General features: G+C 38.0%; 1 protein-coding gene and 1 non-coding gene across 7 annotated transcripts; both read right to left on the bottom strand.

Annotated features, from left to right (window-relative positions):
- Positions 1-23,898: 23,898 nt before the first annotated feature.
- TRIM9 (tripartite motif containing 9) lies at positions 23,899-136,943 on the bottom strand. 6 transcript variants are annotated; one of them, XM_049767096.1, is made up of 13 exons: positions 135,993-136,943; positions 73,972-74,067; positions 73,165-73,287; positions 62,943-63,053; positions 60,780-60,933; positions 50,087-50,244; positions 48,881-49,019; positions 33,523-33,711; positions 30,928-30,969; positions 30,495-30,518; positions 29,373-29,676; positions 26,648-26,810; positions 23,899-24,183 (listed from the first exon to the last, which is right to left on the bottom strand). In XM_049767096.1, the coding sequence occupies exons 1-13, from the start codon at positions 136,812-136,814 to the stop codon at positions 24,121-24,123; spliced, it is 2,388 nt and encodes a 795-aa protein (XP_049623053.1). In that variant the 5' UTR covers positions 136,815-136,943; the 3' UTR covers positions 23,899-24,120. The 6 variants fall into 6 exon arrangements, with proteins under 6 accessions (XP_049623053.1, XP_049623068.1, XP_049623063.1 ...); XM_049767111.1 differs by having other exon boundaries at positions 29,427-29,676; XM_049767106.1 differs by lacking the exon at positions 30,928-30,969.
- Positions 136,944-141,349: 4,406 nt separating this feature from the next.
- On the bottom strand, positions 141,350-141,456 carry LOC126003088 (U6 spliceosomal RNA). The gene has a single exon (XR_007493631.1). It is a non-coding gene; the product is annotated as a U6 spliceosomal RNA (small nuclear RNA).
- Positions 141,457-143,770: the final 2,314 nt, after the last annotated feature.

Below are 143,770 nucleotides of genomic sequence, written 5' to 3'. Positions count from 1 at the left end.
ATAAGGAAGTAGTCATTGAAACATCATGGTACTGGAATAAAAATAGACCCTCAGATCAATGAAATAAACTTGAATATTTTGAGACTAATACTCAGGTATATGACCAATAATATTTGGTAAAGGGTAAGAAATACAAAATGGAACAAAGAAAGCTTTTCAACAAGTGGTGTTGGGAGTAGGTCAACTATATCCGGAAATGTGAACTTAGACCTCTTTATTTAATGTGGTGAAAAGAAGTCAAATCAAAATTAATTAAAATTGGTTTTGGGGTCACACCCGACAACTCTCAGGTGTTACTCCTGGATCTATGCTCAGAAATTGCTCCTGGCAGGCTCGGGGGACCATATGGGAAGCCGGGATTTGAACCACCATCCTTCAGCTTCTAAGGCAAATGCCCTACTGCTTCACTATCTCTCTGGCCCCTGCTTCATAACATTGAAGTTAAATGCATGTTAAAAAATGAAACACTGGCCCTGGAGAGATAGCACAGCGGTGTTTGCCTTGCAAGTAGCCGATCCAGGACCAAAGGTGGTTGGTTCGAATCCTGGTGTCCCATATGGTCCACCGTGCCTGCCGGGAGCTATTTCTGAACAGACAGCCAGGAGTAACCCCTGAGCAACGCCGGGTGTGGCCCAAAAACCAAAAACCAAAACAAAAAAAACCCAAAAAAAACAAACAAACAAAAAAAAAACACAAAACACTATTGGCCAAGCAAGTGAAAGCAAAAATTAACAAGTGGAACTACTTTAAACTATAAAGCTTCTGTACCTCATAGGAAATGAGGATACAAAGACTACCCATGAAACTAGGATACAAAGACTACTCATGAAATGGAAGAAACTATTTACCCAATATGCATCTGATAAGGTGTTAATAATACCAAATAAACAAGGCAATAGTAGAATTTAGCAAAAAAAAAAATTAACTGTAAGATGACACCCAACTATTAATCCAAAACAAAGGCGTTCTCTCATCTTCCTCTTTTCTTAAAACTCCTTTTGATATGTAAAAGCCCACTTAGATTAATCGACCTTCTGACTCCTGGTAAATTGGTTTGGTTTAATAAAGAAAGAGCAATTTGACTGGGCACTCAGAGAGGCACCACCAGGTGCAGACTAACTCCACTCTCCTGACTGGCTTGGTTTATTAATTTTTGCTGCTACCCTTCATAAGACCCATCCACCTGGTGGTGGAAATAATGACATGTGGGGGTGATCTCACAATATTGGGATTTATTTTACATTTAATCTCATCCCCAAAGGGTGATAATCAACATGGGTGCCATCCTGACCTGCTGGTGGTGTCAGGATGCACTTCATCCCGTAGTGCCAGGACCCACACAGTCCCATAAAACAGTGCAATTCATATCAACAGAGGAGATCTTACTCTACCCCCAATGATAAATCCTGCTCCCCACCAGCCATGCGCATATCAATGTGGGTGCCATCCTGAACTGCTGGCAGTGCCAAGATGCACATTGCCTAAAAGATTGGAGCCCACAGAATGCATGTCAATGAAGGTGAGCTGACCCCACTCCCAAAAGGCAGAGTCAAAGAACTATAGCCACGTATCGGAGTGGCCACACACTTCTCCTAGTCAATAAACTCTAGTACAACACGTAGAAACACCACACTACAAGCATGATAATAGGGGAAACAATGCAGGCCTCCACCATACACAGAATAAAGTTGGCATCTTTGATGACCTGAAAAGTGCCACCCATCTATTTAACTTCTCAGATAAGGACTTTAGAAAAGTAATATAGAGAATCCTCATAGAATTCAAAGAAAGTATGGAATGAATGAAATGAAACACAAATAAGAATCATGGATAAATTCTTGGACTCTTATAACCTCCTCAGGTTGAACCAGGATGATCTAGCAAATCTGAACAGACTCATCACTATTGAGGAAGTTAAAATGGTGATATAAAGTCTTCCCAAAAACAAAAGTCCAGGCCCAGATGGATTCACTAATGAATTCTTTCAAACCCTTTAAGAGAACCTACTACTGATCCTTTCAGGCTCTTCCAAGAAATTGAAGAAACACTACCAAATAGTTATTTACAAAGCTTACATCACCCTGATACCAAAAGCAGATAGAAATGCTGCAAAAAAGAAAACTACAGGCCAATATCCTTGATGAACACAGATGCAAAGATCCTCAACAAAATCCTAGCAAATAGGATCCAACGCCTTATCAAGAAGGTCATACACCATGAGCAAGTAGGTTTCATTCCAGAGATGCAAGGATGTTCAATGCAGAGCTATTTTCAATAGCCAGAATCTGGAAACAACCCAGAGACCCTACAACAGATGAATGGCTAAAGAAACTGTGATAGGTAAACAGTGGAATACTATTCAGCTGTCAGAAAAAAATGAAGTCATAAAAATTTTCTATACATGGATGGATATGAAAACTATTATGCTGAGTGAAGTAAGTCAGAGGGAGAGAGATGGATACAGAATAGTCTCACTGATCTGTGGGATTTAAGAAAAATAGAAGACAGTATGGTAATGATACCTAGAGATAATAGATATGAGGGTTGGAAGGACCAGCCCACAATATAAAGCTGACCACAAAGAGTGATGAGTGCAGTTAGAGAAATAACTACACTAACAACTATTATGAAAATGATAATGAATGAGAAAAATTAATACCTTCTCGAAGACTGGCAGGAAATGGGGGAGGAGGGAAATGCAAAATATTGGTGGTGAAAAGGTTGCACTGATGAAGGGGAGGTTGTATATTTTGTGAATAAAACCCAACTATGAACATGTTTGTAACCCTGGTACTAAAATAAAGATATTATTAAAAATAATGGGGATAAGATATGACAGACATTTTCCTCCAGGATATAGATGGTCAAAGACACATGAAAAATGTTTCATATCATTAATATCACATATTTAAAAATAAATAATCACTAAAATAGATATTTTAAAATAAATATATTAAAAGAAATAATATTTTATTTTATTTTATTTTTTAATTTAAACACCACAGTTACAAGATTGCTCTTAATACAGTATTTTTATAGATAAAATTGTTCATGATTGATTTACAGTTATACAGTGTACAACAACTTTCACCAGTGCACATTTCCTACCGCCAAGGTCCCCAGTTCTCTCACCCTTCCCAATGCTCTGTTTCTGGGGCATAGACCTTTCTCCTTTCTCTTTCTTTATCTCTTTTCATTTTTATTTTCCTTTTAGATACTGTTTTAGTATAGTTTATTACAGTGTACATTTCCCACCACCAATGTCCCCAGTTTCCCTCCCACCCAACCTCCCTCGCCTGCCTTTGGGACAGGTATTCTCTCTCTCTCTCTCTCTCTCTCTCTCTCTCTCTCTCTCTCTCTCTCTCTCTTCTATTTTTGACATTGTAGTTTGCACAAATAAAAAAATTAGTAAAATAAAAATAGGGTGCTTATTTCTGGCTCTGCACTCAGGGATTACTACTGGCAGTTCTCACAGGATCATATGGAATGCCAGAAATTGAACTGGGTTGGCTGCTTACAAGGCAAGCCCCCTGCCCACTGTACTATCTCTCCAGCTCAATATATCTTTGAGTCAGCCCAGACTCTGCATCTTAATTTTTTTTAATCTGACAAGAATCTAATAACAACAGCCTTTTTCATTTATAGCAAATGATACTTTCCAATTAACATTCCGATGAACTTTGTCTTTCAATTTTTAAGTTGAAGGATTGCAAATATTTGCATAACTTCCCCTTCCACATTCCACATTCCTCTTCCCCCACGGAGGCTTGTGCACACACACATTCATTTTGAAACAGGGTTTGGGGTCTGTTAAATAAATCTGAATTCTGACAATACATTACTCTTACTGGATCATAAAAATTACTATATTAAAAAACCCTCAGATACTCCCTAAACTAGAAACACCCAAATCTGAAAAAGTTTCCTGAGAAAGTATCAGGCTTAAGTTGATCACCTGTGTTTTTGCAAACGAGTCCTGTCTCACTCCAGCTTCCCCTGGGCTGTGATGATGCAACTTTATTTGTGAATAACTGAGCTCTATGCCCAGGCCTCCCAGGACTAGAGTAAGCTGTCAGAACAGAACCTCAGCCAGTGTGTTCCCCTCAGATACACAGGATGCCAAGACAGTATCAATCAAGCCAGCAGTTTATTAATCTGTGAGCATCAGATTATGTGATGCAAGAATGACCCCAGGGAAAGAAGGGGGGTGGTACCAACCCAGCAGGATTCTGTAGGGTTATTGACACAGGAATTCACTTTCTCTTAGTCACTGGGTAATTGGTGGAGGTTTGGGATCAAGTTCAGTCTCAGAATTTCAGTCTCAGAAGTTCCTGTAGCTGGAGGTTCTGGTGGGTCCATAGAGAAATGAGCTTAACAGATCCTTCAAAGGAGGGTTTACTGTGTTGGCATCCCACTTTCAGATTCTTCAGAACTGAACACAGCATTTCCCATAGCCTCTGGTCAAGTTCTGAATGCATTTTCCTTCATTTGATCCCCTCACATGAGGCATTATCTATTTTTTTCCCATTTTAGGGAGAAAGAAACTGAGGCTGAGAACAGTCAAGATCACTGACCACTGGAGATCATTAAGGACTAGAGAACTAGCTCAAAGGGCTGAAAAACATTCTTTGGTTGCATGTGTTGGCTCCATACACTTACTGGACTCCAGCACTGTTAGGATTGGCCTCCATAAAACAAAAACAAAAACAAAAACAAAGGATCATTTAGTAAGTCAGTGACTGGAGAGGTTTCAAACCTGTACCTGGAAGCAGGGTTTGGGATCTATTAAGTAAACCTGAATTCTGCCTGCACCTCAGTTGATCCATGTTCCCTATCCACAAACCAAACTTGGTTGTTTGTTTTCTATGTTCTCTGGCCTTTTGACCTATTTCAAATCAGTTCTGAAATCCAGAGAAATGCCAGAGGTCAAAAGAGGCCCTTTAGTAGGTCACTTGCTCTCTGGAGATGGGCAGAATAGAACAGGGGCAGAAAGTGATGCACATACAATGAGTGGGGTTAAGTCCATTCTGTTCAATGCATTGAAAGTTCATATCTACCAAACAAGGTGACTTCTTAGGCTCTGCTGCATTACATATTTACTATGACTGAGACTTTGAACTTCTTATACCATTTAATGGTGTTAGAATCTTCAGACAGAGCAGCTAACTGAATTGCCATCTCTAGCTGTAATTGATTGTGACCATGACTGTTCACTTGGTATCTGAGTGAATTTGACTTGCCTTGTTAAAAATTTTTATTAAAAATATTTTTATTGCTTGAGGTACTATGATTTACAAAACTGTTAACGGTGGCTATCCATGTACATATCCATCACTAGTGTACCCATCTCCCTTCCCCCAGGTTTCCATAGGTTCCTCCCCACCCCAAACTAATTTCTGTGGATCAGTCCACCCACAGTGTTGCATTTGGTCCTTTGTTGTTACCTTCTTTAAGAAATTAGACTTATCTTGAGGCAAGTTGGTTGGCACTTTCAGGCCCTGTGATGGTTGCTTTGCTCATGAATACTGTTATTTGATTTGTTAGATGTGGTGGGTTTTTCTGAATGCCAAAATTTTACTTTGCATCCTATTTTCTTCCTGAAATAACAGACCATCATAGACAGTTGCAACCTTTTGTGACATTTGCTGACTGCAGCCACTCAGTGCCACTTCTGTAATGTCAGGGCAGTTCACGAAGTTCAAAGAGGTTATGAGTGGAGAAATGGAAAAATATCTTTAAAGAAAGCATTATAAAGAGATCAACTTTTGGATTAAGATTATCAATATATATTTTTATAGGGGTGTCCTGGTGGTGCGTGTATGTGGGGGTTGTGGCACACAGTGCCTGGGATTAAACTTGATGCTTAGGGTTGGACTTTATATCACTTGAACCATTTCCTCAGCTATATATTTCTGCAACACTAGCAGGAATATTAATGTCCTGTCTCCTTTGAGGAGCCTCTCTAGCTCTTGTGTTTCTTATCTTTGAGAAAGCACTAAGCTTTTTTTTTTTTTTTTTTTTTTTTGCTAAGGCACTTCAGATCTGGGTTAGCCTGTGAACATGCAGTAAAAGTGAGGGTTGATGAAGAAAGGAAGGAAGGCACTAGGGCACCAGAATAACTGCTTCTTAAAATAGTCCTGGTGCTTAGTAAATGCCTCATCTGGACAATCAGCACCTGTGAGGAAAAAGAGCTAGCTAACACAGCAATTTCTCTTTTACAATTAAAGGAGTATTCAAATTTAGTTGGTACTCACAAACTGTGCTTTTATTAGAAGCATACCTACCTGAATGTAATACCAGAGTAATATGAAAGTCAGTATATTCACTTTTGGAATCTTATGTTCAGCTTTTGAAAGTTTTTTTACTTATCATGAACTTCTTTCTTTTTTTTTTGTGGTCTCCCAACTAGTCTGAGAGTGGGGCCTGGGATACATGGGTACTAGGGCACTTCAATTCAAGGGGCAGCATTGTTACTTGGGTCCTGCAGTGTAATATCTGTTGGAGTTGGGGACCAAGAGGTGCCAGTCTTGTGGTCACTAATCTTTGTACTAGCTCCCTGACACCTAAATTAAGATATTTGGGACATTGGTGATGAGAATGTTGCACTGGTAAAGGGGGTTGTTCTTTACATGACTGAAACCCAACAACAATCATGTTTGTAATCACAGTGCTTAAATAAAGATATTAATTAAAAATTTAAGATATCTATTCTACTCTGCTAATATAGTATATGAAATATGTGCATGCAGAAGGACGGTGGTTCGAATCCCGGCATCTCATATGGCCCCACGTGCCTTCCAGGAGCGATTTCTGAGCATAGAGCCAGGAATAACCCCTGAGTGCTGCCTGGTGTGACACTCCCCAAAACAAAGAAAATTGTGCTGATGAATTAGTTACACACTGCATAATAATTCAGGTGTCCTACAGAGCTACTTTCAGTTGTTATTTCCACATTATTATTTCAATTTTGTCAGATATATTCATATTCCTTTCAGCAACTTACATATAACATAGAGGGGCAGCTTCCTAACATACTGTGATGACCAACAACTAAAGGATTATTCTCTGCAGTGACCCCAGTGTTTCTAGAATGTGTGATAAATCCCACAGCTAAAAGCAACAGGAACCAGTCACACCACGTCTGTGTGTGTAAGCACTACCACTGCTCATGTGAGACAACCAAATGTATGTGACAACAACAACATGGCAACAACAGTGTGAACATAAGGAAAGGGGGATGGAATCATCAGGAGTTCCTTTTTTATTTACTACTGCAAATCACTGTGCGGTTTTATTCATTTATTTATTTTTAATTTTACTTTATTTAAAGAGCATGTATCACATAGTTGACATTAGTTGATCAAATACATTTGTGTACAGATAAGTGAGAAAAAAGAAAAAAAAGAAAAAAGAAGAGAAGAAAAAGAAAGTAGTATAGCAACCAATTTGTGAAAGTCATTATATCTCCAAAGAGGTCATTAACTTATTGTCGGAAGGTTTAGTAAGTTCCTGCTGCCAGCTGACCATTCTGTTACTTCGTTTCTGAACATTAGGTGACTTCAGCTACACATTGGTATCAAATTGGTGTGTCCTATGGTGATGACAGTATTAAATAAAACTGGGGGGATATTTCTGTGTTGTCTTCTATAAAGCATATGCTAAAGTTAAATAATGTTTCCAGAATGTATTGTGACACATTTATTTTAGGCATTGTTGAAGAGCCCAGACACCAGTGGAAAACATGCAAATGATTGGTTATTTTGCTGAAAATGTGCTATATACAGAAATGAGTTTTTTTAAACAGGCTTCAAATTCTTCATCTTCTATGTGTTTGGCATTTACTTCCTTATAAAAATTTTTGAAAATTCTGAAAATTCTCATGGGATTGTGAGATGAAAATTTATTATATATGACTCAGGTAATACCCAAGAGGAGATATTTCAAAGGCCTATTTTTTTCTTCTACTTCATTCCCACCCACTCTTTTCTCCACTGATGTTTTGAGTTGAATGAGCCACCCAGAAAACAATTTCCCGTTTATTAAAGAATAAAGACTTGGGACTGGAGAGATAACACAGCGGTAGGGTGTTTGCCTTACATGCAGCAGACCCGGGACCCAGATTTAATTCCTGGCATCTCATATGACCCCCTGAGCCTGCCAGGAGCTATTTCTGAATGCAGAACCAGGAATAATCCCTAGCTCTGCAGGTAGGGCCCCAAAACAAAACCAAAACAAATAAACAAACAAAAGAATGAGACTCAAATTAGAACTTAGGGCAAGGTCTTTAACTCAGCAGTAAAGTGTTGCCTTGCATGTGAGAAGCCAAAAGAAAAGGAATTAAACTGGTCCTTTAATTTTCATCAAAGTATATATATATATACACTTTGGTGGTTCGAATCCCGGCATCTCATATGATCCCCTGAGCCTGCCAGGAGTGATTTCTGAGCCTAGAGCCAGGAATAACCCCTGAGTGCTGCCGGGTGTGATCCAAAAACCAAAAACCAAGCCCCCACTGCACCCCCCCCAAAAAGAAAAGAAAATACAGGTAAGGGCCAGTGAGATAGCACAGCAGTAGGGCCTTGCACATGGTCGAACCAGGACGGACTCGTGCTTGATCCCCAGCATCCCATATGGTCATCAGAGCCTGCCAGGAGTAATTTTTTTTTTTTGTCTTCTGAATACTTTATTTTATTTTATTTTATTTTATTTTGGTTTTTGGGCCACACCCGGTAACGCTCAGGGGTTACTCCTGGCCATGCGCTCAGAAGTTGCTCCTGGCTTGGGGGACCATATGGGACGCCGGGGGATCGAACCGCGGTCCGTCCAAGGCTAGTGCAGGCAAGGCAGGCACCTTACCTCTAGCGCCACCGCCCGGCCCCCAGGAGTAATTTCTGAGTGCAAAACCAGGAGTAACCCCAGAAAGTTGCTGGGTGTGGCCCCAAACTGCCCCCCCTCCAAACAAACAAATAAAAAACTCAGACTCTACCTTATCAAGGACTTCTAAAGTTGGTTAAGATACCATGCTCATGGGAAAATACAAGATAGACTCTGCTCAAGGGACAAGGAGTGCTGATCATATGTATCATCTAGTTTTGCAGAACAGAAAGAGCATCTTACATTTGTTGTGAAGTCAAATGAAAGCAGAAAAATTCTACTTCTTCATCCACCCTCTTAAATGATAGCTTTTCAGTCATTGAGTCATTATACTTGTCCAGTTTAAGATGAAAACATTAGGCTAATTTCTAGGGCAATATATATATATATTTATTTTATTTTATTTTTTATTTTTTTTGAGGAAGAAGTGCAGTGTGAGAGCTGCAGAGACAGGCTGGTACCAGCAGGGGGAGGGATTTACCATTGGGAATCCACACCTCTGGCTTTCCAGCTATTCAATTGTTGAAGGATGTGATTGTAATTTTAATTACTGCTTCATTTCTGTTTTTGTCCCAGATATGTTAATGTACTTACTCTAAAAATTACCTATATTCTGAAGGTGATAACCAGAAAATTTTCATTACTTTAGCCAATGCATTACTGAGTTGACACTGTCACCCTTTTAATATTGATTTCTAAAGATATACATTTCTATAGAACTACCTTGATTTCTAACGATATCATTTAATCTTATATAGGACATAGAATAAACCTTTTTTTTTTCAAAGAATAAGCTGGATTGGAGCAATAAAGCAGTGGATAGGATGCTAGCCTTACACACAGCCCGCCAGGATTTAATCCTGGCATTATATAATATCTCCTGAAGCCTAACCAGGTGTGATTACTGACCTAAGAATCAGGAGTAAATCCTAACTACTGCCAGACATAGCCAAACAAAACAAAACAAAACAAAACATTAAAAAGAAAAGCAAAGAACAAATTCTTTACATCCTTGTGCTAGATTTAGACGACATAGTTGGGTGTTGCCAGACTGCCTGTGGACAGTAGTTGATAGGATTAACTGAGCAAAATAGAGGGATCTCCACTGAGGTCTTTTGTCTGGGTACATCTGTGAACTGGTGAGACAAACCTGAGCGCCTGAGTGAAGTCAGTGAACCCGCAGGAAGTGGCTGTCATCTGGGAAAGATGCACATGCTGGTGTGAGGAGTCTATAGGGATGGCACAAAAAAAAAAAAAAAAAAAAAGTGGAGAATTGAGGAGTTTCCTAGGGGAAAATTCAAGGGAAGGGAAGGAGGAGTTTGGTGACTAGCTTGCACCAGGAAGAAGTCTCAGAAAGTAGCAAGCCTGCTTGGAGCAGGATAGCTGTGTTTTTATTCTGTTCCCAGGTGTAGCTATCTGGAAGCAAAGGGATCTAGAGACCTGTAGTCAAAATGGAAAGACTTTTCTTATTAAACTTTATTTAAAAACTCTTAGATCCCAGCAAGACTGTTTTACCATCCAACATGAACAAATGAGTCGTTCTTTGCTTCTCCCCATCCCAGTCCTGTTTTGAGGGATCTCTTGGGGGAACTGCTGGCTCAGCAGGCCGAGAAAGCTTCCTCTGGAATGGGAGCACGTGGAGACACCTTCTGGACATTCTCAGAAGTGCAGGACTGGAGAGCAGGGGTTGGAAGTTCAGTGGGGCTGGTGGGATCAATAACCTGTACATTTGCATTGGAGTTAAAGAGGTTCCCGGATACAGAAGCTCCTAAATACTAGAGAAACTGAGTCTTAGAGACCCCGAACCTTTTCTAAAAGGAGTTTAATAATTGTATAATTAGTAAATTCTGCTTTTCGTGAAATATATACAGTAAAATATATACAGGCACACAAATGAACTAAATTTTTAGTGGTATTATCATTTTGAAAATTTATTCTTGAATATATTGAGCTAATTTAATCTAGACTGCATCACAAAATATTCCAGGCTGAAAATATCTGAAAATTTCTTTCATGTCTCCTTCTGGCCACTTATCACCCTAAGAATAGTCAGTATACTAATTGCTTGCATATTACTTTAGCATTTTATACTTCATCTGAGTGGTTATACAATGCATCTGTTGTCTAACATCTTTTTCCCCCTAGTTTTTGGGTTATACCCGACAATGCTCAGCTCAGGGTCTACTCTTGACTGTGCTCAGAAATTGCTCCTGGCAGTGTTTGGAGGACCATATGGGACGCAGGTGAATTGAATCTGGATCAATTAAGTCTTGCCAAATTTTGTGTTTTCATAGTTCTATAGTATTCCATTATAACATAGACACTTTTTATTGATCAATTTTTAGTTGTGTTCAGTTTTCAGTTATTATGAAGATATAAGTACTTGTTTATACTGTGTACATAGCTAGTTTTCTATTTTTTCTGGGAATGCAATTAATAATTTAGGTGTTTTAGTGACCCTTTTTCTTTCTGATAAGAAAAATATAATTTGGCAATGTACAGATTTCCTTAAATAAAAGGATTAAGGCAAAGAAGATTGAAGCAATTGGTGGGGAAACTAGAGAGAAATAATTGGCATTGTTTAGTAGTGGCATTTATAAAATGTGGCATTTGATAATATGTCTTTATCAGTGCTGTATCCTAATTAGTTATTGTAAGTTGTAACAGATTGTATTCTTATGCTAAACTTAAAAACTTTCTATTTCTGCCTAGAATATTTTTAGATTATTTTCTCCTATAAGTTAATTTTTATTATTAACCTCTTGACAATAGGCTTATAAAAATTTTTATTAAAATAAGGTAACACCTGTCCCTGGGAATAGTTGATGTGAAGTTGATTACAGCTCTCAAAGGTAGATACTCCTGGAAGATGAACAGCCACAGTGAATTTCTACTTTTTCAGCTCATCAATGGACAAAATCTGTTTTACTGATGAAGGGGAGAGAGTGTTCTTTTTATGACTGAAACCCAACTACAAACATCTTTGTAATCATGGTGCTTAAAAAAAGATATTATTTAAAAGAAAAAAAAAAGAACCAAGTTGTTGTGTTTTGACTCTGAATCTTGAATGGAAGTGAATAGCATTAAATTTCAGTCCCAAAGGACAAATAGTTCATGAGCCTGTCATGCTCTGCTCCATAATACAAAATGCCCATTTCTATGTTTATGGCCACAAGTATTCAAGTTATCCTCTGGCTTTTGAACAGAACTACATATTCTGTATATATAGAAACATCATTTAGATGTGTGGGAAAAGCTTATTTTTAACAAGTTTTCTATTTATAAAAAAATAAATGTGTTTATTTTAGAAAATGTAGAAAGCATGTAAAATATGACAAATGAAAGTCTTATCATACCATCATTCTTTGTTAGTATTTTGTAAATTTTTCTTTCTGTTAAAAATTATTTTTTATAAACAGTTCATTTATTTAACAAATAAATGTGTTTGAGAACTTCGCATGTACAGATGTCAAAACTAAAGACTGGGGAGATAGCAGAGTGGACTGAGCTCATGCATTGCATAAAGAGATCCTAATTTGTTCGCTGGCACTGCATAGCCACCGGAACACCACCAGGGCACCTCTGAGCTGGTCATGGCCCCTGAGCTCTGGCAGGTGTGTCACTAAAAGTAAAATAAAATAACAGATGGCAAAAGTGAATAGAATTAGAGCTCTGTGTTATAGGTTCTTTAAGACTTGAGTTTCCCGAAAGATTTTAGAACAATTCCAGGAACAAAGAGGTGGAGTTTGGGGAGATCATTTTTGTATCACAAACCCTAGGTCAAGTGTTTGAAAAGGGTAGCTTGCAGGGTTAACTCTTGTTTGACAGCTGAGAATCTAAAATTTCACCCACTTTGCCCTAATCAGTAAAAGGAATTTCTGAACCTAGATTACATGAACAGTGCAGTGTATGTTGAACTCCTACTTTGAATAGCTAAAGAAAATATGTTTTATTTACACATTATTGAAGATTATTCATTCCTAAGAACGAAGTAAATTCTTTAATATGTTACAACAGAGGTGACTTTGGGGACACTATGCTAAGTGAATAAACCAATCACCAATGATCAAGAACATCTGACTCCTTGATATAGGTAATTCAAGGTGCTGAAGACAGGAACACAAACTATCTTAGTTCATTTCTCAGGAAAAGGGAAGCTTTATTTTCCTTTTTGCTCAGGCCCTCTCAGCTGAAAAAATATTCATGCCATGCTCATCACTTGGAATGGGCAGAGGGAGGGGAGAAGTATGACATTATCACAGAGTATAGGTTGAGCATAAGCACTTGTTTGTTTTGATTTCTTGGTCACATCCAGTGGTGCTCAGGCTCTGGTTGCTCAGGGATCACTCCTGGTGATGCTCAAGAGATCATATGGGGTGACCAGTGATTGAACCCTAATTGATCTTGTGCAAGACAAACTTCCTACTTGCTATACTATCACTCAAGCCACAGGGTAAACATATTTGTACTTGTTTTATTCACATGTCCAAAAAGTGTATGATGGCTGGAGTAATAGTAAAAAAGACACTGTCTGCAGCCTCAAAGAGCTTGTATTCACAGAAAGTACTGTTCTAACAAGACATAAAACTTAGATCACCAAAGCCGGAGAGGTGGCGCTAGAGGTAAGGTGTCTGCCTTGCAAGCGCTAGCCTAGGACGGACCATGGTTCGATCCCCCGGCATCCCATATGGTCCCCCCAAGCCAGGAGCGATTTCTGAGCTCACAGCCAGGAGTAACCCCTGAGCGTCAAACGGGTGTGGCCCCAAAACCAAAAAAAAAAAAAAATAAAAAAAACAACCAAAAAAACCACCTTAGATCACCACAGAGATTGTTTGGTGCAGTCACAGAAATAATTACACTGAGAACTATCATAACAAAATGTGACTGAATGAGGGAAGTAGAAAGCCTGTCTAGAGCACAGGCTGGTTTGGGGTGGGGAGGAGGGACACTTGGGATATTGGTGATGGGAATTTTGCACTGGTGAAGGTTTTATATATATATAAAATGATAAGAAAAAAGACTTAAAACTTGAAAATACTTTAAATGTAATTTTAAGTATCCAAAAAATATTCACAATTTTAAAAAATGTTGTTTTAATTTGCTCCAGTGTGGACAGATATTAAACCAACATAGAGGTGGCCATCACACTCACTCATATTCAAAACACACACATAGATGGACAAAAGGATCAATTGAATGTTTACATTTGGAAAATTTTCCCAGATGAAATTGGTCAAAGTGCTTTTAGAGATAAAGCTGGCATGACATCTGTAAAATAATTTCCATGTGGAATGACTTTGCATGCAAAGGAAGAAGGTGAACTATGCTCTGGGGTAATATATGTAGGTTAGTGAAACTTTGATATTTGACAAGTAAAGCAGAAGGTTCATAGTAAAAAAACACAAACTGATATATTGGGATTCAATGTCTAGTGCTGTCAGTTACACAGTAATTATAGAAGACTTCCTTTGTCTTAGTGTCTTCTTTTGGTGATGGTGGTAGTGTGGGGGGGTATGGTTTGGGCCACACCCAACAGTGCTCAGGGCTTACTTTAGGCTCTGTGCTCAGGTATTACTCCTGGTGCTCAGGATCTAAAGGGTTGGTTACATGTAAGGCAAGCATATTAATCCCTGTACTACCTCTCAGACCCAAGCTTCTTCATTTTAAAAATAGAGCATAACAATCTTGCCAACCTCATAGGGGTATTAGGTAGATTAAGAGAGTAACAAATCCGTAGTATTTAGGACAGTACTGGATGCACCGTTTACAGTAATAGTAGCCACTATTATATTCTTCTCATTCTAAGAAACAATAGCATGGGATATGCTCAAAGAATATAAACTTTTACAAGTTAAATAAGGTAAAAGCTCTCTGAAAATTCCCCTCCAGATCCACTGTGTGAACATGTTTACAATGAGCATTTAATTTACAGTGCAGTTTAAGGACTGCTTGATTTTGAGCAAGAGAATTTGAAATGAGGTGTTGTGTTAGACACATTATATGTTTTCTAATAGAAGCCTTCAGTTTGTGACAGGTCAGGTTACTTGATGTCAATTAATTTGTTAAATTCATTGATAATAAATGATTGTCCTGGACCAGGGACCTGATGTTTTTGAGTGGAGTGCTAATGTTGAGATAGATTTCCACATTGACAAATTTCAAAGACTTAAAAAAAAAAAAGAGGATTCCAGTTCAATTTTTGGTGGCTGAGAGTTGGTGATTTCTTATGTTCATGGCCTGAAATAGGTAAGTTAGGTAACACTGGCTCTGCCCCCAGTTTTTGCACCAAGCCAAATCAACCATTTGTTTTTCTGGGATCAGATCTTGAGCAGTGGGCCAACTAGAGGACAAAGAATAAAAGCTTTGCTTTGGCTCTAGGGGGCTCAGAGGAGAGCAGTTGTTCAACTCTCCAGATCCTGAGATGTGCTTCTTCTTTCTGAGTGTCCCCAAACCATGTGTCCATGAATAAATAATCTAGCTATGATATAATCAAGAAAGCCTTTAGTTAAGACACTGGTAAGTAAAGTATAAAAAATACAAAGAGAAACCAAACATACTTTGTAACTGAAAAATCAGAAAAAAGGTTATATTTTTTTTTATAATTTTTATTTTTAGCCTAAATCGAAGAAAACCAGATTCTAAAAGAATATTTAGGATTGGGATGTGGACCAATGGGGTAGAACACAAGCTCTACAAAATATGTGAGGCCTGAGTTAGAGCCCAAAAATTGTATGGTCCTCTGACATGGCTAGATATGACCTTGATGGCCTCCAAGATATCTTTGGGTTGGTCCCTGTGGCTCCTAGCCTCATTGTGAGGTGGCTCTGGAGTCTCTGAGCACATCATATATTGTGTCAGATCCATTTGATGAAAGAAGGTTGTTCCATATTTGTCCCCTTTTATAATCTTTATTTTATTTATTTATTGTTTGGGTTTTGGGTCACACCTGGCAGCACTCAGGGGTAACTCCTGGCTTTGTGCTCAGAAATCACTCCTGGCAGACTTGGGGAACCATATGAGATGTTGGGAATCGAATCAGAGTTCATCCTGGGTTGGCTGCCCTACCACTGTGCTATAGCTCCGGTCCCCCCTTTTATAATCTTTAAATGTTACTACTAGAAATGTAGCATCATGGTGATTAGGTTTAGTGATGCCAAAGATCTTATAGTAAGAGGCTTATAAATAAAACCTGATGTCTGAAGCAATTAAGGAATTAAAAAAAAGAGCACATGTGATGTGATTTGAATCTCAATCTCCTTGTCACATACCTGCCCTTTGTCCTTAGTTTCTTGTGTCCTTTGGCATTCAGATTTCTCCTGGTTTGGCTCGCAGGGCTTCATTTGGTACATTGAGATTCTCTCTCTACCCTTCCAAGTACAGTAAGCAGATGTTCAAATTCTTTTAACATCAAGGAAAAGTGTCTTTGCCACTTGAATGATGGACAACTAACTCATAGTCAGTGTATGTATTGTAAATGTGCTAATTATATTACATTATAATTCATGGACAGTCTAAGCTGAAATCTTAAAAACATGGAATATGATCTTCACATGGAGTTTGAATTGGCCTTGGAAGTTTCTAAGATTGATTTCTCTCTGATATTTGTGATTTTTTTTTCTCCTTGGGCCCTGCTGGATATGATCCAACACGTCCCTCATAATTTTTTAAAGGTTAAATCAATCATGTATCTCAAACCATCAGAATAGTACCTGACTCATAATAAATGCTGTGAGTGTTTGTTTGGCAGTATTCCTCTATGTGAAGTTTCACCTACATTTTATTAGTAAGATCTCAAGTGTTAGTAATAATACCACCTTTTTCTCGAGAAAATATATTCCAGAATTTGGAAAAATACATTAACTTCATCCATAAAATTAATTGAAGAAAGTAGACAAGGAGATTCTGAGGGGAAAAACCACTAGTAACTTGACTTGTATGGCACATTATAATCAGTTTCAAAGTCACAACCATCAAAATGGTAAAGTACTAAAATCAAGTCAGAAATGGAAAATTTTAATACCACTGAATAAGGGCTCACAAAGGAGAAAGTGAAACCTATTAAAAATATTGAAAATGTTTTTTGAAAGTTGGTTCACTGTTTGGAAGCTCTCTCTATGTATATATACATATTTACAGTATGTATGTATGTGTATATATATATATATATATATATAAAGTTGAGTTTTAGACAGACAATTTTCCAGCACTGATCCCACACCAGTGCCAACTTCTCTCCACCAGTGTTCCCAGGTTCCCTCCCACCCCTCCTACCACTCCCCAATCCCCACTCCTGCAGCCTGCCATCTTGACAGGTACCTCTTTAAGTTCAGTTGTTAAAGTTTGGGTCTCATGATTTTAGTACTGTTGATGCTATAGTTTGGATATTTAGCTATCATTCCTTAACAGCACAGATGTACCTGAGTCCCCATGGCCCTTGGCCCCTATTGCTTTATATTCATTTCTTCTCTCCTCCTACCCTCCCCCCAAATTTGATTTTTGTCTTTTCTTCTCCTCCCTATACTCTGGTGATTTAGATATCTTTCCTTTAAACCACACATTTCTTTAATTCAGTTATTCTATATACCACATAATGCCACATATCTCCCCATTAAATGATGTATTTCTTCATTCAATTATTCTATATACCATATAAAAGTGATATTATCTTGTATATAACTTTCTTCTAACTTACTTCGTTTAACATAATATCCTTTTCCATTTATGTTTCAGTGAATTGCATGATTTTATCATTCCTTACAGTTATGTAGCAATTATCCTGGAAAATATATTCTTAATCATATCACATTCCATAGATCAAAGTATTTAACATAAAATAGTCAAAACCTTAATAAACCAGAATACAGTCCAAATATTTATCTGATATTTCTCAAGAAAACTTCAAGTCACTGTAAATTTACTTATGTAATATGCTTAACCATCTCTGAACACTACTCTCCAAATTGTATTTACATTTAAACCCTCCCTGCCCATATATTTTTGACATCTGTTCTCTCCTTTATCTCATCCCCTCTTCTACTTCTATAGATTAATTGAATGGCTTGCATTGTTTTTATGATGCATTTACAAACTATCTTAAAGGAAAAAAGGAGGCATTAGTTACAAACAATTTTGCATCGTTTCTGACCTGTATTTTCAATCCAGTAGCTAATGGATTTATGACGAGCCATAATCTGAAGTAAATGAGAGCTCTAATGGCTCTTTATGTAATTTTTCTTCCACATGTGATCTGAAAGGAGATTGCTCCACTCATATATTTTCTTAATTGCTGGCAGGACAGTGTGGTTGTCAGATGTGAGGAATTAAGTTCTTTGTCTGAGGGTTGGAGAGGTTTCAAATGATAAGCAGATAAAGGTTAATTGGAACATTTCAAGAACTGGTCTACACTACAATAGGCTTTGTAGAGTATATAAACATTAATTAGATAAGTAATATACTCAGACTTGATAAACCTGGCTCTGTGCTTAGGAGGGACTCTTGGTGGTGCTTATAAGACCATATGTGGTGCCAGGGACTGAATCAGGCAGGTTCAACCACAAATGCTGCTCATAAGACAAGTGCTTTACCTCATGTCCTATTTCTCTGGTCCAAACATTCTATTTTTATGTGGAAACTGGGTGATTTTTCAGCACTGGTCCTAGGGCAGTGGTGGAACTGGTGGAGCTATGGACAACCATGACTAGATTCTTTGCTTACAACTCTCAAGGTTGCCTGATAATGTGAAGAAAAGATAACTTTATCATTAATACTTGTATCATATTTTACCTCTATTGCACTAAATTTATGGCCATAACTTGCTTAATGGCCTTCTTGTGGTACAGAACATACATGAAGACATAGTTGAATCCATTAACCTTATTAGAAGATTTCAGTTGAGATTGAGAATCACTGGTTCATACCAGCATGAAGTTTCTCTCAGAGTGTATTATGGTTACTTTTATCATGCACAGCAAAAGGCCTAGCTAGTGAGTTTGACAGTTCAATATTTCACTATGCTTATTCATGAAATAATGATCTTCATTAATTATCAGAGAACTTTAGAAGAAATGCTTGAGGGATGAGGTAAGCACCAGCCAAATTATGAATGATTTAAAATCATGGTGTATATTTATGGTTAGTTTCTCCTCCTCCTCCTCCTCTTCTTCTTTTCTTCTTCTCTTCTTTTTCTTCTTCCTCTTCCTCCTCCTCCTCCTTCTTCTTCCTCTTCCTCCTCCTCCTCCTTCCTCTTCTTCTTCTTCTTCTTCTTCTTCTTCTTCTTCTTCTTCTTCTTCTTCTTCTTCTTCTTCCTTCTTCTTCTTCTTCTTCTTCTTCTTCTTCTTCTTCTTCTTCTTCTTCTTCTTCTTCTTCTTCTTCTTCTTCTTCTTCTTCATTTTTTTGGTTTTGGGGTCACACCCAATGGTGTTCAGGTGTTACATCTGGCTCTGTGCTCAAAAATTGCTCCTGGCAGGCTTGGGGGACCATATGGGTCTGTCCCGGTTCAGCAGCATGCAAGGCAAGCACCCTACCACTTTGCTATCATTTTGGTCCCTGTGGTCGGTTTTTATATAAAAAAATAAATAAGGGAACAAAATCTAAACAAGATTTTGAGGCATTTTATTTTTGGAGGGGCACACTAATGGTGCTCGGGGTTACTCCAGGCTCTCTACTCAGAAATCACTTCTGGCAAGCTTAGGAAAACATATGGGATGCTGGGGATCAAAGGCACATTCTCTACCTGCTGTGCTACCACTCTAGCCTCCTTGAGGAATTTCCTTTTTTTTTTTTTTTTTTTTTTTTAGAAGAGAGTGATAGTTGCAGACTTTATTTAGTTAATGATGTAAGAATGTACCCATTAATCTTAGAGTCTAACATATAAAATAGTTTCAAGTATTTAAAGATTGGTAAAGTATGTTAGTTAATATGATAAATAAGATATGTTATAACTTTAAAATTTTTTTTATTAAAACCATTGTGATCAACAGAGTCATTCATTGTTGAATTTTGAGACATTTTTTTTCTTTTTCTTTTTTTTTTCTTTTTTTTTTTATTTTGGGCTACACCCGGCAATGCTCAGGGGTTACTCCTGGCTGTCTGCTCAGAAATAGCTCCTGGCAGGTATGGGGGACCATATGGGACACCGGGATTCGAACCAACCACCTTTGGTCCTGGATCAGCTGCTTGCAAGGCAAACGCCGCTGTGCTATCTCTCCGGGCCCTTGGGGCATTTTCTTAGTGGCAGGTTTTCTGCTCTCACTTGTGGCATCTTAGGAACAGCACTGATTAAAGTCCCTCATGAGAAGGCCAAGAACAACATATAGAGGCATCTTTCCTAAAAGGTGAGGAAGTAAACTAAACTAGTTTAGTTTAGGAAGTTTGGGAAGTAAACTAGTAATCCATTGATTAAGGGACTAGGAAGAGTGTAAAAAAAGAGTGGAGTCGGGTCCTTGAATGCTCATTCTATGGGCCTTGAATTTTAACTGGGAGGATATATGACCTGACTGTCTGTTGGGGAACAGTCTAATGGGCAGAAGTTAGTCCAGCTTGTCTCAATAATGCCCTCTGCCCCAAATTGAGCAGTTTTAATTTTTAATGTAATTATTGTAATTATATAGTTATAATTTTAATGTAATTATTATTCTTCCTGACTCTCTAATTCTGTCTATGCACCTTTTCTTTTCATGACCAGGGGCAGATAATCCAAAGAACTATATTGATGTTTCTGTGAATTAAATTAGGTGCTTCCTTTGTTTTGTTTGGGGGCTATTCCCAGCTGTACTCAGGGATTATTCCTGGCTCTTTGCTCAGGAGTGACTCCTGGTGGTTACTGGGGAATTTATGTAATCCTGAATTGATCATGTGTATGGAAAACACGCTTACCACTGTACTATCACTATCTCTAAGTGCTTCCATTGTTCACCTTTATCCAATACTTCAAATTCACTGTATATTCAAAAATCTGGCTCTTCAGTTCAAGACAAGATTCAGTCATGTGGGATCTATTTTATTATATGTAAAGATCCCTAAACACCAGTTTTAGTGTAAATAGTAGGTACAAGTGTTTGATTTTATCCACATATCTTTAACATACTCATATAAGTCATAGTTTAGTTTTTTAATTACTATAATTTCTTTGATTTATAATAAAATATCTAGACATAGTAAGCTCTTCTTTTCCTTCTTTTTCTTCTCTTCTTATTTTTTCTCCTTCTTCACTGTCCTGGGCATTGAACCCTGGATCTCACATGTAGAAAGCAAGTGCTCAACAGCTGAGCTACATGACATCTATGCAACTCCTCCTATTTCTTACCAGTAAATTGAATGAATGGATAAAAAAAATAAATGCACATTAGGCACAGAACACGAGTCTTACTTCTAGAAAATAGGATGCTTTCTTGCAATTTACTTCATCATTCCTCTGTGGAAATACTTGGAATCAGAGTTCCATTAACTTTAGTACAGAAGAGTAAAAAACAGCTAATGTGTCTGTCAGTGTGAACAGGAGAACATAAAGCAGGAGAGATGGGGTCCATAGTCCATAGAGGAGGAAGAAGAAACTTCAGGATCTGGATGAGAAGAGGAAGTGCCAAAAGCCAGGATGGCCCCAGAGCAGCAAACTACAACCACTTCTCCCTGTTCCTCTCGGACCTAGATCAAACACTTTTAGATAATATTTTTTGTTTGTTGTTGTTGTTTATTTATATAAAATTAAAGGCAGGGGGCTGGAGAAATAGCATGAAGGTAGAGCATTTGCCTTGCATGCAGAAGGACGGTGGTTCAAATCCCGGCATCCCATATGGTCCCCCAAGCCTGCCAGGAGCGACTTCTGAGTGTAGAGCTAGGAATAACCCCGAGCGCTACCAGGTGTGACCCCAAAACAAAAACAAACAAAAAAATCAAAGGCAACTCATGACAAAAAGGCAAATAACAATGTGCAGCGGATTAATTATGTTAATAATTTAAAGTCTGTTGCATTGTGTAGCCATTCAGAGACATGACTTAAGAAGCCAAGTTTGAGGTCAGTGAAACTGTCAGTACACATGTGTGGTTTTGGGAGCAGTGAGTTTGTACTTGGTGACCTCGGCATACCTTGAGTGGTACCAAACCATGACTGTTGCATGTAGCACTAGGACTTCGTAGGTAAGTGCCACTGGGAGACAGTGCTGGGACATTTATGATGAGATTTGAAGAGCCTTTGGGGTACTCTCCAGTGAGAAGTGCAGTGAGAAGGATTGGTGCTCTGATCAAGGGGAAGTGCTGATCCCCTTCAGGCAAAAAGTAAGACACTCTAAAGAGACAGATCATGTGCTCTCATAAAAATCATTTATTGGCACACCAGAAATATTGATTGTTCCTAGTATAGTAGCTATATGCATCTATCATTGCAATTTAGTTTAAGCTACATGTTACAAGTCACCAGAAATCTAATTAGCTGGATGAGGTTAGTAAAGAACAAGAACAACTATGAGTCTACAGCGGCCCAGCCATCGAGTCTCATGGGAAAGTAAATCAAATATCAAACGAGTGTTGCCTGCAACAGTTTCCCTGTAGCCAAGAAAAACTCAGACAGATGTACACAGGATAGCACCCCTTCAATAAATTAGGTACATGGAACTAGAAAAACACTGGAGCCGATGGAGAGAATCAAAATTATTGTTTGCTATTTACATTTAGTATGTTTCATCCAAACTGTAACTGTAGGTCTCGAATCCTCTTTCCTCATTTTATTTGTTGTTAGTTGTTTTTTCCCCTGGTGAATTAATTTCTTAGCTCACCATCAACTCTAAAGACAACTACTGTCAGCCTTTTTCTAGGTCCTACATTTTTTTAAAACTTCATGTCAAACAAAAGCATCACAAGAGAACTTATATAAGTCTATCTCTATATAGATGTAATAATCACAATTATTTTGCTATCAAATTAGCAATGACATATAAGTTCAGTTTCTTCTAAACATTGAATTATTCCCCCAAATTAGGTTGTGGATGGCAGAAGGTGAATAGTGTGTTCATTTATCATGGGCACAGAGAGGAGACATGGATACAAGCACATTTATCCTGAGAACATGAATGCCGTGGACTGCAACTGAAGATCCCTCAGGAGTAAGAATGGATCCTCTTTCTCTGGCCAGAATTTTCCCCCCACATCCATTGTTAAGGCTTAGTATCATTGCAGCATTATTTGATAAGAATGCTGACATCAATACTACCAAAGAAGGGCTTGGTGATGGATAGCAGCAGGTACCATAATTAAAATAGCATGGTGGAAAGGCATTGAGTGGGTACATTTCTAGCAATGTGGCTAGAACATGTGGATATTTAGCATCCTTTGAAGGGAAGTGAAAGATCTTGCCAATTAGCCTCTTTGGCCCTTATTTATTTCCTTTCTAGAACTTAAAAATTATAATTATTTTATTTTGGCTTATGCATGAATATTGAGTTCCAGGAAGGCCAAGACCACATCTGTGTATTTGTTCACCTTTGTATCTACCATGTCTGGAACAGTGCCTGGTCCATAGCAGGTTCTCAAAAAAAAAAAAAAAAAAAAAGAAAAAGGAAATAATTAGGTCTCCTGGTTTGCCTCTGTCTAGAGATATTCCCTTTTCACTCAATAGTTGTGGTTGTAGTGATAGAACTTGTCCCAAAGACTTTTCTGCAGCCCTGGGCTAGAATTTTTGTGCTTCATTGTTTTAGTTCAACTGAAAATGCCACATTCACTCTAACCCGGCCCAAAAAGATCAGTTATGTGGACTTAATGCGGCATGAGAGGTCACAGGGCAAGACTAGGAAGTAAATCACCAGCTTCAAATTCAGTCCCTTCTTACCTTTCCCAATATTCTCTGTTTGACAGAAAGCTTGAGAAGGAAAGTCAACAGGAGAATTTTCCTGTGGCAGTGCCAGTTTGGGTCAGTCACCAAAACACATGAACAGAAAAATAAAGAAACCAAACAGAACTCACCAACATAAAAAATTAAGGTCAAGAAAAGCAACACAGGAGAACAGCAACAAAGTGACATGTGGGGTGTCTAGGTCCTTTGTTGGTGAGAATTGCTTAAGGTGGAAGCAAACATGGTCATTACACCAGAGAAGGGGAAGAAGGTGGGCTGAGCTGAGGGTGTGAGGTTGTGGAGAACCAGCTTTTCTCTGCTTCCTCCCCATCAGGCTCCCTGGAATCCTGGGCAGGGCTGAGCTCCCCGCTGCCTTCTCAGCTGGAGGAAGGACGAAAGACCTCTGGGGTCTTCAATGCGCAGCCTTAGGCTATGGACGCTCTGCTGGAGTAGAAGTCAGGGACCGGGAGCCCTGTGTGGAGAGTAACCTGGTGGGGAGAAGAGGCTGTTAGGTCCAGAGGCAGATCAGGAAGGAGTGCCACCTCTACCATTCCTAATTGAGAAGCAGATATTCATTCACTTCCTTTTTTTTGTTTTTTATTTTTTTATTTTTGGTTTTAGGGCCACAGTCGGTGACACTCCGGTTACTCCTGGCTATGCGCTCAGAAATCGCTCCTGACTTGGGGGACTATATGGGATGCTGGAAGATAGAACCAAGGTTCGTCCTAGGTTAGCTCAGGCAAGGCAGACGCCCTACCGCTTGCACCACTGCTCCAGCCCCATCATTCACTTCCTTTTTAATATCAATTTTGCTAAGATGCTCGAGAGAGTCTAGTTGAAGAGTTCTGTGTTGTGAACCCACGGATCTGGGTTAGACTTGACATTGTGGTTCTGGTCCGTTTACTTTTTTATTTAAGAATTCTGGGGGAGACTGCTCCTCATGACTAAATCACAGGAATCTGTGTGTACCTGAAAAAGCCTGTTGGCTACACTGGCCCCTGCAAAGTCCATGAATAAAGATCAGAAGAACAAAGATAACTCTTTCCTTATAACACATCCATTAGTTCTCCCAACTAGGATAGATCTTTTGTTTTGGGATTGCATAGAGGCTTCTTGATGTTGGCCTTTCTACTCTTTCACTGTTTTCTGTCCAACCTCATGCCTCAGTGAGGAGCAACGCAGGCAAGGCTAGAACCATTTCATACGGTGTCGTCATTTCCCCCCTTCTTGTCCAATTTTGCTCTTGTCCAATTTTCATTTGCTTTGGGACCACTTCTGGTTCTGTGCTCAGAGGTCACTCAAAGGACCATATACACTGCTGGGGACTGAACACAGGCCTCAGTCATATTCAAGGCAAGTGCTATTTGTCTAGTGCTCTAATCTGTTTTTGTTGTTATTGTTTATTTGTTCTGGTGTGTGGTATGGGGACTCACACCCAATGGTGCTAGAGATTGAATCCAGGGCTTCCCCATGCAAGGCCTGTGCTTTCCCACTAATTTATATCTGTGGCTAGAACAGAATCTTTATCAAAAGATACTTGCAATGTTCTAGAAACTCCTAAAGAGTGCAATGTGTGTTATTTTTTGGAAGAGAAATAGCTGACAACGTGAAAAATGTTGAGATTTTTCTGAGACTTACTTCTGGGTTATTTCTGGTAATTTTGTTTACAGTGCTGAGGCTGAACTATGATATTAGGTTTCAGCCTCCTAGAAGCCTTGTTGCAGAAGTATAGAGAGCACACTGACTTGCAATCATTTTTACTGTACATATTAATAAACAATACTGAGGGTTTGTGTGTGTTTGAACAGAGCAAAAGTCAGCTGCAGTGTTTTATTCTGAGACCTTATCTAATGAAGTTCATAGTGGATAATGAGCAGCACAGCTGAAGGGGGAAGTGAAAGTACATCTTGATAGAGGCTGGCAGGGCTCTGCCTGATCTTTCCTGCCCCATTCCCTCCTAATACCACCTGAATGAGGTCATTTAGACCTAGGAATTTTACTTAGGCTCTTTTTGCTTTGCTTGAAAGAACTGACCACAGCTTACTCCCTCATCCCCTTGAAGGCTAAGCTCCTGGGACCTCAATAAAGCCTTCTTACAGGAAGTGCCCTTCTAACCCTATACTCCCCTCAACCCTCAGGGTTTTTACTCCATTTTCTTTATGGCATTTTTATCACAGAACACTTATGGATAGTAATCTTGCTTATCACTTACTGATGACTCTTATAACTACAATGTAAGTAAAAAGAAGACAAGGTTTGTTTTTTTGTTGCTGTATCCTAAATATGTATAGAAGAGCCTGGCTTATTGAAGGCTTCCAGTAAAGATGTGAATGAAGAAATGAGAAGAATATGTCATTTTTTTTTTCTACAAGGAATCTGCATGGTTCTCATAAGGATCCCAAGTTCCTAGCCCATAGACAAGGACTATTTTTTCCTAACACCAAGCAAAGAAGATGCTCAGCATCTGAAAATAATGGTGTTACTACTTAAATCTTACACTACTACTTCTCAGGCATGCATGGAGCAGGGTATAAGTCAGTTTATTTGTTTTCATGTCAGCTGGTTCAAGAGCGTTTTTTATCCTGGAGATGAGTCTAGGGCTCTGATGATTGGTCCTTAGTAGAACACAAAAAAGAGTTGCAAATTTCTACTTGTGATTGACTAAAGAGTTTCCTAGAGTCAAGAGGAGGTTGGGGCCAAGAAGATGGCTGAGACCATGCCTTGCAAGTGAGATAGATGTCCTTCGTTCTGTCCCCAGTACCATATGTCCCCTGTTCCAAGCCCTGCTGGGTATGGCATCCATGTCAACAATAGCAATATCAATAAAGTTTGGCTAAGAGGGATTTGGAATCATCTCATTTGGTAGTACTGAGCTCTCTCCTTCCTCCATTGCTCCATCTGGATCTGAGGTCTCCCTCAGGTACTGTTGAAGCTCAGGCAGCTTCAGCTTACCTGTACATTCCTGTTCAGGCTGACCGCTGGGAAGAACAGGCCCTCCACGTTCTCAAACGCTATGGGGCCTTGCTGTTCATCGTTGACGAAAAAGGTCAAGGTTTTCCTATTTAGGTCGAGGAGGACCCCGATGGTGGCCCCCTTGGTGATCCCTCCCTCTGTTCTGTGGGGAAAGAAGATAACTGAGTTTCACTTGCCTGTTTTATTCTGGCAGCTCCCCTTTATGCATGGTCAAAACAGGTTTGTCAGCCTGTTTAAGATGATTGTCTTTCCCCCAACTCCCACCCCAGAACTATTTGAAACATGTTTCCCTATTTGGTTTCCCACACATAAAATTTTAATAGCACAGATATACTGTGTATCTTTTTATGTGCTATATGTATATCTGTGCTATATAAAACAGATATTGATGCATATATGTATGTCTATATACATATATGTAAAAGTTTTTACTTGCCTCTTGACACACCCCAAAACAATTTTGGGGGTGGTGGTTTAACTTATGTTGAGAGGTACAGGTTCAATCATGCCACTCTGCTGTTGCTGGGAGTGAAACTGCTCATAGGGGGTCTCTATCACTGAGCCCCAGAAATAGAAAAAAAAAAGTAAGGACAAAAAATTAGCAGATTTTTAACTGTTGAAGCTCTGCATATGTCTAAAGTGCAGGCTTTACATGGGGTGAATAAAATATCCTTAAATCTAAAAATCAAAGATCAAAATTAAGAGTATCTAAGCCAAAACAAATATATTGAGGAAATATATTGGGGCTCTTATACCACTAAACGTAAGAGCTCATTCCAGAAAAATGGTAATGTGGTGATTTTTAAATTCAGTTCCACCGAGTTTAAATTGAGATGTTGGAGATTTTCTCTAAAATGATTACAGTGAAGAACATTTTCCTCTGTAAAGGGAAGCAGTTCTACTGTAGAGGCTGAAATGATTTTCAAGAACCTACATTCAAATTCACAGAGAATTGAGTCTTACATTTCAATTGATGATTTTACAAACTCAATAGGTATGGAGTTGCAGATCTGTACGCTCCCTTGCCTCTTTGTAATCTACCAGGATTGAGTTTCATCTCAGCAGAGCAGAGTTCAGAGTGGTTCTCCCCCTTGCATGCAGAGCACAGACACAGCCGCTAGGTTTCAGACGGCGGCTTGTTAACTCACAGCTTCAACAAGGACAGCATCACATGCAGTTTGCATGCAAGCAGGTGTGTTTAGAATGTGTTTCTCTACCTAGTGTGGCATATATGTTATCATTTACTCCTCTGTATCCAAATAAAGAGGCTGGAAGGGAAAAGGAAGTGTGGTACCTGAGTTAGGGCATCAGGACCCCAGTGACAAAGGGTTCCTCTAAATCTAAGTCCATAAAGATAAGTAAGTGTTGCTAGCAGGTTGAAATGATATGTGTCCTCACTTCAAGTGCTGTTGTCTGATCCTCACCTGAATGTGCTATGGAAGACAGTGTGAAGGGCACAAGGAGTAAAGGCCAGAGAAGCCTCCTACCTAGCCTGAGATTTGACAGTAATGAGTTAAAAGCTAAAGGGTTACACTTTTTTCCCCTACCACTGGACTTGCTTTCCTGAGGATCTGATTATATCTGCTTAAAAATAGGGGCCTCCCCAGCAGTGCTCTAAGGATTCATAGGCCACTCCCAGTGATGCTTGGCCCTGAGGTGCAGTTTCCATGCTCAGCCCCAGGATTCAGTTTGGGCCAAAGGCCATGTAGGCCACCAGAGTCATAGGTAGCAGTGCTGAGGGTGGAGTTATGCCGTGCTGGAGATCCAACCCAGGGCCTCTCACACATGCCAGACCAGCACTTTGAACTAATTCCAAGCCCCTAAATACAACTTTTTTTTTTCTTTTCAGAGACACAAGTGAGATATTTTAGTGAAGCCAAGAATAAGGTTAATCATGTCTAAGATTTCTCTATTTAGGAAATTTGAGGAAGAAAGAGAAAAGAACCAAATGAAAAAGAAAGTCTGGTACAAATGTGGGTTAGATTGTAATTGTCTAGGTTTTGGTAGTTAAGGAAAACTTAGATGACTGTGTTCTTTATGTTAGGAAACTAAGTATACTGAACTTGACCAAAAATAATAAAGTTCTTTAAGTATGAAGCTATGCAAATTCACATTAATAAGATGGAGTTAATAAGGCCTTTTATTCTGAGCAGTGGTAGTAATAATCATCATAGGAATAAGGTAATGGCTTCTAGTCTCCAGTGTCTCTGATGTTAGGTATTCATAAATATCTCTTTTACTTTTGAGAACAATTCAGTCTAAAGAAACACTATTCTAATTTGGTAGCTCTGAAAACAGAAGTTCAAAAGCAAAAACAAAACAAAAACCAAAGTAACTTGTCCAAAGTGTTTTTCTGGTCAGTTGTGAATTTCAGAACTCTGGAAAGTTTCCCTATAATGAAAAGCATGGGGGTTCCTTGTTCATGCCTCTGCATTCAATGCAAAAAACCAAAAACAGGCAAAACCCCAAAAAGGAAAAAAAAAAAAGAAAAATAAAAAAGAAAAATCCAAAAAGAAACCCAGTAAAATCAACGACAAAAACCCATCAGATGGATTCAGCTAAGAAGAGTAGAATTCCTGTACTGTAATTCCTGTAAATGAAGGCTGGTCCAGCTTCCTGAATGCTATCTAGTTATGGACCTGAGGATCTCATTCTTGACCAGAAGCCAACGTGAAGATGGCTTGGTTTGGGGGCTGCAGGGTACCTGTTGGTGTGCGAGTTGTTGTGCATGAACCAGCTCCGGTTATTGTCCACATACATTGCCCAAGCTTTGTCGTCCTTCCCTAACATCACATCCTTCATCACATCCATGCGAGCCACGCCAAAGGCAGGGTCGGGATGGTTGTCATAGCGATCCACAGTGAGCTCCCAGTAGTGGACACCCTTGGAGAAGCCTGTCTTCCCCAGCACCACCCGGTCATCATAGCTGCTGCAGGTGACGGTCAGGTTGTCATTGGAGAGGATGATGTCAGAATGCGCCGAACCAGGATCAAAAGCAAACCAGGCCACTGGGGGAGAAGAGAAGTGAATGGGGTTATGAGAGGGGCCCCACCAGTCCCACACCATACCTTGCTTCTTGGAGGAGGAGCACTCTACTCCGGTTCATGCTGTCATGCAGGGAGAAGACGTCCAAGACCCCACAGGGGCTGTGAGCGAGTGGACAGGGGACATCCTGTGAACTGGTGTTCTCTGCTCTTAGCATATGGAGAGCACAAGACCAGTTCAGAATAGGCTGCCTTGCTCAGATTACCCTACTAACCTGATAATCTAGTAGTGAGGCTGCATTGGTTTGGGAGGCTGCATTGGTTTCTCTGGGTGACTGGCAAAACAGTTCACCAGAAACAAAAAGGGAGAGGGGTATGCTGAAAGATCTGTTTAACCCCAAGGCAGGGTGCTTGGATCAAGAATCTTAGATGAAGGAGGCATAAGACACACCACATGAAACCAGGAACCCATGGCATAAGTGCTCAAATCCAGTCAATCTGAATACTTCCTCAGTGCAGCTGAAAGCTCAAAACTGTAGTTATCAGTAACATAAGCTTGTTTTATTATGTGACGTAGATGTAAATAGACTGCTTCTTCTGATAACTTAAAACATACTTGGCATACCGCTCCTAAAATTAACAAGTGGAATCTTTTGCTGGAGCAGTAGATATTTTGGATGTTGGCTGCAGGAAGAATGACATCTCTGTGCATGTTGCTATAATCAGAATCCTACAAATAGCCACACTCCCTCAAGATGAAGATGCTGATTCATTGAACCCATTTGTCACCTCACATGCACTTTGGTCTCCATTATGAGTAACAGAATAAGCTTATTCCATACCTGCCAACAGCTTTTTAATGTCAACTGTTGTCATTCCAAGTGCAAGGCATAAGAGAAAGAAACAGGAGGCAAAATTGACATTGATGAGAAAATAAGTCTCTTTGCATTGACAATCAAAAAGGGGTTTAATTTAAAATGTCAGAGACATTACAGTAGTTGGTTGGACTTGTACCTCTCTAAACATCAAGGACCCATAAAGAGTGCTTTGTGTAAATGTATAAGGAAATTGGGGTACACATCTCCTTTGTGGTACACAGGCAAAATATACAGGTGTTTCAATTTTCTAAGAATTTCAGAAACTATTATATGGGTTTGAATGACAAATAGACAAGTTTATTGACATAAAATAAACTGCCACCATTTGCTTAGTGAAAGGAAATTGAACACACTAATCACACAAGTCAGAAGTAAGAATTACAGGAGTTATACTTGCCTAATTGAGAGTAAGGTGCAGATTGTGTCTCAAAATTGCATCCTATAAAGAGATACTACACATCAAAGATATGAAACAAACACCAAGGGGATAAAATTATTTTTATACACATAAAAGCACCAACTAAATAGAGTCACCAAAAGCCTGATTCATGAAAAACCAAAGCCCTTCTCATGTCAGTCTATTTTGCTGGATAAAAAACTTGCTTCTCTGTTCTTTCAAAATGAAAAGTACATTTTTCATTTTAATAGAATCACACTTTAATAGATCATTCTTCAATTTATTCTAACCTCCAGACTTTAAAATTTCATCATCTTCCAAATTCAATCTTTCTCACAGAGTTTTCATAGTCAGAAGGATTTTTATTTTTTTAATGATAATTGATCCAACTGATATGAAATCACTAGATCTTGGCAAAACTCCATTTTACATCACCTTTCTATGAACTTTTAATTCTGGTTATGCCAAAGAGCTATTGTTGTGATTTGGTACCAAGTGAATTATACATAGATAACCAAACACATAACATTACTAAATATATTTGATAATTATTAATAATAACTTGAATTAAATGTAGTAACCCCCTTAATTACTTTACATCACTGTACTACATGAGTGCTTTTCACCACTGGATGGCATGGTAGATGGTAAGGGTTGTAGGTGGTTCAGGGAGATTAGTATCGGCTAAGGAAAATTTTTAACATCTTTAAGATTTGGATTCTCTTATCCAAATATCTATTGGAGTGAAGGAAACAGTCAGGCTTAAAATGTAGAAAGGTGTATGAACTATAATGCATTGTCAGGACTAATTTTGGAAAAATGTGTTCTTGATAACCTCTGAGGGATACAGGATTAGTTATTTTTGCTACTCAGCATATACTTATATACTAATATTATACTTATATACTACACTATGTATACTATAGTATATACTATATTATGCTTATATACTGTACTCCATACACTATAGTATATACTAAACCTTAAAAACAATGAGAGGGTAATCTATCAATTACAGTATTTTTAGAAGAACTGAGACAGTAACTTGTTAAAAAGTGAGGCAAAACCAAAATTCAAGGGTTATGAGTTGAATTTTAATTTTATCATGAAATAATTTATATGTAAAAGAATAACTTCCTCTCAATGAATGACTGCTTTTTTTATTAACTTATAATTTCCATTGATAGCTTATAATGCAGTGAATATGAAATACATGGAGACTAAAAACCACATTTATATCCAACACTGAAATCATCTATCTAGAATATAGTAGGGCTTTTAAATGTTTTTTTTTTTGATGAATCATGCCTGGTGCATATTTGTTTCAAAACAATTTTTCTAAAATCTTTTTACACTATTTTAAGCATATCATTTTACATTTACAGTTTCACGAATACAACTAGAACAACGCTGTCAAACACAGCCATCAAATATTCCACACCAAATTTCATTTTATTTTGAGACAATATACATTACAAAGACTATTACAATTTTTAGTACATTAGACACAGTGAATAGTTCCATAACAAAGTATGTTTGAAAGCTTGTGGTGCACAAGAAAACAATAAAAAAATGTAAAAGCACAAAGAAAAACACCATTTTAACGAGAGTTTGAAGTCCCTGCATCCTTTTTGCACTGTCATGCTGTGGTCTTCTTCATTCCAGAATGTGGGATGAGCAAAAAGAAGAAAATAAACCACCAAAGAAACCTATGGGATGTGAAATGTACAACATTATGTATATCCATGATTATAATATAGTCCTGAAGAGATCAAATAGGTCTGCATTTCATATCTTTTAAGATTCTATTTGCCAGAGCTCTCTGCACACTAACACAGGTTCAGCTGCTCCAAAAACAGCCTGGGCCCTGTCACCATCCATTGGACTGTGGAAAAACTGCAGGAGGCCAGAATTTGGGATGCTCTTTGGGCATTAACGAAGGGTTCTAATTTAGCTACTGGTGCTTCCCTGACTTCCTGTCTTGGAAAAAAAAATTAGCTATGAGCCCAAATGTCCTACAAGTGAGCACAGGCCTTTGCAGATAAATGCTTTCACTTCTGCTTTGGTTTGCCTGCATTGCAGGATGCATTCTGCTATTGGTGTGTTTTTATTTTTATTTATTTATAAAATGAAAGATCTCTTGAGTCTATGTTTAATCAGACCACTTTAGGCTGGATGCACTATCCAGTTTTCCAGACATTGCTGGTTTCCTGGATACAGCAGGACTGCAAACCTCCAAACAAAGGTCATAGCCTCCACTCAGCCAAGCACCAGTGCTGTGCAGTGCCACTGCATGTGATGACAGAGAGGGTCATCCATGGTGCTGTCAGCTTGAGAAAAAAGAACAACTTCACTGATCACTTTTCAACGCCATCAAACACTGAGCACAGCTCGATGGTTGGTCCTCACACCATACAAACAAGAATGCCACAAAGCTCCATCATCCAAATGATCCTCATACTGGAAGCAGGCCACAGACACAGATCAGCTCACAGCCCTCTCCAATGCACATGAATGGCAAGAACAAAACAGGTGTTTCAGAGATGCCTTCAAGGCACAGAGATCAAGAGGAAAGGTCAGAGGTGCTCAGCTCACCCGATGTATTGAGAGACTGTAAAGAGGAATGCAAGCTCAGCTGGTGGGGTGAGGATCTCAAATCAAAGTAGGATCTCCCGGGAAAGCTGGGTTGCAGATTAAGGGTGGAAGAGAAAGGACTCATTCTACGCAGCGGCAATCTTTCCGAAGGCACTGGAAAAGGGAGTGTCTGTTCTTCTGAGTCTGTGTCTAAATGTAAGATCAATGCAAACTAGGCATCAGACATTTGCTGCCTGCCCATGTACAGTTCCCCAGCCCTGTCTCAGGCACAGAACCTCACCCTTCCCACTGGTGTCACGGATCCTGTGTTTGGGTGCTTGGAGGATGTTCCTCTTCAGGACCCCAAGCCATGAACACCTCTATTACCATAGACAACTGTGTCTATTCTTTCCCTTTACAGCCCCAATTATAGTGGAAGAAAAATAAAGATTTTCTTTTAACTAGGTGAAATAATTTGTATTCTATTTTGAGACCTTTAAGGTAAATTTTACTCCTTGATGACCAGATATACTTTTTGGTCCCTTCCACTATCTTATAAGTTATTACTTTACCACAATAACCTTTTAAGGATTGTTTGTGTAGATGACAATTTGTACAAAACACTTGCTGATTTTCTATACCTTTCCTCTTTTTTCCCATTTCTAAATGGAATTTCTCTTTCTCTTTCTCTCAAATGGAAGCTGAAAATATGGCTGAACAAGTCACCTGCAACAGTCATACCTTTGTTTCTGAATTATGACCATCCTCTAGGGATACCACTCAACATTTCTGATTTTTTTAAATTAATATCTTTATTTAAACACCTTGATTACAAACATGATTGTGATTGGGTTTCAGTCATGTAAAGAATACCCTCCTTCACCAGTCTAATTCTTTAATAATAAATACTGTAGGTAATGGGTGAATGCACTGATGTTCAAAAACTGCACTGTGAAGTCTGTATAATAATAAGAAAAAGTATAATTAATTACTTTCTTTTGTTTTAGATGGACTTGTTAGTAGTTTTTTTCTAAATCACTTCTAAAATCACTCTTTTCTCTTTTGTCAAACAAAAACTGGCTTGATAGCAAGGTGGTCTGATCAAGGAGGTATTTTTGGTTTTGTTTAACCAATTGGGGTCTCCTTAGAACTCAATTTAAGAGAAATTATTGAGGAGCTATACAAATCATATAATATGGTAATATTCTTTTTTTGGGAGGGGCACACCCATTTGACGCTCAGGGGTTACTCCTGGCTGTGGGCTCAGAAATTGCTTTTGGCTTGGGGGGTACCATTTGGGACGCCAGAGGATGGAACCAAGGTCTGTCCTAGGCTACCGCTTGCAAGGCAGACACCTTACCTCTAGTACCACTGCTCAGGCTCCTAATATGGTAATATTCTATGTCCAAAAGCAGCCATGGAACTTTCTTCCCATTGTAAAAATAAATTTTGTTTTGGTGGCTAGAGAAAGTTCTTAGGAATATTTTTCTTGTTTGAGTCTGTTAACTCCTCTGTCTCGAGTATACCCTTCTCCTATTGAAATGATACTTTGGGGGGGGGAGGTGGCTCAGGGCGTAGGGCATCTGCCTTGCACGTGCTAGCCTAGGACAAACTGCGGTTCAATCCCCCGGTGTCCCATATGGTCCCCCAAGCCAGGAACAATTTCTGAGCACATAGCCAGGAGTAACCCCTGAGCATCACCAGGTGTGGCCGAAAAACAAAAAATGAAAAAACAAAACAAAGCAAACAAACAAAAAAGAAATGAGACTTAGAGGAATATTCAAACAAAAACAACTAGAATCCATGTATGTAAAATATGGCCCTAGTTAAAGTGTAAAATAAAGCATCAGAGAAGTTTAATGCCAAAATCAGCCTTATTTTCATTTCTGCACTTACAATTTTAAAGTTAGCTTTTCAGGATTTACACTACTCCCAGGAGAAATTTATTGCCTTTTCAAAGAAAAGTATGCCATATCTCAGAGAAAAGAAATAGCTATTTATGAATTTAGGCTCTTATATTCCCCATTAAAACAAATTCATATTTTCTTCTATCTAAACTTCATGTGATTTGGATGACTGGTCATTGTGATTATTGCTTCATTCAGAAATGGTAAATCAAATTATTTGTTAGAATTATATCAAGGAGAAAGTAGTTTTCTACTTTAATAAAAATAACTGAAATATGACAACACTAAACTAAAATGGGTTTTTTTTAAAGAAGAATAGGGATTCTAGTTATATTTATGTTGAAAAGATTTTTTTTATTTTCAAGAATTTGTTTGGAACATGTGTTTTTACATGTTGTGACTATTCACTAATTGAACATACTGTGGCTTTAAAAATGAAGAGAACAAACAGAGTCAAATAAGCTTCAGTCTATTGAATGTTCTAATAATCTTATTAAGTTAGTGAAGAGATGTGTACTGAATCCAGACTCTGAGTAGCATAGTCAGTCTCATCATGAAATGTACTTACCATTTCTATTCTCAGTATCAGGAGGAAGAACTTAAAGTTTGTAATGACATCACTCAGTGGATTAACAGTTCAGAATAGTTAGGATTATTCACATATATGACGCTAACAAAACTATATATTATATAAAAGCACTAAAATAGTGCTTTTATTCTCATTCTTTTGGTGAATCAATCAATGCCTTACTGATGCTTTAGTTTCCTTTTAATTCCTGCTATTTTTGAGTCATTCCTGTTATTTATTTATTTATTTGGGGGGTGCACACCTGGGAGCTCTCAGGGCCTACTTCTCGCTCTGAGCTTAGAAATCACTCCTGGCTGGCTTGAGGGATCATATGGGATGCTGGGAATTGAATCAGGGTCAGTCCTGGGTTGGCTGTGTGCAAAGCAAACACCCTTCTGCTGTGCTTTTGTTCCAGTCCTGAGTCATACCTGTTATTTAGGCAACTAATTTTACATACACATTCTGTAATCATTCCATCTGCATTTTCCCTAATTTTGTTCTTTCATACCCTTGACATGAATCCTACCAATTCTTTTCAAAGAAGCTTCTGAAATCTCTTCCCCACCATCTTGTCCAGAAAGTTTCCAAAGAAATCACCAAAGCAAGAACACTTGGTTCTAACCAGATCACACAAATATTGTTTTTTTATGTCCTCTCCAAGTACCAAGCACAAGTCAGTATCTATATGTAGTCATTGCCACTTCATATTATCTTAGGTTGCAGGAGTCTTAGAGGGAAGACACTTGGCCCATTGCATCTGAGAAGAACCCTCAAGATTTTCCTTAAGACCCACTGTGTCCCTGAAATTGCCTCTGGACAGTCAGTACAGTTTGTTTTTATTATTGCTTATTTTGGTTTGAATACATATTTCAGGAAGTCTTCACATTGATATCTCAGCTACCTAAAGCCTATACCTTGTTTTTCAAGTATTTAAAGGCAGCCACCAATCCTTCTGGGTTAAAAAGAATTTATTTCTAACATTTTCTTTAATGGTATGAATTGTAGATCACCCTCTTTTTCAAGTCCCATTGGATATGTTCAAATATGTGAAGAAACCAAGAAAATATTGGGAACAACATAGCCAGTTCTTGGTTTAGTCAAATCACAGAGCTACATCGATCATACACACAGCTTTCCATGTGTGGATTCTATATGCCTATTGAAGGCAGAAAAGCTGTACATCCTATTTCTTCACCAAATTTTAGATGTGGAGAGGTTTATATGACTAGTAATGGTCTGTTGGCATAGACCATTCTATTGATGAAGAAAGAGTTTACAGGTTTTTTTTTTTTTTTTTTTTAGAGTATATGATGCAAAAGCTGTTTAAGGTCCAGCTAATAATCAGGATAATTACTATTAACTCTAATGTATAAATAACCAGAGAAAGACAAGGGGCTCCTTAAAAGAGTTTTAATTTATCATCCAATTTTAGCACATGCAGTGTGCTAACAACTGAGTTTTACTACTGAGTTAAAACAGCATGATGGGACCAAGGAATAGTTCAGTGAGTAAGGTGATTGCCTTGCATGTGGCTGGATTCAATCTCTGGCACCTTATATAGTTCCATGAGCACCACCAAGAGTCATTCCTGAGTGTAGAGTCAATATAGCCCCAGGTGTTTCAAAAAATAGGAACAAAACCAAAAAACAGCTGTGGGAAAGAGTATGACACCTGAACACCAGTGTGACAACCCTAAACATATCTATAACTTCAGAAAGAGGACTGTACTTGTAGCAAGAACATGTGAATCCATGTTTCCCATCAATGTTGTCAATGATGAAAAGTGTTCTTTTGCCCTTTCCTGGGTAGTGTTTCTTTCACATTTTGGATCAGTTGGAGTGATCCGAAGTGTGAAATAAATAATATCTGGGTGATATATGCTCATCTGACTCACTATCTATTACTTTGAGTTGTCCAATAATGACATTTTACTGGCCACCTTTCATGTGGCAGATACTACATTAGAATCATGCAATTGGGAATTAGGAGGTTGTAGAAGAACTGACTACAAGAAGTGATCCCTAATTGTAGAGCCAGAAGTCCTGAGTACTACTATAGGTGCCTAAAAACAAAACAAAACAAAACATTAAATAAAAGGAAAAAATAATTGGTTGAAAATCTGTGTCCTCTATTATTGATATTTGTGTTTCTGAAGATAACATTTCTTGACCACTTCCAGCAAGGATAGAGTATGAAATTTTCCTATGGATGTGATGTTGCAGAATATTTTGCAAATGTGAAATAAAGCTTCTGAGATGTTACTTGAAAGATTCAAAGAGGAAAAGTAAAGATTCCTTATGACCACAAATGCTAGTCCAGCATCTTTGGTGCCTGGGTAGCTTGCTTGTTTGTCTTTCTGCTGCAAGTGAATAAATTCCTGACCCAAGTTCCCTTGGGCTTTGATCCAAGGAGATGATTGCATTTCAGAGCACAGTAAAGTAGAATGAGTCATTAAACACTGTGCTCACATGCAGTGTTAAAGATGCGTTTCGGTGCCATTTAAGCCAGCTGTAAAATAATTTGCTTTTGTGGGAAAGTGTTTTAAAAAGAGACAAAGAGATAATGAAGGTGGTTGAGTTTCCTTACATGATCTAATAAGCATCTAAAGTTATTATTAGGTCTAACTAGTACATAATTTACAACAAACAGTGGTATTTTAAACTTTCTTAAATGTGGCATTAATTGCAATTGAGAAGGGAGAAACAAATCTGTTTTGAAAATTTCTTTTCAAAAGTAAAAATGAACATCTATGTACCACCCCTGGGATGATTGTATCCTATGTCATCAAGTCATTCACACCAATGTAGAATACTATGGTGTTAATGAAAGACCTATCATCTGAAGAACTGAAATGTTTCATAGTTCAAAAGTACAAAGGATTTAAAAGGACTAAACTTTCTTCATTGATTGCAATGCACATCCCCAAATCTGAAACAGACTTAAGATCCAATTCAAACATACGGGGCAAATTCAGGAAGTTCCCTGAAATAGCATGAATATTATCTAAATGAGAAGGAACAATGTCATTTATTTTTTTTTCTTGGCTCTGAAATCTATCATTATGACTCTCACTCTGAATTTCAAAATAGGCCCAAATTTCTTCCATTAGGACTTACTTACACAGAGAATGTAGTATTGGTAATGCATATTGTTTAAACTTTTTCTTATGCTCTGGTTGAAGAAAAGTAAAGCAGTAGCATGGGAAAAATAGATGCAATAGTAGAATAGTAGTTATAATAGAAGCTTTAACATGTAGATTAGGACATTATATATACTTTTAATAACATTTTGACAAATTATAGCTATGAATTTTATTTCAGAATTATAAAGGTACCACTTTCAAAAAATAACTAATGGGAATATGCATTGATTTCTTTCTTTTTGAGCTTTGGGCACAACCCAGGAGAGGTCAGGGCTTAATCCTAACTCTGCTCTTTGGGATTCAAACCCAAGTGAGTTGCATGCAAGACAAGCCCTACCTGCTGCGCTATTATTTTGGTCTCACTTTCTAGAATTATTTTATTAACTATATCCTGTTAAGTGCTAAATTTTCAGCTTTATAAAATATCTTTAAGATGTGGTAAGAGTATTAAGTGAGGGGTTAGGAGGGAGGATGAATATAGTTCAAAGGACAAAAGGGCAAACTTTATATGCAGACATGGGTTCCATGTCTAGCACCACCTGGTCCTACAAGCAACACACGGAGGATTCCTGAGCACTGATTTTGGAGTAACTCCTAAGTACTGTTGCTGTGGTACTAAAACAAAGCAAACAATCTTTTTTTTTGTTTTTGTTTTTGTTTACGTTTTTGTTTTTGGGTCACACCTGGTGACACTCAGGGGTCACTGCTGGCTATGCACTCCGAAATTGCTCCTGGCTTGGGGAACCATATGAGACACCTTGGATTCGAACCTCGGTCGTCCTAGGTTAGCGCAGTGCAAGGCAAATGCCCTACCATTTGCGCTATTGCTCCAGCCCCCAAAGGAAATAGTCTTTAATGAGGCAGGAAATGTCTATTGTTGGTACATAGCATATCTGAAACAGTTGACAACTTAAAGTGGTAATATTTTTATAGGTGCCATATCTATCAGTGCTGGTTGTGGTGGGATGGGTCTTTGGGCTGCTCCCCAGAGATACTCAGTCTGAAAGCTTAGTCAGCTCTCAAGTGTTCTGGAAAGGCACTGCAAGGGAAGGATGCAGAGATTTAGGGGCCCACCAGGGTCACACTAGCAGTGTCAGGCTTGGGGAGATGAAGTGCTGGGATTGAACTAAGAGTCTTACATGTGGTAGACATGTGTTTTACTACTAGAGTCATATCCCTGGTCTTTTAAGAGGTAACTTCTCAGTGAGAAGGCACAAAAGAAAGTTAGGAAGTACTTATTGTAAAATACTTAGGGTCATCTTCTCTAGGCCCATAGTTATATAAAAAAAGAGTCCTCTTAGAACTGAAGTCCAGAAATGTTCGTCAGACCAACTGAGTGGGACAGGATAGAGACCAGGTAGGATCAGATCTTGGGGGTTGGACAAGGTCACTGCTGTTCATTTTGAACAGTTTTTTAAGATGTTGGAAAAGGTAAGGTTTATAACACAGGCCAAGGGGCATTCCAGTGGGCTCAGAATTGTCTAAGATGTGTGCAGATAACTAATATCTTTCTAAGCCTTGTACTATATTAGTTACCCAGTCTTTCTTCTCTAAGTAGTGGAGTACTTCCTTCCTAAGTAGTAGAATTGAATGGCAAATGTGTTACCTTCTCCTTTGGGATTTGGATCATAGGAATGAGCAGTCTGAGAAATATTGCCGATTGCTCTACTGAGGTGAGTCCATCTCCCCCAAAACTTTACAAAGAACTGGGACTCGTGAATCAAATCTTAGAATGGTGCTTCGATTGTATGTTAGAAATGGCAGTTGCTTCCAACCTTCTGAAAGCAGGAATGCTCTTTGAACATTATTCTAACATGTTTTTGAATGTTAAGGCCCTATTTCTGGTATTTGAATAAACATATGAAGCAGTTATGTAATGCTGTTTCATTGTTACAGGTTTTTCTATGATACTAAGCAGAACAACAGGACCATCTCAGCTCCCTTTAGAGAGTGCAAATACCCCTGTTCCAATATTAGTTTATAAGGATATCTAACAGGGCAGGGAAGGCTGGGAGGTTCAGTGAACTTCTCAGAGGCTGTTTTTCTGTATCTAAAATAAGATAATAGGAGCAGTACAGTCGATAGAGTATTTGCCTTGCATGTGGTCAACACAGGTTGGATCCCTGGCATCCCATAAGATCATCTGAGTACCACCAGGAATTATCCCTGAGCACAGAGCCAAGAGTAATCACTGGGAGTACCACCCCATCCCCCCAAATAAAATCAGATAATAGTCATGATCATAAAAGAATAATTTCCTCCTTAGAATATGGGAGGTAACATAAGTGCCTATGTTAACACTGACTCCAAAGTCCATGTCATTATTCTCCGAATCTAGGCATTCACTTTGTAGGCAAAATATAACTGGCATATGCCAGTTAAAGACCTTGAGATGGAGAAATTATCCTGGATTAATCCAGAGACTTGGAAAGGACCTTATAGAAAAGATGCAAGGGAATCAGTGTGTGTGTGTGTGTGTGTGTGTGTGTGTGTGTGTGTGTGTGTGTGAGAGAGAGAGAGAGAGAGAGAGAGACAGAGAAAAGAGAGAGAAAGAGAAAGATACTTTGCTGCAGATTTTGAAAGTGGAGGATAGGACCAAAAATCAAGGTATAAAGGAGATGTCTAGAAGTTAGACAAGAAAATAGGCCAGATTCTCTTTTCCAAATGCCTAAAAATAATGTAACCCTGTTCCCCTCACTTTTAGCCTAAAGAATTCTCCTTAGCATTCTATTTTATTCTGTCTTTAATGATCTATTCTATATGCCAGAACTAGAATAAATTGGTACTTACTTCAGTTACTAAATTTGTGGTAGCCTATCACAATAGCAGTGGGCTATGGAGATAAGTCTGGAATGTGCAGCAACCGAAAAAAAAGACAGGGTTAGACCTTGGCAGTGAGCATAAAGTTGTCATCTAAAACCCATATACCCATGCTAGTGTAAGCCAAAAGAAAATTCCCTTTTTCTTCTAGAGGCTCTTGTAGTGAAATGGAATAATTATTTTTACAATTCTTCCTCTGTATTTTATCATCTCAAAAATAGTTGTTGGTTCTCATTTTTCTTAGAATCTTTTCATAAACTATGAAAAAAGTTACTAAAAGTTTGATACAAAATAAAACTGAGTTTATTATATATGTATATATGTTGTTTATTTCATGTTTTGAGCTCATAAATATCTCTAATATATACCTAATAACGGGTTAACAAGGATTCTAAGTATTAACTTTTTAATATAATTTTTATTTTGATCATAGTGGCTTACATATTGTTGACAATAATATTTTGGGTATATATTAACATAAAATCAGGGAGATTCCCATTACTGATTTGTCCACTCTATACCTCCAATCCCGCCCTACCTCCCATATCCTCCTCCCTCACCCCCGGGGCTGCTAGAATATGTGGTCCCCTCTGTGCTTAGCTTACTACTTAGTGGTCTCACACCTGTTTGATCTTGGTACCTCCCTTATTTCCCCCTCTAACTGGGAGGCGGGACTAGATAGTTCAAGTTATGTGGTTTTGTTTGAAGAAGAGAAAAGTAATAAACTGGGGTAAAAATCAAATACACCGAAAATGGGCGGAGTTCTTCTAGACTAGAGGCTCTCATCATCAGTTTGAGAGACAAAGGGGAAAAAGAGGTGAAACACCCCAGCAGTACAAAAAGAAGTGTCAAATAAAATATCCAATGAGCACTCCAACAATAAAGATAAGCACCACATAAAAGCCATGGTCTTGAGATAAAAAATATGGAAGAGCACATAAGAAAAGAAGAAAATAAATAAATAAATAAATATAAATGGAGACAACAACTTCAATAACCTCACCAAAACAAAAAAAAATAGACAAAAGTTAGATAGATAAATAAAAAAAAATGTTTTGTTCTTTTTTTTTTTCCCTTTTTTTTCCATCCTGCACATATTGGGGTCATTCAAAAAGGAATTCCCTTGGCCTAAGAGATACAGGGTTTCTCCACCCTTAAAATATATTGTCATGGGATTAACTATAGACTCCGTTCAGGTTCATTTACTCTCCCCTTGGTGCTTTCGTGGTGTTTGGAAGACTCCTGCTCCGTCCTGGGTGATAAAATCAGACCTCTGTCTAGAGATCAGAAATCTTCTTCAAACACATATATACTTTGTGACATTTTTTGTCAGACCTGGCAATGCTAGGGTGCAGAGTGGTACTCCTGGCTGGCTGTATTCAAGGCAAACATCCTACCCTCTGTACTAGCATTCTGGCACCTATACTTTATAGCTTTTAAACCCAGATATATATCACAGACAGAATGCTCACTTTTGAATTTTGTTTTTCTTAACTCACTTTTATATTAATCCCTCTTTATTTGTCTAATGTGACACATGTCTATAGTTTGCCATGCACTTTGCAAATGGGTCAGTGAGCTTAATGCATTCAGAGGCTGTGCTGTGGGTATGGGACAAAAGCATCTATGACTGTCCTATTTCTTTCTCATTCATTCTAAGTGACTTCTTGATTGTAGATTGTTGACTAAATGGTTGAATGTATAGCTTAGTTCTTAGAAAGGTGAGGTGGAGCAATTGGTTTAAGTTCTCTGAGCCAGTGCAGTGAAATTCAGAAGCAGGAGGAGTAATGCCTGTAGCAGGACCATGCTTCATGCATTTTTGTTGACCCAGTATAAAATCTAACAAAATCAATGTTCTCAACTTGTGTTTTTGAATGATTAAGGTTTCCTTTTCCTAAGCAGCTCAAGATAGATTTTCAATTGTATGCCTTATGTACATCTTTTTGCCTCCAAAACAATTATTCTCTCTGTTTGGTCTCTCTTCTTTGAAAAGTCTTCCCTCTACTCTTTAGATCATATTCTTTTCCCTTGCAATATGTTGTAGCTTATTTTGTGCAGCTATTAGAAGTAATACCATCAGAATATTATTTCTGTAAAAATATAAATTCAAAATGTCTTCTTTAGGGGCTTGAGTGCAAGCTTTGTATGCTCTAGCCCCTGAGTTCGATTTCCAGCTTCATATGGCTCCCCACGTATATCTAGGGGTGACCTTGATGCTATCCACTCTAGTACTACCTGTCATAGTCTGATGACAACCTGCGTTTTGGATCCAAGTGACTAGTTTCAACCACCTATGCATCAGGCCTTAATCATCATCTCCTCTTGTGACCTCTTTTCACCCTAGAAGTGTTTATGCGATATGGGTATATAAAATAAGTATATAATTAAAACATTTGCTGATAATAGATCATAAATAAAATTATTGAAAAACAACTCCCACATTCAACTACATGATTCTATATAGGATTATGACTCGCCATTTAGAAACTAAGATCTATATTAGCCCCTAGTTCTTATGTATTTCTGGGAAGACATTTCCTCATGACTCTCAAACAAATCCGTCTTTTGGAATACATTTTTTTTTGTTATACCCATTAGTACTTAGAACTTATTCCTGATGGTCTTAGCAGGAACATATGGAATGATGGGTATTGAACCCTGGTGGGTAGCATGCAAACCTGTCCTATCTTTCCAACCCCTTAGAAATATTTTATTTTTAGAAGAGATTACTTGTTAGTAGATATTAAACTCTAAAAGAAGATTAAGGTGATATAAAAATGGAATTGGTCATATATTTCTGTTATAAAATCTATCTAGAAACCAATAGGAAAACTAAGATAAACAGGCTAAAAATTGTGTTCATTAGTTTATTAGTATCTATACTTCCAAGAATTCCTCTCACATAGAAATTTTTTTCCTATAGGATATATTTTTTGGGGGCACACCTGGTGATGCTAAGGGATTACACCTTGCTTTGCATGCAGGAATTACTCCTGATAGACTTGGGGCATCATATGGGATGTCAGAGATTGAACCAGGCTGTTTTTTTTGTTTTGTTTTGTTTTGTTTTGTTTTTTTGCAAAGCAAATGCTGTGCCTGCTGTGCTATTGCTCCAAAACTCAGGATTTATTTTAAGTTAAGATTTTGAAAAGGAGCTAGAAGACAGCTCAAAGGATTGGAGCACATGCTTTGCACATGAAGCCTTGAATTCCATCTCTAGAACATGGTCCATGGAGTAGCCCCTTATGCCACTCATGCAACCCTTTCTTCCTTCCTCCAGAAAGAAATTGTATTCAGGAAGCTTTCTTACTACCCTGAGTGTTGTAAGTACTCTGATGAAGGCTATGTGAAGTGATTCCTGGCTTTAGGACTAGAGGATTGTTAGAAAGAGACCTCCTTGGGTTGGAGAGAAACACATTGGGTAGGGTGTGAACCATATTCAATCTCAGCATTTTACATGGTCTCCTGAGCCCTTCCAAGAGTAATTCCTGAGCACACAGCCAGGCATAAGTCCTAAGTATTGCTGGTATATCCTCAAAATAAAACAAAAAGACCTCCTCTTTTCAGCTACTTAGTAACTCAAGGACTTATTTGAGTCATAGGAATAATACCTTTGATTGCATGTTCCTTTCTAGAGGATTAAAAAAAAGGTACTGTTTGTTTAGATCATTAGAAAAAAATAGAAAAAAATAAGCAAAACGTTCCAATCCTGTTCTCAACTTTGTTTAAACAAAATGTGTTTTAGAGTAGAACCTCTCAGACCCAAAATGAGCCCTAGAACATCATGTATTATGAAGACCTCATTACTGGATGTTTTCAGCGGGTGCTCACACAGATGGTTGCAAAGACTGCTAGCCGGTTCAAAGACTGCCAGAGCCTGAATAACTGAAATACTTTACTGTGAAGATACTACAACTACAGTGATAAACCTTATTTGATCATTTTCATTAAAATGTTCAATTGCTTATGGTTCTATTTCTTAAGTCAGGGTCAGTTTAGATCTGCAACTGGCCTTTAATTTTTTTTTCTATTCTAGACACAGTGGTTTATGACAATGTTAATGATAGGGTGGCCTTCTTTTTTATGATTGTCTTGGGTCTATCCCTAAGAAATTTGCTTTCAGAGAACTAATCAAACTTGCACTCATGTAATGACATGGTTCCCTTTCCTCTTTTTTTTTTTTTTGTTGTACATTCTTTATAATCTCCATTAAATGCATCTATTTTAAATTCTTTTTGTGTCCTGGTCAATATCCCAATTTAAATTGTGTCTTCTTTCTGGCCTTCCTTTGTAAGCCTGCACTGTCTGGTGATTCCCAGGAAGGCCCATTTCTTCCAAGACTGGAACCTCTCTGACAGCACAGTGTCCCCAGTAGCTCTTACCACAAACATGCACCATCAACAGACAAATCAATTTGCATTTGAAAACATGATCAGAATTCATTGCAGTGTGAATATGTGATCTTCCTTGTATAACTTTGCCAGTCGCTCAGCAGCAAAGATTCTGTGATAGTTCAAATAATGTAAGAAAGGTAATCTAAGCTTCGGACTAAATACAAATTAAATTTGTTCTTATATATTAAAGTGGTGCCTTTAAAATGGTGAGATAAAGGTTCAACCCTGAAAAGCTAAAAGGAATGTAAAAAAAAACTTGTTTCAGTAGAATCAAGTGAATCCCTCCCACCTTTAATTCCTAATAGTATCAAAGGAAAAGACTCTCAAAGCATTTTTTTTCAGGAAGAAATTAGATGAATAAAATTTAAATCCAGTTAATGTATCAAAACTGTCAATGGCATTTTTCACTGATTTCTAAAAAAAAAATCCAGAGATATTATTCTTTCAAATATGCTCATTAGGGTTTCTCTACTGTTAGAAATTAATCAAATATATTTTTAAGAATAATAAGCACCATTTGTTGCATTTTTTCTTTGTAAATCTTGTCTCACTGTATGAATTAAAATGAAGAAAAAACAAATAGAACAAACCAAAGTTATGAAGAAAGTATGTGTGTGAACTTTATTTCATCATGAGTAAATCACTTCTGTGCAGTAACAGAGAACACTGATATCTACATGATGAGAGTCTTTCTTTGTGTTAAGATACATACCTTATATTTGTACACAATATAGAAAATAAATGAAGGAAATTAATTTCTACAGTACAGTTTCTTTGTTGAAAGAGGAATTGTTCCATTAGTCTTTAAAAGTCCACCCTTCTTTCCCAGTTCTGTGCCTGTGGTACTAGATCGAAGTTCCAACCCCGGCCTTTATTAGACACCATAATCTTACAAACATTTAGAAAGACTGAGAAACTATACCCTACTACAGGATAAAAAGAGAGACGCCAGTGCTCAGACTGCTATGCTAATCAATTTGAACAGAGTAGTATTAGTATGATTTCCATGAGGTATGATGAATAGGAATAGATTTATTGTATATTTGCTGATACATATTAGCAATATGACTACAAATCCCCTCCTGCCTGATGGCATGCACTTCCCTCATTAGTTATGCTGCCTGTGCCCACATGAGAAGGAGGTCACCATTGTCCATTCTAGATGGATTTTCTCCATCTAGAAAATCTGTTAGAGGGTTTTCATTTAGCATGGGACTTGGAGGACAGAGGCAACTGCTCTCAAGCTGATATGTCATTCCAGAGGGAAAGTTGTTAAAATGATAATTCCAGAGGAAGCTCTTGATACCACATCCCTGGCACCTGAATGGCCATGAGGCATGTGGACATCTCCCCTTCATCACATCCTTCTTGGAATAGCTCACAAAATCCCCACACATGGTTTCCATGGCCAGAGGCCTCACTGTGGGATTTGAAGTTGTGCTTGTTTTTAACCATGTGAACCATTTGAAGGGTGATTGGCACATGCCAGGGTCTGTAGGAAGCAGGAAGACATACTACTACAGTTCTTTCTGATAATATCTTGAATTTAAATACAATCAACAATATCAGTTCTGCAGAGGGAGATTATGGCTAATGGCTAACCACTGGTGGGGTGGAGCTGACAATAAGAGGACACCAGAAGGTCTGAAAACACTATGGCAAAGACCATAAATACTTTTTCATAGGGATAATTTTATGTGCTCCAATTGCTTTCAAAATCAGTAAGTTAATAAATAGCCTTAGAAATTATACCTAGTCATCAAATTCAAGCCCCTCTTCTAAGATAGATGACTTGCCTTTGATGAGGAGGATATTTAGAGTATTTGAAGAAGTGAAGTTCTCTATAGTCAGGCCATGTACAGTGGCCTAGGGCAGCCTACCCAAAATTAGAGTATCTAGCCAAGATGAGAATGGCGAGGCAACGAGGAGTTGCAGATCTCTTCCTGTCTGGTGCCCACAGGAAGCCTCGGTTCTGGTGCTGCCGGCCTCAGCTCTGGGTGTGAAATGGAAGCAGTCCATGCTGGTTAAGCTGTGAGCGGCCATGTGGCCTTTTCTGAACAATCTAGCACCCCATACTCATAGGAAACACATTCTGTCAGATAAATCCACAGCTAAAAAGACCAAGTACCCACCCTCAGGAAGCAATCACTATAGCAATTTAGAATCATTTGGACAAAATTGGCAAGTGGTGTCTATTATGGACCATGGAAACCTGCCCTAGAGCCTAGATACTTTGGTCTCACACACCAGGGACATATTCAGGCCTACATAGTTCAGCTTCTTCAACGGCAGCTTATTTAGAGGGTTATCAAAGGAAGCCGATGGCCCAAGCCATTTGTATTGCTGCTGCGGACTCTTTGGTTTGGATCACATCCACATACCATGAGCTCTCTACAGACAGGAGAGGAACAGTAGCTCTGTGCCAGAATGCAGAGCAAGTCATGGAAACACTTCAGAATGTGAGAAGTGGAGGGGTTACCACCGGCCTTGCCAGCCACTTAGATGCCTCGCAGTTCTCGCTCTGAGGGATACTGCTGAAGGGCCTTACCCTCAGACGTTTGGAGGACCAGGGTCTTGCTGTACTGGCTGACTCCCGTTTTGTTGAAGGCCTTGACTCTAGCATTGTATGTGCTATTGAAGTGAAGACCATCAACGGTGCACATTGTCTCCTTTCCAACGTATACTTCCTGAGGGTAAACAAATAATAGGACATTTAATGGGAACCCTATTGATAGGGAGGCATTGCTTTCAAATGGTTTGACTTGAGCCCTTTCATGTCATCCCGATCTGGTTTTGAATCCTGTGAGATATCAGATTATTTATTTAAGTGACTCTTTTTAGACTCAGTTTCCATATCTAGTAAAAGAATACTCATTTTATGAGATTGGGAAGGTGTATGTGAAAACTGACGACTATAGTGCCTTATATTTAGTAAGAGCCTGAGAACTTTGTGAATGGTGTAAAGAGTTAGTAATTACGGCTTAAAAAATCAAAGTTGGGAGCGTATAGGTATGATATACAGTGTATTTTATTTCCTGAGATGTTTACCAGTGTGATTTGTAAAAATAGGGTCTAAAAACATGAAGTTTGTCTCTATGTGGTCTTCATAGCTCCACTTTAGAAACTGCCATAAAATTTTCCCTCTAAGCTAAATCAGGAACCTTGGCTTTATCACAGCACAGAGAAGGGAGAGGAAACAGGCAAAAGAAGAGAATGACATTTCAAGATCTTAAAATAAATCCCAGCAGAATGTATCTTTAGCATAGATTGGGTATTTGTTTTATTCTTTATCATTGCACTTTGAAACATTATGCTGATGTAATGAGTAAAAATAATTTGCATTTAAAGCAGGGCCTTAAAATACCAACTCTCCAAGATGGAGCTCAGAAGACTGGGGCCTAGGAGGGCTGCAACAGTGCAGAAGGTAGCTTTTATTACTCTCATCCACATTTACTTGTGAGTGGCTTTAGGCTCCATAAGGTGAGACCGGGACATCGTCATACAGTAAAGTGGTAGTGTCCTTATTTGAGTGCAAGCAGGAACACTAGAACTGACATTACTACATGTGGTTTTTCTCAGGAAAGTGCTGTTTTCTCATCAGCAACCCCTGGGGCTGCTCTGATGGTACATGGAAAAAACAGACCCTCCTTTGTGGTATTTCCTAGTAAGACGTGGGGAGGCAGGCCTAAGACTCCATGGTGGATGGTTGGAGGCAGTTACGGGTTTTGGTTAACAAGAAGTAGGCTGGACTTACCCGGAACTGACCACCACTGCCATCATCCAGCTCCAGGATATACCCATCAGCAGGTACTGGGGACAAAGGGGGCTGTTTCCAGGACAGCGTAGCACTGTTGTTGTGGGTGCAACACTCTTCCAGCTGTAGGATGGGGGTCGCTGGAACTGGAGAGGAAGCTAAACAGAAATCAATGTAACTTTGTTTTCTGTTGAGTTACAAACACAGTTTGTAAATACAGTTTCTTGGTACTATAAAAACCTTCCTGATAAATATATGGCTAGATTGAGTTGCTATCCTGAAGTGCAGAGGAGATCTGAGCAGGGTATCTCATAGTATCTTTAGGAATGGAGCCCATTCCTGAGCTAGTTATTACAAGCTAGAGCACTAAAAAAAGTATCCATAAGGAAAATCTTTTATATCTGGGGGATGAATTTCCCATCCTGACTATGAAAACCTATTTAAACTTCAACTTGATGGATCCATTCATTGTAAAATTTACTCTATGCCTTAAACCCCAGATTATATACCAAGGACAACCTATTTTGAAAAATGACTCTGAAACCATAATGTTTCTAAAGCTTTATCGTTTATCTTCTACCAGTGATTCCATTCAAGGTGTGTTTACGGCTATAGCAGTAGATTTTTGAAAATTTGATATCAAATAAGATAGTGATTGAAACAGTTTCAAAATTTATGAAAAATTTGAAATGTTCTTTCAAGATTGACCCTGAAAGCAGCACCTGTTGTAGCACTTGTTTTGTGCTGGTATGGAAGAATCGGTGATGAGTCTGAAGTATAGTTTATTTTTAGTTTGTATTTGTTTGGGGGCATACCCAATGACACTCAGGAGTCATTCCCTTAGTAATTAATACTGGCAGTGCGCAGATGACTATATGGGATGTTGGGTATTGAATCCAGTTTAAGGCAAATGCCCTATCCACTGTACTAAGGTTTTGGCTCCTGAAGCGTAGAGTAGTTGGGGATAATATTGGGCCTGGCAAAGAAAGGTCAAGTAATCTTCAAGATATTTTATTTTAAATTCTATTTAAAAATTTGTTTGTGTTATTTTGGACAGCAAACCTAGCTTTGTTCAAGGCTTACTTGATGTAGTGCTAAGGGATCACTTCTGAAGATGCTAGGAGACCATATGGGATACCCTATTTGCTGTACAATCTCTTTGGGCCCTAATCCTCTAGGTCTTAAAAGACTCTAACACCAATTACTTTTACCAATATGTCTTCTTCCCATTTTGTGCTAAGCATCTTTGTATTGGCTAGATGTGCAGATAAGGTGTCTTCAGAATGCAGACATTATATAATAATCATCACAGCTCCTAACAGATCAAAATCTGTATCTGGGAATATTTATTTTTGCTAATTGCTTAAAATGTTTTTCAACACCAACATATAAGTACATTTTCTGTAGCTATTTAACAATAGGAGAGGACAATTTGGATTACCTCCAGAGATATTTAGATGAACAAACATTAGTGGCGAAACACCTGGTGTGCTGTACTCAAATTAGAATTGGAGTGTCATGAATTGAATTATACTTGCTCTTTGCCAATGACCCCAAACAGAAAGTTATTAATTTAATAATAATTTAGAGAACTGATTCTCTAGTGAGAAATTAAAAAAAAATGGAAACCATGACTCATAAGAAATGAGAAGGTAAAGCAGGATCATCATTTTAAACTTAAAAAAATCATGATACCACCCACACATACACAAACACACAGACACAAACCATGCTTGAATACTAGACTAAATAAGATCAAATTTATGACCAGTTAATTTCAGGTGATCAAATTATAAATAGAAATTGTGTTTCCAAAATTAATGGTGCAGAAAGATGGACAGAACTTCTTGTAATCATTCTAACAATCTGTAGCCCAGCACAAACCTTCTATGTGGAGGATTAATTTTAGGTCAACCATAGGTTAGGAATTTTTTTCAAATCATGCTTTTCACTATGAAAAGGATACATTTGGGGGTTGGAGAGCTAGCACAGTCAATAAAGTGCTTGTTTTGCAGGCATCTTAGTTTAATTTGATATTAGTACCCACCCATGGTCCTTGAGTACTGCCAGGAGTCATCTCTAAATCTAGAGTCAGGAATAAGCTCAGTATGCTCCAACCCCCCATCTCAAATGATACATTTTAAGATATTAATTGTAAAGTATGAAATTTTAAAGCAATCCATCTAGAGGTATGGAATTGTTCTTCATATTTATATTTCTCTTACCTCGTCTTATTATTAGTTATAATATACTATAAATCAATTATTTCTTAGGCCCTCTTTATTTTATTTTTTGCTAGTCAGTTTGCATTTTCTCTTTGCCATGTCTCCGGCAAATATACATCCATCAATTTTAAAGTAAAAATAAACACAAGTTGACTTTAACTTGTAACAAATGAATAATTAACTATAATAACTCAAAGTTCCTCATATAGACATTAGTATAATTAAAATTTAATTAAAGCATATGGAATGATGTGTCATCAAAACATGTGAACATCACATAAATTCTTTGGTGTGAGGCTTCAAGTGATGGCGCAGCGGTAGGGCATTTGCCTTGTACGTGGCTGACCAAGGATGGGCAACAGTTTGATCCCCAGTCATTCCATATGGTTCCCCAAGCTGGGAGCGATTTCTGAGAGCATAGCCAGGAGTAACCTCTGAGCATCACTGGGTGTGGCTCCCCCCAAAATATTCATTGGTGGACATACTTTAGAAACTAAATGGACAGAAAAAAGAAGTCACTAATCTTTAGATTTTAATATTGTGCCAGATTTTAAAAAGCAACCAAGGGGCCGGTGAGGTGGTGCTAGAGGTAAGGTGTCTGCCTTGCAAGCGCTAGCCAAGGAAGGAACTTAGTTCGATCCCCGGCGTCCCAAGCCAGGGGCAATTTCTGAGCTCTTAGCCAGGAGTAACCCCTGAGCATCAAAACGGGTGTGGCCCAAAAAGAAAACCAAAAAAAAAAAAAAAAAAAAAAAAAAGAAAAAAAAGAAAAAAAAGAAAAAAAAGTGAGAAAGAACAAACAAATCTAGAGACATCTGCATGTGTTGAAATTTATCTCAGAGTACTGAGAATTTTTTTTTTACTTTTCCTTATTTATCCCAAAAGGATGCTGCATAGAAAGAAAAATGTGACAAGATTACACCCTCACTGCAAAGACAAAGGCTGGCATCTTAGAAAAAAAGATTTTATAATAGCTGTGATGTTACCTGGTTTTGCTTTATTAGGTATGAGATAAATGGTCTCTAAGAATCCAAAGTATTTCTGAACTAGTTTATCTGTTTTATTTTGGAAATGGATAGTGTTACATTTCCCCAGGCTGAATCCTAAGAAAGAACATTTTAGCTAGCTGCTACTCCTATCATTGGGGCTGTCACAGATATTTTAGTTTCAAGATATTAATAACCATTCCTAGAACTCTGTTTTTCTCAAAGAACAGTTCTCTTGACCTGATCAGAATTCTAATTGTTAGCATTATTTTATGCTGCAAACTCAAGTCTGGGACTAAAATACCCTTCTTAATTATAAGAGGGAAGTTGCTTTTACTGTCTTCCTCAAAGGGGTCTCTGACACTTTGGTCTCAATTATATCCCCCAACTAATGTCTGATATGCCAGTTTTCAAATGTCTTACTTTTTAAAGGCCATGTTACTTTAAATTATAGCTCATATTTTTTCATGAAAGAGTTCCCCTTTAACTGGTGAAGGGGGAAGTTTTTTATATGACTGAAACCCAACTATAATCATGTCTGTAATCAAGGTGCTGAAAGATATTTAAAAAACAAAAAACAAATACATAAAGTATTTAATAAATTATCATATTTATACACTGAAAAAATTTAGGTGGAGTAAAAAATAAAGATTTCCCTTTTAATACTTCAGCTATAGGTAAAAAATAACTACCGGTAGTCTAAAAAATAACTATGAGGTATTACTTACACTTGTCTAGAATGATGTAGATAAGAGACAACCAGGGCTCTCCTTCACTACTAGTGGAGACCTTTATAGAAAACAGTATGAAAACTTCTAGGAAACCTCTACGGAAAACAGTATGAAGACATCTCAATAATTTGAAAGCAGAACCTCATTATGCCCTAATAGTTCCACTCTTTAGTATCTACACCAAGAATACAAAAACATTAATTGAAAAGATATGTGGATTGATTGTTGTAGCATATTATTTTTAAGATCTGGAGAAAACCTAAGTACCCAACAATGGATGAATTGATAAAGAAATTATGGCATCACAGTATCTAAAAGGGAAAAGAGAGAGAAAGGAAAAATGTATGTCACAGAGGTAAGCAGGGAGTAGGGTAGGGGATAGAGAAGGGAGAGAAAATGGAGATATTAGTGGCAGAAAATGTGCACTGGTGAAGGCATGGGTGTTGGATATTGTATGACTGAAACTCAATGAACAAATTTGTAACTGTGTATCTCTTAGTGATCCAATTAAAATTTATTTAAAAAAAGAGATTATTTTATCTATACACAATAGAATACTACTCAGATATAAGAAAAAATCTGTATTGCAATTTGCTACAGCTTGGATGGAACTAGAGGCTGATGTGTTAAGTAAAATAAAGAGAAATTCAAATAAACACACAGGATAATCTCACTTATATGTGAATATAAAGAAACAAATTAAGAGAGTAGATGATGCTGATGATTCTACCAAAAGAATTAAGTTTACCAAGTAGATATAAAGAATTGTGAGGTGGGAGAAATAGGCTAGAAGAGACTGAGGGGACAGTGTGGTGGGATGAATATTAGTAGTTGGTGATAGATGTGGTTAAATAATATTGCATGCCTAAACCACAAATAGTAATGGTATCTTTACTATTGTTATTTAAAACAAAAACTCCCCTGTCCAAGTTAATGTAAGTTTGGTGAAGTTTATATATGAGAAAAAAGTTGGTCTTCTACCTTCAGTATGAAAAAAATTACTGAATACCAGACAATGTAGTAAGAGGTTTACATGTATTCTCTCATATAATATGCATAGCAAATTTCAGAAGGTAGGCATTATTATTTCTGTTTTGTAGACAAAGTTAAAACACAGCAAGATTTCATAGGAAGTAATTGGTGGAGCTGGATTTTGACACCAAGCTGGCTTACATGCTTACAAAGCACTGTGTTGCTGCTTCAGTCAGGTAATGAATGACTGTCCCAGAGGGAAGTCCTGTGCCTACTTCCAGGAAGAATATTTCTTTTTGTTCCCTAAATATAAACAATAAAGCAATTCCTAAGAATTGCTAATATAGGTGATTGAAATATTTCACCTTAAGAGCTATGGAGTTTAGGAAGTCATTTCACAGTCACCTCTGAAAATTCTTTCGTTGACTGTCATTCCTTTTTGTGTTGCTTGAACATAAGTCACCTCTGAGGAAAGTATAGAGAAATGACAAACTATTTCTGAGAAGAGTAAATGCAAATGTATGCTCTGAGGCCCCTAAATGGCCCCTAGATTATGTGCATAAACATCAGATAGGCAGGTAGGGAAAGGCCCCCATATTGCAATGAATACTTATTTATTGTTTGTTTGTTTTTACTTTTGGGACACACTCAGTGGAGTGTTCAGGAGTTACTCTTGGCCCTATACTCAGGGGTCATTCCTCAAGGTGCTGGGGGGACCATACAGGATGTTGGGGATAGAACCCAGGAAGGCAAAATGCAAGGACAATGCCTACCCCTGTGCTATCACTCCAGCCCCACAGCAGCAATAATTCTTGAGACAGCAAGGAATCCTTGAAAGGTAGTAAAAATTCTGGGGATGCCATAAAACCAAGAGAAGGGATTGTCCTGGGTACTTCCTCATTTACTGATAAAGAGTATCACCAGGCTTCAGCCCAGAGAAAGCTGAACCCCTTCTCTCCTGCTGGAGCTTCTCTTCAGCAAAAGTGAGGTATGGAATGTCAAAGAAGAGAATCAATTACCTGCAATACTCTCCACTAGCAACCACTCCAGTAACCACCCTAGCAACAGATTCAGCTTTGTAGAAAGCATCACAAGGTGCAGGTTGGGAGGCAAAAAGTCAACTTGACAATGGAAGGGGCACATATATGTTGCCAGCCAGCAAACATGGTGCCTGCATGCACGTGTTGCTCGTATCTCCTCTCTTGAGATGTAGATGTTCATACTTTCATGCTGGGACATGTCCCCAGTGCTCTCTCTGCCTTCGTAGAAGCCTGTATCTTCCTTGAGCTTGTTACTTTATCTCTCTTTCAATCCTCAACATCTTCAGATAAAACCCGTTTTTATTTTAAGGTTCTTTTCCTCCTGAATTTTTTTCTGTGAGGGAATGGGACAGACTGAAAGACCTAGGCAAGATCTTTGGCTGACTTTCCTTTCCTGCAAAGAGCAATTCCTGGCTTCAGCCTGAGCCCAGATTTTCCAAGAAATCAGGCAGTGGGGATTAACTTCCAGCCTGGCAGAATAAGTGGATATCAGGTGCAGTTTGGCTGCCTAATGGACCTCGTGGAATTTAATGTCCATGCCAAGAGGGTTCACTGCAAACTTTATCAGTTCTAGATTTACCCAGCTACCGCCAGGGTGGCAGAAATAGGGAGAGAGAAAGAGGTAGATTGACTTCACTGGGCTGCTGCCTCTCTCCTCCCCACCTTGGGAACCTCCACTAGCATTAAACACAATGAATGCAAGACAGCATATGTGCTCATTCCCATCATTGCCAAACCTCTGGACACTCTTTCTTCATAATTTATAGAAGGGTTTGTTTAGATCACAATGCCTTTGCCTGTGACCATGATGACTGCTCATGCTCTTATTATCCACCATGAGTTAATGAAGACAAATGGGTTCTAAAGTGAGTAGTGGCACTGAATGGGATAAACAGCCACTGTGCTAAAAAGGTTAAGTAGTCTTAGCTGACTAATTTCAGCTCAGACTCAACACATAGGTATTCTATTTCAGAAACAATAAATCTTGAGATATTTTATATCGTTAGATAATTTTGGAAGGATATTTTTCAACAAGAAGGTCAATAGTTGAAACCTAATCTGAACTAAGCTGAAGGGCCCTTGGTGGATTAAGGAAAAGAATGATAAATTTCTATCCTTTGATTTGGGAAGAATTGACAATGACAATTAGAATGAAAGAAAAATGTTTTTGTTCTTCTCCAATAAACACAGAAAGCAAAGCTTAATTCATTGTTTTAATTTTTTTTTTGCCCAAGGGCAACAATTGGCTGTACTCAGGGATCTCTCCTGGCAGGCTCAGGGGACCATATCAGAAGGCAGGGACTGATCTGGGTCTGCCACATGCTAGACAAATGCCCTATCCTCTGTGCTATATAGCACTGGCCCTAAGCCAGTGTTTTCTATAAAAGAAAATTCAAAATCCATTTCCAATAGTCTGGAAAGAGGCTGTTCCATTCTCATCAGTGTGCAAACAGGAAACATACTACTTCACAGGTGTGTTTAAATCAATAAGGTAACAATTTTTTCCACTCACTGCTCAATGGTATAAGGGTGATGTGGGAACAGAAAGAGATCAGTTAAGTCCTTATCTCTAAGAAGATATTTTTAGGTAGTACTTTCTTGCTGAATAGTAGTTGTACTAAGTTAAATATAAGCTGATAAAACCTATTTATATTTAAACCTAACAACAAAGCTATATTTATTGATATAAAGGACAAAACATGGAACTTAATAGGAAAATTACAAACCAGTGACATATTAAAAATTTGAGTTGAGAAGTAAATAGACATTTTACTTGTCCATGAATTATATAGAATTCAACAAATATTTCTTATAATTTTGAAAATATTTTAACTTTCTGAATAATTCATTTAGCACAATAGAAAACATCACGTCTATTACTTTCAGATAAGATCAGATTACCTTAGCAACATTCTAAATGGAATTTATTTATGGCCCTTTTGTACCTGGAGTTTGCAGTACAATTTCTTAGTATTTTTTTTACTGATATGTTATGAATACTAACTTATTAAATTGACTAAGAATGTATAAAAGAGTAAAAAATTCCGATATTCTCTCAGGCACAATTCATTGCATGACTAGCCAACAGAAATCTAACTACTGCCAGTCAAGTTCCATCAGCCTTTTGGCCTTTCCAATTGCAAGCATCTGACAGATAAAAATTATTTAGATTCTTAACAGGTCTGGGCTCTCACTGAATTAATTAAACTTAATGAGCACAGAGCAAAGCATAGAAATTAATTCTGTAAAGGGATACTAATCAGAAGTAAATTAAATTAAGATGAGGTGTTGAAAAACAAAAGAAAATGAAATAAATCCAGCTTCCTACCAAATGGCTTAATACATTAATTTCATAAATAACTGTTTTGGGCATTTTTAAGTATCAGGTGAATTTCTGTTGTGAGTGTGTGAGTATTGATGGTTAGTACTTGGCAGTCTCAGTTATGTGCACAGAGTTTAATGGACTGCATGCACAACCAATGAAACCCACATTTTATTCTGACAGGGGTCTATTCACTGTGGATTTGGAACCAGTCCACAGATGAAGAGTTTGTTCTCTCCAACACAATTGTTACCACCCTAGCTACTGGTTTGGGCTCCCTTACTCAGACAACAGAAAAGTTTCTCAGTTGCTAAGAGCACTTCAGAACCCTGAGGCTTTGATACTTTCCCTAACCCCTCCTCCTTCCCCATTATCAATGCTAATTGAGTTGTCTCCTAGTTCTTTTCAACAAAAGTCCCTACAACTCTCCTCTAAGTGACTTACTTTATACCCTAAGCACTAGGAACTGAATCTTTCTGTTGGTGATGGTTAACCTCATTGAAAGAATGGGGAACAGAGAGGTTGATGGGGGGATTACTGGGGCTTTATTCATAATTTCAAATGGCTATCTTTACCAGGATAACCAGGTAAAAGTATTTCAACAGCAAGAAAAAATTTTAAGAGTGGAATTTAAATTTATCTTTAAAATTTAGAGGGGTAGGGGCTCGAGCAGTGGTGCAGTGGTAGGGCATTTGCCTTGCACTAGGCTGACCTAGGAGGGACCTTGGCGTCCCATATGGTCCTCCAAGCCAGGAGCGATTTCTGAGCGCAGAGCCAGGAGTAACCCCTGAGCATCACTGGGTGTTGCCCCAAAACAAAAACCAAAATCAAACCAAAACAAAACAAAAAACAAAAAACAAAAAACAAATTGAGAGGGGAATTCCATGATTTATTGAAGAAACCTTTCAGTAAGAACCTGAAGGTTGAGCAAGTGAGTTCTGGAGCCATGTTCTTGGTTTTAAACACCTTACCCTGCTACCCACTGACTGAGTGAGCTTACACAGTAACCTAGCCTTTCTGTGCCCCATTTTTCTCATTGTCTGATAGGGTTGATAAAGTAGAATAAATCAATCTGTAGTAAACACTCCAAAGAATGGATTGGCAAGAAATCTATAAATGGTAAACTATAGTTTTTTTTGCTTGCTTACTCTTTGTGCCACACCCAGCAATCCTCAGGGGAAATTTTGAGTTATCAGAGTGAGTCAGCTGTGTGCAAGGCATTCTACCTACTGTAGGTATCTCCGGTCCCAACAATTCATTTGTTCTCACAATCTACTAAATTAAAGAATTAAGGAGTGGGTGCTGGAGTTAGAGCATAGTGAGTGGTAGGGCATTTGCTTTACATGTGGCCAACCTAGGATCAATCCCAGCATCCCATATGGCCCCTGAGCCTGTCAAGAGTAATTTCTGAGCATACAGCCAATACCTGAGTACTACCAGGTGTGGTCCCCAATCCTAGCAAATGCCATTTGGAAAGAAGATCAGAAGTCACCAGGGGCTGGGGAGGGGAAACAAGTCGGACTACAAAGTACTATAAAGACTCCAGGGTGATTTTTGTGGTTAGGGAATCATTTAAATTTTATAACAGCAGTAGTTACTAGAAATTATATACATAAAAAAACAGTATATAACTATATAGACTGAAAAAACAGTATATAACTATATAGACACTGTACCAATTTCTGTGTTTGGTATTGTAGATATCACATAATAAAATTATCATACATTTCTGTGGCTGTGTAATTATTTCAAAATAAAAAGTAAAAATAATATGTAAAATGAATGTTATTTATGCTTTCATAAAATTATTGCAGCACTGACTTAAGTTTTTGCTCTTTTCATAACAATTATGTTCCATAATTTTAAGTAATTATGCTGCTCTTTCAGTCACCCCTAAAATCTCAAGAGATCTTGCAATATTCATTAGTCACATAAACTAGAGAGTTAAAAAAGTTACAGTTCAAATTTTACTTCCTGCAGTCCAGCTCATTTTCCTGATCAGCATTTCTGGGTTACTTTCTATACCAAGATTTTATTTTTGTAATGATCTATGTGCTCTCTCTCTCTTTCTCTCTCCCTCTCCCTCTCTCCCTCTCTCTCACACACACTTCATGACAGCTATTCTTGAATCTGAGCATGTAAAATAAGCATAGTTTATCTAAATAAATTGATATTCTAAGAAATATGTAACATGAATACAACAGTACATTCCCACTGCATGACAAGATAGAAATCAGTCCAGATCTTTGGAATATTGACCAGAGTGGAATGTATGTGTGGGAGTGGTGATGTGTGTATGTGTGTTCCCATATCTCAGGTGATATATAAGCCACCTTATTTGCTACCATTTGGTAAGCAGTATCCTGTCTCAATGACCTGAATTCACCTTGGATATGGGGCTGTAGATGCCTGCACTTACCTTTCATTTGCACAAAGTCAAGCTGGTGAATAGATTGTAGCAGAGGGCTGTTGTCCAAACTCAGGTCAAAGTCCGTGGTCATCCTGGGAGTGAGTGTTCCTTTCCCCCACTGATCCTCAGTCAGGTGCACTCTCCTTATGAGGGCATCAGAAATCTAATCACATCAAAGATCACAGTCTAAGAATTTTGCCACCATCTTGGACACTGAACCTTGTTCCCAATTCTCCAAGAGCATTTCCACCCAACTGCGTCGTGACTCACATCTTTTCTATCTCTGCACAGGTGGTGAAGAGCTTGTTTCAACAAGGGTGACTCAATATTTATCACTCCAATTTGGGGCATTTTTGTGAGTCAGAGGGGAGAACTAGAAATAGTAGGCAAATTTGGAGTATATGATCATATTATGACATATCAATTAAAAGCCATAAACATTAAATATGTATTCAATTAGTTAATCCTACTTATACCTAACAGTCCAAATTTTTCTAATATGAGGTATGGGTACCCTGATCAGGCTTGGAATGGATTTTATGAAGTAGTTTTGAGAGGCATATTGAAATAGGGTAATAATTTGTAATCTGTAAAGTATAATAAAATCTTCAAATATGTAAAATCTGTAAAATAAAATTTCTTACGTTTTAAACACATCATCTTTATTTATCACTCTATTATTTGGTAAATAATTCTTTTTTATTTCTTTTACTTAGATTCTGTTTCTGGAACTCTTGACCAGTTTGGTAGAATCTGAGTTAAATGATTTTTAAACAAGTCTATTTTTTGGAGTTCAATTGGGCTATACCTTGGGATGCCCAGGATTGCTTCCTGGCTCTGTGATCAGCGATCACTTTGGGGAATGTTCAAAGAACCATATGCAGTGCTTAGAATAATACTAGGGTTGGCTGTGGTCAAGGCAAATGCTGTGCCTCTGTTTTCTTATGTCCCAAATAAAATTATTGGTTCAATAATTAAATAAAATTTAGCTGAAATAGTTACATCTTAAAGAAACCACAAAACACTTAAGAGGAAAACCCTTTGCTGCTTTTGAATAAATCACTGATATATTGGCCAATTTTAATGGTCAGAAAATAGAAACTTTGCATGCTGTACATGGAATCTATTATGCTGAGTGAAATAAGTCAGAGAGAGAGAGAAAGATGCAGAATGGTCTCACACATCTATGGGTTTTAAGAAAAATGAAAGACATTTCTCAACAATTTTCAGAGACAAAAGAGGAGGGCTGGACGTTACAGCCAACCTCATGAACCTCACCACAAAGAGTGATGAGTTTAGTTAGAGAAATAACTATATTGCAAACTATCCTAACAATGAGAAAATATGAGGGAAATAGAAAGCCTTTCTAGAGTACAGGTGGGGGCAGGGAGAGGAGGAGGGATATTTGGGACATTGGTGGTGGGAATGCTGCACTGGTGATGGGGGGTTGTCATCTTATATGACTGAAATCCAACCATAATCATGTTTGTAACCAAGGTATTTAAATAAAAAAAAAGACATTTTTAGCTAATGAGGTCAAATAAGGCAAGGCCCCTTCTTTTTGTTTCAACGATCATATTATTAAACAAGACTACTTTTCATTTTATTTTCAGTGTAGAGTTTTCATATATTGTGCTTCTCAGTAGTAATTTGGCTTTTAAAGTGACCTCCACATAGAGGACTAAGTTGGGAGGTGGGGCTGGACACTTTGGTGGTGGTAAGCTGACGTAACCTTGTACAGAAAGGCTATAAATGTCAATTTCATCATAAATGCATCATAATAAACTTAGCTATAATAATTCTTTAAAAGAAAATAAATAAAGACATTTCTAGACAAACTGCCTTATGCAGATATTAGGTGAAAAGAACTGTTCTTAGGTAATGTCATAACTCTACTTTGAACATGCAGGAAATTATGCTATTGTGTTTTCTGTATTATGACTAAATACAAAAACTCGAAAAAGGAAACAAGAAGTACACATGCTTCAAAATTAGAAGCAGAGACTCTGTGGAAGTCAGTGAACTTTTTCAGTCATATAGAAATGTAATGCACAAGAAGGAATTCCTTGTCAGGAACCATTCAAAGCTAATGCTATTGGATTTCCAACCTTCATGTAGGCCTCAGTTCATGAAACAAGCAAACATGAAACAAACAAACTAGATGACACTCACCTGCAAAAACCCACTAGGATCATTTTCCTTGATCACTTCCAGGCAGTACTCCATGAGTCCTGTGGTCTGGCGTAATTTTACGGTACAGTGAGAGATCTGATCTCGAACCACCTACGATCGATGCGAGAACACAATGAACTCAAATAGCATATGGTAGAGAAGATGTAAACTAATCTTTGGAAATCTTCTTTCAATTGAAATCTAAGAGCATCATGGAATGTAAATGATTTGTGACATTTTCAGTCAAAGTCTATAGAGATAATGGCTTTGAAAGACACCTGGTATATGACTTTAAAAGAGCTTGTGACCTATCAGAAAGGCACTGATGAAAATCTCGTTTTCTTAGAATCTGTAGGAGAATCTAATGGTTCCTTTCTCTGGGAAACTGACGACTAGAATCTTCTCTAAGCAAAGATGTCATACAGACTCTTTTAAGGAGCTGCATAACCTGAAACTGTAGATTCTGTTTGGTGAGTGATCTTCTCCCAATCTCAATCTGTCCTTTTAAACAACAGATGCCACAAATATATCTAATTCCTTTCTCGTTCCAATATTATTTCTTAGGGTAGGTAATTGAGAGGTATTGGATCTTGGGCTGGAGATATATATATAGTACAGGGGGAAAGGCCCAAATTTGATTCCCAATACCATATATGTTCCCTGAGCACCACCAGGGATATTTTGCACAGAGTTAAGTTAAGACCTGAGCACCAATGAGTGTGGCACAAATGCCATTTCCACCTGTCCAAACAAGAAATAAAAAAAGAAGTGGATCTTGCTGAAAAATATATATTATTTACCGACATCAGTAAACCACAGAAATATAGCTGCATAATTAAGTTTTAATAATAACCCATTTACAATCATGGTCTCATACTGATAAGCAGTCTTAAAAACTGCTCAATTAGTCAAGTTTTATTTGCCTCTCTGAACATGTACTTCTGCCACCAGTAATCTAGATTTGCCCAGTGTCAAACTCATGGCTGTCCTTGAAAATCTATTATTCAGATATGTTCATCTTGTGAGCCCTTTGCTCAATAAAAAATACTGGAGCATTTTTTAGTAGAGTTGTAGTAGGGGTTTTTAGGAACCTCAATTATGTATATCTGTGATACTTTCATTACTTTTCAATAGTCTAAAAAATATTCAGTATTATAGCTTTTATAACTACTAAAAGGTTTTAATAATATTTAAAATTAATTTCAATGTAGATTATTGAATCTAGTTTCCTAAACAATTAGAAAGTAGGTGGATAAAGGTAAACATTTCATCATGCTCATGTACAATTTGAAAACATTTTTATATTAATTTTTCCATGAGTTATACTAGTTATAATTTCAATATGAGACAATTTCACTTAATGCTGTCATATATGCATTTTTATGCTGTCATCATGATGAGTGCTACCCCCTACATACTCACTAAATTGAGTGTTATTATTATTTATTTAGTGATCTCTATTTCTCTATTTTTGCACATTTCAATTCTTTCTGGTTTTGAAAATTAATTCATTATTGCTAATTTTTAATTTCTAATTTCTATAGGGCATATCCCCATTAGAGCTGGTGGACTATCAGGATTATACCTGATGATACTCAGGGAGTCAGAGAGCGCTAGGGATTGAGTTCAGGGTCTCACACATACTAGGAGAAATATCTCCTCAGTCCTCTAATTTTTTAGTTGAGATAAAATATACACAACTCTGATTATCTTGGCTATTGAAATTGTGAAGTTCTAAGGAAGAAAAATTCACAGTTTTGGGACCAGAGATAATATAGAGAGGGCAACGTGCCATCTTGTGTTGACCTGAGTTCTATCCTTGGTACCACAAATGATCCACTGACTAAATGCCCTGAGTACTGAGCCAGGAGTAAGCCTTGATAACTTCCAGGTCTGGCCCCCAAATCAAACTAAACCAAAAAAAAAAAATCACATTTTTAACAGCTCCTATCAACCATTATCAGAAAAATTTCGTCTTCCCAGACCAAAACTTTATATTCATTAAACAATAATTTTCTATATCACCTTTTTCCATTCTCCCTCTGTCTATGAAAACTTTTTTCTACTTCCTTACTATGAATTTGCTTATTGTAAAGTTCTCATAGAAGCTGGATCATAAATTCTTTTTTTAATGACTGGCTTATTTTACTTAGTATAATGTCTTCAAAGCTCATCCATCCAGTAGCACTGTCAACATTTCCCTCAAGATTGGATAATATTCCTTGTATGTACATAGCTCATTTTGTTTATTCAGGTTTCTATGGATAGTTGGATTGCTTCTATTTTTGTCTACTAGGAACACAAATATCCATGTGACTATGCATTTTACTTGGAATATATACTTTGAAGTGGAATTACTGGGTCATATGTGAATTCCATACATTTTGTACTAAATCTTCTAGTTTTAATTAATTTAAATTATTTACTGCTTTTTAGAGAGATAGTACAATTTTATATGTATATATACATATATACATGCATGATGGTTGCAATTTCTCCTTATTCTCCCGACACACTATTTCTTGCTCGTCTTTTTCAGTAAGGCACTCTAATTGATATGATGTATCTTCTTGTGACTTTAATTTCTAGCTCCCTATTGGCTAGGGATATTTAATATTTGTTCATGTACTCATTGGCTAAGGTTGGCCAATATAATACTTTCTTTGAAGAAGTGTGAATTCAAATCATTTATCCATTTTTAAATTGGGTTGCTGTTTGTGTTTTTAGTCTTTTTTGGGGGGGGGGGCTCACCTGGGTTACTCCTGGTTATGCCTTCAGAAATCACTCCTGGCTTGGGTGACTATATGGGATGCTGGGGGATTGAACCACAGTCCGTCCTAGGTCAGCCGCGTGCATGACAAACACCCTACGGCTACGCCACTGCTCTGGCCCCATGTTTTTAGTCTTTTAGTCTTTTTTTTTTTTTTTTTTTTTTGGTTTTTGGGTCACACCAGGCAGTGCTCAGGGTTTACTCTTAGCTCTAGGCTCAGAAATCGCTCCTGGCGGGCACAGGGGACCATATGGGATGCTGGAATTTGAACCACCGTCCTTCTGTATGAAAGGCAAATGCCTTACCTCCACGCTATTTCTCCGGCCCCTGTTTTTAGTTTTTGAAGTACAAAATTGATACATATTTCAATTTGTTTAAGTTTTTTTAATTGTCTTTGCGTTTGTGTCACATTCACTAAATCACTACTAAAGCAGTGTCGTGAAGCTTTTGCCTGTTGTTTTGTTTTGTTTGTTTTAGGTGACACTTGTCAGTTGTCAGAGCTTACTTCTGGCTCTATTTTCTGAATGATTCTTGGTGGCCATGGAGGACCATTTGGGAAAAAGGGGATGGAATTCAGGTTTGTCCTGAACAAGGAACATGCTCTTCCACGCTGTACTATAATTCTGGTTCCTGTTTTTTTCTGAAAGTTTTATAGTTTCAGTTCTTATAGTTAAGTCGTTGATTTATTACCAGAAAAGTTCTTTAGTATACTCTTAGATAAGAGTCCAACACTACATTTCTTTTAATATTATTTATTTATTGGTTTTTGGGCCACACCCGGCAGTGCTCAGGGTTACTTCTGACTCTATACTCAGAATTTGCTCCTGACTCAGGGGACCATAAAGGATGATGGAGATTGAACCTAGGTCCATTCCAGGTCGGCTGCATGAAAGGCAAATGCCATATCATTGTGCTATCATACTACTACTTTTGTTGTAGTGAATTGCATATTTTTATATTTTGGTAGTCAGCATGTCAACACCATTAGGTAGTTGAAATCCCAATAGACACCATTCACTACCCAGATGCCATCTGTCCTCGGACCATGCATAACTGAGCCACAAATGCATAGGAGATCTGAGCACTGCCATTCAAAGCAGGATGCACTGAATCTCTGTGCTTATTTCCTAGAGCATTCAGCTCAGAGTTATGACTTACAAGTGCTACAATAAATGCATTACTAAACCCTCATAAAACTTTATGTCTGCTTCTATAAATTTCCACTCAAGCAAGACTTAGGTGCCAAAGTTATTGTTTGAGTGTTGTGTCTCTGACAACTCTAAAAAATCTTCACTGTCATACTGCCATTTAGCAGGGATTTGGCATTGGTTCCTGTAATTTATAGTTCCTTGATCACTCAAGAACCATGAGTTCTGGCTCTTAACATCCCCCTGCTGAGAGATTTAATAACTCTTTTGCAATGGATTTTGGCCATCATTTTATATTTAATCACATTTATCACAATAATCTCTGATAAAAATCAATGCTATAAGTTAGGGTACAGGGTTCTCCAAAGGAGAAATTTTGGGTGAATTGTAACTGACTTCTTGTTTCTGGGAAAGATTTCAAACCTTATAAAATTAGTCAGAATAATTAGATCTTTAAAGAGTACACATAAGAAACAAACAAACAAACAAACAAGACAAGGGTAGTGAAGCAAGACAACTTTCTCACGTTTGAAACTGACTTAGTTGTGAGTTATATAGGCAAAACACTTTGGCAATTAGATTCAGCTTGTAAAATTAAAAGTTGTCTATTTTTCCTTAGAGTATAGTAATATTATTGTAATATAATCATCATATTCACTTAGAGACACTGAAATTAGTGAAGAATGTTTTATTATATGTCATAATTTCCCCATATGGTTTTAGATTAATATTTCCCTGTTCTCTTGTCACTATCTTCTGAAGTGATACTTTCAGTTCATCTGCAAAGAAGTTAATCATTTCAAAGTGATTGACAATTTGAGTTTTTAATCAAGGAAAGAATTATTTATGCATGCTGAATAAATAAAGTACACCTTCATGTTGAGGAAAATATGATTATTTTCATTCTAAATGAATTTCATTCATTCTTAAGTAAACTGTATATCTGTGATCTTTTTATTCCAGAAACTGTAAATGCCAGCAACAACCTCATCAATAAATCGAGTGGAATGCACAAAACACAATCTTAGTGTATAGACTACTATACACAAAATGGCTTCTTGCATCTAGAATAATATATGCTTTGTCAGAGAAGTTAATATGGATAAATATTTACTATGGAGGAATAAGCTTACTGGTATCCTCCCAACATACCACTTTTATCACATAGGCAGCCATATTAAGGGATGAATGCAGGGTGGTGTTTTATAGGCTGTGAAACTGAATTACACCATAACATTAAAGTATGTGTGAAGTTGCTTCTGGAGGTAAGAATGACAGTTATGTCTATTGGTGTACCTATCTTAGACCCTGGATTTGGTGTAGATACCTAAGACCCACCCATTTCTGGGAGGGGTCTTGGGAACCGGATATTAGGTGTGACCTTACCTGCAAAACCCCGCCCATTCCTGGGAGGGGTCTTGGAAAAGTTAGATAAGCCTTGGACCGAGGGGATTCGGCCCCTTTCTGCGCTGTTGGGCGCTCTGGCTTTTGGGCCTCTGTGTTCTGGTCTTTGACCAGCATGGAGCCCAAAGGAAAGATGGCTGAAAGGGTTAAGAGGCAGGGCTAGCCTAGAATGGCTGAATGCTTGAAAGGTTGTGAGATAGGCCACACACATGTGGTGAATAGGGAATGAATAAAGCTGATGCTTCCTGATGCCTGTCTCTGGATAAGTCTGATTTCCGCCTTTCACCTGGGCCTGGGACCCGCCGGCTAGATGGGGTTGTGGAGCCACGTGGCCTGGGCTGGCAGAAAAAAATCCATCGCCATCCACCGCCATCCAGCCCCATCATTAATTATTTGATTCAACAATGTCTGAATTTAGACTAAAGATATTAATAAAGAAGTTCTGAAGGCCTACATTAGTATTGGGCAAAGTGAGAGTGTATTCAAAGGTGTGTACCCTAACCTTGGTGAGCTTAGTTGTACGTGGTGGAGTATCCAGGTGACTCACTGACACCCAGGGAATTCTATCCTATATAGACTTTACTGTTGGACATTTTTTGTTTGTTTGTTTGATTTTGGGTCACACCCACAGAGCTCAGGGGTTACTCCTGGCTCTATGCTCAGAAATTGCTCCTGGCAGGCTCGGGGGACTGTATGGGATGCCGGGATTTGAATCACTGTCCTTCTGCATGCAAGGCAAATGCCTTACCCCCATGCTATCTCCCTGGTCCCTGTTGGTCATTTTTTAAGGAGTAACTTCTATATGTTTTGCTTTACATAGCTCGGAACAGAAAACCACAGAATTTTCCCAGTGATACTATGAAAAGAATTGCTCCTTAATAATGTACTTGTCAACAGTAATACTTATGACTAAATTCTTAGATTAGACTCCAACAACTTCTGCTGAAGGCAGATGAAGGTTTCAAGCTGTTCCAGGACATCAAATTTTTCGAAAGGTGATTGTAATTGACAAATGAACTCCTTGCTAGTCGTTTTATAGGGATTAAATTGATTAAGTTTACAGATGTTGATTTTTATTTATAGTTATGGGTATAGTCAACCAAATCCTAGATAACAGTTATCACTATTTTGATGTTAGGTGCCATGGATTTTAAATATTCCAAGCATATACTTTACCACCGAGTTACATTTCTAGCCCAAATATAATTATTTTTAAGTGAATCATCAGCTTTGGTATCCCTTTCTTCCTTTGTCTTTCATCTTTACCTTCCTTTCTTCCATCCATCAATAATTCCTTCTATTATTTCTTCCCTTCTTCTCCTTTTTCTCTATCCTAACTAAAGGATTACTTGAGTATTATAAAGCACCTAGAAAGAGTTTAAGTGAGCGACTTCATAAGCCCAAACTATTCTTCTCAGATTTGTACTTTTAGTGATGTGGCCATATAACTAATTTATGTTGCGAACATAGTAGCAACATAACAAGCAATGCATGGTAAAAATAACAAATATAGTTATTTCAATAACAATAATGATTATGATGAAACTCATGTCTTGGGATATAGAAACCCTGTGTAAATTTGTAAAGCTCTATAAAATTCCAAGTTTCTTCTTTAGCATTGTTAATGAATAACTTTAATATAAATTAATCTACCAGCTTCATGTGGAAGTTAAAGGTTTTCTAGAGCCAAAATTCTTTTGCCTAATTCTAGCATTGAAAGACAACCAAGAAGACACTATCTCATACAATTTAGTATATGAATTAACTATAAAACATTTGGGAGATTACACAATGAAGATAATTGGAGAAAAATTTCAAACTTTAACTGCTACAGATTTATCAAAAGAAAAACACCACTTTCAAAATTACTAAAATAGACACAAAAACTTTTAATTTAAAAACTTTAAAATTAATTTAAAATTAAACTTAATTTAATTTTAAAATTTTCAACATTTTAATTTGAGCATCAATTAAAATTCTTCTTGAGGATTACAGTCTAGTTGACATTTTTTGGCTATCCCCAACCAAGGAATCTAAGAGAAGATGTAGGTAGAGCAAGAACTCTGGGGCTTCAATTTGCCCTGCTAATTGTGGGAATGTTAGTCCTAAAATTTGGAACATGAGTTAGTAATGTTTCTTGAAAGCTTAAAAATGTTTTTTCCTTCCAGCAGCTTTCTGACATTTTCTTTAGTTTACCACATGCTGAAAATAGATATTTGCCTCCTAATGTTTTTTAATCCACAGAAGAGTATTAACTGTAATTTACATTTCAAACTATGTTCCTAAAATATGGTCACATCTGCATATATCTCAAAGCTTTTATTTTTTTAAGACTTTTAAAAATAGCTCACCAAATGTTGTCAATGATTTTATAGGATGATTACTTATAAGTTCTTATCACTGAATAATTTCCTAAATTTAGAGAAATCACACCATCTACAGGCTAATTCACACTAGGGACTCTGGGACAGTGGAAAAGAAATTTCTAGGAATTATTTTTACAGCGAATTGAATCATGCTTTATTTCTTATTCTTATTCAAATGACAGCAACAATAATAGCTAATTTTATTGAGTATGTGCTAAGTGCTTTCCAATGTCCTGTGAGTGTCAAATGCTTTATACAAAGGTGAAGGGAACTGAGCCACAGATTTGCCCAAGATGGAATGCTTATTAAGTGGTAGTATTCACCATAACCTGGTCTCTATGACAAAGAATTCAGCCCTTTACTTCACTTTCTCTTCTTCAGAACCAGAACTATTCAATCTGCTTAAGCAAGAGAACTTTCAGAGAGGGCCATGAGTAGATCATGAAGACTGTCTTTATATGCACTCACTTTCTAGTCTTCCAGGCTTTGAGATTTCTCAAGAAGAAAAAGTTGCCAGAAAAACACACACAACTCTCTTTTTTTGTCAGCAAAATGGAGGCCCCTAGAGAACTCAGCCAAAGGGAAGCGGAAGACTGTAAGATTATTTCTGCCAGACTGTGAGTGATGGGTTAGCCAACAAAGACTGAAAGAAGTACTGTGCTTGGAACTGATGTCTATAAAAGGCCAGTTTTTTCTCACACATCTGAATAGCTACAGAAGTGACAAGGAAATGAAAAGGCAGGAGGAGAAAAGCACAGGAGGGAGATGTGGAGGCTGGCATTGGTAGTTGTGTCAGCATTGCTGGCTTGTTTTTAGGAGCAGTGACAGATACAATATACTAAAAACAGCAGAGAAACAAATAATTCTAGATAGAAAACAAACCAATTTTGCTTCCATGGGATGCAGCCAGCCACCTGCTCAATGTTTATCTGGCCCTTTTAGATCTGGGACAGGGAACACCACCGTTAGCAAGGTGGAATGCACAGCAGTTCTGAGCACTGTCTGCAGGGGAAACTGCCACGTACCAGTGGGCCATCAACATCTATGTCCATTGCAGATCCCTATATTCTTGTCCTGCAGAAGCAACACTAATGAAGAAGAAAAAGGGTCTTTTATACTCTCTATTCCTTTTGCTTTCTCAATTTTTGACCCCTTCTTCCATCCATATGGTTGTCCTTATTTTTCTCTATATAGGAAACCTGGAGCGGACAAGATGCACAATATGCCTTACCACCACAAACTGTTCATTATATTCTGCTTATGGATACTAGGAACATATATGCCATGCTTAATAAAAGAGAGTACACTAATAAATTTTATTATTTGGTATTACAATGGTGGTTCATGACTCAAACTTTTATTATTTTAATTTATTTATTTATGATCTTGGGGCCAAACCTGGCAGTGCTCAGACCTTACTTCTGGCTCTGTGCTCAATGATCACTCTTAGCAGGGTTCTGGGTTGGTTGAGAGCTCTACCTATTATACTATCTCTGACTTCTGTTCCAGTCTTTGAATGGAAAGAAGACCCACTCCCCATATCATTCCCCCAGACAGTATTTTCATATAGCTCTGATGACTCAAATAACATTTTGGGTTCTACTCCCCTGCCTATGACTCTGCTCTTTGTAATGTGCATTATGTGATACTTGATGAGGAATGCTGAAGATAGGGGATATACTCCCTCATATAATACTCATATAATACTTTTCCAGAGTCAGACAAGTGCCATTTGTTAGATTCTCATTCTGACAAGTCATCAGGACTGGAACTGTTATGGTACCATTGTGTTCTTACCTCTAGAACGGGGATAAGAGTAACAATAACTTCATAGAGTTGCTATGAGGGATAGAAGATCTGAGTCCCATAAATTCAATGTGCCTCAGAAATGGGATCCCTAAACTTTATCAATTGATATTATAAAAGCCACAGCTTTGTTGCCAAAGATGATTATTTTGTGTTGCTTACTGGACAACTATATTTCTTGTTATTTCTTGAGTTACCGAGATAATTGCCAACTTTGGAAAAACTTTCTTTAAGACCTAATCTGACTATCTTGGAGATAATTGCTTATGGAGAAGGCCCATTTGCTTAATTGTTTCAGCTAAATATATGATTGATACTATATACTAACACTTCAGGGAAGTTATGAGGTATCTTTAATATTGTCTCCATAGTGCCTGCCATGATATTTTCATCTTCTGTTCTAAGTTTCCCCACATATTTTTCCTCAGCATTTTTGCTGCCATATTTCATACATACTGACTTTTCTCATTTACTTTTATCCCTCTTGCTAGAATAGAAGCTCCACAAGAGTAGGGATTTTGATTTATTTTGTTATGCCTGCTCAGAGCAATTCCTAGTCCAGAGGCATCATTAAACCGATAGGGGTGAGATAATGAAGTGGGAGGTGAATGAAGGTATGCATTGCTCTTTAATAACCAAGCCATTGCCAAGCCACACAAGGCTGTGGCCATTCTGGTTCCTAGGAAAACAGCTTATGGTGTTCTGCTCCCCCACCACATGGCTCTCACCTTCAGCTTGTGCTCATGCTCCTTGTTGACACGTGCAAGCAGCTGGGCTTTCCTTCTATTGAGGGCATCGATGAGAGCATCACACTGGGCCACCAGGCAGGCCTCAAACTCCACACTGTTCTCCTGTGAGAGAGCATACCACTCAGCCCAGGCTATTCCAGCACCACAGGGTGCTATAGAAAATGGAAGTCCTTACCCATTTTTGAGCTAGAGATTACTGTGAGAGGGAACAAAAGGAAATTCTGTCCATGATATACTTTTGGCATTTAAAAAATTACAGTGAACTTAGTCCTTAGGAGTAGTGCTTTGATTTTAATTTAAAAGGATAGGGGCCGGAAAAATAGCATGGAGGTAGGGCATTTGCTTTGCATGCAGAAGGACAGTAGCTCAAATCCTGGCATCCCATATGGTCCCCTGAGCCTGCCAGGAGCAATTTAAGAAAAAAGACAAAGTATAAATTATCATTAAAATAAAATACATTCATTACAAGATGCATTTTTTAAAGTTAGAAAGATAGTTAAATTCATATAAGGTCTTCTTGCTAAATAGCCAGAAGTTGAGAGTTAGAACTCAATATGGAAGTTAGGAATCACTTGGCATTCCAAGTTGTTTACTGGCTCATAGGCAAAGTGTAAAGCACTTCAAGAAGGATTATACTTGAAACTGAATTTTATGTGTGCTTGTATGTATTAGAAGAGATAAAGTACTACAAAATATATGGGAAATTTCCCTGCCAACTAAAGAAAACAAATAACCCATTACCCAAATGCATGCCAGGTTTTCATTTGTCTCAAGTACTGTCAGTACCTGGATTTGCTGCACCATGTTGCGGAGTTGCACCAGAAACTCCTTGGCTTCTTTGGCCCGGTCTGAGAGTCCATTCAGTGCTTGGGAGAGTTGGCTCTGCAAAGACAAAGAAGGTAAGCCACAGAGCTGTATATTCACAGGAAGGAATGGAAAACCAGCACAGGGTTTTGGTGTAAAACTAAGAGTTCTTAATCTCCTCAGTTACCTTTCTGGACTGCCTTGACTGCTGAGGTTGCCCAGGACACAGTGATGTTTCCCTAAATGGAAATCTAGTCTTGCTGGTGTGACCCCTTTCTTTGGTTTTCACCTGTCTTTATAGCAGGTATCTGTGACTCTTATAGAGAAGATCTACATGGTGGTAGTAAAAGAACCTCTGCATTAATGGAATCTGAATAGATGGACCACTAGGTTTCTTCCACTAGGCTTTATATTATTGGAGACAGCATATTTCTAGCTAAATCCTTGTACTGGAATTTTCCATTACTTGTGCCCATAACCATTATCTTTGGTAAAGAATTCCTTCTAGCAGTCTGGATGTCTCTTCCATCCTTCCTGTAAAAAAAAAAAAAAAAAAACAGAGGAAAAACTCCCTTTTACACAATACCTTTTAAAAAACTAAAGTCCACTCTCTCCTTTTGGTTTTTGGGCCAGGTCCAGTGGCAATTAAGGGTTGCTCCTGACTCTGTGCTCAGAAATCACTCCTGGCAGGCTCGAGGGACCATATAGGATGCCGGGATCAAAACTGAGTCCATCCTAGGTGGATCACATGCAAGACAAATGCCCTACTGCTGTGCTATCGCTGGATCCCAGATTTTTCTTTTATGATGCTTTAGTAAATACAAAGTCAGGGATAAACTCTTTAAAAATATTCAGGCAATATTGACAGATGCTTGGATAAAGAAGGTATGGTATAAATACTCAGTGGAATTCCAGTCTTCTATTAAAAAGAGAAAATAGTACCATTTGGGACAAGAATGATGAAACTAGATTTTTTTTGTGGGGGGGGGTGACACCTGGTATTGCTCAGTGCTTACTCTTGGCTCTGTACTCAGCAATCACTCCCAGAAGAACTCAGGGGACCTTATGGGGACCTGGGGAATCAAGCCCAGGTCAGCCATGTGCAAGGATAGTGTCTTAACCTCTATACTATCTCTCAGCCCCAAAGATCAATAAAACTTGAAGAGATTGTGGTAAGCAAAAAGTGATAAATTAATAAATTCACTTATATGTGAAATATACATAACTAAAGCAAGGTAATTTGCATAGAACAAGGGAACTTCCAAACTTGATGAAAACTGCAATGATTACTGGGGAGGGAAAGTGGGTAAAGGAAGAATAAGAGGGAATTTTTTTTTATTTGTGGTGATATAGCATAACAGCTTTGATGATGGGCATGACAAACCTGAAACCTATACACATATTGCTAAGCATTTGTATTATAAGCTAATAAACAAATAAAAAGGGCCAATAGAACAAATACTTGGTAGGTAATGTGATATGGTAGAAAAACACATGCTTTGGAAAGGTTCCTAATATATTTTCCTCATTCATGAAATGAGAAGAATACAACACTAGGATACAATGAATTTTGCATGAGATAAGATAGTTAAAAACCCAGATTCCTGCTGACATATGGCAAATTGCTCAATAAATTTTTGATGCTATTCATTACTATCTGCCAGGGCATACCTAAGCTTTTAGGGGGGGCTCAGCCCACCAGATGTATCCTCAGATTTTCCTGGTGGTGAGAACTCAATTGACCCCCATGGGCTTCCTCAAAAGGCCCGCTGTGGATGCCTTTTTCCCCTGCGTGGAAGGTTGAGAAATTTCCAAAGAGATGCTTGGCATTACATTTTCAGTCAGTATTTGGCTACTCTCCTTAATAAATATCAGGCAAAATTATGGCCTCTATCAAATAATTTGGCTCAGAAATTCCAGCACCAAAGATTATTTGAGAATCCCTTTTCTGGAGAATATTTAGAACCTATAAGTTAAGACAATGTTTTCTCTCTTTTTCAAATATGTCCTTGCAGCTGCAGTTTCTGGTGGTCAAGGGCAAAGCCAGAGAGCAGACCCCTGGGCTATCGGCTCCTTCTTTTACTTGACCCCTAAAACAATAGAGTCCAACCCAGGAAGATCAAGTTTCTAGATATTTCTTCTTTCCTCCTAATCCTGATTTTGCAGTTGAAGTAAGCTTGCAAGGAGTCCCCTTAAGTGTAACCTTCTCTCTTGTAATTTAGAATTTTTACAGTCACACCCATAGCTTAGGTATTGTTACTGTTGTACTATGCTTTGTGATTATAATTATTCTTTACCTCTGGCTAATTTTACCCCTATAAATCCCCTTGCTCAAAAAATTAAACTTGTTGCACTCCTGCCAATAAAACGTGTTGACCCCACATACTCTGTGTGGTTTCATTTATTTCATATTTCATATTTGTCCGTACGCCAGTTTGGGCAACCCACTCTCCCTGAAGTGGATTCACCGAAATCGCACTGGCGCTGTAAGACAGAAGCCACTTACAGCAATTATCTATCTTACTGCCTGCTCACAAACATGTGCTAACTTATTGGAGTGATTCATATGACAAATTTTTAGAATAGGACCTATTACAGTATATCCTTCAACAGCCTTTTGTTGGAGGGGGCATACCCAGAGATGCTCAAGACTTGCTCTGTACTAAGAGATTACTCTTGGTGGTATTTAAAACACCATATGCAGTGCCAGGAATCAAACCCAGGTCAGTCTTGGGCAAAGCCTAACCTGTTTTGCTTTCTCATCGAAAATTGTACTTTGCTCAGGGAACCATATGTGATACTAGGATGAAACTTAAATGGACTATGAATTTGAGTTTGCTGTGTGTAAGACAAGCTCCTTATCTGTTGTACTATTACTCTGGTCCCTAAAACTGTTCTCTCTTTTTTTCCAAATTAATATCTTTATTTAAACACCTTGATTACAAATGTGATTGTAGTTGGGTTTCAGTCATGTAAAGAACATCCCCCTTCACCAGTTCAACATTCCCATCACCAATGTCCCAAATAGTTTTTATTTTTTGCCTTTTATTTGTTATTAATAATACATTTTTATTTTAAACATAGTGGCTTACATATCGTTGACAATAATGTTTTAGGTACACATTAACATAAAATCAGGGGAATTCCCATCACCGAATTGTCCTCCCTCCACCTCCGTTCCTGTCCTGCCTCCCATAACCTCCTCCCTCACCCCTGGGGCTGCTAGCATGAGTGGTCCTCTCTGTGCCCAGCTTACTACTTAGTGATCCTACACCTGTTTGGTCTTGGTACCTCCTTTGTTTCCCCCTCTAATTGGGAGGCTGGACTAGATAGTTTAAGTTATGTGGTTTTGTTTGAAGAAAGGAAAAGTAATAAACTGGGGTAAAAATCAAAAATGTCGAAAATGGGCAGAGTCCTTCTAGAGGTTCTCATTCTCAGTTTGAGAGACAAAGGGGAAAAAGAAGGTGAAACATCACAACAGTACAAAAAAGAAGTGTTAAATAAAATATCCAGTGAGCACTCCAACAATAAAGATAAGCACCACATAAAAGCCATGGTCTTGAGATGAAAAACATGGCAGAGTGCATAAAGGAAGAAGAGAAAAGAAGGAAAAAAAATAAGAATGGAGACAACAGCTTCAATATCCACACCAAAACAAAGAAATCGACAAAAACTAGATAAATAAATATATAAAAAATTATAATAAAATAAAAAAATGTTTTGTGCTTTTTGCCTTCTGCAAAGGCACAGTAAATTTTTGGGTCATTTGAAAAGGAATTCCCTTGGCCTAAGAGATACAGGGCTTCTCCACCCTTGAAGTATATTGTCATGGGATTAACTATAGACTCCTTTCAGGTTCATTTACTCTCCCCTTGGTGCTTTTGTGGTGTATGGAAGACTTCTGCTCCTTCCTGAGTGATAAAGTCAATGTCCCAAATCTTCCTCCTCCCCACCTCACCCCTGCCTGTACTCTAGACAGGCTTTCTACTTCCCTCATTCATTCACATTGTTAGGATAGTTCTCAATGTAGTTATTTCTCTAACTGCACTCATCACTTTATGTGGCGAGCTTCATGTCGTGAGCTGGACCTTCCAGCCCTCCTCTCTTTTGTCTATGGGAATTATTGTAAAAACGTCTTTTATTTTTCTTAAAACCCATAGACAAGTGAGACTATTCTGCATCTCTCTCTCTCCCTCTGACTTATTTCACTATTTTCCTATACATGGATGTACATGGAATCTATTATGCTGAGTAAAAAAAACTGTTCTCTTACGTTTTGTCAACTTGTACAACTTGTAGCAGCAGTTGAGCAGGAGACAATAAAAGTATCCAGGAGAACATCACCAGAAATGCCCTTATAGGAGATTTATATGTATACTGCTTTTATAGGATAGTCTTTTGGTCACATTTATAAGCTGTAGCTAATGTAGAAAAGCATTTGTATTGATTGATTTTGGTTTTGTGTTAACAGTGCTATTTTATTCAATACATCAGAACAGGATTGAAAATTTATGAGTAGGAACACTGAAGATGTGAAAATTTAGGGTGTTTTTGTTCTTGCACCTTTGGCTGAGGAGACATGTGAAGGTGTTTATAAGACAAAAGCAACAACATTCTGATTTCTTAGATACTTGTTTTCCACATTTTCTGAAATGATGACATGATCATGAGAAGGGGAAAATAATGCAACCAAAGAAGCATTAATAAACTTCCAGTCAAGAGCTCAGAACATGATCTGAATATTCTAGGTATCCCAGAAAGAGAAAAGTTGTTTGTAGTTATAAATAAATAAATAATACTACCTCTTCTGTTTTATGTTTGTTTGTTTTCACCTTCCATTCAAGCTTTGGCTCTACTCACCTCTTAAAGGAGTGAATTCTACAGGAGGCTAGAAGACCAAGGATTGCAGGGGGGTATGTTTCAGAACCCATCATCATGTCAGTTCAGTAAATAAATAATGAAATTTCATCCATTCCTACCAATTTCTTACTTGCTCATACAGCTGCTGAGCAAGTTGACTGCACTTTTTTCCTTTTTCTGCCACAAACATTACTCATGTGTCATTTTCTCTTTCAGCGTACTCCACATATTGAATGGAGACAAATTGGGACAGATAAAGTAATCTTCCTTGCTGTCTGGAACCTGAAGTTACAGGCACAAGATGAGCCAAAAAAGGTCAACCGGAGAATTGGAACAAGATCCAGGAGGAGGCTAATCAAGAGGTTTGATGGCTCAGAAAATGATCTGGCCATTTCTCCTGGCAGCTCTGTCACGTGGTAAGCCTTTCAGAGCTTCTCAGTTACCAGGACCAACACAAAATACTGAAAATAGCAATGGATTGTAAGATAACATTCAGATATCAACCCCAAAGTTGTTCCCCAACTTCCTCCTTCCTTAAAATTATTCCTTTGATATGTAAAAGCCCACTGGGTAGGTACTTTTGTCTCACTTTCAACCTCCCCTCTCTTGCTAGATGTTATTGGTATAGTAAAGAAAAAAGTGCTTTTTTGGCGTGGTGCTCAGAGACATCATGAGAAAGAAGCCACAAGAAATCACTTTTTTTTTTTTTTTTTTAGTTTTTGGGTCACACCCGGCAGTGCTCAGGGGTTACTCCTGGCTGTCTGCTCAGAAATAGCTCCTGGCAGGCACGGGGGACCATATGGGACACCGGGATTCGAACCAACCACCTTTAGTCCTGGATCGGCTGCTTGCAAGGCAAACACCGTTGTGCTATCTCTCCGGGCCCAAGAAATCACTTTTAAAAGCCACTGACTCCTTGACTTTCCTGATTGGCCTGGTGTATTATTTCTTCGCTGTTACCCAGCTTCTTCAGACCTGGCTGCATGGGGTTTAGAAATATGGTGACTGAGTGATCTTACAAGTCATGAATTTTTATTTTATAATTAATACAATGTTATTCTAAAGGAATATGAATAGTTATATTTGTAATTTCTAATGAGCCAAGGTATCTGATAAGTGCTTTTAGTGGGTATCCTATTCAATCACAAAAATCCATGTTATTTTGCAGACTCAGAGAAAGTTTACCTGAGTTATGAATTTGCAACTAACATATAGAAGAGCTGAAACACAAACCCTAATCTGATTCCAAAGCCATGCTCCCTGCTTAGCCTCCAAAGAAGATAATTAGTCTTTCACATACAAAAACAACATATGGTCAAAGCATGTAAAAGCAAAGAAGGGAAACTGATGAGGGATTCTGGTTGATTCTGAAGGAAATTAATTATGCTTAATTGTTAGGTAATGTGTGAACAACAGCAAGGCTAGTTTACTCAGGAAATGTTCTAATTCTTTTTTCTTGTATTAAGATTTGAAACTCCATTATCAATAGGGAGACAGAATCTTTGGATTGCTGTACAATACTGTTTTTTATCTTACTAGACTGAGTTATTCTTGATGTATTGATTTTTGGAAGAAATTGGGTTGAGTGAGATAAAGAAATGAGAATTCACTGATTATCTAGACTTTGTCAGAGAGTGTGCCTTTCTCTGGATAGTCTAAACCGGATAGGTGTGCTGTTGTTAGGCAGTAAGTAAGTATTCACAGAAAGCATTAAAAAATCTGCCTCCTCAGTGCTAGACTTTTGTGTAAATATTGGATTTATATCCTGGAGACAGACTACAGGCTAGATGGCCTTCATGTGAAAACTATCTTTTCTCTTAGCCCTAGGCTCTGATGGCTTTTCCAGAAAGCTGTATATAGTAATCCAATTTGTTTGGTGTTAAGATAAGCAAGGCATATTTGAGATGTAGAAATGGTTAGTTAGTTCTCTACAGTAGTCAAATGTTCCAGATAGATATTTTCAGTTTCAATAGGGGCTTTACACAAAATACATTAAAGAATGCTCTTATAGAGGCAACAAAGTAAAAAGGCACTGAGCTACTTTTCATATAAATGCACTTTCACTCTTAGTGACTCAAGTTTTAAAAGTAGAAATGAATTGTTAATCATACCTTAACTTTTCAAAGGATGAGAACTAAAGAACTAGAGGGAACAAAACCTTTATTGCTCTTTAGAAATAACTTTTCAATTCTATTTTTTTATTTGGTTTTTTTTTTTTTTTTTTTTTTTTTTTTTTGGCCACACTCAGTGGTGCTCAGAGGTTACTCCTGGCTCTGAACTCAGAGAACACACCTGGAAAGCTCAGGGGACCATATGGGATGTTGGGGATCAAACCCGGATTGGCTGCATGCAAGGCAAATGCCCTACCCTCTGTGTTATTGCTCCAGCCTTCAGACCTCAACCTTATTTTAAAAGCAGAATATATTTATTAGAGAAAAATCAGAAAGCAAAAATACTAAACCATCACCCCATGAACAATGTCCTTACACTGTACACTGACTAGAAGATGAATAAGACCAGTGTTTCCATGAAGGGTTTGTGGACAAGGTCCTCAAGAATGACTGAACCTGTGCACTGACCTCATCAGCTGTTATTAGCAGAATGTGCAGAAAACAAGGAAAGAAAAGGAGACTCCCAATGAAGAACTGGTATTCATGGACAGTGACATGGAAAACTCTAAAGGCTTTTAGTGATCTTGATAGTCATCTTGAAAATGGACTCCTTTCATAAACAGGAACTTGGGTGGCCAGTTAAGATTGTAAAGAAAGAAACTGGTTTGATGAGTTGTAGAGTTTTATTTCCTTCTTCAGGATGGTTTTCTCTCACTTATAAAAGATGATGAAACAAAATCTCTGGGATCTTGAGGACTCAGTAAGCTAAAACAATCAGTTCTTGGAATTATGATTGCAATACTAGGTCTGAAATCAGTATTAAATATATATACACAATGAAAAATCTGTCAGTATTGCATGGTCTCTTGATTCATGCTGTGGATGACTTTTCTTTTTTGGGGGGAGGAATATACACATGTATTTAGGAATCACAATTGACAATGCTCACTCTTGACAGAAGAAAATATGTTTTGCCAAGGATTAAACCTGGGTTGACTACAAGGCAAATGCCTTGTCTACTTTATCATCTCTCTGGCCCTGATACTAAAAACATTAGGCATATTCTATTCTATTTTATTCTATTCATCTATTCTATTCTCTATTATATTCCATTCCATTGTTCATGGAAATAATTGATTGGGATATCTCTTTTATTGCAGAAAGTTAATGGTTTAAAAAGGGATCACAGACAATTATTTCAATCAATATCTGTGCGTAGTTTTATTTATTTTATTTTATTTTTTTGTTTTTTGTTTTTCGGGCCACACCCGTTTGATGCTCAGGGGTTACTCCTGGCTAAGCGCTCAGAAATTGCCCCTGGCTTGGAGAGACCATATGGGACACCGGGGGATCGAACCGCAGTCCTTCTTTGGCTAGTGCTTGCAAGGCAGACACCTTACCTCTAGCGCCACTTTGCCGGCCCCTAGTTTTATTTTTTTATTTTTTGTTTTTGGGCTACACTGACAACACTCAAAAATTACTCCTGGCTCTATGTTCAGAAATCACTCCTGAAAGGCTGCATACAAGGCAAATGCCTTATATACTGTGCTCTGGCCCCAATAATAGTTTTATTTATGAGATAGCAATGGTTAAGGTTGTTGATGGACTCTGCTGGCCTAAAAAATGGATAACATTTTAACCAATTCCCTGCCTTCACAAGAGGCATCAGATAATAGATTAACACTTGAAAAAAGGTTGCAGTGAACACCATTAAAGAGTTTTCAATGTATGTAATTCCAGGAAATAAATTGGAGTCATTATGGAGGAATTATCTTTATTGTTATATATAAGTCAAAAAACTGAATAGTGACATTGATCTTTGTACTCCTCTACATTACCTCACATATTTCACTTAATGTTTAGTATCTCTAAGAAATTAAAAATGCACTGATGAAAGGATTGTTACTGAAATAAGGTATGCCTGAAATCAAAAATGAATGACTTTGTAATTTCATGGTGACTAAATAAAAACTAAAACAATTAAGAAATGCCATTTTAAATAAAATATAAAAAAACTAGAAGTTAAAATAAAATTTACAAGTTTATTGGACATTAAGGAAAAAGAATTTAGAAAAATATATATGGTATTTATAAAAATTTAGAGTGTTTTCATAATAGTGGTGGGAATTGACATATCTACCTCTAGCAGGGCTAAAAAGGCCATGAGTGTCCAGATTAATTCTGGGCTCTTGTTTATACTAGATATAGACTCCAGCTCTTTGAGTTATCCTCTCAGTATATTAAATATTTTTGGGCAAACTGGTAAACCCAAATATTTCTATAATATTATTTTCACTAAAATTAGTTTCGCTAGATGGGATGTGAAAGCCTAGAACATTTTTTACCTTCTCCTATCCTTTATCTCCTACACCCTGAATAAATATTTTTTATTTTTCATGTATTGTCAAAGCTAAATCATGATTATTGAGCAGAGGAAACAGTACATGAGTTAGGAAATATGCCTTTCATATGCTCCATCCAGGTTGTATCCTTATCTCCCTCCCCCAATCACATGATAGCCAGATAATGAAAAAGGTGGCCTGCTTTTAAAGTCATTTTTTGGGGGGTATTGGGCCATACCTAGCAGCTTTCAGTGGTTAGTCCTAGCTATATGGTCAGAAATCGATGCTGGCAGGTTCAGGAACCATATGGGATGCCAGGGATAGAACCCAGGTCAGTCCTGGGTTGGCCACGTACAAGAAAAATGCCCTACTGCTGTACTGTTGCTCCAGTGGTCCCAAAAGTATTTTTTTTTATAATTTTTATTATGAATTATGAGAACAAAAGATGCAAAGAAAGAGGATAAGGTAAAGTTACAGTGGAAGGACAATCACCCATAACATAATTATCAGAAGAAGTCCCCTTGCTGATATCTTAACTTTGAATTTTCACCAAAGAAAGTTAAGATAAATAAAACAGAATCCATGTGCAATTACTTTGTCCCTCAAGTCCCCAGATTGTAGCACATTATAATATTTCTTAACAGCACACAAGGCAATCTAAAGCCATCAAACTTACGTAACTCCTTAAACATTAGAGGCATAGTATTTTTTACATTTCCATGTACATGCATATTAGCTTAAGTTAACCTCAAATTTTAAGTGGGTGTGTTTTAAGGATTAGAGTCAAAGGAGCACAGTAAAAACGGTGTTAGAGTGGCAATTGTTGTTTGCATAGGCCCACCAAAATATGAGAGGCATGGAAAGGAATAGCTTTGGCCTAAATACAAAGAGATCATACCCCTGAAGTTTCCTGGCATAAGACCAGCTCTAGGCCTCAGGAAAGTTATCATTCGCTCCAAGACATTGTCCGTAGCGCCAACACACTTATCACACAGTCTCTGTTGTTGGTCTCATGTTTCTGTATTAAAGATTCTGGAATCTGCATGTCCTACATTGAAGTCATGATGTGGAGTGCCTTTTCGTTTCACCTCACCATGAAAGGGGAATGCAGGAAGCCCTGTCCTGTAAGCAGGTTGTTGTTGTTAAGTCTTCTCAGTGTTAAGGGAAGTCTCTTTTGAGCAGGACGATGTCTGAGCAGTGGTAGGGTCTTCCGTGGTAGAGGATTGCTTCCAGGTGATGTTATAGACAAACCTCACCATAAAGGGGCAATACAGCAAGCCCTGTCCAGTAAACAGGTCATTGTTCTTGTTGTCTTCTCAGTGTTAAGGGATGTCTCTTTTGAGTAGATTGATGTCTGAGCAGCTGTAGGGTCGTCCCTGGTACAGGAATGCCTCCGGGTGATGTTATATACAACCTTGGATGTTTTGTAAATGTCTTCTGTAGATGAAGGGGTAAATGGAGAATGCCCATTCTTCTGAGGCCTGTGCCAGGTCTTTATGTCAATGTTCAGGGTGTAAGGTCTCATTGCACTACAAGATTTGTGAGTTCCCATTTCTATTAGATAAGAACTTATTGGTATGTATAGTATTTTCCTATGTTAGTGTGCCTACGCAAACAAGATATAAAGCCACGTGGTGCTATCAGATATATGGGGGCATAAGAACATTTCCAGCAAGACCCATGACTTGGTTCAAACATAAGTATTAAACTGAGGGATTCTTTCACACCAAATTCCATATTGAGCAGTTCATAAAGAGAAGATAAAAAACATGGGGGGGGGATCATCACTGTATAAGAAAGTATTTAGCAAAAGTTATAGCCGTCAAAGAAAACACCCATAAAATGTTGAAAAGATATGTGTCCTTTTTATGCCTTTTAAAATAGTTGGGTGGGTGTTAACTCTAGGGCACCACTTTGGTCTGTGAATTAGGACTCAACAGTACTTAAGTTAGAAAGGGTAAAAAAGGAGTAATGATGATAGGAGTTAAAGAAGTTAAAGAGAAATATGAACTTATGAAGGGGTATGCAAAAGGGCAGAGTACAAAATGGACATTCTGCATACATAAAAACATAATTCAATGATAGTGAGTACTATTAATGTTTCTTGTGAGAGTACTATTAATGTTTCTTGTGTGCGCGGGGGCTATCGCCCCCGCGCGATTTTGAAAATGTAGACTGGACAGAGATTACCAGTGCCACCCAAACCTCCTCCTGCTAGACTCCCGGCTCCCAGGAAGGAGAGATCCTTCAAGAAGCTGGGAGAACAGAAGTTCAGAACCCCACCCAGACCCTCCCTAAGGAGCCGCATGGATAGTGGGGGAAGGCCTAGGGTACCTTCAAACTCCACCAAGGGACCCAACTCACCGGCTTGCCCAGGGGTGTGGCCCGGGGAAGCCCTGGAGATCTGGAGCAAGGCGGCAGAGGGGTGCTGGGGTTACCCAAATCCTGCACCCCCCCTAGGCCTGGCCAAGCAGGCCTCCGGCATGGCGTGGGCCTGCCAAACCTCCTCCTGCTAGACTCCCGGCTCCCAGGAAGGAGAGATCCTTCAAGAAGCTGGGAGAACAGAAGTTCAGAGCCCCACCCAGACCCTCCCTAAGGAGCCGCATGGATAGTGGGGGAAGGCCTAGGGTACTTTCAAACTCCACCAAGGGACCCAACTCACCGGCTTGCCCAGGGGTGTGGCCCGGGGAAGCCCTGGAGATCTGGAGCAAGGCGGCAGAGGGGTGCTGGGGTTACCCAAATCCCGCACCCCCCCTAGGCCTGGCCAAGCAGGCCTCCGGCATGGCGTGGGCCTGCCAAACCTCCTCCTGCTAGACTCCCGGCTCCCAGGAAGGCCCAAAAGTATTTTTTTAAATAACAAACATTCATTATGGTTTTGCCAGACTGTCCTCATATTCTGAACATCAAAAGAGTGTCTCTTTTATATTACTGAGAGTTGCATAGCAACCGTAAAGAAGTTTCTTTGTTTACATTTTTTCCTCATAATTGCTTCTTGGTCTTTTGGCTAAGACCAAGTGTAAATTTTTTCATAATACCAAAGAATACTACATGGAAAAGCAAGTCCTCTCTGATTCTGGTCACAAAATTACCTTTAAACTTCACCAGGAGGCAAACTATCATTGCTCTTAAACAACCACTCATTGTTTAACCTTTGTGACAAATTAGGGAAAAGCCATATGGTCATATTATACCTTATAGCTACACAAAAAAATTCACTATAATAGAACACCAATGTTTTAGCAGCATCACTGAGCAGGACACAGTCAACAAAACCAGCATAATCAGGTTCAGTCCCTTTGCACAGATAGTTCTTAATGTAATAATCAGAATATCTCTTGAAAGATGTCCACATCCCCAAAATGTTCATTAGCAACCTTTGCATATATTTGTCTTACATAGTAAAAGGCATTTTGTAGATATGATTTAGGCTATGGACCTTGAAACAAAGAATTCATACTTGATTAACTGAGTGAGCCTAAAGAATCCTTAAAAATGAAGAATCTTTTCAGATATAGCCAGTGGGAAAGAAATGTGATTACGGAAGGAATAGAGTGCAAAACTACTCTCTCTAAAAAGAGGCAGGGATGAAGTCTTGGGTCAATGCAGGTTGACCCTGGAAGATTGGAAGATGGAGAAGACAGGGACTTGGGATTCTCCAGACAACATCCAAAAAGTAACTCAGTCTGTATGATGAAAACTCTACTAATAGTTTTAACTCAGAATTTTTGGTTTTCCTACAGTAATATACCCTAGTAAACATTGAGCTAAGAGTTGAATGTTTAACTCCCTTTGGTAATGGCTAGATTGCTTTAACTTACAATCAGTAAATGCAATGAGAATATATATCATCTGCTATTCCCCCCACCCCCGTTATTTTGCTCACATCCAGTGGTACTCAGGAGTTATTCTTGGCTCTGCGCTCAGAAATCACTCCTATTAGGCTCGGGGAACCATATGGGGTGCTGGGAATCAAAACATAGTCTGTCCTGGGTTGGTCTCGTGCAAGGCAGAGGCCCTACCCCTGTGCTATCTCTCTACCCCCTGCTATCCCTTTAAAGTTGGAGGTTTATGTGGGGAGCAAAATGGCCACCAACAATTGATTCATTGCAATCTGTAGACACATTTCAAAGTTGATTTGATGAATAAAAATTGACATATTTACATATGAAGTATTTGAGGCACCTGATGTGCAGATAAGCTAGAAATTCTGCAAGACTGAGCTGGCTCAATAGTCCTGTGAATACTCATCAAGAATGAAGCTTCCCCATCAGGCTGGAGCCTGTTACTGAATTTTAATGACTTAAAATTTGGGACAGGGAATAATTCAGTGTCTTTAGAGCAAGTGGCTATTATTCATTTTGGAAGCCTACACTGATGTGTGCTTTGGATATTAACATATTCTTTTCCAGCACATATCTGTTCTGGTAATCAGTTTATGGCTTCCATAAAATCTTAGTTTATTTAGTTGTTATTAATTTTAAAATTATATATTTTTCACAAGCATGGGGCTTTAAGGGGTAGGAACTGTTAATTATACATTTTTAATTTTGATCTCAGCAGCTCATTGCAAGATTGATGTAGAGAGTAACACAACTTCTATAAAAATAAGGAACACACACTGAGAAGCCAATATACTTCCACTAGCCTAGCTAGAGTTTTAGCTTAGCTAAAACTATGAGAGAAAAATGGCGCTTTTTAGCAAAGTTAAATATGCATCTATTCTATGTGATAGCATATCTCCATAAAAGATGTAGATAAAATGTTCATTACAATGTTTACAATAACAATTCAGAACTAAAAACAACACAAAGGCTCTCAGCTATAATACAGATATAGGTTGCATATATTAATGCAATGGGATACCCTTGCAAATAGAAAATGTAAAACACAAATAAAATTTTTTCTTTCTTTTCTGCCAGACCCAGCAATACTAGGCTTTACTTTTGACTCTGTGCTTAGATGTTACTCTTGGTGGTGCTAGTGGGATCATTTGTGGTTCTGGGGACCAAACTGGGGTTAGTTGTGTGAAACAAGTGCCTTAATTCCAGTAGTATCTGGCTTACAAATAAAATTTAAAACATTATTTTCTAAAAAAGAAAAACAATACACAAAATATATATTGTATTTACATAAAGTTAAAAAATAATAAATAAATAAATAAATAATAATAAAAGAGTGATTTGGGAAGTAGAAAGGATAAATAAAAGTGTTGTGAAGAAATGATCTGAGGTAGGGGTGTGATCTATATTTTGATCTGGGCATTAGTTATATACACATACATAAAAGTTTACTATATTTAAATATAGATAAATTGTGTTTCAAGAACAGCTACTTTTTCACTCACAGAATGGGAGAAACTATTCACCCAATATCCATCAGATAATGGGTTAATATCTAAGATATAAAAGGTGCTGACAGAACTTAAGAAAAAAAGCATCTAACACCATCAAAAAGTGGGAAAAAGAAATGAACAGACAATTTCTCAAAGAAGAACTACAAATGGCCAAAAAACACATAAAAAATGCTCCATATCACTAATCATAGGGGAGATGCAAATCAAAGCAACAATGTGGTCCCATCTATGCCACAGAGACTGGCACACACACAAAGAATAAGAACAATCAGTGCTGGCAAGGATGTGGGAAGAAAGGAACTCTCATTCACTGCTGGTGGGAGTGTTGTCTACTCCAGTCTTTATGGAAAACAATATGGAGATTCTTTAAAAAACTGGATATTGTGCTTCCATATGATACAGCTATGTCACTCCTAGGGATATACCCTAAAAACACAAAAACACAATATAAAAATGCCTTCCTCACATCTATAGTTATTGTATTTACATTACATTAACTGCTATTTACAATAGCCAGACTCTGGAAACAACCCAGATGCCCTTCAACAGATGAATGGCTAAAGGTGATACATCTACAGTGTAGCTGTCAGAAAAATGAAGTCATGAAATTTTCTATACATGGATGGACATGGAAACTATTATGCTGAGTGAAATAAGTCAGAGGGAGAAAGACAGACACAGAATAGTCTCACTCATCTATGGGTTTTAAAAGAAATAAGAGACATTATTGTAATAATGCCTAGAGACAATAGAAATGAGAACCAGAAGGACCGACTCACAATATGAAGTTCACCACAAAGAGTGGTGAGTGAAGTTAGAGAAATTATTACACTAACAACTATCATGACAATATTAATGAGTGAGAGAAGTAGAGTGTGTGATGGAGGAGGGATTTGGAGAGCATTGGTGGTGGGAATATTGCACTGGTAAAGCGGGTCTTTTTATGACTGAAACCCAAACATGTTTGTAATCATGGTGCTTAAATAAAAATACATATAAAAAAGAACAGGCATTTTTTAACTAAATTCTCTTATATACAAGTAATATGTTTATTAAGAAAAATGTCATGCTATCTTGATTTAATTGAATATCTAAATATAAATAAATTTATTTTAAATAAATATGGTTTCAAAGATAACATAATAAGATAATTGACTAAAGGATACATTACATTCAGGGTTGGCTTATTTTTTCCCCCTGGTTTTAGGGTGATACCCTGTGAGGCTCAGGGGTACTCTTGGATTTGTACTAAGAAATTTCTCTTGGCAGTGCTCAGGGAACTACATGATATGCTGGGGATCAAATCCAGGTGGGCCAAACACAAGGCAAGCATCTACCCACTTTACTTTGCTCCAATATCTTCATTCAGTTTTAAAATTCTTGATTTGAGAGCCTTGTGTTCTGAGGCTCTTGTTAACTGGGATAGATATTCTATTAACTCTGATGCTTTTCCCCATGTCAAACTCCTTTTTCTGTATTTCAGATCCTGAGCAGCACCTAAAATATAGTCCCTTCCTTCCTTCCTTCCTTCCTTCCTTCCTTCCTTCCTTCCTTCCTTCCTTCCTTCCTTCCTTCCTTCCTTCCTTCCTTCCTTCCTTCCTTCCTTCCTTCCTTCCTTCCTTCCTTCCTTCCTTCCCTCCTTCCCTCCCTCTTCCCTCTCTTTCTTTCTTCTTTCTTTCTTTCTTTCTTTCTTTCTTTCTTTCTTTCTTTCTTTCTTTCTTTCTTTCTTTCTTTCTTTCTTTCTTTCTTTCTTTCTTTCTTTCTTTCTTTCTTTCTTTCTTTCTTTCTTTCTTTATTTATTTCTTTCTTTCTTTCTTCTTTCTTTATTTCTTTCTTCTCCCTCCCTCCCTACCTCCCTCCCTCCCTTCCTTCCTTCTTCCTTCCTCCTTTCTCTTTCTTTCTTTCTTTCTTTCTTTCTTTCTTTCTTTCTTTCTTTCTTTCTTTCTTTCTTTCTTTCTTTCTTTCTTTCTTTCTTTCTTTCTTTCTTTCTTTCTTTCTTTCTTTCTTTCATGACAGTTAGATTGTCACAGTGACAATTTTAATTTTAGTGATAAGCTGATGGTCTTTTAGGAAAAAAAATCTATGCCTAATTCCCTAGAGAGAGCAGGAATTATCTGGAAGCCATAGAGTAATAAATAAAATAACATATCAACTTCTGCACATATATTTACTCATCTTCTGAAATATCCAGTAGAATGGCACAAAGACTTATAATACACCTGTGTCCTTTCTGATCAATTTGGGCTGCTTTGTAGGAAGAAGGTGTATGTTTATTTTTTAATTTTATAAAATCTATACTTAAGCACCATAATTACAAGCATGACTGTAGTTGGGTTTCAGTCATAAACAGACTACTCCCCTTCACCAGTGCAACAAGAAGTTGTATGTTTATATGCTCAATTCCTTTAATCATAATATGAGTTTGAGAGGCATGTACTTACTTTTATTGATGACAAACATTTTTTTGTTTTGTTTTTGCTTTGGGGATATACTTGACTGTTCTTAGGGTCTACTTCTGACTCTGTGCTCAGAGATCACTTTTAGCAGGGCGTGGGGGACATATCTGGTGTCACTGTAACAAATTTGTGTCAGCCACATGCAAGGGAAGTGGCTTACCTGCTATACTATTTCTCCAGTATTGACATACATATTTCTTTAAGAGATCGTCACGAGACTTTCAGTTACTTATATAAATCTATTAATTTTAAACCTGATTGATAGTTATCCTTAATATAATCATCCTTTTCACTGTCATTGCTTTAGCACAAGTTTATTCTAATAAATGACTGTTAAGAAAGTAAAAATTCTTTGGGATATCTTAAATGGCAACTAAAGTATATTTGAGGCTTTTCCCCTTCTACTGTTTTGAAAGTTTTGTTAGGAGCCAGTACATATAGGTCCATTTCCATCCAATATAAAATTAATAGAGATCATCAATAATGTTCAGAAAAGTGAATGTAAATCATATCTGATTTCTTTTCACCCTTTCCCTTTACATCTTTATCTATCCATCTCCAGGTAAATGAATTGCAACTCTAGCCTAGTGAAATAGGAATGGTTTCCATGACAACAGATTTTTGCTCTTCTAGTTAGAATCTAAGACTTGACTCCTACAGAAATAAATCTCACCATGGGAATTGGTTGATTTTGTAAACGACTAAATAACTTTGCAATCATTTCTAAAGAAAGCCTGTTATAAGTGTGCAGGAGCAAGGATAGGTTATGCGAGGTCACTGCTGAATTTGTTGTTACCATCACAGACAATGCGCGGGGAAATGCCTGTTTTGAGCTGTAGCTTGCTCCACCACACACCTAGTGAGTGTAGGCTGTATAACCTGCGCTCTTGTGAATTTCAATGATGTTTTAATCCCAGGTGAAGAAAATTATTTTTATTTTGAATTTTCTTCTTTCTTTTCCTTCCTTCCTTCCTTCCTTCCTTCCTTCCTTCCTTCCTTCCTTCCTTCCTTCCTTCCTTCCTTCCTTCCTTCCTTCCTTCCTTCCTTCCTTCCTCTTTTCTTTCTTTCTTCCTTCCTTTCTTTCTTCCTTCCTTCCTTCCTTCCTTCCTTCCTTCCTTCCTTTCCTTCCTTCCTTCCTTCCTTCCTTCCTTCCTTCCTTCCTTCCTTCCTTCCTTCCTTCCTTCCTTTCTTTCTTTCTTTCTTTCTTTCTTTCTTTCTTTCTTTCTTTCTTTCTTTCTTTCTTTCTTTCTTTCTTTCTTTTTCTTTCTTTCTTCTTTCCTTCCTCCTTCCCTTCCTCCTTCTTTCTTTTTCTTTCTATCTTTTTTCCTTCCTTCCTTCCTTTCTCCTTCCCTCCCTCAATCCTTCCTTCTTTCTCTCTCGTTCTCTTTCTTTTGTTCTTTCTTCTTTCTTTCTCTTCCTTCCTTTCTCTCCCTTCCTTCCTTCCTTCCTTCCTTCCTTCTTTCTTTCTTTCTTTCTTTTTCTTTCTTTCTTTCTTTCTCCCTTCTCTTTCTTTCTTTCTCCCTTCTCTTTCTTTCTTTCTCCCTTCTCTTTCTTTCTTTCTTTCTTTCTTTCTTTCTTTCTTTCTTTCTTTCTTTCTTTCTTTCTTTCTTTCTTTCTTTCTTTCTTTCTTTCTTTCTTTCTTTCTTTCTTTCTTTCTTTCTTTCTTTCTTTCTTTTTCTTTCTATCTAAGCACAAACTTTCAGTTATCTCAGTTTTAAAATGAAGAAAGATGGGCTGGAGTGATATATAATACAGTGGATAGGGTGTTTGCTTTGCATATGGCTTACCTGACTTTGATCTCTGACACCCTATATGGTCCCTCAAGCCTGCCAAGAAAGATACCTAAGCTCAGAGCCAGGAGTGAGTCCTGAGCACAGCAGGGTGTGGCCAAAAAAAAATAGTATAATTTTAGTTGCAGAATTGAGATTATTAAGCAGTGGGAGGAGAGAACAGGAGAAAGAAAAAAAGTGACATAAAGAGGGGTAGGAGCAATAGTACAGCGGTAGGGTGTTTGCCTTGTACGTGGCTGACTCAGGACGTTGCTGGGTTCAATCCCTGGCATCCCATATGGTCCCCCAAGCCAGGATCAATTTCTGAGTGCAGAGCCAGTAGTATCCCCTGAGTGTCACTGGGTGTGGCCCCAAAACAAAACAAAAAGTGACATAAAGAGAATGGTAGAGGGGCTAGAGCAATAGCACAGTGGTAGTGCATTTGCCTTGCACGCAGCCAACCCTGGATGGACCCTGGTTTGATTCCCTCCCTACCCTGAGATTTCATGAATCTCAGATGTCCCCTGAGCATGCCAGGAGCAATTTCTGTGTGCAGAGCCAGGAGTAAACCCTGAGTGCTGCTGAATGTGACCCACTCACTCCCCAAATAAAAGAATGGTAGAGGGTGTTGGGCACATTGGTGTGGGTAAGATGCAATAACCTTGTATATTCACACCATAAAAGTTAACATGCCTGAATCATAAAGACAAAAATAACTGCTTAAAGTTTGTAAAACCTGGAGCATATTTTGGTCTTGTTATATTATAGAATTTTAAAACAATTCTTTTTCTCTCTCTCTCTCTCTCTCTCTCTCTCTCTCTCTCTCTCTCTCTCTCTCTCTCTCTCTCTCTCTCCCTCCCTCCCTCCATCTCTCCACCCCCTCACACACACAAAACCATGATGATTTTCATGAATAAAATTACATTTTAAAACCAAGGGCAAAAGCAAAAAATAAAAACCAAAAAAAAAAAAAAACAACAAACAAATAAACAAACAAAAATTCTACCAGGCTTTGAAAGAATTAAAATTTGAGTTTTCTACTTATTCAAACTAAAACACCAAATTGTGTAGCTCCCTTTTCAATAAAAAGGAATTCAACAGTACCACATTATTTAGTAAGGAGGACCACTTAGCCAGTGTATGTTAAAATATCTAGAGTATTGCTTTGCCCCACCTTGTTCTGTCTTGTTTCTTGTTTTGTTTCATCCTGGCTCTGTGCTTAGGGATCACTTCTGGCAACACTTGAGAGACCACATGTGGCACTGGAGAGTGAACTCAGGTTAGTTGTAAGCAAGGCAAGTGCCTTACCATCTCTTTGGTGTTTGGAAGATCTTAACTACCAGTAAACTGTTGGTACTTTTTATGTAAACACAATTCATATCACTTACATGAACTCTGAAAATAGGTGCTGCTGGAATTGGGCACATATATGCACAACATAATAATAAAGAAATCCATGGAGGTGATAAACACAAATTCATGTCATAATCTGTCACCCACTCCCAGGGCAAAATTCCAATATTACCTGTTGTTCAGACCAGCCCACTTCTGGTAGGGGTCTATGGAAGCTAACAAAAGAGTGTAGAGGGGGCTGAAGAAGGAAGCAAGAAACTGCGGGAGGCATGGGCAGCATAGAGGGATAAGAAACAGGTTTAAGTTTAGGGTGGCTTATGGAGCCTGCTTAAGTTTAAGCTTAGAAGCCACACATGGTGGCTTGGGCTTTGAATAAAGCTGATGTTTCCTGAACATGATTGCCTGTGGATCATTTCCTCGCTGCTACACTGAACCTTCAGACCCGCCAGGCCTCTCACCATCCATCCACCCTAATCCACAACCATCCAAGACTCTATAATTAATATGTAATTCTACAATAATCATCTTTGTTAATGGGAGAGATTACAAAAGGAGACACATCCTTTGTCTGCATATTCTCCATTTATTAAGGCCTGTAACTCAAATATCATCTTCTCTAGAATACTGACCTTTCCTGCCTCATAACAAGCAAGATCACCAGTCACCTTTTGGATAGCATCTTAATCTAGCCCTGCTGACTATGCGCGCTTTTTCATGGTTGTGCTTCTTACTGGGGATCCTTAATGGCAAGGTCAGGTATGTTGTGCAATGGTTGATTGACAAATGAATTCGAAGTTTAGAAAATATGAAGGAAAATGAAATAATGTAGCTGTTAATTAACAGAAGAATCTCAAAGCTAAATAAGGCAATGATATTTTTTTGTTTTGTTTTGTTTTGTTTTTGTTTTGGGGGGTGCACACCCAGCAGTGTTCAAGGGTTATTTCTGGCTCTGCACTCAGAAATCACTCCTGCTTGGGGGACATATGAGATGCTGGGTATCAAACCTGCATCAGTCCTGGGTCACCAGTGTGCAAGACAAACACCCTACCACTGTGCTATCTCTCTAGCCCCCTACTATTTAGCAAATTATCTGACTAGTAATTGAATATTCACAATGCCTTGAATTTGGCCTTGGCCTTGAATGCGGCCAATCTGGGTTTGATTCCTGGTCTCCCACGTGGTTCCCGCCTGCCATGAGTAATTTCTGAGCACCACTGGCTGTGCCCCCCCCAAATAAATAAATAGGAAGATAAAAAGTAATTAACTAGAATAAAAGATACTCCATATAAAAGACTGGATCTGGCAAAAGGTTAATATCCAAGGCATATAAAGCACTTGTAGAATCTAACAACAAAAGAATCCAATGCTAATAAAATATAGAAAGAAGGGGCTGGGTGGTGGCGCTAAAGGTAAGGTGCCTGCCTTGCCTGCGCTAGCCTTGGACGGACCGCGGTTCGATCCCCCGGTGTCCCATATGGTCCCCCAAGCCAGGAGCAACTTCTGAGCACATAGCCAGGAGTAACCCCTGAGCGTTACCGGGTGTGACCCAAAAACCAAAAAAAAAAAATATATATATATATATAGAAAGAAGATATGAACAGAAACTTCTTTTAGAAAGACATACCAGTTGGGTATAGGTATGATATATTACCTCATACTAGTAAGACTGGCATATGTGAAAAAGAACAAAAACAACCAATGTTGGCATGGAAGTAGGGAAACAGGAATCCTAATCCATTGTTGTTGGGAATGTTAATTAGTTTTAGCCTTTTTGAAAAATAATACTGACACTTCTCAGAAAACTAATTAAGCTTCCATACAACCCAGCAAATTCACTTCTCAGCTTTTATCTATCCCAAAACACTACTTCAAACAGGCCCCAAATACTATTTCAAAAAACCATTTGAATTCTTATGTTCATTGCAGCACTATTCACAATAGTCAAAATCTAAAACAATCTGAGTGTCCAAGAACAGATGAGTGGATAAAGAAATTGTGGTACATATTCATAATGGAATACTACTCAGCTATAAGAAAAGATGTAATCATGCCACTGCATGGATGGATCTAGTAGTTATGCTGAGTGAACAGTGAAGTTGATCAGAAGGAGAAAAGCAGATACAAAATGATCTCTCTCACATGTGAAATATAAGGAAACTTAGTAAGGAAATAATAAATGGGCAAAGGCAACAAAACCTGGAAACTTACCAACAGAATTGAGCTTGTTTTAGGGGGAGAGAGGTAAGAGAAAGGGGGAGGGTGATGATTACAAGGGACACCGAGATAGTGGCAGAGAGTGTAGTATTGGAATGTTCTATGCAAAAATCTTATCATGAACTGTATTGTAAATCACGGTGCCTCAAAAGAAAAATACAATAAATACAGCTTTTATCTAGATTCCAATAACCTAACTATTCTCTCTCTTCTCTTCCCTGTTATTCCCTTCACTGCCTATCTCTCTTGCTCTCATTTCTTTGCTCTTTCTCTCCATGGATGCTCCCCTTTAGAACCTATAAGCTAGTGTGTGAGGAAGCCTCGACCATTTTGAGAGTCATATAGGAAAAGGTACTGTAGGTTCTGTAACAGCCAGCATCTGCCCGCAAGCTATTGAAGTGAATCTCCTTGAAAATGGTTTCTCTGATCTTAAACAGTCTTTATTGGCATTAACAAATGTCTGACTTTAACCTCATAAAAGATTCTGAGCCATAACCACCTACCTAGTAAAGTTACTTCTGATTCCTGACCATGAAAAGAGTGAGAGGTAAAATATTGATTTTTAATCACTAAGTGCTGAATAACAACAACTAGATCAGGAAAGTCTTTCTGGACATGGTAAAGGACATGGATTTAATTCTAGGCAGCACAGAAAGTTAATGGAGAGCTTTTAGTAAGAAATTGGCATACTCTCATTTACGAGTTACAATTTTTAAAATTTTTATTTTTTCTCCTTCCTCTTATCTCTTTATCTTATCTCAGTCATACTTGCTCTCCAAAAATCTCTCTTTTGTCCTCTTTCTCGCCTCCCATTCTTTCTTTCTCTCTTGTAATAGTTTCTCCTTCTTCCTTGTCTTTCCCAAGATCACTTAAAGAAACTGTGATTCTTTATACCAAACCACCACTATAGAGAAAAAACTGAAGAGGAATTGGAGGTGGGGGCAGGAAGTTTTTAGCTGGCATCTTTGCTGCACTTTGAAGTAGGAGATGAGAGATTTTAAAACAAAGGACCCAGAATGAGAGGCATTCATAATAAGTCACTATTGTGGGTGTAATAGGCAGAGGAGTATAATACAAATAGCTGAATCTCTTAAAACTTGAATTATTAGTGAGGTACAAAGGTGGGCTCCCTGATTAAAATAAAAGCAATCAAACAAATCATATTTAAAGACTTTTTGTCACAGACACAATGAAGTAGCTACTAAATTCCATTAATATTCATAGATGGGTTGGCCTTAACTCTCGCTATATTTATAAAATCATTAATATGACGGAGAAGGCCTAATAATGCTATAAAGAATACTACTAACTCTAAATATTGAGGAGATTCTTTAAAATAACAAAAAAAAAAACTATGGTCTGAAAACAAGATTAGGAATTACTTTTTAGTCAACAGCAGCTCTTCAAAACCTTTCCACCCCCTATTGTGTATCTGTTGGAATTCCTCTTTTGCTGTGAATTAAATTTGATCAACAGCCTCATTCCTTAATTTGTTATTTATTATTTATGTTGCTATTAGCAACATTTAACTTGTAATACAACAGTTAAATGTCATATTTACAGATTTGACTCTGAATAGAAAAAGGACAGAGATTCTGATTGCTTGAAACAGCACTGACATCATGACTCTTCAATGATCGGTGTCATTGGTTTCAAAATAGGAGTTTTTTTTTTTTTTTTTTTTTTTGGTTTTTGGGCCACACCCGGTGACGCTCAGGGGTTACTCCTGGCTATGCGCTCAGAAGTCGCTCCTGGCTTGGGGGACCATATGGGACGCCGGGGGATCGAACCGCGGTCCGTCTCCTAGGCTAGCGCAGGTAAGGCAGGCACCTTACCTCGAGCGCCACCGCCCGGCCCCCAAAATAGGAGTTTTGATGTAGACATATAGGATGCCAAGATTCTATAACATACGTTTAGCTGTTTAGTTTAGTTAAACTTAAACATAAGTTTAACTATGCACTGAGACCCTATTACTTAAATACGTTTCCTCTCTAGCCCTCATTCTTCAGTGCACATATTGACTTCATTGCCTATAAATGTCCAAGTGTTGAGAGTCAAGGTTCAGAAAGCCACATAATTTTACTGGTGTATTGTCTAAGTTCCATACCTCATTCTGACACTGATGAAATTCGCTATTTTACTATTTTTTTTTTTAGAGAAAACAAACTCAAAATTGAAAAGAGCTTTACAAAATGTCTTGCATAAAAGACTTTTATTTCACATTTATGAAGTACTTCATTAGTGGTAATAAGATGAACTTTATTTTGAGTACTCTCATGGTATTTATCAGACTCATCCTAATTCCGATAAGATTCAAACACCCATTTATTACCTAGAGATTCTGAGGGAACCTGCAGTTTCTTTTAAAGTCTTTGGGTAGTGCCAGAATGACAATACAGAAGTTAGGGGCTTGCCTTGCTTGCAGGCTGACATTGGTTTGATCTCTAGCATAACATATGGTCTCCTGAGTCCCAGTAGGAGTGATTGTTGAGAAGAGAGCTAAGAGTAAGCCTTGCGCACTACCTATTGTGTTCCCAAACAAAACCAAAGAGGAAGAACAAAAACAACAAAATTAAGTCATGAGCAGTGCTATCTTTCTTACTGATACAGAAGTGATACACAATATACATAGACAATAGGAAAGACTTCCAGTTAGAATCAATAGAGTTCATACAACATTAATATCTATGCATGTGTACTCAAACTATGCGCTTTCAGATAGTCTCAGACTTATATGTTGAACTCAACAGTAACAATGATCAGAATCTGTATCTCTAATTGTCTATAAACTATAGACAAGTTTTACTTGAAGTCTAGGCAATGTCAGGGCATATTTAGGGGCAAAGATGAGTTTATAAGGTCCCACTGTCTTACAATTTAAATAGATAAAAAATCAAATTGAATTTTAAATTCATTATCTTAATGTTTAAAAATTAAAGTCCAGACATTATCCCAGAATTTAATAGAATTTCTCTAGAAATAATTTTGATATCCTTTTTGAGAGCATGATTTATGACTCATATGGAAGAAAAAAAGAATTGTATCTTCATTATACTATTTTCATTTATTATTTTAAAGTTAAAATAAGTTACTTATTAAGTCCAAATGCCATCAATAATAAAAGAATTATATTTTATATTTCAATAAGGAAGAAAAACATAACTAATCAAACTATGAAACTGATATTTTATTTTTTTGAATGTTAATATTTATTTACATTTTGTATTGTAGTTTAAATAAAATGGCTATAATTGTCTTAACATTCATGGTTTTGAAGAATAAAATCACTGTGCCTTCACCACCACCAAAGTGCCCAAAACCTTACATTATTGTCTCTGTATGAGCCCTAGTTCACTTCTTCCTTCGTCACTTTCTACTCTACTGCTTGGTAATCTAGTTTTTTCAAAGATCAAGAGTTTGTACTCATTTGATATTGCTCTATTTCCCTATTTGGTTTTTCTATGTCCCACAGATGGGTGAAATCATCCAGTATTAATATTTTTCTTAATGAATTCACTTGGCATGATGTGCTCAGTTCCATCCAACTTGTAGCAAAGTACAAAATTTCATCTTTTTTAGAGTTGCATTATTATTTCAATATGTCACCTGTATGTTATGCACATTTTACACACATATATAAATATATAGCTTCTTTATCCAAGTACCTGTTGTTAGACATTTAGATTGTGAAACAGTTCTCTTTTGTTGACTGTAAGACAAAAGCTCACTGCAGAAATAATAAAATGTGGAAAATCTGTATGATAGTGGAACAATAAGGATGACCCTATGGCTGCATGTGTCTACATATTAAGTGTAAAACAATGAACTCAGTTCCAGATCCTGCCTATATATGTTGAATTATCTTTCAGTTCTGAGACTTCTGCTGCCATAGAAAAGTGTGTAATCTCTAGCCTACTGAAGACAGGTGAATGTGAGCATCAAAACTAAAGATGTGTTTGAACCATTGCCCAAAGTGTGACACCCAATGAGTATGAGAGAGAGAACACCATAGTGTCCCTCAGGACTACTACAATCAGCATGTTTGTGTGCACCATAAATAAATGAGTGTGATTCCTGGTGGGCAGGTAGATGTGAAAGCACTGAAACTAAATGAGTGATTCCTGATAACTATTACAACAAAGGAAAGAGAATGGATAATAATAACAAAAGGCAAAACTATCATTTAAAAAATATATATATGTATATTGGAGGTAGAACAATAGTTCCCAAACATGCCCTGATTCTCAAAACCTCAAACTCCATTCTGCTTGAAATTTATCAGAATTTCTCTGAAAGTAGCCCCCCTTGAGTCCTTTTTAAAAATATTATTTTTAATCTATGAAGTTCCCAAGCTATTGTTAACTGTGAAGTTGTATATCAATTCCAATTCTTAAAATCTGAAGGAGAGTCTAGATGGGTGAAAATTCTTGATAAGGCATTCATTTCATTACATTTTACTATATTCATCTATTTTTCATATTCATAAAAACACTACAGGACATTACAGGCATCTTCAAGGAGGAAACTGCACTCTCCAAGCAAGTGAAAGCAGAGATTAACAGATGGGAATATATTAAGCTGAGAAGCTTCTGCACCTCAAAGGAAATAGTGCCCAGGATACAAGAGCCACCCACTGAGTGGGAGAAACTATTCACCCAATACCCATCAGATAAGGGGCTAATCTCCAAAATATACAAGGCACTGACAGAACTTTACAAGAAAAAAACATCTAACCCCATCAAAAAATGGGGAGAAGAAATGAACAGACACTTTGACAAAGAAGAAATACGCATGGCCAAAAGACACATGAAAAAATGTTCCACATCACTAATCATCAGGGAGATGCAAATCAAAACAACGATGAGATACCACCTCACACCCCAGAGAATGGCACACATCACAAAGAATGAGAATAAACAGTGTTGGCGGGGATGTGGAGAGAAAGGAACTCTTATCCACTGCTGGTGGGAATGCTGTCTAGTTCAACCTTTATGGAAAGCGATATGGAGATTCCTCCAAAAACTGGAAATCGAGCTCCCATACGATCCAGCTATACCACTCCTAGGAATATACCCTAGGAACACAAAAATACAATACAAAAACCCCTTCCTTACACCTATATTCATTGCAGCTCTATTTACCATAGCAAGACTCTGGAAACAACCAAGATGCCCTTCAACAGATGAATGGCTAAAGAAACTGTGGTACATATACACAATGGAATATTATGCAGCTGTCAGGAGAGATGAAGTCATGAAATTTTCCTATACATGGATGTACATGGAATCTATTATGCTGAGTGAAATAAGTCAGAGAGAGAGAGAAAAACGCAGAATGGTCTCACTCATCTATGGGTTTTAAGAAAAATGAAAGACACCCTTGTAATAATAATTTTCAGACACAAAAGAGAAAAGAGCTGGAAGTTCCAGCTCACCTCAGGAAGCTCACCACAAAGAGTGATGAGTTTAGTTAGAGAAATAACTACATTTTGAACTGTCCTAATATTGAGAATGTATGAGGGAAATGTAGAGCCTGTTTAGGGTACAGGCGGGGGTTGGGTGGGGAGGAGGGTGATTTGGGACTTGGGTGATGGGAATGTTGCACTGGTGATGGGTGGTGTTCCTTTTATGACTGAAACCCAAACACAATCATGTATGTAATCAAGGTGTTTAAATAAAAAAAAATAAAAAAAAAATAATATTCAAATATATTCTATATATTTTTATTATTTTATTTTACTATAGGCTCAGTGCTCCTATTTGGTAATTGTACTATAAATATATGTATAATTATATATAATTAAGTATAATATCCACACACAAACACATATATATGTATAGTTTTGGTTCATACCTGGCAGAGCTCAGGGTTCACTTCTGGCACTGTGCTCAGAAATCACTCCTGGCAGGTTCAGGGTTCCGTATGGGATGCCAGGGATCAAATCAGGGCCAGCTGAGTGAAGGCAAATGCCGTACTATTTTTCTATTGTTCTGGCCCCTTCTACTTGTAAATCTTAAGGACATTTCTTTGTATGCAATTTTCCTCTTTGACCTTTCTGCATTCATTAGTTTATCTCTATAAGTTTCATCATTTTGATTAGGATGTGTTTTGCAGTATTTTTATTTGGATATCTTTAGCTGGTACTCTTTGGGTCTTTAGGATGGATATGGGTGCAAGCACTCTCCAGCTCTGGGAACTTCTCAGCAATGATATTCATGGATGTTGCTTCTTCATTGGGGTTTTCTTCCTGACTCTCTGGATCCCAATGATTCGTACATTGTTCCTCTTGAATTTAGCCTAAATTTCTCTTGTCATCTGTTCATTTATTTTGAGTTTTTTCCATCTTCTGCTGTTGTCTGGATGTTTTCTAAGCATTATCTTTGAGCTCACAGATTCTGTTATCAGTAGTGGTTACTCTACTGGTGAGGCCTTCCAGTGAGTATTTCATTTTACCTACCAAAATGTTCAGTTCTTACATTTCTATAGTTTTTTCATTCCTGGTCTTATATCCTCTTGTGTTTTATTGGTCATTCATTCTATATTTTCTTTGTGTTTGTTAAACATCCTCAACATTTCCATTCTGAAGTCCTTTTCAGGGAGATTATATAGGTGATGAATGCTGATTGATTTCTCAAGATAACAATCTTCACCCAATACCCATGGTAGGATTCTACAGTTGTATGCTTCTTTACTATAGATCCCTTTGGTATCTGGGATTTGTCTTTTCAATTTAGTTCAGTGGCCCTATAACTACAAGAGAGATCTCTGAGCAAGTTCTATTGAGGGTGGGAGATTATTTCAGCCATTTAGCAGCTGCAGTTTCAGAGTCATAGAGCTGGCTTCTGATGTCCAGGTGAAGTTGCTGCAGGTGCTCAGATCACTATTCCTTGAATGAGGAAAATGTGGTCTGGTATGCATCTGAAAACCCTGTTGATTCGAATAGAAGTGCAGCACTGGCTTCTGATGTCTCAATAGAGTCTGGGTCTGGCATATGGGTCACTTTCTGTGGTTGAAGGGGTTTTGGCCTGAACTTGCACCTGGCAATTCTGTTCCTTACTGGGGCACTAGCTTCTAATGTCTGAGGAATCTGGGTTTGATATATAGGGCACTCTCCTGTGGGCAAAGTATGGCCTGGGCATGTACCGGGTGCCTCTGATCCTTACTGTGGCCACTCTTCAAAATTTTTAACATACTTTCTTGGTTTCTTTTTGTCCTTCAACAAATCACTTCCTATCAAGATAGAATTTAAAACAGCATATTTTTGACTTTTCAAGAATCTATATATCAAACGAAACAAAAACAGAACAAAATATACTTTTCATTTGGTCATTTCTCACTCCCTTAGTCTAGCCTTCAAATCCCTACATCAGCCATCTTCTAGGCTGAACTCCTTACTCATCAGACTTCTTAGGACATCATCATATAATATTCTTAATATACCATATTTTTCTAATTATCATAGAATCATAATGTATGTGTTCTTATGTGTTAATTGCCTTTTTCTAATTATCATAGAATCATAATGTATGTGTTCTTATGTGTTAATTGCCTTCATGCAATATAATCTTTTTGAGATTCATTAACATTGTTAGATGTATCATGAGTTCATTCCTTTATGTTTCTGAGTACTATTCCATGGTTTGGCTCTTCCACTATTTGTCTGTTGCTGTTTCTAGTCATAGGCAAAGTAATTTTCAGTTTTAATGGGGTAGGAGAGATTGCATGGAGGTAGGGCGTTTGCATTTCATGCAGAAGTATGGTGATTCGAATCCTGGCATCCCATATGGTCCCCTGTGCCTGCCAGGAGCGATTTCTGAGCGTAGAGCCAGGAGTAACCCTGAGCGCTGCCAGGTGTGACCCAAAACAAACAAACAAAAATAATAAGGTAACAGGGGTAGTACAAGCACTCTTGTGCACGTCTTTGTGGACATGTTTTCATTTGGAAAAATACAGAAAAATGAAACTTTATTCATAGACTAATAGATGTTTTATAAGAAACTTTCAAGTTCCTAGATATAAATTTATTCTTCCACCAGCAATAAATAAAATTTTCAGAAGTTTCATATTATTTCTAATATTTTATAGTCATAATACTTTATATAAAATTATATAAAATATAGTTTATAATTATATTACAAAATAATGTAAAATGGCATCTTGCTGTGATTTAAATTCATATTTTGTCAATGACTAATGATGATGAGCACCTTTTCATATGTTTAATTTCCATCTGTTCCTGTGTTTCCTTTCTTTTGTGTGTGTGTGTGTGTGTGTGTGTGTGTGTTGTTTTTTTGTTTTGGCCATATCCGGTGACACTCAGGGGTTATTCTTGGTTATGCGCTCAAAAATTGCTCCTGGCTCAGGGGACCATATGGGACACCAGGGATTGAACTAGATCCATCCTAGGTCAGCTGCATGCAAGACAAATGCCCTACCGCTGTGCTATTGCTCTGCCCCCTTGTGTTTTCTTTCTAGTGTGTCTCAAGTCTATCTTTGTATTACAATGGAATTGTTCTTTTTATAGCAAAACTATATATACTAGACCCAAGTTATTTAATACATGTTTTATCTTTTTCTAGTCTGAACTTTATAACTGTTAATTTGTGAAAATATTTTAAATTTTTATAAGCTAATTTGTATGATTTTTTATGATTTTGTGTTCTTTTTAAGAATTTTTATTCTTTCCATACAGAAAATATATTGTTTTCCTCTAGAAGATTTATGGCTCTAACATAAGTTTAGTCCTATGAGTCAATTCAAATTACTCTCACTGTATAAATTGATGTAGAACTTGAGGTTTTCTTTTTATTTTTATGCACATTAGTCAGTTGTTTTAGGAGCATTATTCTACTTAGGGTTCTATAGATATTTGGATCCATGTATTGAATAACTTATTCAATTTTAAAAAATATTATTGCTTCAAATATTTCCTCTGTCTTAATTTTCTTCACTATTATATACTCCATTGATGAGTATACTAGTCTACATAATGAATCCTATAGATCTGGTATGTTTTATGCTCCTGATCTAGACCAGGGCTTCTTGTTTTTGTTTGTTTTGTTATTTTGGGTTTTTTGGGGGGCCATACCCGGTGACACTCAGGTGACACTCCTGGCTATGTGCTCAGAAATCGCTCCTGGCTTGGGGGACCATATGGGACACTGGGGATCAAACTGTGGTCCATATTAGGTTAGTGCGTGCAAGGCAAATGCCCAACAGCTTGCACTACCACTCTAGCCTCTAGATCAGGGCTTCTTAAACATTTTTAATTATGACCCTTTTTCACTCAAAAGATGCAACATGAATGAGAACTGCTAGAAATATTCAGATTCATTGTGTTATTATTTTTTACTTTTGCTTATTCAGAAATATTTTACTATTACTAAAATTCTTTTTTGTTTTGTTTTTGTTTTAAGGTCACACCCAGTGGCGCTCAGGGGTTACTTTTGGCTCTGTGCTCAGAAATCACTCTTGGCAGGCACACTCTTGGTGTGTGTGGGAACCACATGAGATACCAAGAATCATATCACCTTCTGTCCTGGATTGGCTGTGAGCAAGGCAAGTACCCTACTATTGTGCTATCTCTCTCTGGCCCCTGTTGCTAAAATTTTTGACCCCTTCCTTACACTTAGTTATTGGATCCCATATGGATCATGATCCACAGTTTAAAAGGTGAGGGCAGAGGAGGGAATACTTTCTATGCAAAGGGACATTTGTATACATAATTTATACCCAACACAGGAAGTTGAAACACAGGTAGTTAATAAGAAACCTATGTGTCTGACTCATCATGTACCAGGGTCAGGCTATATGATTTCATGAGCCGTATATGACCCTTTAGTGAGATGTTTCCTGATCCTGGCTAGAATCTTGATTCTATTTTCTTGATTCTCTGTATGTCTCATTTATTTTTACTATATACCAGGCAGTGCATAGAAAGAAACAATGGAAGTGCAAGGTGGAGAAGTTTTATTGGAATTTTTATAAGAGTATTAATTATATATTCTGGGTCAATATATATTAACAAAAGAAAAAGAATTTGATTAAATAATAATCAGAAATAGGCTCGCATTCTAGTACAAGTCAAATATCTCATAAATGGCATGCTTTGACAATTGTGTTAATTTACAGATCTAAAGTGATTCAATAAATTACTTGTTGCTTTCTTTTTTTTTGAGTGTGTGTGTGTGTGTGTGTGTGTGTGTGTGAGAGAGAGAGAGAGAGAGAGAGAGAGAGAGAGAGAGAGAGAGAGAGAGAGAGAGAGATGGGGATATTCTCAGAGCTTTTTCCGGCTCTGTGGCCAGGGATAAATCATTTTGTGTATTGCTGGGGGATCACAGATAATGCCAGATATTAAACCTGGATTGGCTGTATACAAGACAAGTGTCCTACTCACTGTATTATCTCTCTAGCCCCATGTGCCAAAGGTTTTGTTAAAACTAAGAGTAAAACACTCTTCCCTAAGTTCTCAAGTCTATATCCCTATCATCAAATAAGGTGTATATTTAATTTTCCATCACTTTTCCATAATCTTTATTGATATGAAAACAAGTTAGCATCTCAATTTAATAAAAAAGAAAATAACTTCTCTTTAGGTCAGATTGCCTTTACTAGTACCCTGTTTCTCTGTCCTTCATGGAAAAAATTATTCTTTAACAACAAAAAAGACTGCTCATTTTTCATCTTCCATTCTTTAATCAATTTAATCCCATTGACTTTTGCTCAGCATTGCTTCACAGAACCACTCTTGAAAAAGTTATTATTTATCTTTTCTTTGGCAAAAAGAAAAGTTCAGTGCACTGTCATTTTCTCACATGTTCTCTTAACAGTCTCTAACAGAATGTTTTGTTATTAAATTTCCTTTTCTAGTTTCAGAACACCATCATGTATCACTCATCAGCTGAAGTTTCTTGGTGTCTTACTGGATCCATAATGGCTCAACTTCCACCCGGTCTAAAGTTTTCATCTAAACTTATGGCTTTAAATCATGTATATAGACTGATGACTTTCTTCCAAATTTGACATATTGCTTAAGCTCTACTCTAGAATTCTTTATTATATAACTTAGTATGACTGTGGCTACTTAAAACTTAATATAGGGCAAAAGCTGGCTCCCTGTGTGTGACACCAGGCGGGGAAAATCCGCGAAAGTACACCGGCCCAGTGGGGCTCAGCTGTGAAAGACTGTGAGTGTGACCTGTCTATGTCTGTCTACTGTCCTCTTGCGTGAAACTCTTGCGAGTGGGGCAAAAAGAGGCTCAGAGGAGCACGGCCGCTCCGCTTCGCTACGCGGCCGTGCACTCTTTCTAAGGAAAGAACTCCATTGCAACAAGAAGGAAAAATCACACTAAGAACGGCGCTATATCACAGAAGCAAACATTTCTCTCTGGACTGTCTTCTCTGTTACATGCTCGGGCCTAAGATTTGACCCAGTGTGAGGCTTCATCCACGGAGGACTCCCCTCCCTTAGAGGCAAGTCAGCCCATCCAGAAAGGGAGGAGCCAGAGGAGTGTGCTGCCTACATCATATAGACAATGAATACCACTACAACACGTAGAAAAACCCACAATACAAATGTGACAATGGGGAAACAGCGCAGGCCAGCATCAGACATAGAGAATGAAGATGACAATTCTGAGGACCAGATAATGACTGAACAACTAATCAACCTCTCAGATAAGGACTTTAGACTAGCAATATGGAAGGTGCTCAACAGACTCCAAGAAACCATGGATCGAGTTGAACAGAACACTAATAAGAACCAAGAAAATATGAAGGCAGAAATGACAAAACTCCAAACTGAAATAACATGTCAACTAACAGGCCTGAAAAACTCAGTAAACGAAGTGAATGACAAAATGGATAAGCTCTGGGACAGGGTATCAGAAGCTGAGAATAGACTTGGTGCTGTGGAAGATGAGATACATAACAATTCCATACAGCAGGAGAGATTGGACAAAAAACTTAAAGCAAATGAGCAGACAATGGAAAAATTAGTCAAAGAATGGGAACAGACGAAAATAGAAGTCTATGATAAGATCAACAGAAACAACTTAAGAATCATTGGAGTCCCAGAGACCCAGGAAGAAAATTTCCAGGAAGAATCAATGGTCAAGAACATCATTAAAGAGAAACTTCCAGAGCTAAAGAATATATGTGATCAAATCCTGCATGCCCGAAGAGTACCAACCAAAAGAGACCCCAGAAAAACCACCCCAAGACACATCCTAGTCACAATGACAAATCCCACAGATAGAGACAGAATTCTGAAAACAGCAAGATCAAAAGGGGAAATCATGTTCAAGCAAGCTTCCCTGAGATTTACAGCAGACCTGTCACCAGAAACGCTCAATGCCAGAAAGCAGTGGTGGGATATTGTGACAAGACTGAATGAAATGAATGCTTCACCCAGAATACTATACCCAGCAAAACTCACTTTCCGGTTTGATGGAAGAATACATGGTTTCACAGACAAAAAACAGCTCAGAAACTTCACAGACACAAAACCAGTCTTAAGAGAAAAACTGAAAGACCTAATCTAAGACAAGACTACCCAAAAGACACACCAAATTTTGAAATAAAGATGGCGTTAAATCCCAGGACAATTCTTTCTCTCAACGTCAATGGACTAAATGCACCAGTTAAGAGACACAGAGTGGCTAAATGGATCAAAAAACTCAATCCAACCTTCTGCTGCCTACAAGAAACGCACCTGAATAGTCAGAACAAACATAGACTCAAAATAAAAGGCTGGAGAAAAGTTATCCAAGCAAACAACACCCATAAAAAAGCTGGAGTGGCCATACTAATATCAGATAATGCAAACTTTATACTCAGGAAGGTTGTAAGGGACAAAGACGGACATTTTATATTAATCAAGGGGTACGTAGAGCAGGAAGAATTCACTCTCCTAAACATATATGCACCGAATGAGGGGCCAGCAAAATATTTAATACAACTGCTGACAAATCTGAAAAATAATATCAACAACAACACAATAATTGTGGGGGACCTAAACACGGCTTTGTCAACACTGGACAGGTCAACCAGACTGAAACCCAACAAGAATATACTAGACCTGAGGAGAGAAATGGAAGAAAGAGGCCTAGTGGATATATATAGGACACTCCATCCCCAGAAACCTGGATACACATTCTTCTCCAATGTACATGGGACATTCTCCAGGATAGACTACATGCTGGCACATAAAACATACCTCCATAAGATCAAGAGGATAGAAATTTTGCAGACTACCTTCGCTGACCACAAGGCTCTGAAATTATTTGTGAACTCCAAAGGGACTCAGAAGAAACACTTTAACACCTGGAAGTTAAACAGCCTCATGCTCAATAACCAGTGGGTCCGAGATGAAATCAAGGAGGAAATAAAAAGGTTCCTGGAAACAAATGACAATAAAGACACAAACTCTCAGAACTTATGGGACACAGCAAAAGCAGTACTGAGAGGAAAATTTATAGCTTTGCAAGCACACATCAGGAAGGAAGAAGGAGCTTACCTGAGTAGCTTAATGACACAGCTAATAGAACTAGAAAATGCTCAACAAAAGGACCCAAGAACAGGAAGACAGAAGGAAATAACAAAGCTGAGAGCAGAAATCAACGAAGTGGAAACTCAAAAAACAATCCGAAAGATCAACGAAAGCAGAAGTTGGTTCTTTGAAAAAATAAACAAGATTGATAGACCACTGGCAAACCTAACAAAGAAAGAGAGAGAGAGAAACTTGATAACTCGTATCAGGAATGAAAAAGGAGAGATCACTACTGATATGACAGAGATTCAAAGGGTAATCAGAAACTACTTTGAAAAACTCTACGCCACTAAAAATGAGAACCTGGAAGAAATGGATAAATTCTTGGACTCTTATAATCTTCCACGGTTGAAGGAAGAGGATGTAGCATATCTAAACACCCCCATCACCATTGATGAAATTAAAACAGTAATCAAATGTCTGCCGAAAAACAAAAGCCCAGGTCCAGATGGATTCACTAATGAATTCTATCAAACTTTCCAAGAGGAACTACTGCCAATCTTGGCAAGACTCTTTCATGAAATTGAACAAACAGAAACACTTCCAAATAGCTTTTATGAAGCCAACATCACCTTGATACCTAAACCAGACAGAGACGCTACCAAAAAAGAAAATTACAGACCAATATCACTGATGAATGCAGATGCAAAGATCCTCAACAAAATCCTGGCAAATAGGATTCAATGCCTCATTAAGAAGATCATCCACTACGATCAAGTAGGTTTCATCCCAGGAATGCAAGGCTGGTTTAACATCCGTAAATCTATCAACATAATACACAACATCAATAACAAGAAAAATAAAAACCACATGATCATATCAATAGATGCAGAGAAAGCATTTGATAAGGTCCAACACCCATTCTTGATCAAAACTCTCAGGAAGATGGGAATGGAGGGAACCTTTCTCAATATAGTGAAGGCCATCTACCACAAGCCAGTGGCAAATATTATCCTCAATGGAGAAAAACTGAAAGCCTTCCCTCTAAATTCTGGCACAAGACAAGGCTGTCCTCTCTCACCACTCCTATTCAACATAGCACTGGAAGTACTTGCTATAGCGATTAGGCAAGAAAAGGATATCAAGGGAATCCAGATAGGAAAGGAAGAAGTCAAGCTCTCACTGTTTGCAGATGACATGATACTCTACTTAGAAAACCCTAAAGACTCTATCAAAAAGCTTCTAGAAACAATAGACTCATATAGCAAGGTGGCAGGCTACAAAATTAACACACAAAAATCAATGGCCTTTCTATACACCAACAGTAATAAAGAAGAAATGGACATTAAGAAAACAACCCCATTCACAATAGTACCACACAAACTCAAATATCTTGGAATCAACTTGACTAAATATGTGAAGGACCTATACAAAGAAAACTATAAAACTCTGCTCCAAGAAATAAGAGAGGACACACGGAAATGGAAACACATACCCTGCTCATGGATTGGCAGGATTAACATCATCAAAATGTCAATACTCCCCAAGGCATTATACAGATTTAATGCCATCCCTCTAAAGATACCCATGACATTCTTCAAAGAAGTGGATCAGACACTTTTGAAATTCATTTGGAACAATAAACACCCTCGAATAGCTAAAGCAATCATTGGGAAAAAGAATATGGGAGGAATTACTTTTCCCAACTTTAAACTGTACTACAAAGCAACAGTTATCAAAACAGCATGGTATTGGAATAAGGATAGGTCCTCAGATCAGTGGAATAGGCTTGAATACTCAGAAAATGTTCCCCAGACATACAACCATCTAATTTTTGATAAAGGAGCAGGAAATCCTAAATGGAGCAGGGAAAGCCTCTTCAACAAGTGGTGTTGGCACAATTGGATAGCCACTTGCAAAAAATTAAACTTAGACCCCCAGCTAACATCATGTACAAAGGTAAAATCCAAATGGATTAAAGACCTCGATATCAGCCCCAAAACCATAAGATATATAGAACAGCACATAGGCAAAACACTACAGGACATTACAGGCATCTTCAAGGAGGAAACTGCACTCTCCAAGCAAGTGAAAGCAGAGATTAACAGATGGGAATATATTAAGCTGAGAAGCTTCTGCACCTCAAAGGAAATAGTGCCCAGGATACAAGAGCCACCCACTGAGTGGGAGAAACTATTCACCCAATACCCATCAGATAAGGGGCTAATCTCCAAAATATACAAGGCACTGACAGAACTTTACAAGAAAAAAACATCTAACCCCATCAAAAAATGGGGAGAAGAAATGAACAGACACTTTGACAAAGAAGAAATACGCATGGCCAAAAGACACATGAAAAAATGTTCCACATCACTAATCATCAGGGAGATGCAAATCAAAACAACGATGAGATACCACCTCACACCCCAGAGAATGGCACACATCACAAAGAATGAGAATAAACAGTGTTGGCGGGGATGTGGAGAGAAAGGAACTCTTATCCACTGCTGGTGGGAATGCTGTCTAGTTCAACCTTTATGGAAAGCGATATGGAGATTCCTCCAAAAACTGGAAATCGAGCTCCCATACGATCCAGCTATACCACTCCTAGGAATATACCCTAGGAACACAAAAATACAATACAAAAACCCCTTCCTTACACCTATATTCATTGCAGCTCTATTTACCATAGCAAGACTCTGGAAACAACCAAGATGCCCTTCAACAGATGAATGGCTAAAGAAACTGTGGTACATATACACAATGGAATATTATGCAGCTGTCAGGAGAGATGAAGTCATGAAATTTTCCTATACATGGATGTACATGGAATCTATTATGCTGAGTGAAATAAGTCAGAGAGAGAGAGAAAAACGCAGAATGGTCTCACTCATCTATGGGTTTTAAGAAAAATGAAAGACACCCTTGTAATAATAATTTTCAGACACAAAAGAGAAAAGAGCTGGAAGTTCCAGCTCACCTCAGGAAGCTCACCACAAAGAGTGATGAGTTTAGTTAGAGAAATAACTACATTTTGAACTGTCCTAATATTGAGAATGTATGAGGGAAATGTAGAGCCTGTTTAGGGTACAGGCGGGGGTTGGGTGGGGAGGAGGGAGATTTGGGACTTGGGTGATGGGAATGTTGCACTGGTGATGGGTGGTGTTCCTTTTATGACTGAAACCCAAACACAATCATGTATGTAATCAAGGTGTTTAAATAAAAAAAAAATTAAATAAAAAAAAAAAAACTTAATATAGGCAAAAATAGTCTCTGTTAATACCTCTTCCATTAAACTTGCTCATCTAATGTTTTTCATATTAATAAACAATGTCGTTGTTTAGCCATGGTTTCAGATTCTCTTTCCTAGTAGGCATCACTGCTTCCTCAATTTTCTGATGTAAGCATACTTTAGATATGGCCAATCTCACTATGTCCACTTTTAAACTATAGTCCCTAAAGTCCCCATCATCTTTCATGGACAAATATCTCCTGAAGTTTCCAGTCCTACCCTAGCAACTAGAGTAGTTTTTTTTAAATACAACTTAGATTATAACATTCTTCTATAAGTATGTGTATAGACATGTTCAGTTTCTCTATGATATTTTTGTTATTAATTTATTTTAAATCAGCAGAGTTCACATTAAAATGATCCAGATTATAGGCTTTTCTTGGAAGATATGTCAACTCTGGGCCCAAATTTCTCCCCTACAAATCTGTGACTGACAATGCCCTCCTCTAATTGCCTGTCTTACAACTCCTCTTTTTTGCCTATTACTGAGACTATGCATAGCTACTATTTATTCTTTGTACAAGCTATTTCCTTCCTTCCTTCCTTCCTTCCTTCCTTCCTTCCTTCCTTCCTTCCTTCCTTCCTTCCTTCCTTCCTCCCTCCCTCCCTCCCTCCCTCCCTCCCTCCCTCCCTCCCTCCTTCCTTCCTTCCTTCCTTCCTTCCTTCCTTCCTTCCTTCCTTCCTTCCTTCCTTCCTTCCTTCCTCCTTCCATCCCTCCCTTCCTTCCTCCCCTCCCTCCCTCCCTCCCTCCCTCCCTCCCTCCCTCCCTCCCTCCTTCCCTCTCTCCCTCCCTTTGTCCCCCCTCCTTCCCTTTGTCCCTCCCTCCCTCTATGTCCCTGTCTCTCTTTCTCTCATGGTTTTTGGACAATGTACTGCTGCTTAGGGGTTGCTCTCAATTCAGTGCTCAGGAATTATTTCTGGAAGGCTCAGGGTAGCATATGGAATGCCACTGATTGAACCTGGATCAGTTACATGCAAACAATGCTTACTATTCTTCAAATCAAAACTCACAAAACTTTCTTTTTTCATTTATTAGACTGGGCATTTAAAAGCCTGAGTCATCTTCTGTTCACAGCTAAGGCTGACAAAAGTTATGCTTTTGCCCCCTTGATTTAGCTTTCACTGTGAATAAGTGTCCTTTCTACATTCACCCAGTGCCACAATTTTTTAATTTCCCTGTTTTTTTTTTTTGGATAGCATGGAGGTAGGGCATCTGCCTTGCATGCAGAAGGTCAGTGGTTCGAATCCCGGCATCTCATATGGTCCCTGAGCCTGCCAGGAGCTATTTCTGAGTGAAGAGCCAGGAGTAACCCCTGAGAATTGTCAGGTGTGATCCAAAAATCAAAAACAAACAAACAAAAAAGAACCAAAACAGTACTTAAAGGTGATCAAGTACTGCTCAGTGCAAGAAGGCTGTGATGTACTTACAGTAATAAAATTCATATTTTAGACAAGTAAGCATATATTCTTTCAAGTATCAGTTATACTGCTATGGGTCATGAGTTCAATGATAAAAATTAATAATCTATGTTAAATAAATTACCTATATACAGAAACACAGAGAAGACAAGGTTTTATGTTGATAATTTAACCAAAAAATTGATAACAGAGGCTTGATAAAATCTAACCCTGTACTTCCCCTTAAGAAGAGTAGTTTAGTATGATATTAACAAATGCAGTGTATTTGGTAATTTTATAAGACATAATTACCTAAACAATGGAAATTAACTGTCTATTTTTTTCTTTGTTTTTGGGCCACACCTGACAATGTTTAGGGATTAATTCTACTCAAGAAATTACTCCTGGGCCTACCCACAGTACTATCACTCCAGCCCTCTGTCTACTTTTTATCCAAATGGGGCAAATCAATGATAGACTTGGGCATATGTACTGAAAAAAATAGGATAGCGAATTTTGTTCTGAAGGGGAAAACTGTTGTTGCTATTCCTATGAATGAAATGTATTAACATTCTTATATTATCTGTATCTTTAAGCATCTGACTGGCAGTTTTAGGAGTGTGTGTGTGTGTGTGTGTGTGTGTGTGTGTGTGAATTGTCCACAATCAGGAGAACAAAAGAAGATGAGTTAAAGATTCAGAAAATCTAAGATGTAAGATAAGTAAACTGTCATGGGAAAATTATAATACATTTATATTTTGATGCTGATGAGGAAGATAGAATAAGAATACTATTGCCTAAGAAAAGGATGTCGGGGCCGGAGAGATAGCATAGAGGTAAGGCGTTTGCCTTTCATGCAGGAGGTCATTGGTTCGAATTCTGGCGCCCCATATGGTCCCCTGTGCCTGCCAGGAGCAATTTCTGAGCCTGGAGCCAGAAATAACCCCTGAGCACTGCCGGGTGTGACCCAAAAAAACCACAAAAAAAAAAAAAAAAAAGAAAAGGATGTCAAGTGGATACCATCTTAAAAGCCAAGTATGACATAATTGTGTTATATTCTCATTTCAGTGTGCCATGTTAAGAAAACTGTTAACAAAACTGGGGCCGAAGTGGCAGCACAAGCAGTAGGGTGTTTGCCTTGCACATGCTAACCTAGGACAGACGGCATTTCGATCCCCTGGTGTCCCATATGGTCCTCCAAGCCAGGAATGATTTCTGAGTGCATAGCCAGGTATAACCCCTGAGGGTCAGCAAGTGTGGCCCAAAAAGCAAAAAAAAGAAAAAAAAAAAAGAAAAAGAAAAGAAAACTATGATGTATTTGGTTTATGCCTGGATATGCAGGAGGAATGCACAAAGACAATGTTGAACGTCATAAGCTCAGTATAGAAAAATTTAAGGTACTCTATATTGACTAGTTCTGATCTCAGCAATAAGAGAGATAATCAGAAAAGGAATATATAGTAAAAATAAGAGCTGATGTATATATAAGGAAGAGAAACTTTGCCTTTATTCCAGTTTTTCACTGGGCTGGGCTTCCCATGCTATATGTAGTGAAAGGGTGCAAAGAGCAGAATACATAGGCCTATTCTTTGTGGGCAGTATACCTGGACCTTTGGAATATCCCTAATTTATTTCTGAAACATTTCATGAACTTTATTTTTATTGAAATAATACACTTGTCTGAAATATCAGTTATCACTCTTATTTTTTAGCCTTGAGAAAAAATACTGAAGAGATGTTTTATGGAAGGTAGGGTATTTGCCTTGAATGTAATTGACTTTGTTTGACCCCTGACATTCTGCATGGCCTCCCTGAGATTTATCAGGAGTGATTGCTGAGCAGAGAAACAAGGAGTAAGCCCCAAGTACCACTGTGTTTCCTGTACCCAGAAAATACTGAAGAAAAGTAAAGTAATTAAGTCATTTATGAAAAATCTATCTGACATGTTTACCTGACATACAGTCAGGAAAGATCCTTAACTTCTGAAATAGAAAATTATTGTTAAAATTACATTTTATTCCTACAAAATCAGTTATAGATCTAAAATTTGTAATTTTACATCCAAATAAGGATTTATTTAAAAAGTAACAGTATAAATTATATACAGGATGACTTTTACAAATTTTTAATTTTTTAAGATTTTTTTAATTTTTCTTTAATGACCATGACAGCAACCAGCTGCTTTATTATTCCTACTATAGGAACAAAGTTTTTCTACTGACAATGAAAAGGGAAAAAGAAGCCTATCCCAGGAAAAGTTCCTGAAACCTAATTCCTGATAGCTAATTCTGTAATCTGTGCTCTTTTTCACATTCACACAAAATACTAAAGTATGCAAAATTAATATAAAGTTACTTCCCAAGTTCATTCAGAAAGTGGAAGAAGAGGAACACTCTCACAAAGTTTCCTTAAGACAAACATTACTTTTATACCAAAAATCAATAGGATATCACTAAAAGATAAAATTAAAGGCCAACTTCTCTCATGAAAACAGATATAAAGATCCTCAACAAAATCTCGGCAAACAGAATACAATACATTAAAGGATTTATACATCAGAATCAAGGATAGTTTAATATATGAACATCAATCAATGTGGAATGCCACATTAACAAAAGGAAAGATAGGAGTCATATGATTATAACAATAAGTGCAGAGAAAGTGTTTGACAAGCTTTAATACCCATTTATGAGAAACAGCTTCAAGAAAATGGGGACTGAAAGTGCTTACCTCAATTTATTAAATATCATTTATCTAAACCAGTTGTTTCATAATAATTAGTGAAAGACTGAAAGCCTTTCCTTTAAGATTAGGCAAAAGACAAGGATATTCCCTCTGACCACTATTACTCAACATAGTATTAGAAATCTTAGTCTAAGTAAGTTTGAAGGAAGACAAATTAAAGAATTCAAATTGGTAAAGAAGCAAAACTATTCACAGATGACATAATATTGTGACTAGTAAACCCCTAGAGATTTCACACACAAAATGTCCTAGAAATATTAACCTATAAAGTAAAATATCACAATGTTTAGAAAAATTCAGGTTTTTTCTTATGTGCAGACAGGGATGCAGAAGAGAAAGAATTTTTTTTAAATATCACTTTCAACAACAACAACAACTACTACTACTACTACTACTACTACTACTACTACTACTACTAAAAAAAGCAACTCAGGTGCTTCAGAATCAACAAAGGAAATTAAATATATTTTAGGAAAATTATAAACCACTATTTAAAGAAATAAGAGAAACAAGAAATTGAAACATAGTCTTTGGTGTATGAATTAGAAGAATTGACATGATTAAAATCATCATTCTTTTTTTTCTTTATTTAAGCATCTTGATTACATATATGATTGTGATTAGGTTTTAGTCATGTAAAGAACACCCCCTTCACCAGTGCATCATTCCCACCACCAATGTCCCCAATCTCCCTCCATCCCACCCCACCCCCACCTGTACTCCAGACAGGCTTTCCAGCTCCCTCATTCATTCACATGCTTGTGGTAGTTCTCTGTGTAGTTATTTCTTTTTTTTTTTTTATTTTTTTATTTTTGGGCCACACCCGGTAATGCTCAGGGGTTACTCCTGGTTATGTGCTCAGAAGTTGCTCCTGGCTTGGGGGACCATATGGGACACCGGGGGATCGAACCGCGGTCCGTCCAAGGCTAGCGCAGGTAAGGCAGGCACCTTACCTTTAGCGCCACCGCCCGGTCCCTGTGTAGTTATTTCTATAACTGCACTCACCACTCTTTGTGATGAGCTTCATGAAGTGAGCTGGAAGTTCCAGCCCTCCTCTCGTTGTCTTTGAGGATTGTTGCAAAAATGACTTTTATTTTTCTTAAAACCCATAGATGAGTGAGACCATTCTGCATCTCTCTCTCTCTCCCTCTGACTTATTTCACTCAGCATGATAGATTCCATGTACATCCATGTATAGGAAAATTTCATGACTTCATCTCTCCTGACAGCTGCATAATATTCCATTGTGTATATGTACTAGAGTTTCTTTAGCCATTTGTCTGTTGAAGGGTACCTTGGTTGTTTCCAGAGCTTGGCTATTGTGAATAGTGTTGCAATAAATATAGGTGTGAGGAAGGGATTTTTGTATTGTGTTCTCATGTTCTTAGGGTATATCCCTAGGAGTGGAATAGCTGGGTCGAATGGGAGCTCAATTTCCAGATTTTGGAGGAATCTCCATATTGCTTTCCATAGAGATTGGACTAGATGGCATTCCCACCAGCAGTGGATAAGAGTTCCTTTCTCTCCACATCCCCGCCAGCACTGATTGTTCTCATTCTTTGTGATGTATGCCAATCTCTGTGGTGTGAGATGGTATCTCATCATTGTTTTGATTTGCATCTCCCTGATGATTAGTGATGAGGAGCATTTTTTCATGTGCCTTTTGGCCATTTGTATTTCTTTTTTATCAAAGTGTCTGTTCATTTTTTCTCCCCATTTTTTCATGGGATTAGATTTTTTTTTCTTGTAAAGTTCTGTCAGTGCCCTGTATATTTTGGATATTAGCCCCTTACCTGATGCGTGTTAGGTGAATCATCATTCTAATCAAACCACTATACAGTGTCAAAGTAATCCATAAAAAATCTCCTTGGACTGGAATAGCACAGTGGTCGGGTGTTTGTCTTGCATGTGGCCAATCCAGGTTCGATTCCCAGCATCCCATATGGTCCCCCGAGCCCTCCAGAAGTGATTTCTGAGCATAGAGCCAGGAGTATCTTCTGAGTGCCATTGGGTGTGGCCCAGAAACCAAAAAAAATACACATAATATTTTTCAAGTATAAAGAATATAGTAAAAATTTTTATGGAATAATAAAACTCCCAGAATATCTAAAGAAATTTTAAAAATATAATTTGGGTAGCATTGTAATCTTTGACTTTAAACTATGCTATTAACTCACAGTAATCAAAACTGTGTGGTTCTTGGAAAATGAAGAGAATCTGGAATCCATAGATAAACACTCTAAAGAAAAGGGCTAGCCTCATGCAAAAAGCAAAACAACAACAAAACAGATTCTTATATCAGACAAAGATCAATCCAAAATGCACCAAAGACCTACATATGAGATCTGTATCCATATAAAATATATTGACCCATGAGTATAGAGCCAGGAGTAAGCTCTGGGCAATGCTGATTATAGCTCAACAACCCCTTTCTCCAACTGGGAAAAGGAAATGAACAGATGCTTCTACAAACTTCTTTGAAGATGGGCAACAGGTATCTGAAATGCAGTCTCAGGATTATCATGGTAATGTATATTTACTAAGATAGCATTGAAATGCAGTAAAAGCAACAAACACAAAGGAACAATTTTTTTTATCTTCAAAAAATCTAATAACTTGAAATAGAAGGAATTTGGCATCTAAAGTGAACAACCCATAGAAGTTTAGCATCAAACATGCTCTTGGATTAAGATAAGAAACTCCAGCCCAGGTTTACTCATATTCATAGCAAGGGAGAGAGGTTTAGGGCTTTGTTTTAGGTTTTTTTTTTTGTTGTTTTGTTTTGTTTTTTTTGGGGGGGTCACACCTGGCAGTGCACAGACGTTACTCCTGGTTCTATGCTCAGAAATCACTCCTGGAAGGCTCGAAGGACCATATGGGATGCCAGGATTCGAACCACTGTCCTTCTGCATGCAAGTCAAATGCCCTACCTCCATGCTATCTCTCCAGCCTCATAGAGCTTTTTTTTGTTTTACTTTTTAAGTATGACAACTTTTATTTAAGTTTTATGAGGAAGTAGAGAGAGAGGGAGAGAAGAGAGAGTACAACACTCGAGAGAGAACTTGGGCTTCTCTAAAGGTGAAAAGAGAACATTGGTATACATATCAGCATTAAAGCAGGGAGGTATGAAAGTACACACATATCAAGAGTTGTGAATGGCATGTACTCAGTCACCATGTGTGCTGGCAGTACAAGGATATGGGAAACACATGTGTTAATAGCATGTATTCCTAAGCAGCACATGCTTACCTCACTTTTAATTTTTCCATAAAATAATCCTTCTCATTTTAGAAAGTAGAGTCCAACAATTCCAGTTCTCCACTCCACCTATTCACTACTTTTACTTTTTCAGTAAGGCAATGACAATACATCTGAAGTTGTAGACCACAATCGTGGCAAATCTGCATTGGGGCTCCCACACAAGGGATCCATGGTAGAACTCTAGAAAAGGCTGGACAGTGCTTGTTCTCCTATTTCTGTTTAGCTGCCTCTGTTTATGCCACTCAGAGCTGTTGGCTCTCCTCTTACAGGTTCTGGAAGCCTTGGAGTACTTCCAAGGCCAGACTGAAATAAGGGGAATGGAAAATGCTATTACTACTTGATTCATCTTTCTTTGATCTTCAAAGAATAAAACACCAGCTGAGAGACTTGAAACAAGAAGAAAATTAAAGTGCCTCTTCAAAAAAGGTACCCTGAGCAGGTAAAAGACAGTGTTATGGAAGAGACTGAGCCTACAGAAAAGGGAGTAAGACTAAATCCTAATTAAAATTGCCACTGACTGATGCCTTTGGTTTCATCCAATCCCATAGCCTTAGCTGATACATAAGAAGCTGGGGGTGGAACAGGAATTCAGTAGATTGCTCACAAAGCAGACACAAGATCAAAAAAATATTCTCTGAGATCTGCTTTTTTGATTGCCCAATTCTAAATTTCTTAAGAGAGCCACTTCCTACTGCAGGCTGTCCAGAGCCAGTGATACTAAGGGAATAAGTGGTGTCCCTCTGGGAAGGTGGGCACAAGTTGGCAATGGGAAACAGAGATCACACTCAGGAGTCAGTTTGGATCTGAGTCCGTTTATTTTCAAGCATACTGGGGTCACCTCTTGTTAGGCAACGGCCCCAACAATAGCTCACAAGTCATTTTTAAAGGGAGTCTAGGGAATTCCCACAATCATAATTGACCTTAAAAACTATTTGTTCTCATACTACTTCAGACAAAATTGTAGATTTAAGCTGTATGTCTAGTAAAAAGGAAATCTTATCTTTACAGAATCAAGGAACAGTTTTCGGTTTATACTTTCTTAGCTATCTAACTGAGGCCACTCTGCACTTTGTAGTGGCCATCTGGACTTGATATATGCTTGCAAGGTCAATTATGACTGTGTGGAAAGCCCCTGGACTCCTTTTAAAAATGACTGTGAATTATTGTTAGGGTCGTTGCCTAAAGAGGGGTGACCCCAGCATGCTGGAAAATAAATGGACTCAGATCCAAACTCACTCAATAGCGACATCTCTGTTTCCCATCGTGGACTTCTGTACCCACCTTCCCGAGGGACTCTGCTAATCCCCTTAGTGTGGCTGGCTCAGGACAGCCTGTGACATCTGGAATGAAGGGCTCCATGGAAGGTAAACTGTCGTTCTCTATTCTCATCGCTGACTCCTGCACCCACCTTCCTTAAGGGAACCCCGAGATTCTCTTAGTGTCACCGGCTCAGACAGCCTGCAGCAACTTCCAATTGCTATTCTATGTTAAAGTTTCTACAATTGGATTATAGCTTACAATTGTTTTTCTTAGCTTTCTCTAGTATATTGTTTTTCTAGGGAAAAAAAATCCTGTTAAGTCTGGGTCCTGAAATCTAGAAAAATAAGATTTACAGAGATAATAACATATACAAAATTTTCTTATGTTGAAAAATGACTCTAGTATATTTAAATGATGGTTTGGTATACAACACTTTCAGGAATGCATAATGTTACTTTTTGGAAGCATTCCTTACAGCTTTTTGCCTTTTAATCTTTTCCTATTGTTGATATCCTCTTTGATATCATGGTCCAAACTCTTTACAAATGCTCAGAGATGAATGAGATTCAGGGAGTCTTAAAACTGTGGACAAGAAAAGTAAAAGTGCAGGTTACTGAACTGCCTGAACTTCTAAAAATTTTTCAGAGTGAGGGTATGAGTTAGCTGAATTTTCTCATTGCTCTCCTCAACTCCTGACAAATCCAATGTGATGGTAAATTTTATGTGCTAATTTGACAGGATCACAGACTACCAAATATTTGGTTAAATTTTGTTTCTAGCTATATGTATTAAGATATTTTGGAATGAGATTAGTGACTGATTTGTAAATTAAGTAGAACTAATTCCCTAGTGCACTCATGCAATCCTTTGAAGGTCTGAATGAGTCAAAAAGTAAAGTAAAGGAGAATTTGATGTCTATATCTTTACTGCTTGGGGACATTAGTCTACTCCAGTCCTTGAATTAGAAAACAAGCCATATGCTCCCTTGGTCTCAGTCCTTAGAAATCATACTAAAAATACAAACAAGCATATCATGGGGTCTTCAGCATGTTTATTAAACATTATGGGATTTGTTAGTTACAACTGCATTAACTAATTTCTATAATAATAGATTATCTCTATCTATACATTTATTTGTTAGTTTTGTCTCTTAAAGAATATTAGCCAAAACACCTAACTTCTTTTATTCATAGCAAAATACACTAAACAAATATATATATAAAATATTGCAAGCTCTCTCATGTTAGAAAACATACAACCTAAAAGAGTATAGTGAATTTAACAACTGTCCCATTAAATATATTTTTTATTTAGTAAGCAAGAAATCTTAAAGTCTCTTTACTTATTCTCACTACTGTACTTCTAGTATTTACAAAGGTATTTAAGCATCAATACAAATTACTGAATGAAATTTAAATAAAAATAATTAATTATTAAAGACCTTGTCAATGCTAGGTAGACACTTTTAAAAAACAGTCTCACTGAGTTTTTCTTACAACTCTTGAAGGTGAGTGGTGTTTGCAAATGAGGAAATGGTTTCAGATAGATTAAAAGCTTGCCAAAGACTCAAATAAGTAAAGAAAGTGAACTTTTCTGGCCCCAAAGATTGGACAATTTTCCAGAATGATGAATGTACTGATTTCCTTTGCTTAAACTCAGGAGTGACTGCCAAACATCCTGCTAGAATTTTCTGTCTCTGGGTCTTCCTTTCTTCTCAGTTTCTTTAGTCCTGGCCTTTTTATGAAAGGTAGTCTGTTTTATTTTGGCTGCTGGACTTTCTCTATTCCCACGGAGGAACTTATTTGTGAAAAAAAAAAAACCAGCCATAAGAATTTTAGCTGTCCGTGTGGTCCTCATTAGATGGATACACATTCATCATAAAGAAACAACTTGGATTTACTACAAAAGAGAAAACATTTCTCAGACATTCATTCTGCTTTCCATTCTCATGAACAAGGCCTAGGCCTATGCCTAGGCTGAAATTACCAGCCTATGTAATAGATAACAAACACTAACTGATATTAATTATCTATTCTGGTCCAGTTCTGTTCCAAGGGTTTTGTGTCTACCATACCTTTTATCCTCATAACAGTCCTTGGAGTTTGATATGAGTTTAATTTCCATTTAACATATAAAGATAACCAAGCTTTAGAGATACTGAAAATTTCCTAAGTTCACACAGCTAAGTCAAGCCCCTACCCACAATATTTTTAATCACAACAAAATCCTCTTTCAATGAGCTCTAGGTCTTTAGTCTAAACTCTAATTATAGTGGTTGTTACCAAGGGACTTAACAAAGATTAGATTTTATTTCTTCTATGCTCATTTTATTCTCCTTTCTCCTATTTATTTGCCTGTTAATCAAATACCTGCTGTGTAGCTCAGGTTCTCCTAGCTTATATACAATGTTATAATCTCATCATTTGCTCTCAACTAACAAGTCATTGATGTAGCAGCTGCATAATGCACTCAATGACTATAAAATTTCAGAGTAGCAAGAAAGGCAGTCTCATGCTTTATGTAGAGAACATTGTGGCCTCAACAGAGTAGTTCAACTCTGAAATAAGGTGATCTTGAACTGTCAGATCTTGTCCTGTCCATTAATCCTAGCCTCAGATTGTAAAAATACTCCCTGTTTACTTCTAATGATCCTCACTTTTAAATCAAATAGTTCATGGCAGAAGAGAAACCACATGCTATAGCCGAGTTCTGTTTTTGCAACAGCTATTCTATAATCTTGGTTTTAGTATCTTATGAGTCAGTTCTTCTCTTGGGAATTAAAATGGTTATCATCACTTTTTCTGTGTAATCTATTATCCAGTCTTCTATCTTGACATATAAAGATGTTTGATATATAAAGATGTTTGATATATAAAGATGTTTTTGTTTATATAATCAAAATGGAAATATCACTGTGAATTGACCAGTTGAGCTGTTGAATAAATCTGCTGGTCAGTGCTGCTAATCAGTTAATGGTAGAAGGTAATTAGAAGACTAACTGAATGAAAAAAAATTAAGCTTCTTCATTGGTTATATCCCAAATCTGTTTATTTTATTTTCTTGCTAAGTTTTGGCTAGATGATTAATGGCAAAATCAGTAACAATTTTTTGTTTTAAGCACCATACACTTATCTGTTCCATTTAAGATTAATGAGATTGAATGAATACTGAATTTTATATTTGATTTTTATATGACTAATGCTTCTAGGACATTTCATGAGTGAAAGGAAAATAATAGTATAAGCGTTTTATCAAGTTCAAGAATTGGTATGTTTGTGTGAAGGCCTAAGTAGCACTATTAAATAAAATACTACATATATTTAAAGTAATACCAATTGTTGGCTACTTGCAATTATAAAAGTATATGACATAGAGATGATATAAGTGGTAGATTATATTACAGTCATTCCTCTTGGCTTTGGGTAAGTTGTTAGTATTATTAAAATTTATGTACATTTGATTTTCCAAGCATTTGTTCCCTACAAAATCAAAGTATTAGGTTAAAACTGCTTAATTTCCACATGCACATTTACTTATTTCTGCAAACTACTTTATTCAGAGACTGGATAACATCCTAAATTGTAGTATAGCCCAGTTCAGAGCAGAGTGGCCTTCTCACAGGCTTTTCCTGGAGCATGGGAGAGAATGATATAAATTTGTTGTCCAACAGTTACTTCTTGACATGAAACCTCAAACAAATTAAGAATAAAAAGAGGGAAAATAAAAATCTTAAAAAGGATAAATTTATATTATCTAGCTAGAAAGTCAGCTTCATATGAATAAATCTGTGTCCCGAACAAGTTGTTTATAAATTTTATAGTGATTACTTTGTTAGATAAGGAATATAAATCTATGGCTGAGTTGATCGTATCTCATTGCCTATTTCATTCTAAAAAAAAAAAGAGTCAGAACAAGGTAATTAGGCCTCTCCAGTATATACTGATGATTTGATCAATGAAAAACTTGATATTCTTTTTTTTCTTCCCTCATGCCATGTAGTTTCCACTTTAAATTTTCTTGGTTTCAGGAAATCTAGGAAACAAATGACTTTTGATTTTTCAGTAATTTTCATATACAAGAACTAAATTTGTTATTTGCAACATAACACTATAAACTGTGCTGTAGGGGCAAAATGATAACACAGTGGTAGGGCATTTACCTTGTAGGCTGCCGACCAGGGACGAACTTGGGTTTGATCCCTGGTATCCCATATTTTCCCTTGAGCCTACCAGGAGCAAGTTCTGGGTGCAGAGCCAGGAACCCTTGAGCACCATTCGGTATGGATCCCTCCCAAATGAACTGCTTTATAGGTAATATGTTTTCTTAGATCATCAGAAAATAGGAAATAATAGCAGTTAAATACATAAACTATGGCCATGGATTAAAATATTCCCTTTATAACTGGCATGACTTTATAATCTTTCTGTGACCCAGTACTTTCATAGAAAAAATAATATGTTTTGCAATGATTAAATAAAAAAATGCCTGGAAAGGGTTTAGACAGAAAGGAAGTATTTGGTACATTTCCAGAGAAAGCATGAAAATTAAGTTTTTCAATTTAATTATTATTATTGGGATAATATGAGAACTGAGCCAGACACATAGTATAAAAAAACTTGCCCTGCCCACAGCCAACCAAGGTTGGATCCTCAGTATTAAGATAGTCTTTTAAGGGGCCTGCGAGGTGGTGCTAGAGGTAAGGTGTCTGCCTTGCAAGCGCTAGCCAAGGAAGGACCGCGGCTCGATTCCCCAGCGTCCCATATGGTCCCCCCAAGCCAGGGGCAATTTCTGAGCGCTTAGCCAGGAGTAACCCCTGAGCATCAAACAGATGTGGCCCAAAAAACAAAACAAAACAAAACAAAACAAGTCTTTTAAGCACTTTTATGCACAGTGATTTCTCAGCATAGAGCCAGGAGTAAGCTCTGAACACAGTTGAGTGTTTCCCCCAAACCCCCAAAATTAAAAAAAATGAGAGTATAAAATATTGGGAAACTTTGCTAATCACTGATCTTACTACTTCTCTTAACTAAACAAATTTTTACAACCTCTAATAAGAATTTTAAAAAAACGAGGAAATAATTTATGGGGCCAGAGAGATAGCACAGCAGTAGGCGTTTGCCATGCATACAACCAATCCAGAATAGACGGTGGTTCGAATCCCAGCATCTCATATGGTCCACCGTACCTGCCAGGGGTGATTTCTGAGTGCAGAGCCAGGAGTAACTCCTGAGCACTGCAGGGTGTGATCCAAAATCCAAAGGAAAAAAAAGAATTAATTTATAATTTTGAGTGTATAGGGTGCAATGAAAAATTCTAATCTTCTCGATGATAATATAATGAGAGTGTGTTCAGTATTGAAGCACAGACACACAGACATGGAAACTAGAGAAGAGTGGAAAGAAGATAGAAGAGAGTTTGGGAACACACTGTGACAGGTAAGGGCACTGAGATGACCAGATCAGCTTCAAACATTCAAGTATAAGGAGGAGTTAAAAATCATAAGGTGCATACATCTCTAGAGATAGGCATGCTGAGGTGGAGAGAAAAGATATTGATGATTATTTATTCATGATAGCAAACTCAATACAAAGTTTTCTTATTTTTTCCCCTCAGGTGAGAAAGAAGAAAGCTTTTTCTAGTTTAAAAAATGTGAATTAAATCCAGCTGGAGTGAGATTGCTGATGGTCCATTGTTGCTTTGGATCTTCTAGTTGCTTCTTTGGGAGGGCCTCTAGATGGCAAGATTCTAGAAAATGTTCATCTGTGATAGTTTTGGCAAGTTAGTTGGGTGATATAAAGCCTAGAGTAAGAAAATGATGAGTGGTAGATAGGCCTGGTGCACATGTTGAGAGTTCAGTTTAGGAGTTGGAAGGACAAAAGGAGATCAAGAAGAAAAATGGTAACTTAAAAAGAAGGAACTATGACAGGTTCTGTGAAAATATTTTTAAAATGCAAAAAAATCCATTATAAGAAAAAAAAATCCTCAATAAATTCAGGCTAGATACCACTGATTTTGACTTGGGCACCAATATGGTTCATCCATGGCACTGTAACTAATATGATCCTTATTTAAATATTTTATTTTGCTAATTATTCATGCTTTAATATTATTTTTATAATATTGAACTACAATGATTTTTATCTTGATTGCTACACTTGGTGCAGCTGAGTTTTTGCCTTCAGGGGAATGATTCACTGATCTATCCCTAATCTGCATTCACCAAGCAGCACTAGGGGCTATGACCCAGGCAGTTGTTACTAGATACTAGGCTTAAGCTGAGTCAAACAATTCATTCCATATACTAGAAAATATGAAATCATTGGTACAGAGACTGTTAAGACAGACTATGTCATCTTACACTGAAACACCAACTCTCATCCATTGTTGACAGGATTATCAATTGGTCCAGCCTTTCCAGAAAACAATATGAAAAATCCTAAAATATTAGAAATTGAGCTTCCATTTCTATTGAGCTAGCAATTCCACTTCTTGGAATATACCCCAAGAACAAAATGAAAAAAAGATATTTGCACTCCACCTATGTTCTTGAAGCACTAGCCACAATAGTCACAATCTAAAAACAACCCGTGTCAAGACTAGATGACTACATAAAGAAACTATGGTAAAGATATACAACTGATGCTTTTTGGTCTAAAGAAAAGATAAAGCCATGCAATTTGCTGCAACATGAATGAATCTGTAGAGTATCATACTGATTGTTTAGTTAGAGGGAGAGAGACCAACACAGAATTCTATCTCATATGTGGGATATAAAAACCATAATGGTATAAAAACAAATAACACAACTGGTCATTAGTAGGAATCATGCCACTTCAGGGTAGGACAGGAAGGGGGCAATGACTGATGGGGGGAAATTTTCAGCCAGAGAGGTGGTGCTGTAAGGGTAAAATGTTATTCATGAAACTATCAGTAACAGTATTATAAACCAAAGCACAAAAACTTATTCCAAAAAGCACCTTTCTTAAAGGCAGAAGGATGTGTGGGTGGTGTGATGGTTGTGGGCAGAAAACAGGGTGAGGTAATTGGTAGAGGAAGTGGACACTGGAGAAGGGATTCCTGTTAAATATTGTATGGCTGGGAATAAAGAAGCCATATTGGGCCTTTTGCAGACTAAAAAAACCTAACCCTGGAGAGTAGCAGATTATAGCATTAGTAGACTGCATTTTTCATCCAAATACTCTCTGTTCTTCTCTACAGGCCACTTAACTTGTGTATCTCCCTTGGAACAGTATATTTCCTGCAGCATGGATACCAGGCTTGGTTACACTATTCATTTCAGCCAATGGACAAAGGATATGCCATAGTTGATGAGAACATCCCATGTCATTCGGCATTTTGCTTTGCTTTCTTCCCTGTCACAGGTTGGTGTATTCCAAATATGCTTTCAGGCTTCGTTTGAGAATAAGGAAACTATGGAATAGAAACACAGCTGACACTGATATGCGGAAGTAAGTTTTGTTGTGATCTACTAAGAGTTGGAGGTTGACTGCAACTGTAGCATAACTCAGTATAAGCTGACTGATATGAAGAATGAATTTAGTTTCTAGCTACATTCTCCATGGGAAATGATTTTGCTTCATTTCCTATGAAATCCTCTGAGATGCCTCATGTGGAATTCTGTTCCTCACAACAGAGAATCTATAATAAAATCGACAAATATATTTGTAATATATTTGTAATATTACAATTATTTTGTTCTTAAACATTAAACAATTCTAGGTTTTTTCTTCATCTTATTCTTCCCTAAATAGGCATCTTTCTAGCTTGTCTTTATGTATTATTGCTTACTTTGAAGATTGTGTTATCTCTTTAAGACATTGTACCTCTTTCTTTCCCCTCACATCTATGAAGTCACCCCATGCACCATATTTCCAACCTCAGGTGACCAGTTCTGAAGCAGGGTAGCCATAAAGAATTAATAAACCAAGCCAGTCAGGAAAGAATCATAGATTGGTGGTCCCACTCAGAGCACCAAGCCAAACTGAAACCTCTTTATATATCAACCAGGAGGGGGAGGGTATAGTGTGTGACAAAGGTACCTATATCAAGGTACTGAAGTCTAGGTGTACATTTACATATCAAAATTATAGGTGAAAAGGTAAAAGGAAGTTAGGGGAAATCTTTTGTTTGAACAAAGCAGGGTGTGATCTAACATACATATTTCTAAGCAAATTTCATTCAATAAAAACTTCCTTCTGGGACCAGAGAGATAGCATGAAAGTAGGGCATTTGCCTTGCATGCAGGACAGTGGTTCAAAATCCGGCATCCCATATGGTCCCCTGAGCCTGCCAGGAGCAATTTCTGAACATAGAGCCAGGAGTAACCCCTGAGTGATGCCAGGTGTAACTCAAAAACAAACAAACAAACAAACAAAAAACCCAAAAAACTTCCTTCATACACATGCACCCCCAAATTAAACAATTCTATTCTCCTGCCAGTTGGCTGCATATATACTTTAATAAGTGTCTTGGTCAGAAACTTATCATTTATTATGCTGGTTATAAGAATAACTTTTGCCCATGAGTATCATAACAGATGATTATGGAAATTTTCTTACTTTGTGTAGATTTTGATTTGACCTGAAATTCCAATTAATAACATGTTTTCAAGCGGTGTTCTCATTCTTTCAGCTTAATTCACATGAGAATTCTCATTGACCTAGGAAAATATGACTCACTCTTTCAGGCCACCTTTTCAGAATGACCTTTGTATTATTCTCAGTGCTCTGAAAGGAGAAAGCAAAGCACCCAAAACTGAGAGTTGAATTTTTGTTGCTATTGTTTTGGCCTCACCCCGCAGTGCTAAGGAGCTATGGGTGGTGCACAGCTCAGAGGTTACAACTGGAAGTGTTTGGAGGGCCATGTAGTGCTAGAATTGAACCAAGACTATGCATGCACTATGGTTCTTCTAGCTATCTTTCCAGCCTAAGGTAAAATTTTTCACAAACTTAATGTTGACAATAATTCATCTTTTATGCATAGTTATTATGCCAGAATTAAATTGGTAACACAAACACTAAAATTATTAAAATATATTCACAAATACAGTTGGAGCTTTTATGTGAAAGGACAAAGAAATTGTAATTTGCTTAGAGTTGGTAGTGAGGGGTGGGGAACTAGCTCAAAGGACTGAAATGCATAACTTTAGGTACAAAAATTGAACTATGAGTATTTCTGATGACCCTCAAGCAACATTGTAAAAACTTCCCACCCCAAAGATAATGGTGATTAAGCAGTAGCATCAAAAGTTCTTGGGTGAGAGAGCTAGTACAGGTTTTATAGCACTTGCTTGAATATAGCTGATCTTTACTTTGGATATTAACACTATTTATATATCCTTGAACATGACCAGAAATGGTTCCTGAATACAAAGGAAGAAATAAGCCCCAAGACTGTGGGGGTTAACAAACAAAAATAAACATAAAAAATTTAAAACATAAAAAAGAGTAAAACAACAACTACAATAAAACCAGAAAGAAAAAGTAACCTAGATCTCTTGTCATCTAGCTCTTTCTGTTACATCAGTGTAAGAGAAACAATTCGCTTTTTTATAACATTCTCTGTGATACCTGTGGACATGTCATTGCACACGAATGTTCTGATTTGTACCAGAAGCAAGTGAAAAAAAATGAAAATCTGCTGCTATAATTACCACTGGAAAATCTAGGTTATATTGTATTTGTTGCTGATAAAAATTAATGTTCTTTTGGTTACATTAAATATAACTCAAATTTTGCTACAAAATTATTTGACTAGATGACACTACATTAAAAACAAATTATTCCCAGTATATTTCACATTTATTTTAAAAATGGATATATATTTTTATTTTATTATTTTTTCTTATATTTTATTCCATTCTATTGCTTTTCTTTCCTTCAAACAAAACCACATAACTTGAATTATTGAGCTCCACCTCTCAAATAGAGAGGGAAACAAGGGAGGGTACCAGGACCAAACAGATATATGATCACTAATAGTAAGCTAGACAAAGACGGGACCACCTACTCTAGTAGCCTGGGTAGGGGGATGGTGGGGTATATGGGTTGCAGGAAGGGAACTGGGATGGGGGGAGGACAAATTTGGTGATGGGTATTCCCCTGATTCAATGTTAATATGTACCTAAAATACTACTGTGAAAGATATGTAAGCCAATATGATCAAAATAAAAATTAAAATAATGGAAATAAAACTGATTATTTATTTTAAATTGCAAGTATTTACTTAAAACAATATGACAGAAAAAAACATTTGAAACAAGATTAAGTTTTTAGGATAGGAAGGGAAAATCTTGTTAAATAGCACACAATTACAAAAAAATGGTTATAAAACTATTACTGATTCTATTATAAAACATATTAGAGCTTTAAGGAAAATTTTAGAGTTAAGAATGTGAATAAATTACAAAGTAATACTTGTATCCTAATTCCTTGCTTAAAATCACAAAATGACTTTGGGATAATAATTCTTTATGGAAATTTAAGATGTGTTAAAGAAAAAGAGTAGGTGCTGGTACTAAATAAAAAAATGTCACCAGACATATATATATATATATATATATATATATATATATATATCTTAGAATATTCCTTTGCACATAATTTTTCATGAATTTTGAAGGTCTTAGATGTTTGAAAAGTATTTTAGTTTGGTCAAAAAACATATCAATCAGTTGTGTGTTTATTTATTTATTTATTTTGGTTTTTGGTCCACACCCAGTGACGCTCAGGGGTTACTCCTGGCTATGCGCTCAGAAATCGCTCCTGGCTTGGGGGACCATATGGGATGCCTGGGGATGAAACCGAGGTCCATCTTAGGTTAGCGCATGCAAGGCAAACACCTTCCTGCTTGTGCCACTGCTCTGACCCCATCAATCAGTGTTTAGAACCCACTTAAAATAAACTTTAGACATTTTTCTTAAATTTGTAAGATGGTATTTGTAAAAATTACTACTCCCAAGATATTTTTATCACTAAAATGATTAAATAATATTATTGAATATTAAGGGAAATGTTAAGGTCTAAGGATAAGCTATATTAAAAACTAATTGCCTGATTATGGGGGAATTATTTAGTATAGCTTTTTATTTACCTGTGCTTGAAGGGCATACAAATTCTGACCAATGAGTTTTGATAGGGACAGAGGTATCAGATTATGTAAGAAAATCAAGAATTAACACACAATATACCTTATTAAGGAGCTAAGATGGGGAAGTAATGTTTGTTGTTCATGTAACAGATGATAAGTGAATGTTAAAATCTGTCATCCTTCTGTCTTCTTTCTTGGCAATTTAATAATACTGATTTGACTATATAAATTTTGTACTTACTATTGTAAAAAACAAAAAAGATATTAGAAAATGATCATTAAAAGTGAACTAATATTTTCTTTCTAATCTACTACGTCATACCAAGAACTTTAGTATTATTATTATGTTTTCTCATATAATAATGACAATTATAATAATTTCATATCCAGAAAACACCTATCTCCTATAGTATCTCTCTGACTTATTATTTTTAAAGTATATTTCAGAACTCAACACAGCACAGGGACTACTCATAACTTCCATTAAGAACAAAACAAATGATTCATCATTTCAAATATACATGGGGCCTAAGAAGATTGAAAGTCTGTTTTGGTCTTACTGGATAAATTAATGCTCCTCTTCACAGAAAAAAGACATTTTGGTTTAGCTATCCTAATTAGCATGTTGTTCTACGTTGTTTTTCCAGACAATGTGACTCATTTATTTCCAAGGATAGTTTTGTAGGGAATTTAACATAGGTTGTGGTGGTTAAAGAGTGAAATCAGAAAAGGTAAAGCATATTGGCCGTGAACTAAAGCCTTGGAAACTATAAAATTCAAATAAAATCTACATTTTTAAAATGTGTTTATTTATAAATAAATAGTGATATGTGAATGATCCCATTCACCAGTGTATAAAGAGAAACAAACCAGGAAAAATAGTATTGTATGATAACAAGCTCTAGGTTACAGAAATAAAAATTTCAAGCAACGTGGAAGCAGGTAGAGGGGTCTGATAAGGTGGGCGGGAAATATAATAAGGACCTTAGTCTAAGGTCTGGGGTGTTTTGGTGCTTATAGTTATGTATAGTAGCTGTGTACACACTTGTCTTGCATGTGGCCAAATTTGATCCTTGCTATCTCATACGGTTCTCTAAACCCTTTTCAGAAATGATTCTTGAGCACAGAGCCAAGAGTAAGCCCTGAGAATCACTAAGTCTAAGCCCAAAACAACAACAACAAAAGACAAAGCAAGAAAAAATGGTGGCATATGTCTAATGAGGTTCATATTTGTGCTGAATTTTACCTCCACTAGGTCAAACAGTTTAATAGGTTATAAGGGGGAACACAAATGACTTTAACAACATTATTGTAACATAAATGACATAATTAATGAGTTTAGAAAACATCTCTGGTCCTTAAAATGTCAATATTGTCTTTTCCTGCTATAAATACATCATCAGTGCCTTTGCTTGGCTAGCCTTTTCAGTCTCTAGGGAATGCTGGGAAACTATGAATGAGGGCAGAGATGAGGTCTAAACATGTCAACCATTGTGCTACTTGTAGCTCCAATTGTGAATGAACAACACGTCCCCACAATAATCCTGAATCCCTGTCTCACCTTTTATGCCTCCAATGTAAGTAAATCATTTTAAAAGAAAAAGTCAAATTTATGCCTTCTTAAGATATGCTTCTTCGGTCTTAGCAGTCTGAATCTGATGTTACAGTCTTTTGCCATGAAATTTATTCTCCAGTGTATATGAAGACATGACATGGTCATGTGCCAGAGTGTGATAAATGCTACTGAGAAAAACAAAGCAGGGAGAGAATTACCAGATGCCCGAGATGGGTGACATCTGTTGCCTGCAAAGAAGACTTCTGAGGAAACATGTAAAGGAGACAAAATAATGCGAGCCATTAGAAAAATGAAATGTTGGGAAGGATGTTAGCTGAGTGTTGGTTGAGGACCAACAAGGACAGTGTGGCTGGAACTGAGGGAATGAGATGATGAAGCCGAAGACTAGGCTAGCTAGGTGTCAACGGATCTTTATAAAAGCATCTGAGAAAGTGAGACATGACTGGAGGCTGTGGACTGAGGAATGGCATGACCTGACACGTTCAAAGTCACTTTTCTTGAAGCTAGTTTGGTGGAGACTTCGTCAAAAGAGATTTTTTATTTTTAATGTTGGCAATGGGTGTCTCAAAGTTGCATGGACAACCACAGAAAGATGAAAAGAGTTGAATCCTGGAGAAAGGGGCGTGTGAGTGTCAGGGAGGATGGGGGTTCACAGAACTGCTTTCAGGCCGAATTCTGCTATGTTAGCCTTAGGTCCCCTCTTGGATGCGTAGGAGCCACCCAGTTAGAGCTTGTTGCCATGGAAACCACCAGATTTTTGTTTTCTCCTTCCCACTTCTCACTTAGCCTGTAGATCTGGAGGCACGCTCAGGGCACCCACGGCATTCTCACAGGCAAGAGAATAGGGTTTGAGCCAGCGCTGACATTAATATTCCGCCTGCGATGTCTTCTAGACCCAGCCGAGAGACTCTCGCCACCCCGTGATCGAGCTGCTCTAGTGACCCCACCGAACCCCAATAAACAACTCCTACCCATGATCCCAATCAGAGCCACCCATTAAGGCTTCTATCTCTTCCTGGGAGGAACCGCTCCCGGAACCCTGCACCTGGCTCTGCCCTTGGAAAACACCAGGTGGGTTGAAGACTAGCATGGCTCTGTCCAATTATGCAAGCTATTTTGTTCTGTGGCAGGCTGCATTCTCGCAGGGGGACAGAGGGTGACTCGGGGGAGACCCACTGAAAAGGCATCCCCGCAACTCTCCAGAGGAGGACTCCGCTCCCCTGTTCGCGGGCTTAAGGTCCCCTGTTCTTCCTGCAATGCACCAGACGGGGGAAGCAAACAGGCGGTACCTGCATTGCGCCCCCGTTGGGTTGGGATGCTCTGTGAGAGGGACCCACTGCTTGCTGCCAAGTCAGAGGTTTCGCAGGCTCGGGGAATTCGGGGGGGGGGGGGGAGTGGATTTTCATCGGACTCACCTTGTGCAGCTTCCACATGGCCCCCAGCGCCTTCACTTCGTGGCTGGAGTGTTTACCCTCCTCCAAGCACTGGTAGCACACGGGCATCTTGCATTGCACACAGTACATGCTGTGGTTCTCCAGCTCGTGGTCCGTGCAAGTGGACACCTTGCGGGGACTCAGCCGACGGCTCACGCGTCCCTGGGCCGGGGGCACCAGCCGGTGCTTGGCGAGGGGTCCCCGGGGCGGGTGGCAGCGCAGGCGGCACGGGTCGCAGTAGAAGACGTCGCACTGTTCGCACATGACCGTGGCCTCCTTGGGCGCCTTCTCGCAGAGCTGGCACTTGAGGGCCGCGGCTTTGCTCTGCTGGTACCGATCGATGACGCCTTCCAGGACGCGGTTCTTGGGGAAGCCGCGGAGCCCCCGGTCGTCCAGGATGAGGCTGCGGTGGCACTGGGGGCAGGTGATGCAGGAGTTGCGAGGCACCGGGGCCAACGCCGGGGACAGGTGGGTGGCCGGCGGCGGCATAGCCGGGGGGAACACACGGACGCCGTTGGGAGATTTCTGGCACGGGGTGGTGGGGGCGCTGGCGAAGCCCCCGTAGGAGCCGTAGCCGCTGTCCGCCTCGCTGTACAGGCTCATCTTGTCCAGGTCCAAGTAGTCGTAGTCCGAGACCCCGGAGCCCGAGGCCCGCCGGCTCTGCGGGGACTCTGACTCCGGGGTCTGCACCAGGATGTTGCGGGCGCACGCCTGGCACAGGTTGTGCGAGCAGGGGAGGATGATGGGCTCCCGGTAGAAGGAGCCGCACACCGGGCATTTTAGCTCCTCTTCCATCTCTTCCATGGGGACCTGGCAGGAAGGCGAGGCAGCCGCGGCTGCAGAGCGGTTACCTAGCGAGCGAGATGGCCCAGACAGAGGCCTGCGGGGTTCAGCACCTTGGCCAGCGGCGTCGGCGTCGGCTTCGGGCGCCGACTCCCGGCGCCGAGCTCCCTCTGCGAGCCACTGAAGCGCCGCGCCAGGCGCCAGCCCGGGCCCGCCCCCTCCTGCCCTCCTAGTCCCGCCCCCACCTGTAAACAGCGACCTGATTGGGCCGCGAGTGCCAGAGCGACGCTCTCATTGGTTAATCGCCCCGTCCTTTTTCTTCTCCTCTGGCTACAGGCTGGGCTTTGGCGCTGCTTCCCGACAAGCTGAGGAGCATCTATCTCCCTTCGCTTTTTTTTTTTTTTTTTTTTTTTTTTTTTTTTTGGCTGTTTGATTTTGGGAGGGCGCTGGCGTGCGGAGGCAATAGGCCCCGGGAAGGAGGAATTAGGCGGGATGACTCATCCCTCGCCCGGTTTCCTTCCGATCTGGGGTGCTGGGGGCGTGAGAAACCCCTCCCCTTAAAGACAGAGCTGGCTCCCCCTCAGGCACAGCAGGAGGCTAGCTGCTTGCACTTGACTCCCCTTAGGCCTCCTACGAAGGAGTGGGGCGCGAGGGACCCACCCCTGTCTCCTCTGGCGGCTCCCCCGCCGCCCAATTTCTAAATCTCACTGGGCTCTTTCTTCCCCCTCAGCCATTCGAGGAAACCAGCAACCCGAGGCCTGCCTGGCCCGCTTTGCTTCTTTCGTCGTGGATGGACCCTGGTGTTCAAGAAGGGGCGGCTAAACTCAGTTTCCCTTGGGAGAATGAGAGGCAACTGCTAGTTCTTCAAATCTCCTCACATTTTATGCTTGTAACCCCAAGTTCGGCCTAAAATCGTCCATGCTAGAATGTGAGCCTCGTCTGTTTGCACTTGGCCTTCTGCTTCCCTAGACGGAGCCATCTGCTTTCACTGGGTCGGTGGAGACCAGGATGGGGGTGCCTATGCTTCAATCCCCGAGTTTAGAGACTAGCCCGAATTCACTTCACCCCATCCGAATTGGAGTTTGACTCCCAAAGGCGTTATTCTACATCCAGTACTCAGATCCTTATGCCTGCAGGGGCTTTCCGTTTCTTCTTGAGAAGCAGGTGGATGGACTTGATTTCTACCATTGCCTGCAGGGCTGCTGATTTGGTGATGGAGGATTGAAACATAGAAAGATATCTGTAAGTCAAAATGACCGCGTCAAAATGAGATAGAAATGAACTAGCACACGGGATGCCTTCTGCTGAGTGATTCATGCCGCCAAGGACAAAAACTACAAGTTTCAAGCACTTTTCCAAAATTTCCAAATTTCCATGAGAGGATATCTTGGTTCTATGTAGATATATTGACCTTTTGGTTTTTTTGTTTTTGGGTCACCCTTCCACCCCCCGACAGTGTGCTGGGGTTGCTCCTGGCTCTGCACACAGGGGTCATTCTTGATGGTACTCAGGGGACCATTTACGATGTGGGGGATAAAACCAGGTCGATCGCGAGCAAGGTAAATACTTTACCTACTCTGCTATTGCTCCGGCCCGACTATTTTAGATTTTGACCAGAAATTTTTTTTAAAAATAATTCAGTAAAGTAGCTTATTTTTTCAATGCTTTTGTTACTTCTTTTTTAAATTGAGTCCAGCTCTATAGACTCCTTTGTTCTTAAAAGAGATATAAATTAAACCATGAAAAATTATAAGTACACTGGCAGCGGAGGAGACCGCAGGGAAAACCACACCTGCTGTACCCATCACCCACAATCACTGCTTTCGCAAATGACCCAGCTTCGCCACTCATCTCTCTTGGGTTCTCTGCCAAAATTCTAGATGTGCAGGTATTTGGCTGACATTTCCCTGACATTTTTTGGAGTGATCATTGGCACCCTTCACTCTCCCACCCCATCATCTCGTACTTCCAGAAGCCCTGGCAGCCAAAACGGTGCTCCACAAAAGCCACAGTATCAGAAATAGTGCTTAGAATCACTGGACCATGTGGTCGTCGAACAACTCTTGATTTTTTAAGATTAAGGAACATGTCAATTTGGATGCCAATGTGTATCTGAAACCACTTAATGTTCAGAAACAAAAGAAGTAACATAATGGTCAACTAGCAACAAAAGCTTGCCGAATCTTACAAGGACTTAATGACCTCACTGTGATTACAAAGATTTTCACTTTCTTTTCTTTGTAATAATTTTGTTCCAGCTACCTGTAAACAAATAAACATATTATGATCAAATAAAAATATTAAGTTGCCAGTTGATTTATATCATTGTAAGGGGTAAAATGCCACACCTCTTCAATAAGTGTTACTACACTACACCCACCACTAACACAGTCCACTGGGTCCATTCCTCCAACACAGTCCATTGGGTCCCCTCCACACCTCCAATGGAAATGAAAATAGACTTGATCATCATCTGGGAGAAGCGTTCCTGTAGTTATTTAAAGTTATGTTAAAATCAACCCATGGCATTTATTTTTAACTTGACTTTTAGCTAGTTGAGACATTCTCCAAAGAAAGACATAAGAATTCAATTTACAGACGAAGAATTTCTTCTTATAATTTTGGGACCATTTCATTATCTTCAAGATATATATATATATATATATATATATATATATATATATATATATATATATATAATTACTGGATAGGTCTCAAGAGAATTTGTTAATAACAAGTAGGTATTTTTTTTAACTGCTGAAAGGATTGTCAGTAACACTCATACTATACAGTTTCTTCTATGATTTATATGTGCATTTAGGGGCTGGTGTGGTGGCACAAAGGGTAAGGCATCTGCCTTGCCCATGCTAGCCTAGAATGGACTGCAGTTTGATCCCCTGGCATCCCATATGGTCCTACAAACTAGGAGCAATTTCTGAGTGCATAGCCAGGAGTAACCCCTGAGTGTCACCAGGTGTGGTCCAAAAACCTTTGACCATTTAGTCAAAGGGCTAAGGCTTTAAATGACCCAAAATTAACAACTGTTATTATTTTTATGAGTTCTACCTTTGCTTATTAGAGTGACCATTCAGTGTATGCTGAATGTTTGTCTCTCTCAAATTCCTATGTTTAAATTCTGCCCACCAAGGGGATGGTATTGGAAAGTGAGAATGTTTGGTATGTGATTAGGTCATAAGGGCAATGCTTTCATGAATGTAATGAATGCCCTAATAAAGAGTCCTGGGAAAGTTTTCCTCTTCATTGTCACATATTTACAGAGAGAAAATTACCTTCTATTAGAAGGCAGAACCTTCCAGATATCAAATCTGCCTGCTTGCCTTGTAGTTCCCAGCATTCAAGACTGTAGGAAATAAATCTCTGTTGTATATAAGCAACTCAGACTAGGGCATTTTTCTATACATCTCCAAACATACTAAGACACTAAAAGATCTGCTTTTTATCTGAAAATTTATGCTCAGTTCAAAATAAAGGACAGTTTTAGAGGGTGCCTGATGATATTATAATATAATTACTTTGATTATTTGTATGTATCAAAATGATTTCATTGTTATTATCTTTTTGATCAGATAATAGCTAAATTAGTTGTTCTCAAGATAATTCTTAAAATAACTTTTATTTGTTGAATGCTCACCTTCTTCCAATTAGTTTAATTGAGGGGCTGGAGTGATAAAACAGCAGGTAGGGAGCTTGCCTTACATGTGGTTGGGGTGAATAAACCCTTGCCATCGCATGTGTTACTCTTGCCCCCCCCCCCGAAATAATACCTGAGTGTAAAGCCAGGAATAAGCACTGAGAGCGGAGCCAGGAATAAACCCTGGGCACTGCCAAACAAAATAAATGTATTTAATGTACTAATTAGTATTTACTTAGATAAGTCCATGTAATCAAAAGAGGAGAGTACAGTTATCCCAATTTCAGATGAATAAACTGAGAAGAAACACATATAAAGTCCTCCCAGGTTAAATATTGGTTAGGCTGGGGTTTAAGTACCAGGCACAGTATTTTGTTTTTTGGTTCTTCAATAAATGCTGAGTTCTACTCTCTATCTTGCTCTATGTGATAAATACTAAAAATGAGCTTAGTTAATAACTGCCATTCTGTTTACCTTCTCTGTGAGTTTGTTATTTCCTAAAGTTCTAAATTTCTCTAAAATATATTTGTAAGTATTTAAAGATTTTCCTCTTTAAAAGCTTTAGTTTTCCTTCAAAGGCAAATATGTTGTATCATTTGGCTACATTATACTTTAATGATAGCCTTTGATGATGAAACTGATGGAGAAAGTTTGGGTACTGTTTCTTTAAGAAATGGAAAAAAAACTAGCAAAGTGGGATCAAAAATTTGAAATAAGGTTTCAGGGAAATCAACATAATTTTGTATTTTTGGATAGGTCTGGACTTAGAAAAAAACACAATCCTTTTAACTTTTATTTCTATCGTTCAACTTTCTAGCTTCACATTTTTTTTTTTTTGGAATTTGAATTTGTCTTTATTGGGGGTACAGGGTGTCACCCAAGTGCCTTTTAGTCTTCCTGAGATAAAAATATGGAACGTTTCATGAATTTGTGTGTCATCCTTGCGCAGGGGCCATGCTAAACTTCTCTGTATCGTTCCAATTTTAGTATATGTACTGCCAAAGCGAGCACCTAGCTTCACATTTTTATTCTGCAAATATCATTGCTATCCATCCAAATTTACAGGGTTCTTGGGAAAGACAATCTCATTGTCACTTCTATAGTATCATTATATAATAATACTGTTAGATGTATAGTATAATTTATAATCTAATAATATAATATAATATAATTTATAATCTAATAATAATGTTAGATTTTCTATCATTTAAAAATAAATTATTGAAAGTTATACTTCTGGGGCCAGAGAGATAGCATGGAGGTAAGACATTTGCCTTGCATGCAAAAGGACGGTGGTTCGAATCCCAGCATCCCATATGGTCCCCGAGCCTGCCAGGAAGCGATTTCTGAGCACAGAACCAGGAGTAATCCCTCAGCGCTGCCGGGTATGATCTCCCCCCACCCAAAATGTTATACTTCTGATATTGATTAGAACCCAGTAGTTGCTGGGAGGTGCTTGAAAGGTTAAATAATTCAAAGGAGACAAATCACAATCAGTTTTTTTTTTTCTGGTGAACTTCCAATTTCCATCAAATGCTTCATCAAATGGAACATATCTGGAGCTATTTCAGATCACTTCTCTCATTCTGCTTTCTGACCTCTATAGTCTCGGGAACCAAAGTTAATGGAACTACAAAGGACCTTTCTTTCTATTCTCATCAGTCAAAAGCAGGTTCCCGTTATTTTTTCTTTCCCCAGTAAAAGCACATATATGCTGCTGAATTTACCACTCATTCAAAGGCAAAATTAATTACCAATTTACATCTGGATACCAATTTCAATGTTAATAATTCTGTATGACAGTTAAGAACTTTCTGAAACAGAAAAGGCTAACAATTTTCAGATTGCGTGCCAATTCAGAATGATTAATTTGAAGTGACTGTCAAGGCAAGGACAAGGCTATGATGGTTGTAAGACCTATATTTATGGAAAAAATGTCACAATTAGTAAAATCACCCATGGGAGAAGATCTTGTGGTGTAAGAGTTCTTTCATTATTAGTCGATTCAAAACTACAATTTACTGGGAATTCACTTTGTGCCAGGCACTGACTTCATTCAGGTTTATTCATTATCTCAGTTGATTTTCATAACTTTTTAGGGTAGTTGGTAGCTATTTCTTTGTGAGAAAAAAGGAGTTTAGGCATAGTGAGATTAAAAAACTAGTTTAAATTCCTTAACTGGAATTTAAATTCTGAAAGCAACAATGGTAGTCTCCTTGAAATAAGAAACCAGGAACTTGGGTTAGAATTTACAGCTCAGGCAGTGTTGCAGAATTCCAAACAGCATGAAACTGCCAGAACCACTATCCTACCAGCACCCCTTCTTTAGATATGACCTAAATAGAAATGTTTTGTTTGGAAGATGTGGGATGGGAGTGGAGGTGAGGTTTGTGGGAGGTAAGCTAGTTTTATCACACTTCAGTACACTAATATTTAATCATCACCTACCATATACCAAACATTTGGAGAATGCAACAGTTTTTGCCTTTTAGGAGCTTACACTTAAATTGAGGAATATAGGCAATATAAAGGGGGAAAATACAATAACTTCAGGTAAGATCATTGCTATGGAGATGATCAAACTGGGTTACTAATGGGACTGAATAGATGGCTTTGCCAGAGATGAAAGAGTGTTAAGGAAATAAAGGAAGAAAGCAGCTATGGGACATCTAAGAACAAGTATCTCAGACAGAAGGAGCAGCAAATGTGAAGACCATAATATATAAGGCACTAATTTCTCATGTCTAAAAGGAAAAGACTGTTATTTGTCTTACAGTTACATGTGATTGGGGTTGATTCCTGACACAACACCACTTAAGAGAAAAGACTGCAGCAATTATTTACACTCTCAAATTCTTTTCTCTCATATATGTAAATCAGTGAGGGGTTACATATGCCAAACTCTGGGATGGATTACATTAATTTGCTTAGAGAAATATCAATTTTAATATTTTTGTAGAAAGAGCCCATTGATAATATAATGAGCATTCATTGATTCAATTCATTGTAGCAATAATAATTCTGTTAACATTATAGAAGGTTATCTTTGATAAAAAAAATAGCTTAGAAAATTCAAGGAGAGATTATACAACAGGTAAAAATGTATGCTTTGCATGCGGCTAACCAAGGTTCAATACCTTGTGCTGCAAATTATTACCTTGATTAGCACCAAGAGAGATCCTCAAGCACACAATCAGGAGTAAGCCTGGGTATAGTGGGTGTGATCCCAAGCTCCCTCCTGCTAGATTATACCTTGTTTTTAACCCAAATCAAAGATCATCCCTGGTTCCTTTGTATCTGTTTGTTTACAACTTGGTTTTAAACC

Source organism: Suncus etruscus, chromosome 2 (genome assembly GCF_024139225.1).
Source record: "Suncus etruscus isolate mSunEtr1 chromosome 2, mSunEtr1.pri.cur, whole genome shotgun sequence".
Classification (NCBI taxonomy): domain Eukaryota; kingdom Metazoa; phylum Chordata; class Mammalia; order Eulipotyphla; family Soricidae; genus Suncus; species Suncus etruscus.
This window is presented reverse-complemented; position numbering and strand designations above follow the sequence as displayed.

Bases quoted from the DNA above. Each gene is read 5' to 3' on its own strand.
- TRIM9 (XM_049767096.1), bottom strand. From the start codon at position 136,814: ATGGAAGAGATGGAAGAGGAGCTAAAATGCCCGGTGTGCGGCTCCTTC. The intron at 50,245-60,779 runs GTAAGTGCAGGC...ATTTCTGTTTAG, and splicing joins TGACTTTGTGCAAATGAAAG to CTTCCTCTCCAGTTCCAGCG. The intron at 33,712-48,880 runs GTAAGGCCCTTC...TCTTACATTTAG, and splicing joins GGTCCTCCAAACGTCTGAGG to ACACAGACTCAGAAGAACAG.